The 144179-nt window shown below is 41.8% G+C and overlaps 1 protein-coding gene across 1 annotated transcript; it reads left to right on the plus strand.

Moving 5' to 3' along the window:
- The first annotated feature begins 33465 nt into the window (after positions 1-33465).
- STS (steroid sulfatase) lies at positions 33466-110485 on the plus strand. Its single transcript, XM_063084104.1, has 9 exons — positions 33466-33602; positions 36901-37022; positions 37127-37249; positions 38011-38434; positions 52227-52363; positions 75333-75470; positions 90905-91064; positions 97196-97317; positions 110111-110485. The coding sequence occupies exons 1-9, from the start codon at positions 33466-33468 to the stop codon at positions 110482-110484; spliced, it is 1737 nt and encodes a 578-aa protein (XP_062940174.1). The 3' UTR covers position 110485.
- The last annotated feature ends 33694 nt before the right edge of the window (positions 110486-144179 follow it).

Raw genomic sequence — 144179 nt, forward strand, 5'->3', positions numbered from 1 at the left:
GTATAGGCTATGATAAAGTGTGTGCAAGTAATAATCTGGCTTAATGGAAGATTTGGAATGAGAGAGACATGTGGTTATAAATAATTATTTAGGAATGAGTTATGTCTCCAGATAGACTAGGGTGTAAGAGATTTGCTATTTATTTAGGGGATTTTATAGAATCCTTACATTTGACTCCATGCCTTCTTGCCCTAGGACTTAGTCTTTTCAGATAGATAACTCATCAGGTAATAGATCAGATAACTCAGCAGATAATCCTTCTGATATAACCAGAATACTTACTTATTTACATACATATCCATTATAATTGTTTTCTCTTGATGTAAATGATGAGGAATTACACTAAACTAACTGTTTTCTGACTAACGAATATGGTCCTTTAGTGCATTTGCATGATGTAATTGTAATAATTTCCAGTGGGCATCTAACTTAATGTTTTGTGTGTGTATGTAGAAATCATATCCATCTCTGACTTTAGGAAAGAAAGTATGTGCAACCACCTCCCTCCCAGGGTGGATTGTGTCCTTGTGAATGGATTGGTCCATTCGTGGAATAATGGGCCTGGTTCTGATGACTTTATAAGGAGAGCTGGTGAGCAGGTTAGCTCTCTCTTGCAGCCCATTCTTGCCATATGATATCCTGGTTGCCATGAGACCCTGTAGAGAGTCACCATCAGGAAGGCCTCACCAGATGTGTTCCCTAGACTTTGGGCTTCCCAGCCTCCAAAACTGTAAGAAATAAATTTCTGTTCCTTCATAATTACCCAGTTCGTTATTCTGTTAAAAGCAACAGAAACAAACTAATGCACCACTGTTAGCTGTCTTTTCTTCCAGTTCTCCTCTAATTTTCCTATTTTGCATGTGTCTTCTCTTTTCTGCTGGGTCTGGCTTATCCTAGGCTCTTGGCACCCCCGGGAAAGTGGCACCCCATTCATAGGCCCCAAGCTCTATCAGAGCTGCTCCTCTGGAGCTCATAAGTGTAGCATCTCGAAGTGTGTTGCACCTCCCAGCTGATCAGAGATGTGTATCACAGTGACTGAATGATAGGTGGGATTAGCTGCCCGACAACCTTAACCATTACGGAACTAGCATCTCACAAAAAAGGGGAAACATATATCTGAACCAATTTTCATTCAGGTGTTGGTTTAAGTGGCATCTGGCTTTTTCTAGATGCTAAATAACCAGGATGCTACCCCATTGGCTGTGATTCTGATATCTGTCCTCTTTAGGGTATTTCACGGGAAAGGAAGTTTTATTTTATGTAAAGATCAAACTGGATAAGGGCTCCAACTCTGCTCGTCCAAAAGTCTCACCCCAGCCAACAGGGTCTGCATGGTGTCAAATAAAAAAAGAATATGGCCTTGAAACAGAGTAAGGCTGGGCCTGTGAACCAAACTGACTGCATTTTCCCTGCAGAGGACACTTTGTTACTTTTCCACTCCGCAGACCCCTCAGGGCAAATGATTACACCATGGGCTGCCCTGACAAAATAGACTGAGATAAGAGAGGAAACAGATATTCACTGAATTGCAAAACCCCTCTCCAAGGCTTGCTTTACTATAATAATAAAAGTTACAGATTAACCTAAAACCCCTTTAGGAATTCGCACGTGTGCACAAAGCATCAAGGTGACTGCTACAGTGACCCTCCTGGGGTGAAAATGATTAACACCACTGCCATTTTGGACCTACTGAGCATGTGCCCCGTGATGCAGCCAGGAAGAACAGAACGGACCACCTCCAGTGACGCGGGCCTGTACCCCTTAACTCCTTTCCCTATAAAGACTGAGCAGCTCCCCTCAGGGGGCTGGCTTTACTGTCGCTACCCCCCTTATGCATAAGTCTATCTCCTCCTTTAATAAAGCATTGCTTGCTTTACTGTTTGGGTACATTGTTCATTTCTATGACTTTGGAATCCGAGAGCCTAATTTAATTACTGGCAAAAACTGGAAAGCTTTGGGCACCAGAGAGGACTCCAGCTGCAAGAGGCAAGTAGCCACTGGGACTATTTTGCTCCCATGTCTCTGCTGCTGGTAGGTCTCTCCTGGAGTCCCTGGCCTACGTTCTGACAAAGGCAATGCTTTATTCTCTTTACCTTTCTCTGGTTTTCTGAGCCCTCTTCTGCTTGGTTGGATTGTATCCACGTCCGGGCAGGTGCACCCTGGAGGGCTATGGGCTATGCTTTGTTTCTCTGATTTAAATCTAGTTGATACTTTTCTTCTTTTTGCTGAAAACAGTGGGGAGATCTGCTTTTATCAATCACTATTAATGGAATAGGTTGGCCCCGCTGATTGCGACTAGGATAAACTGGACCCCACTGCTCCTCTTTTCTCTTTCTTTCTTTGCTTGGTTAGACATTTAGTTGAGTACCGGTAATCTGAATACACCTTCCAATCCTTGCATCGGCTTTTGGACTTTCAGGTCATTTGTTTAAGGCGAGAGGGCAAGCCAAGCCTGACCTGTCGATAACAGCCTTAGTAAGGAGAGAATTTTCTTTGAAAGGATTATTGCAAGAGGGGAAAACACTCTGATTATAAGGTCTGCAAGTGTCTCAAAGGTTAAGTAAAAATGGCTTTTCTTTTATAGAGAGGAGTAAACAGACTACAAAAAATCCAGAGCAGGGAGGTGGCGTGATAGGGTGGCCTGACTAGTAGTAGACCAGAGAATATTTGCTCTGGGGCCAGCCTCCTCTCTGGTGGGGCATCTGCTGGCCCAGGCTGAGGGTGGGCCAAGGTTCAAGGGCCTGGAGGAAAGAGAAGCTGAACGAAAGGTTTTCTAGTGGGACACGCCGTTCAGGTCATCATTTATGGGACAAAGCATGAGAATTTGGAGGGTCTGTCTCCTGCTTTATTCTAGATAGACAAGGGGCATTCGGTGAGTCTCTTCTCAGTCTTTCTTATGGGTATATGAGGTGGGGGAGTGGGTGGGGGGGAGAGTTTTCCAGAACATGAAAGGTAAGGGGTGTTCAAGAAAAAAGGCATTCGATGACACTTTTTAAAGCACGGTAAGGAAGACTTTATTTAGGACCGTCGCCTTCAGTGTACGGACCTATGATATTGTGAAAATATGTATTTGGTCTTTGTCCCAGACTCCCGACATACAACTCTTAGGAATCCTAGGACTCTCCACAGAGAAAAGAGTCTTTTCTTATGCTAATGATGGCTGGCAACCACTAAGTAACTTCGGGATGGGGGCTGGTCACAGGAAAGACCCAGGTGGGAATGAAGTCCCACCCCCCAACCTCGGGGGAGGGTAGAGGGACTGAAGGTTAAGTCGATCACCAGTGGCCAGTGATTTAATCAATCATGCCTGTGTCATGAAGTCTCCATAAAAACCTAGGAGCACTGGGTTTGTAGGCACTTCTGGACAGTCGAACACGTGGAGGTTCCTGGACAGTGGCACCTGGGGAGGGCACAGAGGCTTCCTCAAAACCTCACTCTGTGCATCTCTAAATCTGTCTCCTTTGCAATATTCTTTCTAAGAAGCTGGTAAATGTAAGTACGTGCTTCCCTGAGTTCTGTGAACTGCTCAGCAAATTAATCTAAAACAAGGTGGGCGTTGTGGGAACTCTGGTTTTTAGCTAGTAGGTCAGAAGCCTGGGCTTGCAGCTGGCATCTGAAGTGGGAGCAGTCTTGGGGACTGAGCCCTCCCCCTGTGCAATCTGAGGCTATCTGCAGGTAGATAGTGTGGCAATTGAATTGTAGGACACCCAGCTGGTGTCTGCTGCAGAATGGCTTGCTTGCTTGCTGGTGGGGAGAAATCTCCACACGTTTAGTCTTCTGTGTTGCTGATTGTTGCTGAGGAAGAGTATGGGAAAAGCGCTATGCTTTTGTGTGTTTATTTTCCCATTTACTTAGTAGGATTGCTGCAATGGGGTTTTGCAGTGGGGGAGAGGGACTGGGCTCAGCTCCGAGCATAGCTGGGCAGGAGGGGATTTATAGCCAAGGAGCAGGGTGGGGACAGAGTATGGGAAATTGCCAGGAAGAAACATCAGGGGTCAGGGAGATTCTGGCTAAACCAATCCAACAGGATTCTTGCTGAAGACAGGCCAGGTGATCAGACATCACCTGGGGGGTGGTGGAGACTGAGGAACCTGATCAGATATGGAGTGTGAGGAGATATGGAGTATGAGGGATTCTTGCTAAAACTGGCTTTTACACAGAAGTGCACAGAGAAATAGGAAAAGGCTCTGGAGCCTAACTATAGTTTGGTCAAGAAGAGAATCTTTGTCAGGGGATTTCTTGACCTTTGCAGTTTTGCAAGATCACAGGACTTGGGTGAAATTCGACATTGTTGGTGCAGTGATTTCAACCTAACAACTTATTTTTCTGACTGTGGTGGTCTTTGTTGAGCTGCAAGGGAAAAGATATTCAAGGGGCCCACCAGGAGAATGCACACTTGGACAGGTGTAGCAGACTCTGAGAGACATCTTGTGACTGTAAAATTAATGACAGCCCTAAGGCCCACTCAAGGGTCTCGTAGAACAACGCTACCTCATTTAGCAGCATGATGTAGCCTGGCCTGGGGGTTTACACAAGGGCCCCTCAGCACAGCTGCAACTTTCACATACCTCAAAACAAAGCTTCCCCTTACAAGAATAGCTGAAACTCCCTTTATGAAGGAAACACCTGGTAACTGACCCAGACTGAATATAGCTGTAAAAAAGGGAGAAAGATCCCTGAGCTCCTGGCCAGGTGTTAATCTGACTGCCTGTGGCCCATGCTGCTGACTCACTCCTGTTATCTGTCTTGCAAGAGCCAGAACAAACTGCCTGAGCATTGGACAGCAACTATATTCATCTTTGACTCCAATCTAATCGAAGGGGAGGAATGGCCCCTGAGGATGCTAGGACCACCTGAAACTCCCTAACACAACAGCTGGGGATAGGGAATGCTCACGGTTGTATGTTGCCCTGGCATCCGTTTTAATGCAGGTTTAATTCTCTCATACCAGAGGCAGGGCTCAGTCACCCTCAATGCAGTTTTGGCTCAAGCCAAAGATAAGAACTTAGGGACATCTCTCTCACCTGGCAGACTGGGCTCTGCATTTTCCTGTCACCTCTTTGCAATGGACCATTCAGGCATTTGCCTCTGAACTTTTCCATTTATTTATTTATTTACTTATTTACTCGTTTGGGTGCCTGGCCAGTATGGGGATCTGAACCCTTGACCTTGGTATTATAACACCTAACTAACTAACCAACCAAGCTAACCCACCAGCCCCTGCCCACGAACTTAGTGTGACCCACACCCTATTCCCTGATACATGCTGTTAGTTGCCACATGCTCTTCTCCCTGCCTGCACTCCCTGACCTCCTGTGTGTGGCTCCAGGCCTATGCGCCCTGCCGTACTAAAAACTTACAAACTTTTACACTATGGTTGTGTCATTGGAGGGCTGAGCTACCTCAAGCAACCCATGCGTGTGGATCCCCTGCTGGTGCTATTTTGTCCAGATGTGTGGTGGCTGCAGGGGACAGTAGCTTCTATCTAAACTGATAGACAAACTCCAGAGTTTCATTCAAGACACTTTGCAAAGGGTCAGTCCTCCTCACATGATCTGCCCCAAGCAAAGTGGTGGTGGCCAAGCACTGGGCAGCAGCCCAGACCCAGTGGGGTGATGAAGCCATAGAGACTAGTTGGGCAGAAGTGCTTCTCAGGGGAAGGCTGCATGCAGAAACATGCCCAGTAGCAAGCACGGTGCAGACACTGTGGATGGAGGGTGAATGAGTGAAGTTTCTTTGTCCTCCACAATCCTCATGTGACTTCTACAGAACCAGGGGCAGAAGCTGGACGTGCCTTGAAGGGTAAGCATGTATTTCAGTGGCCACACCTGTTGCTTTTCACCTTGAAACAAGCCGAGTTAGGGAAGTGCACGGACAGCTACCTGCTAGTCTTGCATCTTCTCCAAACACGTGTTGCCATGTAATTGTTTTGTACATCTGTCGTTGCTTGGTAATTTCTGTCGATTATAATGATTTTCTGTGATGCTGAGCAAAGCAAGGTTTAGGAGGGGTTATAAATGGGACTGATTAGTAAGATGCAAATTGCTTTTGTGACTATTTCAAAACATTGAAATGACCCATAATTAAATTATGTTGCCAAATTATTTGTTAATTATCATCTTCTATTGAGTGTGTCTCAGATCTCATTCACAGTCTAACAGGTACAGAAAGGGGTACTTATGTAGGTGGCTTGCACCCAGGGATAGGAAGCTTGCTTTGTTGGGTTTCTTTCTCCATTGGTACACTTTTATTTTACATTTCTGCTTTGGGGTATCTTAGACGGTGAGTTTGCTTATGGGCTGACAGAATCTTCTGGTTGGGAAGGATGACAGTAGTCACTTTGTTTAAATCCCTTAATTCTCCAGGCAGTAATCCCTTCTGCAATAGCCCTGACAGATGGGGTTTTCAGCCTCCACCCAATCACAGACTGGGGGTGGGGTGGGCTTCAACAGCCTGATCATTTCGGGGTCTGGTAGCTCTGGTGAGATCGTGTTTCTTGTTTTGGATGCTGTCCTAGCTCTTGCCTCTGAGACAGCAGCTGTATTCTCTCTTTCACACACAGCCATCCCAGCAAATTTAAAGCCAACTCTTTTTCTGCTCTGGGTGAAATGCTTCCAATTCCTGAGTAATCCCGTATGCAAAACAGTTTTTGTACCCTTAAGCATCCTGATGGCTTGTTCCTTGATATGCCAGTGAGTCTCTACCTCTCTCAGCTAGCAGTGGTCAGAAATGAAGAGTATTCCACCTCCGGTCTGACTCTATCTTCCTGTCTCAAAACATCTCTCTAGTATGTTTACTAATGTAGACTCACTTTAGCCTTCTGAGTCATTCCATCGCTCAACTGGCTAAACTTACTTTTTTGGTCAATTAAAAAGTCTTCTTCACTGAGTTTCAGTTAGGCCACATGTTTATATTAGTGTCCCTGTGCTGCTGATTATATGTCTTAAATAAGTAGATTGTATGTTTCACCCACTGCATTTAATTTTGTTAGTTTTCATCTTTTGTTCCACTTATCAAAGTCTTTCTGAGTCTCCATTCTCTTCCAAAGCACAAGCTATCCTCCACATGTTGGGTAAATATCCTAAGTAGTACATGCATAGAGATCATTGATAGAAATCCCTGAATAATGCAGAGCTGTATGGCACAGTCTCAAAAACCTTTCACATTTGGTAAAACTCTTTATTCAGCAGTCTTGGACATTTGTTTGGCTAGCCATGACTTGTAGATACTGTGTATTAGTCCATTTCTGTTGCTTATAACAAAACACCTAAAACTGGGTGATTTACAAAGAAAATGAAATTTATTGCTTACAGTTTTGAAGGCCGGTAAGTCCACAGTTCAGGGAACATATCTGGTGAGGGTCTTGGTGGTAGAGGATCACACTGGGAAAATGGTCGAGCAGAGAGACTAACCTCTCACGTGCTCTTCTTTTAAAGCCCTCAGGACCACACTCATGACCACCATTTTTAATCCATTCATAGGGCATGGTCCTACAGTCTAATCACTTCTTCAAGGCTCCACCTTTAAATTACCATAATAGGATTTCCCACCCTCTTAACAGTCACAGTGGGGGCCAAGTTTCTAATACATAAAAAAACTTTGGGGACACAATTCAAGCTTCAATGCGTTTGGGGGAGACATCCAATCTACTACATACTGTTAGAAGGAGATTTTCAAATTTGGTGCTAGAATGACTATTTAACTACTGATATTACCAGGAGGAAGAAGTCTGGTAGTATTACCTTTAAAGATAAAAGGCCTGCGTCATTCCTAGAGAATTCAGGACGGTACCAATACTTAATACATGCAGCATACTCCGTGACATTTCATCAGGAACATTTTATCTACATTTGCATAGGAATTGTTAGAGACTGAATATTTCTGACCCCTCAACATTCGTATGTTGAAACCTAATCACCAATTTGATAATATTTGGAGGTGTGACCTTTGAGAGGTGATGAGGTCATGAGAGTAGGGCCCTCATGCATAGGATTAGTGCACTTATAAAAGAGACCTCAGAGAGCTCCCTCATCCCTTCCACTATGTGAGGACACAGCAGAGAGGCACCATCTATGAACCAGGAAGCAGGTCCTCACCAGACACTGACTCTGCCACACCTTGATCTTGGACTTTCAGCCTTTGGAACTGTGAGAAAGAAATGTCTGTTTTTTTTACAAATCACTCAGTCTATGATATTTTGTTATAGCTGCCCAAACAGGTGAAAATTAGAACCATCTTATTAAATAAGAAAATGCCATTGACTAAGTAGAGTTGTATCCTATTGTCAAGTATAATTGTGGGGGTGTTTGAACGTGGATCTTCTTGGTTTCGTATTTTTATAATTGTCTGCAAGTAATAAGCTTGAAGCTTAAGCAAACTCATCATATGAAAATCCTTGCCAAAGGCATCTCTACTTTATAGAAGATGCTCTTTAATTAGGATATCTCCAGTGGGGTTGAGAACAAAGAACAGAGCTATATGTGGGAAACGATGCCCCCAGCTGCAGGACAAGATATCTTGAGTCTTTATGTTTAACCTACAAAAAGTTTTTTTTTTTTTTTTTTGAGAAGGTAAATAAAATATACAAACCATTCGCTGGGTTGACCAAAAAAAAAAAAAAGAAGAAGAAGAGAGAAGATTCAAATAATAAAAATCAGAAATGAAAAAGGAGACATTACAACTGATTCCAAAGAAATGCAAAGAATCATTAGAAACTATTATGAGCAACTACACACCAACATATTTGAAAACTGGAGGAACTGGATAAACATCTGGAAACATACAGACTACCAGGACTGAACCAAGAAGAAATAGAAAACCTGAACAGACCAATAACAAGCAATGAGATTGAAGCAATAATTAGTGATCTCCCAACACAGAAAAGTCCAGGACCATAGAGCTTTACTGCTGAATTCTACCAAAACTTTAAAGAGGAATTAATACCAATTTCTTCAAACTACTCCAGAAATTGAAGCAGAAGCCATTCTTTCAAACTTATTCTATGAGACCAGCATCATGCTGAAACCAAAACCAGAAAAAATATATAACAAAAAAAAAAAACTATAGGCCAGTATCTCTGATGAACATAGGTGCAAAAATCCTAAGAAAAATATTAGCAAACAGAATACAGCAGCACATCAAAACATTATTCATCATGATCAAGTGGGATTCATCCAAGGGGTGCAAGGATAGTTCAACATATGCAAGTCAATAAATGTGATATACCACATCAACAAAATCAAGGACAAAAACCATACATTCATTATCTCAATAGACACAGAAAAAGCATTTGAAAAAATTTAACATCCCTTCAAGACTCTCAGCAAATTAGGTATAGAAAGAAAGTATCTCAAAACAATAAAAACCATACCACTGCTGATATCACCCCAAATGGGAAAAGCTGAAAGCTTCCCCCTTAAAATGAGAACAAGACAAAGATGCCCACTCTCACCATTCCTCTTTAACATAGTACTAGAAATACTAGCCAGAGCAATCAGGCAAGAAAAAGAAACAAAGGAATTCTAGGTTGGAAAACACAAAGTCAAACTGTTCCTGTTTGCAATTGGCATGATCACATATGTAGAAAAACCTAGAGGCTCTACCAAAACCCTCTTAGAGCTGATAAATGATTTCGGTAAAGTTGCAGGATACAAAATCAATAACCAGTAGCATTTGTATACACCAATAATGAATTAGCATAAAAAGTAATCAAGAAAGCAAGCCCATTTACAATAGTCACCAACAAAATAAAATACCTAGGAACCAATATAACCAAGGAAGTGAAAGATCTCTATAATGAGAACTACAAATGGCTGTTGAAAGAAATTAAAGAAGACAACAAAATATGGAAAGACATTCCATGCTCTTGGCTTGGAAGAATCAACATTGTGAAAATGTCCATAGTACCCAAAGCGATCTACAGATTCAATGCAATCCCCATCAAAATCCCAATGACATTCTTCACAGAAATGGGAAAAAAAAACAATCGTAACATTTATATTGAATGACAAAAGACCCTGAATAGCCAAAGCAATCCTTAGCAAAAAAAAAAAAAAAAGCTGGAGTCATAACACTACTTGATTTCAAGTATACTACAAAGCTGTAGTAGCAAAACAGCATGGTACTGGCATAAAAACAGACACTTGGACCTATGGAACAGAACCGAGAACCCAGAAATCAACTACGTACTTACTTATAGCAAACTGATCTTTGACAAAGGCGAGAATATACATTGGGGAAATGACTGCCTCTTCAATAAATGGTTCTGGGAAAACTGGACATTCATATGTGGAAGAATAAAACTAGACCTGTACCTCTTATCATACACCAAAACCAACTCAAAATGGACTAAAGAGTTAAATGTAAGACCAGAAACTATAAAACTGCTAAAAGAAAACTTAGGGGAAACACTTCAGGAAGTGGGCAAAGACTTTATGAATAAGACCCCCAAATCATAGGAAACAAAAGAAAAAATAAACAACTCAGATTATATCAAACTAAAAAGCTTCTGCACAGCAAAACAACCTACAGAATGGGAGAAAATATTTGCAAACTATACATGTTTCAAGGATTAATATCCAGAATACACAAGGAACTCAAAAAACTTCACAGTAAAAAAACCCAAACAAACAAACCACAAAGAATCCAATTAAAAATTGGGCAAAGGAGCTGAATAGACATTTTTCAAAGGAATACATACAAGTGGCCAACAGGTACCTGAAAAAAAAAAGCTCAAAATCACTAATCCTCAGGGAAATCAAAACCACATCGAGATATTATCTGACCCCAGTTAGACTGGCTATTATCAAAAAGACTAAGAATAACAAATATTGGCTAGGATGTGGAGGTTTCTTGCAACTACAGATAAAACTACCATATGATCCAGCAATATTTCTTCTGGATATATACCCAAAGGAATGGAAATCGTCATGTCAAACATATACCCTATGTTTATTGCAGATCTATTCACAACAGTCAAGATATAGAACTAACCTAAATGTCCATCAATGAATGAGTGGGTAAGGAAATTGTGGTATACATACACAATGGAATACTACTCTGCCATAAAAAAGAATGAAATTCTACCATTTGCAGCAACATGGGCAGACTTAGAGAAAATTATGTTAAGTGAAATAAGCCAGGCACAGAAAGAGAAACACAACATATCCTCACTCATAAGTGGGAGCTAAAAAAAAAAAAAAAAAGTAAGAAAGAAAAAAAGAAGGAAAGAAAGATGAAGCAATCACAATAATATGTTGAAGTTTCAAAAGGAGAATGGAACTGAGACCACCAGAGGTGGAATGGGGGCATGGGGGGTTAGTGAGAATTTGATAAAGGGCCATAAGAAATGATTGCATGTGTAATATAGTGATAAGAAAAAATTATGTTCAATTTAAAGATAATTATTGTTATTAAGTTTCTTGTATAATCTAGACTTTTACAATGTCTAAGAACAGAGAATACTGCCCTGAGGTGAGCTTTTTCTTTTTTGAACTTTTGATTCCAAACATTGAACCCACTTATGCATTTATATCAAAACTCTTTTTCAGCCAAAGGCGATTTCAGATTGCTTTTTATTAATCCTATTAATTGACTGACAAAGTCTATAGATATTCTTTATCTGAAAGATACTACTGAGGGGAGATAATTAACATGGTTAAAATAAGTGATTGCCTTTTTTATTTATTTTTTATTTTTTGGTGGCCAGCTATTACAAGATCCGAACCCTTGACCTTTGTATCAACACCACACTCTAACCAACTCAGCTAAGCTGTCAGCCCCTCTTTTTTCGTTTTTAAAAGAAGTTTACTTTCAGTAGTCTGGATAGGGTGAGTGACCATTCTGATTATACCAGGACTGAGGGGGTTCCCAGTACATGGGGCTTTCAGTGCTAAAACAAGCACACTCTGTGAAAACCACAGAAGATAATTGTCCCAACAGTCCAACACACTAAGAATGTTCAGTTTATATTAAACATTGAGGTTTATACGGAAGTATTTTTTTTTATTGAAAGGTAGAGTTGAGAAGTAGTTTTAAAAACACCCAATTTTTAAAGTATAAATCTAACAATAGTACATTTTCTTTTGTAAGCTGAAGAAAAACCTGTTACTATAACTCTATTAATAATACTTTGCTTTTGTTAAATTTCATAGAAGTTTAGAATAATTTTATTAAGTTATTTTAACTCTAACTGTGAGGAAATTTGAAATAAAAGCAATGTTGTGCAAGGATGTTAAATGGCTTTATCGGCATTTATGTCTTTCAAGGTGATAAGTGTTCATTATCTCTATTTTTTTTTCTTTTGCTTTTGAAGAAAAGCCAAAGCTGAATTAAATGTATTTTTTCAAACTGCTGAAAACCAGCAGAAGACGTAGACTGTGTAGACATTCACTTTCTACTCTTTCCCCATCATGGAAATGCTCTGAAACATTTACCAAACATTTAGGAGAGACACCAGTGAGGTTCAGTGGAAAGAGAATGAAAAAGGAAAAGAGTTGCAGTCACTCAACACCTGTCTGACTTGTGAGTTGGGTGCACCTCACCTCTTTTAAAAACGGAGATAATGTGACCCTGAGAAGCTTTGGGTATCAAAGCCAAGATTTGAAAGGAGGACCACCTGATTTTAGGATCTGATCTTTCTGCTCAAACTTCTCAATTCTTAAATGAAAAAAGTAGGTTTCCCAGGCATTGTTTTACACTAGACAGATTCTGACTTGTGCAGGAATTAAAATCTAATGGTCTACAAATCACTGAATAATCCAGCAACCAGTAGCACTAAACGTGGAGGTAGGGTTACTCCCTCCTCAAACTGATTTTATGTCTGTCATTATAGTCAATCATTTAACCTCCCTGGACTTAAGTCCCTTCACCTGTGCAGTGCACTCAGTGTTTAGGTCCCCCTGAAACTGATATGTTGACATTCTAACCCCCAGGGTGATGGTATTTGGAGTTGGGGTCTTTGGGAGGTGATGAGGTCATAGGGTGGATCCCTCATGAATGGGATTAGTTTCCCCCTCAGAGGGCTCTCTCACCCCTTGCACCATGTGAAGACACAGTGAGAAGGCACCAGCTATGAACCCAGGAGCAGGTCCTCACCAAACACCGAATCTGCCGTGCCTTGATCTTGGACTTCCAGCCTCTAGAGCTGTGAGAATAGATTTCCATTGTTTATAAGCCACCAGTCAGTGGTGTTCTGTTATAGCAGTCTGGACAGAAAAAGACAACTTGTAAAATGAGGGTATTCACCTACAGGATCTCCAAGAAGCTTTCTGGAGAAGTCCATTGTTCCCAGACCCTTCCCTGTTTGAAGGTTGATGTCCCCTACTTTGTAGAGCATCTCTGTTACTCTCTGGCTTTACTTCACTCATTCTGGCTCCCTTGGCTGATTTCTCTCTTCCCCTGCATTTACTCTGCATGCCACTCAAAGTTGCACAGGCGGGCAATTGAGGATGTCATTCAAAAATACCTTGGCTATGAGTGTAGGAACAGCTGGGGTGCCTGTTGGAAAGCCATCAAATCTTTAACACAGTTGGCTTAGGTCTAGAACCATTGCAGGACGACAAGTGGTGGCAATTGTCCCTGTGTTTATACACTCTAAAGTCACTCTCAGCTGTCAGCCAACCTTTACATAAGTGCATGCTGGCTCATTGGACAAATATAGCTCAAATTCAACAAGAGGAGATGAATGGGAAGGCACAGAGAGAACCCCAGAGCCAGAAAGATCTAGTGTTGTTTCTTGTGTTAAAGGTCTCAGGGACTTCCATCAGGTTCAATGATTCCATAAGGCACTCAGGCTCAGTATACAGTGGAACTTATGGCTGAGATTTAGTTCAGCAAAAGGATACAGAGCAAAATCAACCAAGGAAAAAATGCATGGGGTTCGGTCTGGGCAATCAGACACAAGGTTCCAGGTGTCTCTCCTCATAGAATCTGTAGGATACGCTTAACTCCTCCAGCTGCAAATTGTCACCACATGTAAAATGTTGGCTGCCAGAGAAGCCCGTTAGAGACTCAGTACCCAGGGTTTTTACTGGGGCTTGTTCATAGGCACTCTTTGCTTAACACTCCCAAAATTGTAGACTCCCACAAGGAAAGCAGGCATTCACAGAAACCACATCGTTTGTACAAGCATTTCAGACAGACTGAGCCATTCTTACCAATTCTGGGAATGTTGAAAACACTCCCCAGATTTTCATATGTCAGCCGAGAGCTAACCCTGCAAGCAGAACTTTCTAAGGAGAACAGTCTCAGGTCTGCTGCGTTAACTTCTTTCTGCATATTTCCAAACTGCTTTTGCTTTCATTATCTTTTTAAGGAAATAAACTCTGTCACTATGACGTCCTGGAAGCATCCCAAAATATAAAAGCTAGAGAATCTTGGAATATAGCTCATCACTTATTTTATAAATAGCCAATTCCATTCTTTTTTCTTTCTTACTTCTCTTTTCTTTTCTTTTTAAAAATATTTTTTATTAGATCTCATTTACCTACAATAAAAGGTGCAGGTCTGAAATGTTCTGTGTGACGAGTTCTGACAATTTTATACCTATATATAATCACCATTCAAAACGAAATATAGAGCATTTACATCATCACCTTGGAATGTTTCCCGTGTCCCTCTCTAATCAATACCCCAGCCAGAGATGACCACTCTTCAGATTTCTATCACCGTAGGTTATTCTTGCCTTTTCTTAAACAGTGTATGAGTGCCTCCGTGCAGCATGCATTCTCTGGTGTCTTGCTTCTTTCGCTTAACACAATGGGTCTGAGCTTCGTCTGTGTTGCTGCCTGTATCAGTAATTGGTTTGTTTTCATGGCTGAGCAAGTAGATTTACATTGAACTGATGTTCCCAATTTGTTTTTCCTTTCTCCTGCTGATGGGTACTTGAATTGTTTCCAGTTTTGGGTTACTGTGACTAAGGCTTTATGTGGATATATAGTTTCATTTCTCTTGCTTAAACATTCGGTCATGTCATTGGTTGGCAGTAAGGTACATGTATATTTAATTTTATGAGAAGTTGACAAACTTTTCTATGAAGGGTTTGCATAATTTTACTTTTCAACTAGTGACACACCAGAGTTCTCCTTGGTATGAGAACTCTTACAAGTATGTTTTCCTGACCTGTGACTTGCCTATCTGTGGTGGATTGAATGGCCCCCCAAAGTCACTGAAGCTTAATCCCCACTGTATCTGTTGAGGGTGGGAAATCCTATTAAAGTAGTTGACAGGTGGGGCCTTCACGAAGTGATTAGATTGTGAGGACCATGCCAGAGTGAATGGATTGACCCATTTGATGGTGTCATGGCAGTCGTGGGCATGGTTCTGAGGTTTTAAAAGGAGAGTGCATGAGGAGCTCTCTCTCTGCTCCACCATCTGCCATGTGCGACTCCTGTGTCACTGTCACCACCAACAAGGCCTTTACCAGGTACGTTCCCTGGACTTTGGACTTCCCAGCCTCCACAAGTGTAAGCAACAAATTTCATTTTCTTATAAATTACCCAGTTCCAGATATTCTGTTATAAGCAAAAGAAATGGACTAATACACTATCCATATTCTTATTTTTTCTGGTTATTTTTTAATTGACTGTTTTGTTTAATTATCTCATCACTTTTTTTTCTTAATAGTCACATTTTCTTTACTTGATAATAAATTAGAAATATCTGAAAAATAATCATTTCCTAGAAAAAAAAAAAAAAAACTACCTATAGTCATTTGTCTGCTCTAGTTACTGGAATAGACTTGTTCAAATAATCTTTAAAATTAAAAAAAAAAAAAAAGGAATCACAGCCTTATTATGCTGCCTGATGAGACAATATGCTGTTTTAAGATTTGGAGGAAGGAAAAGGTTAATGAATTTCATATTATTAAGAGAAGTTTCCAAGCACATAATATAAATGACTACATCTAATAATGTAAAGTAATGAACTGTGACTTTAGTACTTGCCATAGTTACTGTTTCATGCAATATGTTTTTTATTTTGTTTTATTATATTGTGGTATGAACACTTAACATAAAATCTAGCCTCTTACGCTTTTAAGTGTACAATGCATGATTGTTGACTACTGGCACAGTGTTTTATAGCAGATCTCCAGAGCTTCTTCATCTTGCTCAAATGAAACTTTATGCCTGTTGATTACTAACTTCTCCTTTTCCCCCTTCCACAGCCCCTGGTAACTGCCATTCCACCCTTTAGTTCTATAAATTTGACTCCTTTAGATATCTTATGCAAGTGGACTCATGCAGTATTTGTCTTTCTATGACTGGCTTATTTCACTTAGTGTAATGTTCTCAAGGTTCATCCCCGTTGTTGGATATTGCAGAATTTCCTTCTGTAAGACTAAATAGTATTCAATTATATGTATATTCCATCTGATACAGGTTGAATGTGTAGCTCGAAGTCTCATGTATTAGAACCTTAATCCCCACGGTGACAGCATTAAGAGCGTGAGAAATCCTATGATGGTAATTGAAAGGTAGGACCTTTAGGAGGTGATTAGATTGTGAGGACTGTGCCCTTGCAAATGGATTGATCCATTGATGGAGTAATGGGTGTGGTTCTGATGGCTTTATAAGGTGGGCAAGTGAGAAAGTGAGCTCTGTATCTCTCTTGCTCAGTCATTTTGCCACATGACACCCTGTGTTCCTATAGAGTCACCACCAGGAAAAGGCCCTCACTAGGTATGTTCCCTGGACGTTGGATTTCCCTGCCTCCAGAACTGTAAGAAATAAATTCTGTTTCTTTATAAATTACCCAGTGTCAGGGGATTCTGTTACAAGCAGCAGAAGTAGACTAATACACCATCTTTTCTTTATCCATTCATGTGTTGGTAGACTCTTAGGTTGTTTCCATATCTTGGCTATTTTGAATAATGCTGCAGTGAACATGGGAATGCAGCTATTTCTTCAAGATCCTGATTTTAATTCTTTTGGATCTATTCCCAGAAGTGGGATTGCTTGGTCATATGGTATTTCTATTTTTAATTTGTTGGGGAAACTCCAGACTGTTTTCCTTAATGGCTGTACTGATTTACATTCGGACAGGTGTGAGGTGGTATCTCATTGTTGTTTTGATTTGCATTTTCCTGATGATTCGTGACACTAAGTATCTTTTTATGTGCTTGCTTGCCATTGGTATGTCTTCTTTGGAGAAATGTCTAGGAAGTCCTTTGCCCATTTTTTAATTAGGTTACTTTTGTTGTTATTGAGTTATAGGAGTTCCTTATTGTTTTTGGATATATGGTCATCAGATGCATACTTTGCAAATATCCCCTCTCATTTTGTAGGCTACCTTTTCACTCTGTTGATTGTTTCCTTTGATGCACAGAAACTTTTTAGTTAGATTTCATTCCTTCCATTCATCCATTTTTGCTTTTATTGCCTGTAGTCTATCCACATTCTTAGAAGCACCTTTTGATTAGCAGAAATATTCCATTCATTTTACTTTTTACTGTCTATGTTTTAATTTGGGTAATTTCTGTTGACCTGTCTTCAAGTCTCTGATTCTTTCATTTGTCCATGAAACGAATTCTTTATTTCTGATGTTCAATCCATTTTTCTTATATCTAACATTTCCATTTCTTTCTTCTTTTATACTTTCACCTCACCCTTGAAATTCTCCATCTGTTAACACCTGCTATCCCCCTTTCCAGCTAGATTCTTTTATGGATCCTTTACAATATTTATTATGGATGTCTTAAAGGCCGTATCTCATCTGGGTAGCTCCCTTCACCTTTTCCTTTGAGTGGACCTGGAATCCGACCGAGCTGGACTATGACCCCCAATCAGTCATTCACTTGCCACATGATTTGATCAGGTGGTTTCACCTCTCAGCCTCACTTTCCTCATGTGTAACATGGGGATCGTAAGTGAGCCTGCTATATTGGTTTAGAAGTAAGCGCTGATCTATTTATTGCTCTATAGGAAATGGGTGGCCCCAGGCTAATGATTTGCTGCAAACCAAAGGCTGTGGGACGTGGATGTCATTCACCCATCAAACTCTGAAGCCTTCTTTTCTTGCCATTGCTTTTCCTACCAAGGTTGAATTTACACTTTCTGCTGCTCTGGAACTCTAGGGGAGGAGTTTGTCTTTCAGCTTTCTTACCTGGTTGGGCTCTTTGGAGACCACAGGACAGTTGTTAACTTTGCCTGAGCAATTCCCCAACGCCTGGACTAGGGTGGAAGGGATCTAATCTCACAACCAACTCAGTCATGTCTGTGCCATAAATGAAGAAGAGCCCAGCCAGGGCACCTGTCTTCCAGCAATTCTCTGTCGCAAGGTGAGCACCCAGACTTGACAAAGTACCGAGTTCAGGTGGAGGCAGCCAAACGTGGACCCTAAGAGTCAGGGGAGGATGCTTTTTCAGGAACTTCAATGTGATATGGGATGTCGTATTGTCCCTAGACTCTGTTTTTACAGTATTTGTGGAATAGTTTGCATTGTATTGATGCTTGCAAAACTTGCCTCAGTCCTTCCTAATTAGAAAATAATACAGATGCAGTTCCAGGAAGGCTCGGAGAAAAACATCAGATTACAGAAGCATAAATGTTACAGGATTTTAGACATGATAGGAGCCCTTTTATCATATGACAGTAGGGAACAGGGACCTGCAAACTTTGGGTGATGTGTGCAAATCCTGAAGCTTGTTGGTGGCAGTGCCAGGTTGGGAAACATTGTATCTGCATCCCTTGCTCACAGTCCTCCCTCCTTCATCTCATGATTCATCAGCTGGACCGAAAAAGAGAGGAAGAAAAGTAAGGGAGAGGGAGCCAAAAGCTTTGTCAAATATGCAGAATTTAGTGTTTCTCAAGCCCTTCCGAAGGCTGCAATTGTCAACAAAGAGGTTGGGCGAGACTTGACATTTTTTAATCCGTTTTCATTATTAGTACTTTATTAATATTCATAAATTAATATAATTAATTTAATTGCACTGGGTATAGTTGAGGGTATTGAGAAACACAAAGACCAGGGCACCTGATAACTGCTGCATAGTCAATAAAAACAGGGATTTGCTAAATAAATAAAACATGAATATTTATTTTAGATAAATCACAAGTGATTTCAATAGGTATTTAAGTCTATAGAAACACTCATTTAGACAAAAAATTCAGAAAGGGTTTCTGGTGTACTAATGTCAGACTGTTTTTCTTTGTTGATTTGAAACAGGACCTCTGTTAGATAAAAATGCTTTGTGAACCAAATGTCACTTATACATAGCTAGGATTGAACAAATCTTCATTTCTAATTAAAAACTTGGTTTGTCATGCAGGTTTTTCTCTATTTCCAATAAGCCCTTTTCCTCTATTTCCCATAAGCCTTTTTATCAAGCAAACACATCAGGAACATTTTCTTTGCTGCAGTAAAGTTTCCATTATGTAAGAGCAATGTTAATTTTCTTTTAATGAACAAATTTAAAATAATTGCATCTCTAGTTATGAAAATGTTCTTTTGCCTCTTTCCATAATAATTCCATTTTAGAAATAGCTACTTTGGGGAAAAAAAAGTTTTTTCTTGCTTTGTTGCCAAATTAACGTTGTTCAGAGAAATAATTTAATTTTTTAAAAAAGAAATTATGTAGTTTTTCAGAAGTTAATGTGCCACATTCCTAATATTTTGGGGTGGAGCATTTTAATTTAATTTTTAGGTAGTTTTATATCTGCTAACTCTGTTTTAATAGTTTACACATCTTTATAAACACCTGTATCTAATCCATGCATGTGGGAAAAAAATGATGTCTGGTTACTTTAGGTGGTGATACTTTATATGCAGTGGGATTCTAAGTGGCCCTTAAACTTAAATTTTCACACATTCTTAATGGGGATAGATGGTATTTTTCATCCTAGCCCTGATAATATCTACCCCCTGGCACATTTTGGAGGTATAATTACTGTTATACTGAGCATTGCTGCACTGAACTGTTGCACTGAGCAGAGCAAAACCATTTTGAGATAGAGAGAAAGATTAACACAGACATTAAAAATTATTAATGGGTTTTTATTCTATTGGGTTCAATTTCTGTAAAAAAAAAAAAAAAGGTCTGAACCTGAACAAACCCTTTCACAAAAAAGCACAGGAAATTGAAACGAATCTTTCCAAAGGAGCACGCTTACATAGCATGGATCCTTTTTGTGGCAACATCTGGTGTGGAGCATATTCCTGATCTAAAGCCCCCAACGTGTTCTGCCTTTATTGTTCTCTACCCAGCTCACAGCATCTGTGTCTTTCCAGGAAGCAAGGTCACAGTCGTCATTGACCTCTCTCTTTCTGACACTTTATGTCCAGTCAATTACCAAGTCCTATTGATGGCATCTCAAATCGGTTCAGTTTGTCTCTCCTGCCTGCCCCATTCCAGTCTGGGTGCCAAATTCTTTGTGGCTTATGGCCATTGCCTTTACATCCAGCCTTTGCCCAAGTTCACCATGGAGCAACCAGAATGACTGTCTGAGAACACAAATTAAACCATGCCTATCACCCCTAATCTCTTCACTGCCTTCTCTGTCACTTCTGGATGAAGATCAATGAATGCCCTCTGTGTCTAATCAATGGGATTTCTTTTGATTGTTCTCCACCTTTATCTTAGTATGCTTTCTTTGGCGTATAAAAAAATACCTGAAACTGGGTAATTTATAAAGAAAAGAAATTTATTTCTCATGCTTTTGGAAGCTGGGAAGTCCAAGGTTGAAGGGTTGTCACCGCTTTTCCCTTGGGTGACGGAGCCACCAAAGATTACTCAAAGCCCATCTCTTCTGAGCAGTGAGAAGCCCCAAAAGGGGTTTAATCTCCTGGTAACCTCAAGATAGAGGCATTCGTTCCATTTGGGAAATTAACCATGAATTGGGGTTCTTTTCCTGCATTTATTCTCCAGACCAGGAAGTTACAGGAAGAGAACATAGGTGGGGGTTTTTTCTAAGTACAGTTTAACAAGTTTAACAATAGAAGTTGGTAACATTCAGTAAGACAAGCAAGGTGACATTCTATAATGCAATTAAGTTGATCCACTAATAAAAGCTTGATCTTAACAAACATTCTCCTCTTACAGCAATTTCCCAGTATCTTTACATATCCATCAGGAACCTGTCTGTCCTTGAGCCAGCAACCTTGCTGTGTTACAATTCTTTATCTTACAACAGAGACTATAGCCTGGGGAAAATTTCCTGTCCTTTGCAAGGTCAACATTTGAAACTGCAAGGCTTTGGAAAACCAGGCCCTGTGAAGTACATTTGCTTTATGCATACTCCACAGAGTGGGTGCATCTGGTAAGGGCCAAGTTCCTGGTGGGGACTCTCTGCAGAGTCCTGAGGTGTCTCAGGGCATCATATGGCAAGAGGACTATGTGTACACATGCTGGCTCAGGTCTCTCTTCTCTTCTTATAAAGCCACCAGTTCCACACCCATGATAGCCCATTAACCCATTAATTCATGAATCAATGAATGGGTTAATCCATTCATGAGTGCATAGCCCTCATGATTCAATCATTTCTTAACAGCCCCACTGCTCAACACTGCCACATTGGACATCAAGTTTCCACATGAGCTTTAGAGGGGACAAACATTCAGACTATAGCAGTCTTGCTGTGAGAGTTTTGCATGAAAAAGAAAAGCAAATTCCATAGTTGTAGGAATTCTGCTAATTCAGTCATTTACCCCAAAAGCATTAAAAAAAGAGAGAAACACATCAACATATTACCTGAATGGCTCTTCAAGTGGTTGATTTATTATTTTTTTTATCCTTGTACACTTACAATAAAACTATGACAAAACAAAATTTGTTAAAAACAAGAACAACAATAAAAAAAACATGCAATTTTCATGCACAATTAAAGCATAGTAGCCCAAAGGCGTCTGAATAGCTGGATTTTTTGGTGAAATTTTATATAAGACTCATGTAAAGCCTAAATTTTTCTCCATTAAATCTGTCCCCCCCCATTTCTGTTTGGCTCCCATAAGTACCCTCTTCTTTGGGTATTTTTAACCTTCAATTGTAAAACAAAAATTTGTAGTTCCCAAGGTTGCTGAGCTGAGCCATGTATCTTCACATTGCTTGTATAAATTCTGACTACTTGTTACTAATGCAACATGTTCTTAAAATAAGTTCAAATAGACGTCAGAGCCACAGGTACAGGAGGCCTTTCGTTAGTCCTTGTTGACAAAACTGAACTTCCTGTCTTAAGCTACTGGACTTTGTATTAGTCATCTACTACTGTGTAACAAAGTACCCCAAATTTTAGCAGCTTAAAGTAACTCACATTGGTCATTTCACAGTTCTGTGGGTCAGGAATCGGAGCATAGCTTAGCAAGTTCCTCTGCTCCTGGGTCTCGTGCTGTGATCAAGGTGCCGGCTGGACAGGGCTGTGGTTGCATCTCAAGGGTCCACAGGGGCAGGCTCTCTTTCCAAGTTCACTCAGGTGGTTGTAGGCACAGAGGTGATATCTCATCCTTTTTTTCTGTATTGTGTTTATCAGAACTTAATTCCTAGGTGCAGCCCACACTCAAGGGAAGGGAATTGTACAAGATGTGAATACCAGGAGGGGGGTTGTCATGGCCCACTTTTAGTTGGCCTTTTACATCTTTGCTTAAAACTCTATTACTCTATTACATATTATATTCGACACAACATTTTAATGGTAATGCTAATAATGACGACAATGAACTACTGGCTTAGTGTGCTTCGCTCAGTGAATCAAAGTACCGACTGTAATTTTATCTTCACAATAATACTTATAAGGGATTATCATTATTATGTCCACTTTACAGAAGAGAAAACTAACAGGCTCAATAAGTGGCTTGTGGTTTTGCTGCTAGGAAGCCAGAGAGTGGGAATCAAGCCCTCTTCTGCACAAATCACATTTCTCACTCTGCTGCTCTCTTTAGTGGGTTCTGTAGTGTGGATTCCTTCCTTTGGCCGGTGAGAGCCATGCAGGGTGATTCTGAGTGTAATTCAACCCTGAAACTGCCATAGGACTCCTACAATGTCTTCTTTCCTGGTGTAGCCCCGTATGCGTTTGTCGAATTGAAACGGATTTGGCTGAATCGTTGGTGAATTGGTTTCAGTTGCAAAGGTATAGAAAGATTAAAATGCTCCTAACAGGTTGCATCTGTCCAGCCCTTCATCATTTTGGAAACCTTTTATGTCTGTTATCCCAGTTGACTCCCCTCTGGTCGAGGTGGCATCTCAGTGTGACGTGAAGAGTGGTTTACCAGGAGATGAGGACCAAAATCTCACAGCGTGTGGCCTGAGATGAGACCAGACCCCTTAATTTTTTTTTTTTTTTTTTAGAGTTTAATGTATTTTAATAGCAAACTTACAGGAATAGCACAGAAGACAGAAATGTTAAAAATATGTTCTTGCACGTAGGACAACTCATTTAGAAAAGTGTAGTGAACGGATGGAATCTACTGTATGATAAAAATGCTACAAACACCAATTAGTTGCCATCAGTAAGAAATTTACTTGTTTAAAAAAAAAAAATCCAAATGCTGGCATCATCCAGAAAGATTTAACAGACTTATTTATAATTGTTATAACATTGAACTGCTGAAACTTGTTCACTGAAACAATTTGACTTGCATTAATGCTTTATGTCCCCACATTTATATCAAAAATTCACACACAAATGAAAATGGAAAACTGCCAGTACCTGATTTGTGTCCCCTATTTGTCCACTTGCAATCTTATACTTAGGTAACTTTTGACCACGTGGGGAAAAAAAAAAAAAATCTAACGTTCATAACTACTAATAACAGGAAAGAGAAATTTTTTTTTGAGCATGGAATGTTTCCCACCGTAGTTCTCCACATATGTGGCATGCTAGCTGGATGTCTTTGGCATAATTGTTACGTGTTTGGCATGGATAGTGCGCAGGTTGGGGTCTTTGAAAAGGCCAACAAGATGGGTCTTAATTGCCTCCTGCAAAGCACCAATAGCTGTGCCCTGGAAGCGCAGATCTGTTTTGAAGTCCTGAGCAATTTCTCGCACCAGATGCTGGAAGGGGAGTTTGCGAATCAGAAGTTCAGTGGACTCCTGATAACGTCTAATTTCATGGAGTGCCCCAGTACCGGGCCTGTAACGATGAGGTTTCTTCACCCGTCCAGTAGAGGGTGAACTCTTGTGAGTGGCTTTTGTAGCCAGTGGTTTCCTGGGTGCTTTAGCATGGGTTGATTTTGTGGGCAGTCTGCTTCGTACAAGCCATGGGTATGGAGACCTCCTTACCTACCCTCCTCCTTGGGCTGGAGCTCGGCGAGCTAGAGGCGGTGCTGGCGTTACACAGAGGCGGCCGTGGCTGCAAACACACTTCCAGACACCTGACTCTTAATTCTCTTCTCATTCCTCTAGTTCCTGACAAACAGAGAATAAAAGCTGCCAGAGAGAGAATTAAAGGGAGTTAGGAACGAGTAACAACAGGAACACACTAAACAGCTCATTTCCTTGCTTGGCTATTTTTAGAGGAAGGAAATTGTGGGGAGTGGGGTTTGCTTTTCATGAGAAGAGAAGACCCTTAAAAGGGAGAGAAGGGAGAGGCGGGTTGGAAGGAGGTCAGGAGAGAAAGATTTGGCTCCATTACCCATGGGTGCAAGTAAGGACCCTTCGATTTGGGTTCCGACATGCCAGTGGCAAGATGGGTGTTCTGAAGAGGATCACTGCTGATAAAAAGGTGAGGTGGGGAGAGATTCGCCATGTGGACAAGCAATGGAGATAAGTAACCAGGAAGCCAAGAGAAGGAATGCTTGGAGCCTGACATTTGCTTTGAAGAGACCACTTGGAGATGGTGACCTGTGTGCACAGGAATTTGAGGGCTTCCATACCCCGAGGGAGCATGTCCCACCCAAAGGACACCATGTGTTAGCATTTAAGATGTCCTTGGGAGTGTAAAGGAGGAGTTTGTGGCTACTCATATAGGTTGGAGTTTCCGAATCCATTCTTGTGGGAGCAGAGGAAGTGAACCACGGTTGTATTATGGACAAGGAGGGAAGAAGTTACGGACGGTCGATGTCACCCCTCCTAGGACTAAGTGTTCTCAGCTGGGGGCAGTTTTGTCTTCTAGGGGACATTTGGCAATATCTGGAGATGCTTGTGGTTTCACAAGTGGGGGGATGGGGAAGGGGCTCAGGCGGCGTGCTGTGTTGGGATCTATTGAGTGGAAGGGGCTGCAGATGCTGGAAATCACCCGGCTTTGGACAGGACAGCTCCTGCCACACAACAAAGTGCATCTAGTCCAAAGTGTCAATAGTGCTGAGGCTGAGAAACCCTCATAACTACATCTGAGATCACTAGGTCAAAGGTAACTCATAACAAAATGGGTTTCTATTTATTTTTTTACATGGATAACTTGGTTAAGAGGTAAAGCACTTACAGTGCCCCGTTACCTACTAGGCACGCAGAAAACTAGTTTTAAGACATGACAACTTATTTACTTATTTTCTGTGTCATGAGAAACATGAAAATGGCAATTAGAAACACACCACCACAGTTATCTGGGTGTAGCCTTCTCTGGGATGAATGCTATAATGTTGCATTCATATGGGAGGCCAGAGGTTGTTAAGCCCACTCTTACACATTACTGTTATTAGTTTGGGTTTGCAAGCCATTAACTCCACTTAGGGACCCCTGATGCTCCAGTCCTAAGCTTTTAGTAGGCATTTATAATGGGTGTTTTGAATAATCTTAAGACCCTCTAGTGTGTCTCACACTTTACATTTAGAGATGGATGCTACTTTTTGAATCCTTCCTATTACCCATAAAACCTTCCAACCTTTTAAAAAAAAAATTGTTCATGGCTGTTAATCTTCTGTTTGGCTGAGTTGGCATGAGGGATTTTTAATTAAACATGTTCAACATTGATTCCTGATTTAATGCAGTTTTCTATGATACTTGCTCAACCAGCCCCTTCTTAAGGAGTGCCTACAGTCCAAGTGGGAAGGGGCAAAACCTTCCAACCTCAGATCCACAAAACTTGTCACTGGTTATTTACACATTTGTTCAATCAGCAAATATTGACTATTTCATGTGTGCCAAGCAGCAGGGAGATACCTAGACTTAGTCCTACCTGCAGGGTGCGTCCAGTGTAGCAGGGCAGATTAAACTCAAAGTAACCGAATTCTGCATTTGCTAGTGTCATCGGTGCTAAGAAAGAAATGCACAGGCTGTGATACTTACTCAACCATAAAAATGAATGAAATTCTGCCACTTGCAGCAACATGAATCAGGTTGGAGAAAATTGTGTTAAGTGAAGTAAGCCAGGCACAGAAAGAGAAATACCTCATGTCCTCAGTCATTAGTGGGAGCTAAGAAAGAAAGAGAGAAACAACAACCACAGTAACATGTTGAACTTTCAGAAGGAGACAACAGCCATGTGGTTACTAGAGATGGGTAAGGGGGCATGGGAGGGGGGTTAGCGAGAAATTGGTTAATGGACACAAAGAATGATTACATGTTGGGTATGCTAGTTATCCTGATTTGATCATCACATGTTATACACAAATACTGATAGTCAATTCTGTACCCTGTAAAAATGTATAATCAATTATGTTTCAATTTTTTTTTAAAAAATGCATGCATAAAGAACTTCCATCCATCCAAGGAATCTGGGAGGGTGTCCCCAAAGAAATCAGATTGAAGCTGGGGATTTGGGCTGCAGATTGACCTCTCCATGTTGTCCTTGCTGCCTTTTCATTCTTCCACCATTCCTCACCTTGCTGGAATATGAGGTCCATTTTTACCACCTTTACAGTGTGCCAGGACACTGTGAGTAGGAGAGTTTACCTTTTGTCACACCCACGCAGTCACGTGCTAATTCTGCAAATGTTTTTGATCATACTTGGAACTTCTCGCGCGGGGCTGGAGCCTGGACTTACCAGCCCATGATGTGCTAATTGATGTCGTTACAATGAAGAATGACCTCAAAGTGGCTGTTCAGGGAGGAGGCAGTATTTTTAATAAGAGTAACGTTAGGTAGAGGACAGACACATCATTGGCTGAGTCCAGGCTTTTAAAAACCCAATCATGAGACGAGGCATTGCTTGCTCTATGTTACCAAGTTTGCAGTTAAGGAGCTGAGATTTGGGCGAGGCTTTCAACGTTGCTCTGGGTCCTGCCCAGCTCAGCGTGCAAAGCTCACAAGGAAAGAGCAGAAGTCTAAAGGGGGATGATGGTTCGTTTTCATTGGGGACGCAGATGAACCATTAGTTACACTCAGTCTGTCATAGGGGCAGCAGGAAGCTATGATAGATCTTCAGTTGCAAAATAATAATTTTATGATGAGATAAGGAATAGTTTTATTTCTAGCCTATTTTAAATGAGAAAAGATGGCAGGCTTGTGCCAGTGACGAAATCATTTCATTCCTGGGTTTGTATATAATTTATGTAAAATAAATGTCATGAAATATAAATAAAACACAAGTGTGTCCCATGAAAAAGCTCTGTGGGAATAGTTGATGAGATAACTAAGCTGAATAACTGAGACAACCCCCCCCCAATTTTTTTTTAAATGTATACAATTCTATCATTGAAAGTGAAGGTGACCTTAAAACACATCCTTGGATTCTAGGCTTAGTCCCACTAACAGATGTAAAACAAAACAAAAAAAAAACTATTTCATTCTATTCAAATATTAATAATAGGATCAATCGCTTTACGAAGTTTAAGAATCTAAGTTAATACTAAAAATGCCAACTCAGCTGAGATAAGACATTCCCAGGTTAGTAAAGTTTTCTTTAAAGGGAGTACCCCTGGGCTTCCAGTCACATGGCTTTACCACATTTATGCTGATCATCTTAAAAAAAAATCATGACTCTCAAAATATTTCACATTCAAAGAGTGCAGCTGCAGGAACATGGATTTGATGGCTGGATAGACCAATCTTATAGGATCTTTTAAGAAAAAATGCATCTCTTGGGGCTTTGAGGAAAGGGTACTTATCTGTGAGCTCTCTCTTGACATTGGGTGTCTGCTCTCTTATACCACCTTTCTCTTTTGCTGTAATGGAACAATGCTCAAGTGGGGGCAATTTTTGTCCCTCTGCTTCCCCCAGGGGATGGTTGGTAGAGTCTGGAAACTATTTTTGCATAACACAGCTGGGAGGTGTCATACTCCTGGCATCTAGTAGGTACAGGTCAGAGATGCTGTTCAATATCCTGCAGTGCGTAGGTCAGCTCCCCACAATAACAACAGATCATCTATCTCAACTGTTAATAGTGCAGAGGTTGAAAAATCCCATTTTAGCGCATTCCATGACCTACATTGGAACCCATTATCCTGGGTGTTTAATTTGTATTTCTGTGTACTCCTGTACCAAGGCTCAATTAAGCAATTTAGTGAATATTTATTTACTCATAGGACCATGGGGGAGAATTGCAAGAGAAAATGGTTCATGGCCTCAACATGGAGGGATTATAAATACTTAATGGGGAAGCAAGGTAAATACACATGAAAAAAAAAATTGCACTTCAAAATATTGTTGGTTTTCTCTGGGCCTTAATCATGCATATTCTGTCAAAATTTGCAGTGTATACCTTTTTCTTGTTTTTGCAAGCTGTCAATTCAGATAATATAGTGTATCAGTGAGCTGTAGCCACAAATAATGCTGCATAACAATCCACCCTCACACTCAGTGGTTTAGACAACAATGTGTATTCTCATGGGTCCATGTGCTGGCTGCAATGTGACTCTGCTAGTCCCAGGTCCGGGCTGCATTTGGGGCTATATCTGCTACAAATGTATTTATTCTGGGGCTCAAGCTGAGGAGGAGGTAGGGGCAACCAGAGAAAGCTCTTCTCATGGGCATGGCAGAGTTATAAGAGGGCCAGGCTAAACACAGAAGCATAAAGTTTCTGTTTCCCTCACCTCTGATAACATCCCATTGGCTAAGGCAACTCACATGGTTGAGCTCAAAATCAAGGGGTGGACAAGTACGCTGTGCCCCTTATGAGGCCAGTGTAATGTACTTGGCCTCCCTCAACCCCACTAGTGTGGAGAAAGGATTGCATTCATTCATTCATTCATTTATTATTTTAACTAATGAGTTTATGTTATTATTTTCATTTCGAATTTAATATTACAAGATTTTTTCTTAACTCATTTGGATTTTTAAAGAAAACTTTATCACTATTTTTAATTGCATAGAAATACATATAACATCAAATTTACCATCTCAGCCATTTTTAAGTGTACAGTTCAGTGGCAGTAAATATGTTCTCACGGTTGTGTAGCCATTACCCTCACCCATCCCCAGAACTCTTTTCATATTGCAGAATTGAAACTCTACGCCTGCTAAACAATAACTCCCAATTCCCCCAGGATTGAATACTTCTTAAAAATAGTAATGTAATCTATCATCCATTTATAGTGGATACAAGGCTCATTTTTACAGAGATAATTGGTATACAACATCCATTTTTGGTTGTCAGCCCAACCTATGTCTAAGGTGTATTCTATCCAGAATACAGACATGTCTTCAAGACCCGTGGGGGGAGTCCCCCAAAGGTCTATTTCCCTGAAACAGAGGAGCCTCTTGGGAGGAAATTTATTTTAAGTTCAGACTCAGAGGAAGTACAGAAACCAAAGAGATAGTCGATGCTCAGAGCAGTGTCCAGTCAACACTCAGCATCAACCTGCACCTCAGGCCCCATGTTGTAGTGGGTTAATCCAAGATAAAGATTTGCAAGGCTGAACTAATATTATCTGAATAGTATCTGAATGTTTCTATTCTCTCAAGCTGGCCTTTCAATACCAGCTTTTGTTTGCATAAAGTCTGCATTTTTAATCCATGCTTTTTAGAAAAAGAAATAGTCCTTTTCTCATTTCTTTCAAAACATAAATGTTAGCTTAAGCATTTAAAGAGAGAGAAGATCTTCGGCATTAAGCCATCTCATGGCTGACTTATTTTATGTGGTTTCATGTGAGGGATTCAGTAAGAAGTTACCTGTAGTTAGCATCGAAGTGAATTAAACAGAATAGGCAGCCTTTCAGACTCCGTTGCAAAAAATGGTTTCCCGTAATAATAGCAGAGTTCTTTTGACATTCATGATCTCTGTTTTGAACATGTGGAAGTTCAGATGCCAGGCAGATGTTGGTAGAGAGAACTTCGTTCAATGGATGGACATACAGTTGATCTGAAAGTAGAACTTCTGCATTTCTTAGTATTCAGTCAGCAATTAGTCTCAAAAAGACAGCATTTATATCTCATGAAGACAGGGAGGAGATCGGGGAAGTAGAAAGTGTTCTGAGACTCACAACGTTTAGAGACTGGACAGCAGTCACACCGAAGTGGCATGTAGCCAGGAAAGATGTTTACTTGTTTCTTATTGTTTCTTTGGCTATTTTGCACCATGTTGGCCCACATGTATATTTTTTTTAATTATTAAATTGATGGTTATATAATTGCGGCCACGAATATGTATATCAATCTTCTCTTTAAAAATTGGAAGGTCCTGCAAGGGTGGCATACGAGCTCTCCATTGGTGTAGTCCCCTCTTCCTATTGGTTCTTAAACCTGGGTGGTTTCCACTCTCTTGTCCAACCTCTGTAATTATGTAGGGTTGTGATTCTGATTATGAGGCCTGTGCATGAGGAAGAACCAGCAAGTGTGTTCAAAGAGGAACACATTCCTGAGAGAGGGAAAGTCTCGCTTGCACAGGTGTCACCAGAAAGCCAGAAAGAGGAATCTGCCACACTGTGTCCACTGGCCTTGAAGCCCAGTGTCTTTGGTGACTGCATAGGAACTGTCTATATCCAGCCAGGCTGGTGTGAACTGAAGAGTAGATGTAGACTAAGGTCAAGTTGGTTCTGCCAGCTCACAGGCTGAAGGACCCTCAGCGCCCCAGATTCGCAGCAGTGACAGCCAAAGCATAAAGAGAGAGCAGAGATGCAGCAGGGCTCAGCGTGGCCCCAAGGCCAGTGAGGGACAGAAAGACAGAGTGGTGAGTTCCAGCTCCTGATCTCAGGCTCAGGGCTGCAAAACCAAAGACTTGGCTCTGGAAGTCACTGGGGACAGAAACCTGGCTGAGCACTGGAAACCACAGGCTGGGAGAGATGCCACCTCCACCTGCCAGTGCTGGTGTGAAGAGGATGAGAAGATTGATACTGAACGAGGCCTGGGGCTACGGTTTCTCATGCTGCACGCTTACCTGCCACCTGCCGGGACACCGAGCCAGGTCTCTCTCGGGCTGTATAACCTGTTGAGTGACATCCTTAAAGCATCCCTGTCAACTGAAGCTCCGGTTCTGAACAGAGAACCTGTTGCAGGGTGGGGGATGATTGGGGCGGCAAAACCACAGGAGTGTGGAGAGAGGGAAATAAAACAATGAGTTAGAAAGTCAGCGTCCCCCCCAGAGAAGAAGGGAGGGAATCCTGAGGAAGTCAGGCCTCTTGTGCGACCTGGCGGCTTGAACACACGTTGACTCCCGTCCAAAAGAGAATCAAAGAAGATGGCAAGTCAGTGACATAGCAGGATGGAGTAAGGCCCACCAACCTGCCTGTTAAGGGACAAGCCAGCAAGAACAGTGACCAGAGAATCCTGGGAGGCCCAGGCAATGGAAGCTCAGGCACCACTGAAGACGGGGTGAGGAATATGCTGGAGATCAAAGGGCAGCTTGTGCATCTTTATGGAAAAGGTTGGGCTTTCGAGATCCCCACCCCAACTCTGCAGAGCGGGACAGTGTTCCCCTTCCCAGCAGAAAACAAGCTGGCTCTATGGACCGAGTGCATCAGGAAGGGTCCAAGGGCCCAGCATTGGGCACAGCTCAGAGCAGAAAGAAAGCAGCAGGTGGGAACAGGAGGACTCATCAGATCCCTTGTTGGGAAGGGAGAGGGTGCCAGCAGCTTCCCTTACTGCAGTTCCAGAATGCCACCAGCTGGACGTGCCTACACCCCAAGCAGGAGGCTGTGAACACACGGCCCAGCCTCGCACCTGATCCCCCCAGGGTGCAGCCGCGATCCCATCATGCACTCACAGGCCTTTGAACCAGCGCCCCAGGTCTCGTGATTAAATGTGAGCAGACCGCCAGGGATCCCCGGGTATATGAGTAAACAGACGAACATGACAGACTGAAACCTGCACTCCCGCCGTGTGCCAGAAATGGTTCTATGTGGCAGGGATGGCACAGGGAACAAACCAGACGTGGAACACACACTTAATATCCCAGGCATGTTGGTTTCCTGTGGCTGCTGTTAACAAGTGACAACAACCTCGGTGGCTGAAAACAACACAGATTTATCATCTTACAGTTCTGGAGGTCAGAAGTCTGTAATGAGTCTTAGGGGGCTAAAACCGAGGTGACAGCAGGGTCAGTCCCTCCTCGAGGCTCTCAGCAAGAATCTGCCTCATGCCATTTCCAGCTTCTAGGAGGCTGTCTGCGTTCCTTGGCTGGTGGCCCTGCCTCACATCCCCTTTCTCCCCTTGCTTTCATTGTTGTGTGGCCTTCCTCTTTCTCTGTAGTGAAATGTCCTCTGCCTCCTTTTAATAAGGACCCTTGTGATTACATTTGGCTCATCTGGATAATCCGAGATAATTTCCCAGCCTCAAAGTCTTCCATCCCATCTGCAAAGTTTCTTTGGTCATGTAAGATGATGTATTCTCAGATTCCAGGGATGAGGTCCTGCCACGGTCTTGTCTTGCTTCCCTGGGTCCCTACCTCTCAAAGGGTGGGCACAGGTGCTGGGTGCCTACCTCAGTCTGGTCCCGTGGGCATTAGCCTTGCCAGGCGTGGCAAGGGGTCAGGCACAAGGATGCTACTCTTTCCCAGCTGCTCGGGTGTTTGCAGGTTTCCTCCTGTTCACTTCAGTTGGTGATTTCTAGGGGCCTGGGAGAAGGGGTGACTGTGTGTGTGCAAAGCCACCAGCCTCTCCTAAAATTTCTCCCTCTTGTCATTCTTGCAAGGAAGGAAATGCCAGGAGGTGAGATGGTGTTGGGGTGAAATACATCGGCGATGGGGGGTTCCCTTCCATTGTCACGTTTGCCAGCACACAGAGCTGCCCTGCACTGGCAACTCCCTGCACTTAAGCTTTGAAATATTTGCATGTTCTCCTTTAACAAGCTACCAAATCAAAACTCACAGTTAATTTTAGAAATGCTAGGACATTGCAAATTTGATCTCAATGAAACAGCTGTTGTCCCGGTGCTCAAGTAGAGACGTTTAGCCTTTGGAGGAGCCCACCTTCCATAAAGAGATGCCAAGAGGCGATCGCGTTTTCGTTTTTCCAAACAGAGCCTCTGAAGAAAGGCACAACTGGTTACCGGGGAGGAATGTGTGTTTTGGAAACAAACACGTGGGAAGGAGAGGATAAAACTCCTCACCCAGCAACTTCTCAGACAAGTGTCTTTCAAGCACGTGTTGTCTGGGGCCGGCGGGCAGGTTGTGGTCTCATCTGAAATGTGTGCAAGGAGGGGGGGGGGTCTTGGAAAAGGAGTGGCATGACCGAGCACAACGCTGTGTCCTTCAGTCCCCTTTTGTCTCCTTGCCCTTTGCAGGAAGATGAACATCCTCTTCCTTCTGCTGTTGTTTCTGTGCGAAGCCCAGAGCCGTTCAGCATCAAGGCCGAACATCGTTGTGTTGATGGCTGACGACCTCGGCATTGGAGATGTCGGGTGTTATGGGAACAAGACTCTCAGGTAGGGCAAAGCAGCTCCTGTGTAAACGCATGGCTCTGTTCATAGATGACAGTCCCCAGTGACGGTTAGCACAGATCTACAGCACACAGACCACAGAGAAATGTTTAAAACCCTTCCAACAGCACCCGTCCCTGCCTGGCTGTGTATAGACAGGAGATATAGGTATCGGGAACGCCGGTGTCAGTGCATCTGAATATGCACAGTGAGTTGGATAAACTCAGGGAGGTCACTAGAAAGGTATTCATCATGATTTTTTCTTAATGACCACTACTGGGCTGCTTTGTACACATTAAGTGTTATCCCATTTGTTCAGTTATTTTGTCTCTTTTTGGCATCTGGCTTGGGTTCAGTTGGTTCTGAGCCTGCCTTACCCCATCCTGGCATATTAACCCCTCACTCTCACCTCCATACCCAATTTTCCTTCCCTCCCAAGCCTTTCTTCATCATCAGCCACCCAGGCTGCCTTAGTCCATTTAGGCTGCTGTAACACAACACCACCGACTGGGTGTAAACAACAGGTATTTATTGCTGACAGTTCTGGAGGCTGGAAGTCCAAAATCAAGGTGTGGCAGATTCTACGTCCAGTGAGGACCCTCTTCCTGGTTTATAGAAGGTGCCTTGTCACTGTGTCCTCACATAATGAGAGGGGCAAGGGAGCTCTCTAGGGTCCTTTTATAAAGGCACTAATTCCATTCATGAGGCTCCACCCTCATGATCTTGTCACCTCCCAAAGGCCACACCTCCTGACACCATCATGTTGGGGGTGAGGATTTCAACATAGGAATTTGGGGTGGAGGTGCACAGACATTCAGCTTATAGCACTGGCACATAATCATGGGAAAAGATGTCACATTTTATGATGGCATAACTTTTAAAGGGCCAGGGATTATGGCCCCAGTGGCAAGAACTTGCTGGGAACCAGATGTAGTGGCGTCTGACCCTTAGGCCTGCGTAACAGAGAAGGGTGTCTTCTTTCTAAGCCCTCTGCCTAAAATTGACTTAATGTGAGGGAAATTTTAAAGTCCCTTTAGTCTAAAAAGGAAAGTAAGTCCTCTGGCATTAGAATTTCGTTTTTTTCTTCACAGTAATGAGGAAGCAATGACGTAGAAGTAGTTCTGTGAATGGGCTTCACTGCACAAAGATCACTGCAAACTAACTTAAAGGAGAGTATGAGGAAACAGCATTTGCTTGTACTAAAATTTTCCTGGAGGGTTTGCACCCTCTAAATGCCTGCAGCTGGGGATGGACGCACTACCAAGTGCTGTGGGTCAGGGATTTATTTCTGTGCCATTTACTCTGACGCCTCATCTTTTCAACACGACAAAGCATCTTGGAAAGTAGGTTTCATCATGGCATGTCAGATCAAACAAAAATTAAATAAATAAATTATTCTTTTAAGGACACACTTGCCTACAAGACATACTCAAATGTTTCTCAATTGCAACCTGAATCTTTGTGTCAAATGTTGCTTTTTATTTTTAAAATATGTACTGATGTACGACATTGGTTAGATTTTTTTTTAAGCATATACACTGATAAGATCTGCACTCAGTGTTCCCTTAAAATTTTAATTGACCATGTGTGTTTTATGCCCCAATTTTATAAAAAACATTAGAGATCACTCTTTGACATGTGTGACATAGACGTTATTAATTTAGTTTTTATCAGGCTCATAATTTCTAGTAAGTTCTTTTTTGTTTTATTTTTCAATATTATGTGTTTCTAAAGTTTACCGAAATAATAGGTAACTGATCTTACTAAGGTTCCTTAGCTTAAAAGATTAAAATCAAGCCTTTAATGTTTAATCTCTAGCAATCATCAAAAGAAAAGAATGTCTATAAAATTCCATGGAAAAACGTATGGCGATATCTACCCCAGATCTGTCTTGCTTTCCATATTTGATTCCCATTCTTTCTGAATTATATTTCTCATTTTATATTTTATATCACATCTCAAAATAGAAAAATTCTTCCATTGGCCAGTCTAGGCAGTAGGAGGATTAAGTCAAACATAGAGAGATAGTTTCTGTCTTCTAAGCATCTTGTCATTTAAGGCAAAAGAGAAGTAGAAATATGGACAATTAAACACATGCACTAACCTAAAAGAGGCAGATTAGTTTGACACCACAAATGCAATGAAATGATTTCCCCATTCAAGTGATGCTTTATCGCGGGACGACTCTGTATGCACACTGTCTAGGGGAGCTGTGGGACCACGCAGTGAACAAGATGCATGCTCCCACCTCATGGGCAGCCGTCTTGGAGGGGGCACAATTGGCTGTGCCATTACTTTGCAGTGAGAAAGCTGCTGGGATAGGGGATGTGGACCACTGTCCTACACACAGATCAGAACCCTCTCATGGACAAAAGAAGGTAGTGGAGGCCTATGAATATCCCATCTATGCCCGGAACTGAAGGACGGATGACCAGCCAGGCAGACAGGAAGGAGGCTGGGTTCCCCAGAAAGGATGTAGAGAGAGACAGCTCAGTCTGGTCCAGACACTGAAAGAGGTTAATTCCTGAATTAATGCCTAGGAAGACTGGAATGACTTCCACAGAGGACCAGCCAATCCGTTCATGGAGAAAAGGCACCAGGATAGCTCATCTTGCACAATGCGTCATCCTAGAAGTGAGCTCCTAAATAAGTGTTTATTAAGCATTAAAAAAAATAAATAAACCAACAAAGGGTGTGCGGGGGTCATGGAGTGTCATTTCTTCACTGCGGTGTGTGTCCCTTTTTCCTGGACCACAGTACCCCATTTGTGGATGTCCACTGGGGGAGGCACATGGGGTCTGATTATTTCCGTCTTCCTGGGGGCAGATGGAAATGAGCTACAGGCAAATGAGGAAAGCTGGTTGTGGGCTTCCCTTTGGCTGTGGTTGGGAAAAGGGGAGTCAGGCTGACCCTGGAGCTTCTCCTTTGGGGGCGCAGAGGTAACCTGGGGGGCATGAAAGGGAGAAATTGGAGTCTGGTTCTTACTCCTCCATGCAGCAGCCCACTCCCAAGATTTGGTTCCTCTCTTCTGACACAGGGCTAGAGGGGACAGAAGCTCAGAGCCTTCTGAGGATATCGGTGGACCTCCTGGGGATGTCATTCCTGGATCATTTGGATATTTCCTTGGTTTCGTTCTACTTTGAGTCTCGGTTCCATGTCACTTCGTTCTCACCTCCCCTGCCCCCCGCCTGCCCTGTATGACCACCCAGTTTCCCTTAGTCTTTGAGAGGTTTCCCACCGTGAAGAACCACAGGGACAGCTTCGTCTTGAAGATCACCACCCTGATGTGATCCTTTTGTTCTAGGACTCCCAACATCGACCGGTTGGCCAGAGGGGGAGCAAAACTCACCCAGCACCTGGCAGCATCGCCCCTGTGTACACCGAGTAGGGCGGCCTTCCTGACAGGCCGATACCCGGTCCGATCAGGTAACCTCCCATCTGCATCGCTGTGACTGTGCGACAACTCCAGCCAACCCCCCAGCTCCAGCCTTCTCCTGGTTCTTAAGGGTTGATTTTTTGTCCTGCTTCAGGAATGACTTCTCGGTTCCGGACTGGAGTTTTCCTCTTCGTGGCCTCTTCTGGAGGACTTCCCACCAGTGAGATTACATTCGCCAAGCTTCTGAAGGACCAAGGCTATTCAACAGCGCTGATAGGTATGGGCTGCTGGGCAAGGGGGAAGGGAGGACTTGGGCAACGTTAGCAAGAAAGTGAGAGGGGCTTCGCGATGGGCTTCTCAGGGACGACATCGCTGATACACTTTGCATAACTCGAAATAGGGATGAGATGATTTCAATTGTCGATTAAGAGGCACTGAGGCTATCTGGGATATTTGAATGTATAAATATGTGTCCTCTGTGTGTGTGTGTGTGTGTGTGTGTGTGTGTGTGTGTGTGTGTGTGTGTAGTGCTGATTAATTTAGTGGTACAATTAACATTTTATAAGAAAATTTCAAGGTGTTTAAAATAATTGCTGAGTTACTGAGTAGCATTTCTTCACGCCCCAGGGGTAGGTTTTTGAGTAAGGATTTGTTTCCACTTTGAACAGTCCGGTTGGTTCTAAAACTTTAATTTTCATGGTGTGTCTTGGAAAAAGAGTCTGTCCAGGAAAAAATGCTTATATTTTTCTATGTGGTTGTTTCCTGCCTATCAAAGGTGCTAGGTTGTTTTGTTTTTGTTTTGTTTTTTGTTTGTTTTTTAATTACTAGATTAGTTCTTATTTTCTGGTAAAGTGAGTAGCTAATACCCCAGCGTTTACAGAAAAGGAAGTGAAGAACCGTGAGGTCCTACGAGTGTGAAGATTCTGCTGGTAAAACACACAGGAAGAGCCCCCTTTTCTGCGTGTGAGCCTCAGAGACCAGTGTTTTCCAATCAGGGTGTTTACTGGGGCTAAAGGTGTTACTGGTTTATCTTCTCAGGAAAGTGGCACCTGGGGATGAGCTGTCACAGCAGGACGGACTTCTGCCACCACCCTTTACGCCACGGCTTTGATTATTTCTATGGGCTGCCCGCGACCAACTTGAGAGACTGCAAACCTGGGGAAGGCACTGTCTTCAGCATGGCCTTCAGGGAGCTGGTCTTCAGCCCTCTGCAGGTCCTCGGGGTCACCGTCCTCACCCTGGTGGTGCTGCGCGGCCTGGGGCTGCTCCACGTGCCTCGTGGGGTCTTCTTCTGCCTGTTCCTCCTGGCGGCCGTGATCCTCGGCCTTTTCCTGTGCTTCCTGCTTTTCTTCCGGACCCTGAACTGCTTCTTGATGAGGAATTACGAGGTCTCCCAGCAGCCCATGTCTTATGACAATCTCACCCAGAGGCTGACGACGGAAGCCCTGCAGTTCGTCCAGCGGTGGGTATCGCCTTTTGCTCTGGTGCTGCCTGGGAGAAACAGTGCCCGGTGGTTTCCAGCAGGGCTGGGAGAAGCAGCGTGACAATGCGGGGGGGGGGGGGGGGGGGCTCTGCTCAGGTCACGTTGCCAGCCTGCCCCAGCCCCGTGCTTGTGAGGCCATGCCGACACACATCTGCCGACAGAGGAAGCATCTGGTGTCACCACGGTCATTCATGTCCAAATGTGGCCATCAAGAGAAGAAACGCCATGGTATATGTTCAGTCTAGAGGTGGTCGTCGTGATATAAACAACCTGGAAAGATCTGAAATATTTTAGGCCAAGCTCTGAGCAAAACAGCTCTGTGGGTAAATTGGATGGAGTGGGTCTGTTAGGTCACATTTAGTTCACAGTTTGGGGGGGTGCAATCACCCATCAAATAACCTTCAATGGAGGAACAGAAAACAGTCCTGAGTTATAGACACATAGAATATATATATAATAATACAGTCATGCGTAATGACAGACCACATCTACAGTGGTGGTCCCAGAAGGTTATAATGGCTGTACCGTATGGCCCAGGTGTGTAGTAGGTTACACCATCTAGGTTAGTGTAAGTGCGCTCTGTGATGCTTGCACGATGACGAAATCGCCTAATGACACATGTCTCAGAGTATCCGCATCATTAGGCGATGTGTAACTGTACATGTTATCTATAGACTGCATAGATATAATTAAATAGATAGAATGTAGAAGCTATGTCAGGAACACTTCCTCTTCAAAACAAGCAAATCAACAAAACAGTTTTGTTCCATTTGTAACTTCAGAAGACAGTACTTTAAAGAGAAATGGAAATTCCTACCTGCAAATCAGACTTTTGGTCTTTATAGCGACTTAAACTCTATGGAAAATTTAAAAGAGAGCTTTTTTGGATGATTGAAAGATTATAAAGTACACGGGTAATATAGATAATAATTATTCACATGACACAGAATTGTAAAATCCATCCTAACAATGAAAGAAAAGTTACCATGATGAAAGAAATGTATATTAGGAGACGTAATTTAAAAACTGACTTTTTTTAAGAGACAAAAATGCTAAGTCCAAGAAAAAACTATCTATTTAGGGTATGCAGAAGCTACGTGATTTACGGTTGGTGACAATGGTCAGACGTAATTTGCATACAGCAAATGATGTTATTCCTTACGTGGAAGACATTGCGTCCCTCTGTCAATCTCTTGTGTGCCTAAGGTTGATGCTTTACTGGAGGTTGGGAGCGGATGGCGGTTCCTCCAACTCTTTCCTGCTTCTAGTTATGAAAAAGAGTGGTGGTCATGGTGCAACTGTAATCCAGTATCCATGATTTCACTGATTATGTGGTAGGTGAATCTTGGGGTCTATCTTAGTATACCTCTCTAATATCACAGAGGCGTTTTACTCTGAGAGAGACTCACTTATGACTTGGGTTTCCAAAGAGACTGAGTGGCTTACGCAAGATTTGCTATTGATAGTATCACTTCCTCTCACAACCCCAAAATAAGACAAAAATAGAATGGACAACTCCTGCAGTTCACATCACCACCAAATTTCAATCAAAATAAATTCTGATTTAACTGTGAACTATATAAACTGGTCATCTGACATTATAATCGTTCTCAGCTTTAGCTGCTGGGACTTGGATTTAGGGGTCGCTGTATGTCCTAGCTGCCCAACTGCTGAGATAGCATCACACAATTTAAGTTTTTATTTTGGTTGGCATCCCGCTTCTCATACCCATTTCATTGTTTGTCAGTCAAGATGGACAATGTCGTGGATTTTATTACCTGCCCCTGCGAAATCTATTGCTGGTTGCATGATGCTCCAAAGATGCTTTGCTCCACACAGAGACTCATGGATCCAGGTTGCTAAGATCTTGTGGCTCTGTCATCTTGATCATGGCCTCCATGATTGCAACCACAGGAGAAAAAGAGTAGAGGGTCACTTGGGACTTTTCCTTCCCTCATTGTGGAAGGGATCATAACACTTCCATTCAGGGCTGCAGAACAGCTCCATGTCTCAATCTGTCTCAATCTGACTTGACATGGGGCTAAGATATGGTTTTCCTGGGTGCGCCCAGGAAAAAGAACATGAAACAGATATAGTGAACGCACAACATCATCTACACCAAGCGGTGATTTTCAAATTCGTTTTAAAGCTGAGCCATATTTCAGGTAAAATTTTATTAGGAGCTAAATGTATCAGAGGAATAAAAGTTAAAGTGCTTGGGTTAACCTGGAACAGAGGATTGTGTTTGTGAACGACTGGCATTTAATAAAACCCTATGGAAAGCTCACAAACAGTTGGAGAAAAAGGGCAGACTCAGCAACAAAAGAATAAAAGGCCCTGTGAGCAGACACCTGCTTAGTCCCGACTCCAGGCAAATTGATATTTAACAGACATTCGTAAGTATGAAAATCAGACATGAGGAGGAAAATCAGCATAAGCCTCGGAATTTAAAAGAGTCATTTGCTATTACGCCTAGGAGAGTGGAGGCTGAAGTAGTTTGCACAATTTTATAGAGAAATAAAAACTCAGTGGCTAATTTATTTCAAAATATTGGTTATTGGAAGGGTTGATGTGAAGTATATTGTTGATCAATATTTTAATAGTTTCATCAGAGATAAAGAAAAAATATTAAGTTTGATATGTATATACATGAATCTTTATATATATGAAGGTACTGCAAAAAGTTCATGGAAAGATTCATGTTATCTTTAAATTCTATTTTTCCATGAACTTTCTTTTTTTTTTTTTTTTCATGAACTTTCTGAAGTACCCTCATATATATAAGAAGAGATGAATTATTGGAATTGACTTCTGAGGGAAGTTGTAGGAGATTTACATTTAGAGCAACAGGGATGGTTGACTGTAGACACAATAGCCTCTAAAGTTCCCTAAGCAACTCTTTACTGGTCTATCACAATTCAGGTAGGACGTGGGCTGTCCTGATTTTCACAGGTCTGGGTTGACAAGGCACATATTGGAAGGGCTGCTGGGTCTGCAGTTTGGGTGGCTGTCATGGGCAAATGTTGAGGTCTGCATAAGCATCTAGTCCTAATCTATGCTAAGAGCAGGTCTTAGCCAGGCAGCAAATACTGCAGAAACCTGTCAGATCCTGCCTGCAGCAAAGTGGCATGGCAAAAGACGTCATGCAGTCTTTAAGATATGGAGGAAGGTGTACAGCCAGCAGCCACACCCCTGGATGTTTATTTCAATGATGATTTCAGGTGTCTGTGCCTGGGTCCACACAGCCAGGAGCAGGTGTGAACTGCACACCGGGTATGGGGCTCGGTTCGGAACTATCCCTTACAGGATTGCCTCTGATAGCCTAGACCATGGTGTTTATCCTAATAAAATAGGATCATTCTGACTTTCTGTAGGTAGACAAGGAAGGGAAGAGAGAAGGATTCCTCAGACCTTGCACCAGGAAAACCTGAGGTGCTAATGCCAAGCTCAGCTGTGTAGATTCTTCTGAATAGTTCTGAGATGAGGCCTCGCACCTGAATTTTATAAAGCACCTGAAGATATTCTAAACTGGCAGTTCCGTGACCCACACTGGGAAACACTGGAGCGTAGATCTATTTTGCTACCATGGACAAACATTACAATCCTTATGAAGTCACATAGATTTTTCTAGAAGGTGATGCTGATGTGTTCTAATGCAAAAGCTTTAGCACTTTGTAAGATGTGCATGTTACGTCATCATCCGGGAGAATGTACACAGATATTTGACAGAAACAAAAGCTTCCTGAAATGATCTTTTCTTATCATGGTAGCCACTTCTGATACTTCCTGTCTTATTCTGTTCTGTTTTTTTAAAAATGATCTGGTTGTGACACTAAATTAATTTCATAACTCACCACTGGGTCACCATCTGTATGACTGACCACGCTCTTACCTTGGGGCTCAGCTTAACTATGTTTTGTAAATGGAGGTACAGCCGTTCCAAGACAGAGCCGTGTAGACCAGTGCGTTGAAGCCCAAACACCACACGGTGTACTGGTTTGCAAATTTGCTGGGACACCTGGACACCCTTAGATCCTTTTCCATCTACCAGAAATATCTCAAAAACATACAGCATGGAGATTAATGTAATGTTCATTATAAATGACAGGGTTCAGAAATGACACAGCTTTCAGGGTGAATCCCTTTATGTAGCATGGTGTATTTTGACCGAAATGCTTTAATCTGTTGAGTATATAAATATTCATATGGTTACGAGGCATTCTGATGGGCTCCTCAGGATATGATTTTGAGGAGATCAAAACAAATTTGATTGTCATACGGATATCGAAGCTTGATCAGTTCATCTTGATTATATTGAGGTTTCTGCCATTTTCCTCCAAAACTAGAGATTTAAGATGTTCTAGCAACACCATAGCTGGAGGTTGTGGTTATTGAGTTATAACAAAAAGTTTTTTTCTTCACACTAGATGATTCTAGTGTAAATGGCTATTGTCCACATTGGAGCAATCCACGGTGAATATTACTGAAAATACTGGCATTTGTATACTGGGAAACCATTCATACAAAGCTTCTTTATATATGTTATCTGCAGATACGAAGATTTAAAGCATTTAGGCTAGGTAAAATCATTCTTGGGTAAAATTGTGCTCCTGTGTTAGATTGGTTATCTGATTTGCTGAACGTGATATTCAGGAGTCCTGAGAGAGTTCCCTTAATATGCTGCCAAAGAACCATAACAATCCGAAGACACATTTATATGTGTCATCTCATTAGTCAGAATATCTTGAACAATTTAGGCAGGTGTTACGACTGGATGTAGAGTTCGTCAGAAGCAGAAAAAAGGAATGCCTGATCAAAGCAACGGCAATGTTAGTGAAATTGATGCAAATGCTTTTGAATTCAGAATTTCCCAATTGAAACCGGTGCCTTATTTAGATGTTTAACCTTAAAAAAAAAAAAAAAATGTGTATACAGCTCTCCCTCAGTTCCTATGTCAAAGGCAGTAAGGAAAGTGATTTAAACTCTTCTCTTTAAAATTTACATTCTGTCTCTACACCATGTTACTGATACGATTTATACCGAAGGATTTGTTCCTGAGATGCTAGTTTGAGATGTTATGATATTAATGACAGGGGTGTAAGACAGGAAGGCTTCACTGGTTTGCGATTCTCAAAAATGAGGTCCACTTAACCCATTCTGGTACACAGCCCGGGATTACAAGTGCCTATTTCCAAGTTGAGGACAGAGATGGTTTACCACATATAACCATCCACTCCATGATCTCTAACCCTAATTTGCTCTTGCAAGGATACACTTATCTCAGAGACATGCTTCTATTATTAGAGAGCTAGATAATTAGCTCACCATATGTTATGCGCTGTACAGTAATTCAGGAGATGGGTCATCCTTAGCAAGAAATCCTTGTTAATCTTCCAGGGAGGAGTGAACTGTAAATTTCTTAGAGATACCCTGCTCTCTTTACGTGCCCCCCATTGAGGATTGCCTGGCCATCACAGCTTCGGCCTTTTGCCATCTCTCTCTTCAATGTAATGTAAAATGGGTCCCACTTTCCATGCACAGTGCAAGTGGTAACAGAGCACTGGTTGAATGAACACTGCGATGGACACTTGTGGCATGGCTGCATCCCCTTGGGAACCTTCCACACCCATCACCGCTCTCCCGCTGCACAGTGACCTTGTGAGATCGGTAGACAGATGTCTTGTGGAGAAACAGGAGGCTCAAACCCTTTGATTAAATAGCCAAAGCCCCACAGTCACAGTAGAGTCTCACTGAGCCTTCTCAACACTGGAGCGGACCATAAACACTTGGATGTATCTTTTGCTCTTTCATCTACTCCAGTGTGGCAGGTTTACTGATAAGGTCTCCATAAGGATGAGTTGGGAGAAGACTAGGACATTGTACAGGAATCTCAACACGCTTTCTCCAAACAGAAGAGTGCACATCCAAGGCTCTTGCCCAGGCTTGAAAGGAGAAGGCACCTCTGTGATTCTTTTTTTTTTTTTAACCTTGAAAACCATATTGTACTTTTTTTCTCTCCCTTATATGCTTTTTTGCATTCATTTTTTATTCTTTTTTGTAACATAGTTGATTATACATTTCTGTGGGGTACAGAATTGAATATCATTTCTGTGCAGTATGTGATGCTCAAATCAGGATAATAAGTATATTCATCATTATACAATGTAATCATTTCTCGTAGCTCTTTACTATTTCCTCCCTCATCTACCTCCTGCTCCCTCTTTCCAACCTCTAGTAATCACAGTTCTGTTCTCTCCTTTTGGAAGTTGAACATATTATTGTGATTGATTCCTTTGGGTATACAGCCCAGCAGTGGGATTGCTGGATCCTACGGCAGTTCTATCTGTAGTTATTTCAGGAACTTCCATTATGTTTTCCGTAGTGGCTGCACCAATTTACAGTCCCACCAACAGTGTAAGAGGATTCCCCTTTCTCTGCATCCTCACTAGCCATTTCTGTCTTCTTGGTAATGGTCAGTGTAACTGAGGTGAGATGATATCTCAATGCGGTTTTGATTTGCATTTTCCTGATGCTTAGTGACGTTGAGCATTTTTTCATGTGTCTGTTGGCCATTGGTATATTTTCGTTTGAGAAATACCTGTTCAGCTCCTTTGCTCATTTTTTTATTTGGGTTATTTGGTTTTTTGCTGTTAAGTTGTTTGAATTCCTTGTATATCTTGGATATTAATTTTTCGTCAGACGCAGAGTTTGTACATATTTTCTCTCGCTCTGTAGGTTGTCTTTTTGCTCTGTTAATTGTCTCTTTTGCTGTGCAGAAGCTTTTTCGTTTGACATAATCCCATTTGTTTATTTTTCCTTTGGTTGTGTTCTCTGTAATTCTCACATAAGCTCCACCATCAGTGCTGCTGCCATTACCATGGTGATAAGAAGGGTCTAGATAGTCTGAAAAGAAGGTAAAGTCTGTGTGATGATAGGTGAATTTAGCAAGCTAATTTTATTCACAGACCAGGTTTTTTTTTTTCCTTTAGTTCAAGTCAAGGATAAAATGTTAAAAGGTGTCATGCCACTGGGTAAATGAGATTTATGTTTTACGTCATCTTGAATAGAGAGATGAACCTTGGTCATTCTGCTTATGAAAAACCAAAAATGTTGGCTTCTTTCTTCTCTAAATTCAAGAAACGCTGTGCTCCATGGTTAAGAAAGACAATTATGTTTGAAGAAATCGCTGCGTATTTTTCTGTGAAAACATAACACACTCGCTTTGAAGAGTAAATTTTCAAGAACGGCAATGACTTTATACACATCCATGTAATCTGAATAGCTTAGGCAACCCAGTTATTGGATTCATAAATTTATATGAAATTTGCCGTGAGTATTCTGTTCTCCAGGCCCTGGTCTATGTAAGTCGTATCAGCATATTAAACATACGAGGGTACTTGAGAAAGTTCATGAAAAGATTTGCGTGACCTTTTAATTCTGTTTCCCACGAACTTTTTGAAGTGCCCTCATCTGTGTATTTCGAGATGCTATAATTAGAAGTGAAATAAATGCTGATAATTTTTAGTTAACCTCAATATTGGATGATTCTTGTACTTTGTTTGTTTTCTTTAACAAAGAGTCTACAGATGACAAATTCAAAATTTGGATATGATGACGATTTCTATTTTTAATCTCTGACTTCCCAGAGTGATACAAACTCTTCGTCTGACTTTAATGAACCTTGTTCCCTGACCGCTCTCCCTGGGGAAAACCACTGTGACGTTACAATTTTGGAAAGTGCGAGTAACCAGGAGGGACAAAACATCTGCTTGGCCTTAGTGGAGCCTCATGGGGAAGAGTCTCCTCTTCCATTTTCTGGGGCCTGTAGTTTAATGGTAAATAAAAACTCCATGCTACAAGCATTGCTTGTGAAATCATAATTCCGTAATATTAGAGACAGCTGGTTAATGCATCATTGGAAAATATGACCTTTTTTCCTTTCATATGTGCTGCTGTCAGAACTTGGCACAGTCATAATGCTGAAATGCATTTCCAAGGTACCTTCAACCGAGCCTTTCACAGTTCTAGCCAGGCTGTGGTGTAAACAGCCATCACGAATAGCTGTGATTTGGCAAAAAGTGTATTTGGAGTAAAGGGACCTTGGGAGGGTTTTGTTAGTTTAGATACTGGGAGTTTAAGCCAGAAAGGAATAGGGATGATATCGATATTAATTCATTGTAAGAAACATAAATCAGATTAAAGATGAAGGGCAATGCGTGGGGTACACACATACCACACATGTGTGAATATCATACATGTGAATCGCTCAAATGTAAAGCTTAAAGAGTGAATGAATGATCATCAAAGAATCACAGTGTTCAATAACAGTAGATACCACTTGATTTGTTTTTTTTGTGGGCCAACAGGATACACATTTAAGACTGGATGGAGTTTTTTGGGGGGGGGGTTGCGGAGGGCACGGTCTCGTCCAGCTGCTTTTTGTATTTCTAGTGCTCAGGCGTGTCAGCGGAACATCCATTTAATGGATGTGAAATGCATAGGAGGAAGAAATGAACAGCTGGATTGTAAATCCACCTGCTGTACACAGTGGTGGTCACATGAACTCCGGCCTGGTGACTGTTGATGCTGCTGTCTGGTTTATACCAAACTAATTACCAGTGGCAGAGGACACGTGGGAAAAATCAACAGGCATCCCTATTTGCATTTGCATTATTCCTTATGCTGACTCAAGTTGGAACACTAGAGGAATAATAAAGGTCAAACACAGATGACGAACATTATTCTCAACACTGAAAAGTATAGTGTGTGGCAGACAGAATTAAAAAAAAAAAAAAAAAAAAAAAAAACCAATGCCTTAGCCATCTTCTTGCTTGGATTTTCACTCCTGCCTTTATAGAATGTAAATCTTTTTACTCTGAGATTGGAATGATTGCACTTTGCTGGGAAGGCTCTAAGCTGCCTTCTGCATTTTTAACAAATGGACTAAAGTCATGTAGCAGCTGAAAGTTCTATCTTTCCACACAGTGTGCAAGACAGTGGTTATAAATTTTCAAAAGAGTTGTTTACTGAAGTGCTCCAGCTAATAAAAAAGGAGTTAAGCTGCTACTGAGAAATCTCCCTCCCACCAACTTGCTGATGCGTCATTCAGTTTTCAAGGTCGTGGAGGGGAAGGGCGTCCCAGATCTCCTCAGCAAGACTGGCCATTATGTAAATGGCCTTCCCTGCTCTCTCTCAAAAGATGTTTATTGCTAAGCAAGAATTCCGTTACCTGAGAGCAAGCTGTCAGTCATACCCCAGGTGCATGCAAGAAAGATGATGATTTCTGTCTGTCTAGCCCACATTCTCATGCACCGTTGATTATACTTCTATTCCTGGATGGTAAATCTTGGTACAGTGTTTTTCTGCAAGTGGGATATGCTTTTCTGTGTTTTCTGGGTTTACTTTTGTATATAAAACCTAATTGCTCTACTCCAACATCCAGGACACAGATGCATGAAGCATGCATAAAGTGCTGGTGTCTGTGATGTCTCCCCTACAGAATGAAAGTCTACTGCTTTGTAGAGAGATGATAGGAAAAGAATCTATAAATGTGTGCATTTTAATAATAAGCACATTCCCTACTTCCCTTCCATGAAGGGTCCTCCTGCTTTCCAAGTCATTTGAAGACATCATCCAATTCACCTTTTCAGGACAAAAGTCTTGATTGAACTCTGGAATGGTGGGTCTTTGTCTCGATAGCTCTTATGACCTTCCTCATGAACTGGAGTTTAATCTTGGGCTCCCTTATTTGCTTGTTGTGCCATTTTTTTTTTCTTTTCAAACTTTTGGTCAAGAGGATTACCATCCCAAATTGGAGAATCCAAATTAAAACTATATCCTGTCAGTCACATACTGTATTCCCAGCTTTGGCCATATACTGTGTTTGGAAAATTGACTTTCTACGGTTCCATATCTGTTTTTCCTAACTTAAATCTGAAAATAAATGAGAGAACAGATGAGAGTAGAATTGCAGTGAAATTGTCCTCATACATAATATAACTCTCTATTTAGGAACCAGCATAAAGAGTGTCATTTTATGTTCGCTTTGAGGAATTTAAGCCAGTTTTTAGGACCACAGTGTGTTTCTTGAGAAGGAGAAGTAGTTTGTTCATGAGTGAACAGACTTCCTCCATTATGACTATGACAGTGACTTACCAGGCTTCCATGTGTGGTAAACGTCCCGGACTTACCATGGCTCAGTTTCAGTTCATTCAGTTCTTCGAGAACATCTACCCTAGGAGCAGCAAGGACATGGCTTGGTAGTTCACATGTAGATCTCCAGCTAGGGTGACAGTTCCAATGTTTCCAAGGCAACATTAGCATCTCTGCTTCTCTGTCTGAGATATGATGATCAGAGTTACAGACGCTGTGGGTTTTAATCTCATGCCTCCTACCTCCAGTTACTGTTGAGTGGCGGGTCAAGTCCAAACATTAAAAAACCTTTGTTTTATTTTATTTGGCTTTTTTGGTTGTAAAATAATAACAACATTTGTTCATTTTATACTCTCATAAAAAAAAAAAAATGACGATTTGCCACCAAGTGCTGGAATGATTAAAACAATGGTCAGCAATAACTTTCTGGATTTGAACTACCTGCTTTCAGAGAACAGGAGATGCCTGGCTCAGCTCTCATTCCACGTGTGATGTTTTGTGCTTCTTTTCTGTTTTGAAGGACTAGGGGTTAATAAATGCAAGGACTGGGTTTAAAAGGGAAGTGTTCCAGCCAGTAGAATTGAGGAGTTCGCCCAGAAGAAGCTACGCACAAGGGCTAACGGAGCCCGAGTTGTATTAACATCAGGAGGTGACAAATGCACATGGAAAAACAAACATCGATTATTTTTAAGCTAACGTCATAAGAGTAGGATTTGAAATGTTTATGGTCCTTGTGAGGAGTTAAGGTATTCAAAATTATATGAAGGCAAAATTAATGGAATGAAATGAATTGTTTCTTTATAGCCTTTACTGGCCGGCAAAGACGTCAAACATAAGGCACGATCTCTTCAAAACGACAAGAGACTTAGTAAGGAGAAGAGTTTGGTGTAGTAATCCCTACCCTAGAGCAACGTGCACATAAGCCATGCTATGTTCACAAATCTTTGAACTTCACTCAACTGCTGGGGGCAAGGGTTGAAACTGAGAAAGCTAATGCAGTATTTCATCCAGCGACAGAGATTTCCTGGACGTGCGCTACCTGCCAATCACTGTGCTGGTGGCAGAAACACACAGATGGAAATGACGTGCCCCAGCTCATAGTCCAGCAGGAGAAGAGAGAATCTAAGCAGTTCTTGTGCAGTGGAGCGTGTGCTTTATTAGAAATCTCCCTCATTCACTCATTCATGTGGCAGTGTTGCCGAGCTCCTCGGGGCAGGCATTGTCCAAGGGCCTAGGTGTTCAATTGAAGACTCGTGCCCCAGGGTGCTCAGCCCTCATGTGGCTGCCTGGGAAGCAGGGAACAGCCTCTTGCAGGAGGTGGCATTTGAGATGGCTTCTGAGAGGAGGAGTTTACATGTTAGGCAGAAAGACGATCGTGTTCAGGGCATGCAGCTGAGAACGTGCAAGCTGTGTTTGCTACTAGTCGACACATTGGGTTGGAGTTTTGGGTGTGTGAGAGAGTATTGGCATTAGGATGACGCGTCACCAGAACTCTTCGTGTTTTGATGACGAACCCGAAGGCTAGATATCTAAGGAATCCACTCGCACTAACAGATGTGCTTCAAGGAAGGTCTAGGACAGGGCTGAGATCAAGGCATGGTTCGGCAGCGGCTCTCGCTAAGAGATAAGGCTTGTGCCCCTGTGCATGAGGATTCCTGCATCTCCAAGAGCTGCGTCCACCCACCTCGGGACATGGGCATGCCTCCTGTGCCCCGACAGCCTTCCAAAAGACCACTACTTCAATATTTTAGCAGGAAAGGAATTGCTGATCACCTCCCAGACAGAGGTAAAGATGTGAAACTGAAATGCAGTAGTGAGGACGTTCCTCCCAGGCCAACTCAATGGAAAGAAGCAGCAATGGGACTTGCTGATCCCTTGCAGCAGACCCGGTCATGAACCCTCAGAGCTTCACATGGGCACCTCGCTCACGGCCCTTGTGGCTAAGGGCCACATGTTGGCAGCGACTCATGACTCACTACCACCTGTGTGTTCTGATTGATTTAATCAGAGTAGGTTTAGGTACACGCTGAGCTCACAAATCTTGCAATGCTGTTTGTCTCTCTAAATTACGCTGTTGGTTTGGGCCAGTTTGAGAAATGTTTTATTTAAGTTGTAAAATTTCAGTATTGACAATTGAGTTGTTCGTTCCGGGAGACTTGTTCTATTGTAGAGAGGAGCACTAAGACAGAACACAGAGTGGAACTGGCATTAAAAAGGTGTTGGGAAGCATAGTAATTCACCCTTACCTGCGGGAGATTCGTGCCAAGATCACGGCGGATGCCTGAAACCGCGGATAGTACTGAACCCTGTGTAGACTGTCTTTTTTCCTATACATACATGCCTATGATAAAGTTTTAAGTAACAGATTAATAACAATGACTAATAATAAAATAGGACAATTATAACACTATGCCAGCATCACTACTCGTGTGCTTTGGGGCCATTATTAAGTAAGATAAGGTGACTTGAACACAAGCCCTGCCATACCTTAATAATTGATCTGATAACCAAGACGACTACTAAGTGACTTACGGGCAGCGGGGAGCGACTGCTCCGGGGATAGGCTGGACAGAGGGTTGATTCATGTCCTGGAAGAATGGGGTGGGAGGCTCGAGGTTTCATCACACTGCTCAGAACAGTGTGCAATTTAAAACTTATGGATTGTTTCTGGAATCTTTCATTTAATATTTTCAGAGCACAGTTGACCAAGGATAACTGAAACTGCAGAAAGTAAAGCCGCAGATAAAGGAGGGGGGTACTGCAGTTGATGACTCGAGATGCTGTCTATTCTAGGTAGTAATACACGTGTGTATATACGTGTGTGTGTGTGTATGGGTGGGTTTATATGTGTGTATATATGTGTGGACGTGTGCATATGTGTGTAAAGTGTGGTTGTGTATGTGTGTCCACACGTGTGTATATACATACATGTGTATATGTGTGGGTGTATGCGTGTGCATGTATGTGCACGTATGTGTGTATATGCATGTGGGGGGTGTATATGTGTGGTTGTATATGTGCATGTGTGTGTATGTGTGGGTGTATATGTTTGTATGTATATATGTCCTTGTGTGATTGTATATATGTGTGCCTGTGTGTGTATGTGCATGTGTATTTGTGGGTGTATATATGTATATGTGTGTATGTGTGACTATGTGTATGCACGTGTGTGTGTGAATATATGAGAGTACTTCAAAAAGTTCGTGGAAAAATTGAATTAAAACTAAATCCTTTCATGAACTTTTTGAAGACCCCTTGTATTCCTCCCCTCCAAAGAGAGTACTATTTTCAAGGTGTTTGAATTTATATTAATCACCATAGAGAGAGGGAAGAATAAAATCCCTCTTAAAAAAAAAAAATCAATCCAGGCACTTTTCTGTTATGTTTCTTCCTGAGTTACATTGCTGGAGAGTGTCTCGATGGCATGGTTTCAGTTTGCTGATCATACAGGGTCACAATAAGCCACTTCATACAGATACCATGGAGGTGTGCTTTTCACTGAATAAAAAGGTGATCTATTAGGCCGTTAAATTGTGGTATTTTGTTAATTTTCAAATGGCATCTTATAATCATAGGTCGTCCTTATGTTGCCCTTGGCCTTTTGTTTTGCATCTTGCAGGAACACTGAGAGGCCGTTCCTGCTTTTCCTGTCTTACCTTCACGTGCACACGGCGCTCTTTTCCTCCAAGGAGTTCACCAGCAAAAGCCAGCACGGCCCCTACGGGGATGCGGTGGAGGAAATGGACTGGAGCATTGGTACGTGGGTCTTCCCTGTGCACCTGTCCCTGCGCATGTGGGCAGCGGCTCCCTGTCTTCCTCCTTCTGTTTTATTTCCTGTGAATTCCTGTGAATTGCTGCCCATGCCTTGATAGATGGCAAACGTGTGTGGGTGTGTTTAGCAAACGTTAATTCTGAAAGGTGGACAGAAAGTATCTTGGGCCCAGTGTGCGTGTTCACGGTGGCCAGTGGATGCACAACAGGGAAGTGTGGGTCTGTGGGCTGGTGGTCGAGGAGATTAGAGGAGAGAAGGAGCCCAGCATTTGTCCTTGTCGTGGCTTATACTATTAGCAATGAAATGCAAACGATGCCATGTCATTAGCAAAGTTACACGAGTGCTGGGTTTTGGATCCAGAATACCTGCTGCTGGCCACGAGCCTCCCAAGGCAACAGCCACAGGGTCCCCCTCAGATACACCTGTCAGGGCCAGATCCGTGGACCGAGGTTCTGTCTCCTGGAACTCACATTCTTCTTGCTGCATCTGCAGACTGGGAACATTTCCCTGTTTGTCCTTTCTACCTCTTTCTAAGCAAATAACCATGTTTCTGAGAAATGTGTCATTTTTCAGAGACACTGAGAAACCTTCTTCTGGAGGCTCTATTTAAAAATATATGTCTTCCATGTCTGAATGAGTTGATCGTCAGCATGCTTTTATTTTCTTTTGCCTAGCTAAGCAAGCGTGGGTCTATTCCCTAGAGTTCAGGGGAGGCCATAGTATGTGGGCTTCCCAAAGCAATGGACTGAACTTCTCGCAGAGTGTCAGTCTGTGCTTTTACATTGCTACGTCCATCCGGGCAGAACCCGAGAGATAAGAGACATTTGTTGTCCAAATGACACCCACCAGCCAGACTGCTTAAGACTTGTATATATTTGTTTGCTTTTCCTTTTTCCCCCTTTCTCTTGTTCGTCCCTTCTTTTCTTTTTGTGCATTATATCGATAGTTTCCGGCTTTGAAATCGAGTTGTTTTGGAAATTTGTGAACGTTGCCACAGAGTTCTGTTTCTTGGTTTGTTTTAAGCAGCAGGTTGAATGTGGTCACATACTGTGGGAATTATAAGAAAAGGCGTTGTTTTGTTTTAAATCATGAAAAGAGCACCCTGGACCCTTGCTGCAGCTTCTAGATCTTTCTTTCACTGTCTCTGTGAACTTGGGAGATGGCTTAAAACTCTATGTCTCTTGCTTCTTGTCTGGGTATGAAGAATCCAGATTAGGCAAATTCTAAGTTTCTTTCCTCTCTATCAGTCTGCGATTCTATAAAATAACAAGAGTGACTACCAATGATAAATATTAGCTAGCAAAAACAAAACCAGAACATTCTCCCCAACAAGATTTATAAGAAGAATGTACTGTGTTCAGGGCTGTTACGTATACCTATACAAGCCCACCTCCTGTCATTTTTTTTCTTTCCTAAAATACTGCATGTAAATCAATTTACATTTTTTACATCTTAGCAGGATAAGTCAGTAGAATATATTTTGTAGTGTAAATCAGTGGAATATTTTATCTCTTTAATAAGCATTCTATTTTAATGTGTCAGGTTTTTTATGCAACTCTAAGACTTCGCTCGTTGGCCAGGAAGCAAGCTTGTGTTATCATCACACTTACTGATTAATTTTTATTTAATTATTATGATACGTATGCCTACTGTGACTCATGTAACAGTATAAATTCCAGCGTTGTTCTATGACTAGTTCCCTCTGGAATATTTGGAGAGTATTTTTCAATCTTTGAGATCTGCATGAGACCTTGATATAATATTTATAGATGACTGTGTTCTTCCTTTTTTTGCTAAAAGATAAAATCCTTGCCCTGAGGCATTACATTAATTTCTGAGGAAATTTTTCATTGTTTTATAAATCCAATATATCTGAGTGTTTTGAGGAACATTTCTTTCTTCCAAGAAGGGCCTTTTGTTACTACACGGCAGGGGACTATAGCATTCTGAATCATTACGTGGTAAAATAAAAGGGGGATATTTGCTCAAAAAGAAATGCTCTCTGCACCAAGGACAGCAGAAATAAAGGCAGCTAACTAGAAAGGGCACGTCTCAGTCATTCAGAGTGTTTTCTTTCAACGTTTTTGAGGACAGCATAATTATATGGAGGGTTTCTCTCTGCACGGAAGGTTTCTGTGTGTCTTGAAAGGTGTACTCATAACAAAGAACCCTTATTGTTGAATTGCCCACCATGGCCAGTTCCACCCCACGTCATTTTGGTTTATTGCCTTTTTCATAGCTGTGCAATTGCTTTATCTTGTATTGTTGTAGTAACTGGAGAAAGACTGACTCTACAGATATGAGGGGAGGGCTACACAAGGTGCCCCTCACTAAAACCACACAGGGGTCTTTAAGATCCTGGAGCTGCTGTGCAAATGTGAGGGGCAGTCAACATTTTTTTTTAATCATCTCAGTTACTGCCTCAATAGAGAGCTGGCCCCACATCTGGCCTGGATGTCACATGGGTCACCTCCCTCTGTGCAGCCAGTGGTCCATGCAGCAGGTAGCATTCTAATTATTCCCATTCCTCAGGAAAGGCAGGTGAGGCTCGGAGAAGGTTAAGTACACCCACCGCAGCTGACAGAATTCATAATGGATGAGGAGGTGTCCCACCCAGAGCCTGGAGTCCATGCCACTTTATTCCAGTTCTTTCCACATAATAAGGCTGCGTTATAGCCATGCACAGTCAACTATAAATCTCAGGGGAAGAGCTAATTTGTTCATTAGTCATGTTTCTTGGATGCTGACCATGTGCCTAGTTGGTTTTTTTTGGGGGGGGAGGGGAGATGCAGTGATGATAAGACTATTGGTTTCAGGGAACAGAGAGGCTACTAAAGGACTTAAGATTCTTCGAAGGAGTCTTATAATAATGCACGGCAGAAAGTGAAGACCATCCTGAGCATGGTGCAGATAAAGTGCTTGAGTAGTTTGGACAGAGGGTGGTGTATGTGGCCAAGGGAAACAGCCAGCCTCATCATTTCAGCAGGAGACATACACAGTGGAATCCCTTGGGACATCGCAGTGGTCTCGCAAAGTCTGATTTTCGATCCCAATTAATTCTGAAGCAGCCAAGAGAGTGTTGGAGAGGAACAAGTATGTAAAATCATATTGTTTTCAAATGCATGCCAAGCATTTTGGGGTGCGTCCTTCTGGTTGATTTTCTTGCTTTGGAACTGGAATGACATCTACCATCTACATGTGCATGGATGGGGGTGCGGGTAGAGGAGCAGGAGGGACAAGCATAGTTCTCTGCAGTCATTTCTCATCTGCAGCATATACCATCATTGTGATTGCAGCTCCGGTGGGTTAGGCAGAATTTGCATGCAGTCAGCATTTATTTGGAGCCCCAGGCTATTAATAGAACCCACGAAGGAATCATAAATCAGCACTTGCTCAGGATTATACTAGCAAATTTTGCATTCTTACAAAGAGAAATGCAAGTGGACCACAATAAGGTGAACGATAAAACAAATCTCTGGCTTGAAATCAAACTTTCCTATTCAAAATAATAATAATAATAACAACAACAACAACAACAACAACAACAACAACAACAATAATAATAATAATAATAATAATAATAATAATAAAGCCCTGCCACTGCTAGGGGTTGGAATCAAATGGTTTGTATAAGAAGATGCTTTCAAATAAGAACAGTGAGTCTTTCTCCTTTGATGAAAGAAACACCAGCGTCCTCGTGGGGTTCAGGAAGTCTCCATGAGTTTGCTGGTGAATTGCTTGTGATCTGTAACCTGGCACCCCCTAGTGGCTAAGTCTAGCAAGGCAGCCCTCAGTTTCTCCTTTTTGATTTTCTTACCCCCTGGGGCTCCGGACAGTGCCACCACCCGTGGGCATGAAGAAAACAACCTGGAAAAAAAAAGAAATAAGGGATGAATTCATGAAGGATGAGCTGGGGCATGGCAGAGCGTGAAGTCCTCTTTACCGTGCCTGATATTTGGTTAAGCACATGTCACAACTCAAGGTAGCGGCACTAGCCACTCATTCAACCCCCCTTGATAGACGGAGAATAAATTGGAGCATCTTGTTCCAAGAAGTCAAGATAGTGGCAAGAACCTCAAGAGAACTCTGCCAATAGGCAGCCATCAGTATCCATCTAAGCCCCTCAAATGCACAGCATAATTCTAACTGGAGTCTGGCTTATGGGACATGGTTCTAATGGACTATCCATTTTTAAATGGACTTTTTCCAGGGCTGTTGGACAAACATCGTTGTGGGAGTGTGGAATGCAACATCCAATGAATAACCCCTCAGCTAACAGGTTCATTGACCTGCACAAGAGTGCTCTGTAGACGTACGTGCTTATGTCGCGCTTATGTAGATGACATCTGCTTTAGAATCCTACAGACCAGGCACAGAGCAGGTGCTCAATAAATAATTTCTAAAAGTGAAATCATGAAGGTCGGCTGCCTGATATTTGCAAAGCCTGATCTAAGGTGCCAGGAATTGCTAGGAAAACAGTCATGAATAAGGCCAGTGTGCCTTTCTCCCATATATTTAGATAATGCTCCAACCAGGGGAGCAGATAGGATTACCCTGCAGGAGTGTTTAAGGAGCTTCTAACCCACAGTTTATCTCTGTCTAAATCCAAGATAACAGTTTAGAAATCAGCCTTCATGTCTCTGCTGCTTGAAAACTTTAAGACCTGAAAAAGCAATGCCTGTGTTCTGTTGGCCATTCTTTTCTTCAATACAGAAGGTAGCCTTGACCACGAGACTGTCTTTCCCTTGAGGTTCATGTGTCACTGCCCTGCCTCGAATTTCTTAAACCTTCTTATTTTTGATCAATGGGGCCATCAGAAGAAAACTGAGAGCAGCTGGAGACTGAGTGGAAAGACTGGGAGAAGAGGGGTCCTGGAATTCAGGGGTGAAGAGCATTTCAAGGAAGGAGCATGAACAGTTGTGTCTTTCAGAGACATCGAGAAGGGGTGATGTGGCTGCTACAAACTTTAGAACCGTAGTGGATTGTGGAGGGAGTGATGTTTGAGTTGCCGCGGTCCATAAGGTTGGATGGCTTTTTTGAGAGAAACGGAGGAATCTGCCTAAGGGGATGACTCATCGGGCTGCGTCTGAGCTCAGCTGTGCTGGAGACCATGAGTTGGGTGGTGGCATCGGTATGTGGAATTGTGTGATTTTCAGTCCTGTGCAGGGACGGGGAGTAGGGTCACTGAATTGATGGATGACTGAAATTTGGCCAGGGGGACTGTCACAAAAGAAGCCTGGGCAACAGGCATTGGAAGGTTAGCAAGAGAAGACTGAGGTGGCAGATTATGGGAGAAGAGGAGGCTGGTGGCCTGGGAGGAGATGGACTGGAGATCCCAACAAGACAGGAGGCAAGGTGTGGGAAGGTTGGCGCAAGAGTGAAAGTGTTTCAACTCCTGAGGTAGAGTATTTTGGGTATTCCCAAGTCTGTGGCATGCCTGCGGGATGATGGAAGGCAGGTTCCTGGTGTTGACATCCCGGAATTGGGAAGCCAGCGTGTTCTGCGGGTCCTCCATGTGACAGCTCACCAGCAAAGATGCTGAGCTCGGCTGGAGGTCTTGTCATGGTTCTGCCTAATCAGCTTCCTTTGCTTCCAGGGAGGAGATTTATGGCTGGTCATGGAGAGGGCCGGAAAGTAGAGCTATTTTGCACCACACGTGCATGAACTGAGCCTCCCATATTCTCAAACACGCAAAACTGAGACCGGACCGTTATTTCAGGGGTTGGTCACCAGCCAACCTTCCAGGTTTTTGACAGGTTTTAGGGAATAAGGAGGTTACTGTGCACTCAAAAGCAAGCTGGCATCTGTCGGCTCCACAGTGATGGTGACAGAAGGACCAAGAGCTAAATGCCAAGAACACACCACTCACATCTTCTCAGAGCTGTGGTGCGTGTCCCACAGGGGTTTGCACAGGGAAGTGATGAGGACCAGGACCTGGAAGCATTTTGTCTTAAAACTCTTAAGCTTTTGAAGAAAAACAAGTGTATTCCCTGGTCTCTCATTGGCTTCCACGGTGAAGGTTGGATGTGGTGAGAATTCGTAAACATGTTTCTAATTTTCCTTCTGTTTAACCATGCGCTGCATGTCGAGCTCAAATGAAAATAAAAAAATAAAGCAGCATGGCGCTGGCTGCAGATGGCTAGGATTTTATTCCGGTTTTGTCTCACATACCACGCTGTACTACTTTTGCCCATATATCTGAGTAAATTCCCCATGCAGATTGACTTTGGAAAGTGGAACTATTAAAGAATGCCAGAAAATACAGTGAGATGTATTTATCTGATACAGAGTTGAGCAAGGTCTTTCTAAGCATAAGAGCCAAAGAATAAATAAATCATAAAGGAAAGGATTGCCAGATTTTACTACGTGATATCTAAAGTTTCCTAATGTCGAATAAAAGGTGAACATCAACTGAACCAAAAGACCAATGATGAACCAGTTAAAAAGCATTGCAACATCGATATAAAATAAAAACAAAATCCCTGAAATAAAGAAAGAGCTTGTACAAGGCAAGTAATAAAAAGATAAATATCAGAAAAATACATTGGTCGTACCAATTTACTGTGCCAGTTCACTACACATTTTACAGCATTGAGCGTTACGATTCACTTAGAAAATATTTGCTAAAATGATGAGAGGACAACTTTAAAAACAAAAATTACATATACCATGTTATACTGATTCCTTAACAGATCAGACATTTTTCTTGTATTTTAAAAAAATAATCAAACTACAAAAAAAAATTTATTGCACGTTTTCTTCAGCCCCAATATTCCTGGGGCAACGTGATGAAGTGCTCCAGCCCCCAAATCTTTCATGGGTTTGTCACTGGTACCATATCATTGTTATTCGAGCTTACAACATATATTTTAAATATTCACCCAACACTTTTCATTTCTGAATCCCAAGGCATGTATGACACAATGATTAAAACTCAACTCGAGCAAAAAATAGGACTTTATTTTCACACTGGTGTTTTTCTACATTGGAAAAAAATTTTGAAAGGCTTTAAGTTGTGTGTGCATGTGTTTGCACATGGCATTTTCACATTTTCTCTTTTAAATCACACTTTAAAAAAATGAGGTTGTAAAATCTACTTAATTCAATAACTTGAATGTGATGCTAATTCCCCAAAGTGGAAAATTCAGTTAAAAAAAAAAAAAAAGCCACTAGTTTACACAGACTATCAAATCTTGCTATGTGCTTGGAATAGTAGATTACCTCTGGATCAGATGAAATATGACCTCCAGTCCTATCATTGTAAACGCTTGTTATGGAAATAATCATAAACTCAAGTATACAGAGGAACTGTATCTTCCCAGAGACTTTTGACAGGGGCTGGCATTAAGTCACCCCCACCTAATGAATGCTTTTTTTTTTTTTTTTTTTTTTTTATTCAAGCAGATCTAGATAGACAGGAGAGAAATGAAATAGTTTCCATTACAGACCACTGTTTACTTGAATGCAAGATACATGAGGTTTTGAAACTCAGGAAAACGTCCAAGAGTTGATGACAACCCCTCTGTTGTAAAGAAATGACTCATACAAACTCACTTATGGGTGACTCTCTTTCCATAATTGTCAAACATATTTAATAAAGGAACAGTATAAAAATCACGTTTAGTTACAGGCTCCATTGCAAAGGTACACTGTAAGCCTCCAGACTAGTGCTGTTACACTGTTTGGGAGTGTTTCCTGGATACTTCCAAAATACAGGGCTTCCTCAAAGAGTATGTGCAATATTGTTACTGGAATGTAATTTTGTCTAGGTTCCTACTCCTTCCATCCCTGCAGGAAGAAAATAAATGTACGATAAACGAAAACACAATCATGTAGGTGGAGATTTTCTATTGATTGTTCCTTGCAGAACTGTGTGTTTGGGGAGTCTCTGTGAGTGGCTGGGCACAGGCTGGAGGGGATTGTAGGTGTGTGATGCTTGCTCGTGGCCTGGAATTCATATTTTCCTTGCACGCTCCTCTGTTGGGTGGCTTTCTGCTCATGCACGGGCCCTCCTGTATCAGGACAAGGCTGCTGAGAGCTGAGTTCTGTGGTTGTGTGCAGCGCAAGGGCAGAGCTCAGGGTGCACAGGGAAGCAGCATCCCACATACCCATTTGCAACATAAACAAAAATTTTATGCTTGAAATAGTAGCTTAGCATGTGTTTTTTTTTTAATTGTTTTCCCCACCTTGTGTGACTTTTTTTTTCTGATTACCAAAGTAATCCGTATTATACAAAACCAAAGAATACAGACACGAACACAGGGATGGCTGCATGTAATCTCACCCCCAGAAACTAACCTCATTAACAGTGTACTGCCTGGGCTTCATTTTTAATGTGTTGCCAGTACTATAGAATAATATTAAGACATGACGTCTTATTAAGAATATGTTACATAGACTCTATAAACTGTTTTGCAGTTGTCTCACTGAACTATACATTTGGGCCTTTTAAAATTTCAGCATTTCAATTATCATTTCATCTTTCTCAGAGTGTGACTGATTTAACCATCCCTCTCTGAGGGACATTTGAGTTTGCCCCATTATTTATTTTTATTTCAAGCGACGCTAAAGTGAGTATTCTTTTCTGTAAAGCTGTGTGAACATGTGGGAACAATTTTGAAATAAAAACTCGGCAAAATTAAGATGCTGGACCAAAAAGTATAAACAAACTTAGTTTGATTAGATATTGCCTAAAATAGTACACTGCTTTTTTTTCACCCTGTTGATAGAACACCCATTGATGATCTAGGAGAATACTAATTTCCTCATACTCTAACCAACCCTAGATCTTATCCTCTTTGATGCGTGTCAGGTGAAAAATGCTATTTCATTACTGAAGTTTTTCTTTCTATAGCATACAGGGTTGAGACTCTATACAATTTAATCCATGGTTGTATTTCTTCTTCTAAGAATTCTCTGTTCATATTCTTTGGAACTTTTGTTTTGGATTGTAGGTCTATTTCTTATTGATTTTTATGGATTATCTACACATTAAGGACATGAATACTTCAGTCATTGTAAGTTGCAGATATTTTTTCTACTTTTTTTGCCTTTTCATTTTATTTATGGAGACTTTTGTGATTAACTCTCATGGTCAAACTTGAACTTTTCTTCATGGTGTCTAGCATTTACGGTTGGCTAAAAAAACCCAAAAAGCTTTCCTTAATCCCCATCCTCCTCAAATTATATACCTTTTCTCTTGTATTTTTCTCAATATGTTATGGCCTCATGTTTTACAGTTTGATATTTGACCTATGGAAAGAAATGTGTGTGTGCATGTGTGTATGCATGTGTATCTACACGTGTGTACGTGTGTGTGGGTATGAGTGTTGAGGACCATGTGTTGTCATGGTGGCTCAGTACTCTTGGCTGCTGTGGGACCTCTCAGAACGTGAGTAGAACAAGTTTTGGTGGCCCTATGCTGTCCTTTGTTTCTAGGTAGTAGCATCCAGTTAGGACCCTTTCTGCAAAGTCTATGCTGACGGTTGTAGTAATGACATCACTGTAACCCATGTGGACCAGCACAGGCTGATTTATCAGGCAAGGACCCCCATGAGCAGACAGCAGTGATCAGCTCATATCTGTGCTGTCACCACAGGAGGTCTGTGGTCAAGCCAAGCTCCCCCCACTTGCAGACAAGGTACTGATGGTAGTCGTGGTGGTTGCCCGCCAGATGAATGAGGACTGCCATGGAAAGTTACAACTTCTAGACCTTTCAAGGGATGCCTGCAGTTGCTGGGAGCTGGTAGTGGCTTCTGACAACCCCACTGTCAGACCAGCTGCTGTAGCCCCCACTTCTGTGTAGGGTCTTGGGAGGAGGTGGGGGCAGTCAGGTTGGGGAGTTCCCCTGGTCCCATGCAGCAACAACAGTGATCTGCAACCCTCAGAGCAGGTGAGCTGGGGTGGGGGACAGCCAGCAGCATCCAGATAGTGCCTCTTAGGGAGGGCAGGCATGGTGGCCATGCCCCTCCAGTAGCCGTTTTCCTCTGGAGCTGCTACAGAACTTTGAGACCAAGCAAGGAGGGGGGGATTTCCCCAGTTGTCCCCAAAGGGAGGTTCCTGCTTGGCTCTCAGACATTTTGCCTGGGCCATAAGGAGGGAGCAGATGTCTGGTGCTACTCCTCATCCTGCTGTCACCTGCGTGGTCTCACCTGCATCCAGGTGTGCGACTGTGACCTTGCTCAGATTCCCATGATGGTTGTGAATTCAGTTATGTTTCTTCTAGAGCAGTTGTCTCACCTTTGGAAGGGGAGTTAGGAAAGGGAAAGAGGTAGAAACTTGTTTCTAACATCATGTTTCTAGAATCATGTCCATCATGTTTCTAGAATCTTCTAAAACCAGTGTTAAAGCTATATGGGTTTCTACATTGAGAAAAGAGGAAAAAATAGAAACACCTAAAGGGATCATTTGAAGACATTTATACCCCATTGTTGAATGTGTTATTTAATCAAAAACAAATGATTCTTGATCTGAGCCTTTTCTTTGGCATAATGAGACTATTTTCAAAAACCAGGAGGCTCTTCATGTGTGGGTGGCATTAAGTTTCAAGTTCATTGCTTGGTGCCTGTCTTTCCTCCTAGCTCTTTTGGTTTGCACAGCCACTTCAGACTTTGTCCTGTGACACCCCACCACCTGCTCTGCTAATAATAAGGATACTGTGCATTACTAAAAAACACACTGCCTGTAACCTCCCGGTCACTGACTCTCCTCTGGGCACTAGGCATTCCTTGTAGTTCTCACAGCAGTCCTCTGAGGATGGGACTTCATTACCCCATTTTATAGATACGTAAACCCAGGCATGTAGGATGGAAGTCACTTGTCCTTGCTACGCTGGCAAGTGGCAGAGGCAGAATTCAGACCCAGGTTGTCGTGGTTCCGCCCCACACGGTGTTAAAGAGGACAGCGCCCTCATGCCACTTACGGTTTCTGCATATTGATGGCAGCGTGAGAGCCAGGGAAGGACACAGACTTTGGAGCCATATTGCCTGCAATTCTACCCACCCCGTTCCTCCCCCATCAGCCACACCTTGGCTGGTAAATCTGGGCAGCTTACCTGTCTCACTGGGCTTCCATTTCCTCATCTGTAAAATGGGACTGTTTCTTTGGGGGATGTTTCAAAGAATGCCTGGGATGTATTAAGCACACTGTAAAAGCTTGTTACCATTATGAAGACCACACAGAGCTTTTATTGCATGACAGACTCTATCACTCCCTTCTCAGTGTGTCTTGACTTTGCCATTTCTCCTCTATTTTCTGGTGCTTTTTCAGTAGGAAAGGTGAGCAAATGGCCATCGATGTCCTGGGGCACAATTTAATGTGTTCAAGCCTTTTGGCCTTTCAATGGTTTGATAGCTAGCCATGAGAAAATGGAATACTTCCATAGCCTTGGTCATCAGAGATCATTTGAGTGTGCCTCTCTCCCCCTGGTCTGAAAGAGCCATTTCCCCAAGAAGCGTTGTGGAGTAGGAATTTGGGATTGTTCACAGAGTCTGCCAGGAGCTGGCTCTGTCTGCCCCAAGGTGATTTCTGGGCTCACCCATGTGGGCTGCATCTGCAAACACGGTGCCCAGAGCCCTAGGTTGGGGCAGTGATGCCTTAATGCTCTTCTGTTAACTTGGGGATACAAGCATTTGGGAAGGAAAGTCTCTTTACAACTGGACTCTGAACGTCATTTTATTTGCTCACAGGAAGTGGGAAAAAAGTGAAGGTAACAAAGACTTCCATAAATGACTCTTTCTCGATGCAAAATGATCTTATCCGTTGGGTACCCTAGATACCATTGACACAAAAAATCAAAACTGAACAAACCTCAGCTGTTTCTGGAATAACCTGAGTGCTCACTGTGCTTAACACAAAGTTTCATTTATTGAAGGTCATTGACGGCAGCTGCACCCCTGACTGTAATTTGGCTCCCAATGCTTATCAATTACTTAAATTTCAAAACAAGTACACAGTGATGTTCACCTATACAATTTCCTTTTAGTTAGTCATGGCAAAATGGAACTTTTGCACATATTCATGATTCCAGTTTATAGAAAATTGTTAGAGAAAGAACATTGTTGTCATAATATATATATATATATATATATTTTTTTTTTTTTTACTTTGAGGTAAGACAATAGCAAGAAGACAACAAAAATGACAAAATTTTAGCATTTTATGTCTTTTAACTTTAATCATTTGAAGGTGGAATTGACTGTGAAACGCCTGTGTCGACAATTGCTATTTCTTGCCTGCCAAGTTTCATCAGTAACAACCATCTTATAAATGCGTTTATGCATCTCCGTTTAGCAAGCAAAAATACTGTGCTTTAGGAGAAGGAAACCTACGGGAGATAAGCAGCTTTGACCATCTTCGAAGCTTTGAGTACTGACTTTGAGAAAAACTAGTTTGCTTTGTTTACACAACTTGACATTTTGGTTTTGCTTCATGCTGCCCTGCAATTAAGCAAAGGGGAAGGAGAGAAGTGAAATTTATTTTGAAATACAATTACCGTATTCACGGATAGGGTAGATGCTTCCACGTTAATAGTTCTTTGTGATGTTATCCTTCTGGAACGTTTTGAGATGTTCTGGACATGGGGATGCTTCTGTACAAAACACAGCTCTTCTAGATAGGAGTGGGTCTTGCTCAGATATCATTGGCCAAGGCTGCTTGCAGTCCATTTGGTTTGGGTGAAAGAAAGGGACTCTTTGACCAGAACAATATAACTAGACCAAGTGTTAGTACTGACCGATTCCACACAGTAGAGTATAAATTCATTTGCATCTGGCTTTGAGATGCATGCTCCAAAGGACAAATGATATGCTATGAGTTTCCTCCCACCTTGTCTCACCCAATGCCAATAAATGCCTTAGCTACTTGTGGCTCATGTGTACTGCATGCTACCAGCCAAGATGACCATCCTCAGAATGGCCATTTCCTAGAGGAGGGTCTTTATTCTAATGCAATGTCTCATTTTCTCTGCTTGTAATTGCTCCAGAGTCCCACCTGAAGCATTTCTTAATTTGAAGGACCACTTCTTTTCTGCTCAGCAGGTGTAGGTGGTACTGGCAGGTGAGGTCACAGGGCAGGGTCATCTCTACCCCCCACACACTGTCTAAATGCCAGTTGCCTGTTCCTTGGCATTGGTTTCTCTTTCTGCTCTTCAGGCAACAGTGGGAGGTGTTGTACAGCTTGCCCAAGGAGAAAAGTGACTTATAGTTGACTGCTGTCTACACTGGAGTTCAGCTCAGCAAACCTTCACATCCACACTTCAACATTAGACTTCAATGCCTTGGGCAACCTCCTGGTGTTTGATAGTTGAACGACTCATGAGTCCCACAAACATGTCGATTGGATTTCTTTACTGGGTTCTTTTTAAAGAATAGAGGAATGGAATTCCTCCATGGGGCCCATATCAAGGACTGAAGTGGGATGAAATATGGGAACAAGGTATGACCACAGGGACATAAAGATTTGAACCGCATAATTGCCCTGCTGCCTGTCTCGTATGGGTGGCAGTGGTGTTGAAGTGATTTTCTGCCTTCTTTCTCCATAACCCTTGGTCTGCCCTGTTTGCCCACCCATTCGACATCCCACATGCATGCCGTGGTCAATATAGGGCTCTCTCTCCACTGTGTTAATTTTAGATGCTTTGGTCTTGCAAATTAATCCGTATCTTCAAAAATGCATTTTTCTTCTGCATTAACCTATTCTGAATTTTAAATGTATGCTTCAGTTATGCATCTGTGGGAAGCTTAAAGTAAATCTGGGTGTCAGAAAACCCAGTGATAACAGGGCAGAAAGAATAGAGAGAACAGATATTATGCATGGTGATCTTTTCCTTCACTTTCTACGTGAGTGTCCAGTAAATCTGAATTTGTGAAAAAGTAGGAAATTCTCTGCAGAAAGAGATTTTTGCAGCCTTGGCCTAGAGATTGAAATAGGATATAGTGGAGAAAATAGAAAGATGGGGTGAGGCCACCGTGGCAGGACCAAGGAAGGTCTGGTGATTGAAACCAAAGCTTGGTGATAATACTTACTTGGAAATTCATTGTGTAGAATATTGATTTGGGGTCTCTAAATTAATTTAGCTCACAAATAATTAACCTCTGTGTCTCATCAGCTCTATAACAGTGTTGCCGTTTCTAAGCAGCCACAAGTTAATTTCGTGTTCTCAAGCCCAGGACTCGTATTATTTTTCCTTGAATTTATTAAAATGAATAGTGTTTAACATTGTTTTATAAATCATTTCCATCAAGAAGATAGCATCACAAATTATCAAGGAATCAAGTTGCCCGGTTCATTCCAACACGATTAATAAAAATATATGGGAGTGTGCTTTTAATATTAATAATAGCAATAACACAAGAGCAGCAGCTACAACAGTATTAATAAACATTTATTGACTAACCATTATAAAAAATATAAGAGCATTTACTATATTTTAGTCGTGTATCTAAACATTTTACATAGATTACTTAATTTAATCTCCGCAACGACTCAATGAGATGTTTTTTATCATCATCTGCAGTTTATAGGTGAGGAAGCAATTTGGAGAAGTTAAGAAGCTTGTGTAAGATTGCCCAGCAACCACTACACTGCACTGCTTTTCACCAGCATGAAAAGATTTCTGGACTGTTGCATTTAATTGAGACAATAGATCTGGATGCTGGTGGAGAGTGCCTTCCTCAGTAGCTGTAGGTTGTCTGTAAAGCACAGCTGTTTGGACCAACAACTTTCTAATGGTTTTCTTCCAACTCCTGTGTTCTAGTGTTCCCTCCCAGTTCCCAGGTTTGCCTCATACACTATAAATGCTTAAACTAGAAAAAGATAACTGAGTTGAAAACTCAATAGCAAATGCACAGGACAGCAGCATGTAGCTATGGGTACTGCGGAGGCATTTTGGGTAATACTTTTTCCTCCACCTTCCAGCCCTTCCAATGAGCACATTTAATTTGCTAGTTAAATATTTCAAGGCATAGAAAGAAAAGATATGTTATCATCCAGGAGTATGGGTTAAAGCTATGTTCTAAATAATAGTCCACTGAATACCCGTGTATATATTTGAAAAATGAGGTCAAAATGAGGGGTCAGGGATAGATTTGAATACCTGTTGCTTTTAAATCAAGGTCGTGTTGATTAAGAGCAAAACACAGGGGAGGAGACGTGGAAGGTGTTAGTTTATGTGTCCAGGTTTTAATTTGATTGGAAAGTAGGGCTTGGATCTGTAATTAATGTACAAGGTCTCAGTAAAGGGAAACAGCATTTTGAATTTTGTATCTGCTGCTGTACAGATGGTAAAATTCAGTGCAAAGATGTAGCCTTGAAATAAAAATGCATATGGATGGCATGGTAGTGCATCTCTGCTCAGACAGGAAGGTTAAAATTGCCCCTCTAGTTAGATGTTGCTGGAGGAGTTCTGGCTGATCTGTTGCCAGAGCTTTGCACTGGCTTCTGTCATAGAAATGGTCCCCCAAGCATCTGGTCACCCTCGTGGGTCACCCCCCAGAGCAAGTTCAGCTGGTGGCCATTCCACTCAGCAAACAGCTGCATCAGAAGATCTCCCCTTATTTTCTGCAAGATGAGAAAGTCTGGGAAATGCAGTGGCGTAACTGCATCGAGAGTGGACAGATAGTATATTCACTCTGAACTCTGCCTTTTCAAAATATTTCCTGTCAGTCTGATTGCCCATGGCTCCATCGTGATGTTGGTGGCCCTGTGGAAACTGTCCACTGGCACCCATCTCAAGTGGCTTCCTCTGACCAGCAGGCGTGCCACTTTGGGATTTTTCTCCCAGACACAGGTGTGTAATTCCATTGGAGGGATGCAGAGACTCTGTTCTTTCTGTGCATTTGCCTCATGTACACAGAAAAACACTGGCTTGCTCTGTGAGAGTGAGAACACATTGGAATTATTCTAATTATTTCCAGCAAATGCAACATACTGGGGAAAAAAACAAAAACTCAAGTTATCGTTAATCCAGGAAGATAGTAGAGTAGAGCCGTGAAAGCATCCCAGATGGTTACAGCAGATGTGAGTTCAGGGAGATAAATCACACATTACAGCCACGATTAGGGCAAAGATGGGTTTAATGGAGGAAATCACAACATTGTCTTAACAACCAGGTACAACACAAAATAACAATGAATTTCCAGGAGATGATAGAAACTCAGGTAGGAACCAGCCTGAGAGGGAGACAGCAGTGCAAAGAAGAAAGGGTCTTCTATAGAATGGCAGCATTTCAGTCTTACAGTTTTCTATGTGTTAATTACCTTAACAATCCTAATTATGTGTATTATGATTATTAACTGCAGATGAACGTTACGTGTCAGATTGTCTGCAACTCTAGCCAAGTCTCATTATCAGTGTGGTTCATGAAATCTGTGAAATACCAACCATCTACTTTTATTATATGTCAATATTGATCAAACATTTAGTCACACGTAACCTTTCTGCTCAAAAATTGTGGTCCGTGGTCTTCAGACAGGCACCATCAGCATCACGTAGGACCTTGGTTCTGTTTTGCTTTTAGAAATTCAAGTTCTCGAGGGCCACACCCCACGTGTCATTTTAGCATGATCCCCAGTGATGAAATAAGCCCATTAAAAACTGAGAAGTATATAAGAAGAATACACTGGGGAACCTATTTTCTAAGTAGAAGTTCTTGATTATTCCATTGGGTTAACCAGCAGAAGGAAAGAAAAAAATGCATACATTAATCTAAACAGTTTCTTAATATTTATTTGCTCAGTTTTCCACAGCTATTTGGATACATGATTAGGGATATTTCTAAAGTTGTTTTTGGTCCAATTTTTATGTTAACTGAAAAGATGCAGTAGTGAGTAAAATAGTAAAAAGGACGATCCCTAAATTAACGAATGGGGTAGGTCTGGTTGAATGGAAAACAAACAGGATCTGGCTTTGAGTATGTTGACCCCTCTCTGTCAGGGAAGAATCCGTGCTCTTACCAAAGACCTTCAGAGAGGATGGCTCTGCTGTCATCTGTTTGTGAATGACACGTTGGCACGCAACAGAAATTGTTCATGGCAAAATTTGGAGCCACTTCTCTCCTGCTCAGTCATTAGGGGAGATAGAAGGTGCCCTTCTCTGATCATTCAGAAGGTCAGAATAGAATATGCAGTAGAACTGACCCTTCCTCACCTGAAACCATCCTGCAGGAGTTTCCTTTCATTGTCTTCTATAGACCTGGATGTCCAGTTGGCATTTGACTAATTGAGTCCCAGGCTACATTTCATGCAAGAGTTGCATTAGATCCATAGAATAAGACAGAACAGCACATCTTTCATTTCACTCTTATACCATTTGCTTGCTTCTCCCTAAAAATACCCGCAAATCAAACACCCAGTGAAAAGCTATAATAAACAACACCAACCTCTCCCCGCAAAGGTCACAGATCACTTTTGTGTCTCAACAATGGAATGCAGATAATAATCCAATTTAGGACTTTTTTTTTTTTTGGTCAAATGCTATTTTTCTCTTGAATGTGTAAGCTTTTGAACTTGATTTTGTGTGATAGATAAATTATATGCTTTCAAATATCCCATCTGTGCGGTCCCTTGAGCTCCTTATGAATGGAGAAGCTCAGGACTGAAGTTTAGAAGTCTTGATCATTTATATCAGGAAGAACTAGATTGAGTTCACCTACATTAAATGGACATTGCTTCTAAGTGGAGATGATAAATCTATGCATAGTAACAAGTTAGTCCTGATGTATGGGATGCTGGTTATGCTACTAATCCTACATAAGCTAACAAAGAATTGCCTTTCTAGGGCTAGTGACAGCAGAATTTGTCACTCCCACTCGATAAATGGTTCAGGAGAACATCAGAATATAGGGCTTAATGCTGCATTCCTGGAATGACGCCCAGCATTTCCCACGGCCAGTGGAGAGTCACAGTCACCCCACCACATGGAGCAATTATTATGACTCTCATCGATCTTAAAATGCCAGCCTCCGTGGGAATATTGGAGTCTCACCGTCAAACTGGTGGTCAGGAGAAGGACTAACTCACTCGTGAAAATAGTTTTAGGGGGACTATTTAAGGTTTCCTTGTGTTTCCTGGAATTACATTGAGAAGGTAAAAATTCTTAATTATTCATGGTGGGTGGACTTTAGGGGGATTTTTTTCTCCTCAATGAGCCCAATGCTTTCAAAAATGTAAATAGTTATGTTATAGCATTTTGCTCCAATATTTTAAGGTCACAGTCTATCTTGTAGAAGAAAAGACAAAGCTGCATTAACTGAAATAACAAATTCCCCATTGGGCAAGCCATCACTTTAACTCCACTACAGAAGTTAAGGTGCATTGAGCACTCCCTGAGGGGCCAGTCCTGGACTAAGTGTTTTGTACTCAAGTCCTCATTCATTCCTCATGGAAAGCCTCTACTATTATCTTTTATCATCTCTGGTTCAGAGATAAAGAATCCCAGTGAGCAAGGCAGGGATTCAGGTTGCAAACCAAGTCTGCTTAAATCAGGAAGGAGAATCAGGAACTTGAGCACTTAGTCCTATGCCATGACACCTTACTCAGGTAAGACTAGAATTCTGCCTGTTGATTGGAAACCCTTCTCTCTCCTGCATAGTGTATCACAGTGCCTCACTCTTCCTGGTGGCTTAACACTCCTTTGTGGGATGAGTAAGTGGAATGAATGAACTCTCTCAAATTTAAGCCTTCTCTGCCCCTGGTATCCACAGTTGCAGGAAGGAGCCAGATTTTCACATTTCCGTGTTTTCTTTTCAGTATTACAAAAAATCTGGTCAGGAAGCCTTCAGTTTGATAAGCTGGCTCTTCTTGTCTCCAGTTAAATAACAAAGTGCTCTTGAAATAGCTTATTTTCTGTATTTGTTCCATTCAGAGGGCCATATTAGAAAGCACTGGAAATAAAACGTTTCATTTATAAGCTATCCTGCAGCCCACAGTTGGTAATTCAAAACTATCATCCTATATAAATTGGTATCATTATACCTTGAGAACCTTACTGAAAAATAATATTTGGCGACCTCTGACTTGCAATATATTGCTCTGAAGGCAGGAATAATACAACAGGATTTGTTCTCATGGGAGATTTCTGCTTGGAATTTTTAGGAGAGAAATATGTTAGACCTTTACAAGACCAATCTTTTGAAAAATTAAGTGATTAATGGGCTCTGGGCTTTACAAGTGAGATTCTGGCTTAAGACCTAAATAGTACAGGGTCCAGAGCATGCCTTTTGGGAAAGAAGGGACTGAAAGGAAATCAGAAATTTGACCATTTCTTAGCAGATTGAGCCAAATATTCCACTATTCATACCTGCTCAGTGGCCCCAGCTACTTTCTTTTGTATTAATCCCACTTGTATAGGGCACCTTTGATGAAAATGATAATCAGAGTTATCGCTCTAGGCAATGAATAAGAAAATTTGATGAGGGCACGTCAAATATCTCATCATGATTATTTGAAATATTGGAATTTTGAGGGAATATTTAGGGATGAATATTAAGATGGGGAAGGAAGCAAGATATTTTAGTCGAAGGAATCTGTATGCTTAATGCAGCTGTAGATTTGTCTGGAGGTGAAAATTGCCTAGAGGGGAAATTGTCAACAGGAGGTAGCTGGCCAGAGCAAAGGCAGTGCATTGTGAGCGAGGATTTGGGCATGAAAGCTGTCCCTGAAACTCCGGTACCCCAGCCTTTGGCACACAGTCTGTGTAAGATACGTGCTTCTTAAACACGTGGGGAATGAATGAATGACGAAGGTTGGGAGTCATAATTGTATTTAGAAGGCATTTGTAAAAATTAATAGACTACTTTTGAGCAGTTTTAGGTTTATAGAAAAATTGAGTAGAAAGTACAGAATTTTCATACAGTCCATCCCTCCTGTACGCGTCTCCCTTGTTATTTACATCTTGCATTGTGTGGTACAGTTATTACAATCCATGAGCCAGTGCTGATGCATTCTTATTAAGTAAAGTCCATAGTTACATTAGTGACTATTTGTGCATTCCCTGGGTTTTGACAAAAGCGTAAGGTCCTCTGTCCACCACTGTAGGATCATGCACAATACTTTCACTGCCCTAAAAGTCCTCTGTTCTGCACCTGTTTGTCCCTCCGTCCCTGTGGCAGCCACTTATTTTGTCACTGCCTTCATAGTTTCACCTTTTCTAGAATGTCACTTAGTTGGGATCAAAATGGTGTGTCAATTTTCTAGGTTGGCTTCTTTCACTTAGAAATATGCATTTAAGATTTCTCTATGTCTTTTTGTGACTTGATTGCTCATTTCTCAGTAGCACTGAATAATATATCACTGTTGGGAATTACCAGCATTTATTTATCTGTTCACCTTTTGAAGGGCATCTTGGTAGCTTCCAAAGTTTTGGCAATTATGAATAAACCTGGTAGCGATATTTGTGTGCAGGTTTTTGTGTGGACATAAGTTATCATGGGAGCCACGTTTTTTACATCACGTTTCTTCATGGCATTTTCTTCGTGCTAAGATATTTCTAAATATACGAAGGGTAAATTTTATCGGAGATGAAGGTGTATGGTTGCATGCTCTTTTGCTAATTTCTAATTACAATACAGTGAAAGCCTCGATCCTCTGCTACCTGTATTACTTTGCACAGACGTTGTTATATGAGCAAAAGGGGGCATTTTTCTTTCAAAGTATAAATGTGGGTTCTGTCACCTTATTGCTTCTTTCTCTTTCAACTCATTAAGCTAATTACCATTTTGAAAGTAATAAGGCTTAAATTAGTGTCACAGCCAAATAACCCCAAGCCCAAGTGCACAGGTGGTTCACGTCGCTGTGGGAGATAACACCACACTAAATGTCTAGCTGATCGTGATTTATCATGGAAGACAAATCGCTAACGTGGCCCTTGGCCCTCGGGTGTCTTATTTCTTAATTCTGAATCTGACATTTACATATATGGTGTGGGTTCTAGGAATGTTTGTCATCCGAGTTAAAAATCGAGAAAGATTGAATGTACTCTCGCCTGTGGCATTTGCAATCAAATAGCAGGAATATGTCTCTCAACAAACGACTCGAGTGTTGTTTTTGCATCAGAAATCACCTCTGCCACCTCTGTGGGGCATTAACTCTGCAGTGCTTTTCCCTGTTTTCTGGACCAAGCAGGTGAGACTCCAGCCGGGTGGAGGGTCTGTCTCCCCTGGGTGTGACATCCTGCTGGATAGAATGTATTCAGCACCCACTATTTAATCATGGCTGCTACAAAAGATATCGGCCATCCTTGAGTGACTAGCAGGACCCCACCCAAAATTTGGTGCCCATGTCAAGACTGATGATGCTACACACACCAAGAGGACCTGAAAAGGTTTATTGCTCACATAAGGATGCTTTCTGGGGAGATCCAGGAAGCTCATAAGCTAATATCAAGATAGTTTGAGAGTGCAGGGAAAAGAGGCTGGTCCTGCTTTTCTGGTGGTGGGAGTTGGGGCTTGGATGAGAATTACCCGCATGCAGGTTGGTGCTTGTGTAGTTCCAACTTCCTGCTAGCATCGAGGAAGGGAGCACCCAGGATTTCTTACCAGCTTGTGGGGCACGTGCAGAAAAGGGAGAGGTGAGGCTTAAAAACTAGTAGCAGTCAAACATCAAAAAATGGACTCAGACTCTAACATAGCAAAGTCTAGTTTTATGCACTCACTGAATGAAACAAGCAGTACTTGACTATGGGCGTCTCTGTGGAAACTCAACATTGTGTACCTTTAATTTGACCACCATTATCTTATCATTTGAGAGCTGATGACAGCTTCCAAATCAGAGAGTCCAAGTTTCAGTCCTTTCTTCAATCTTCAGCTGTCTTCTTATGGAAAATTTTGAGCATACATGAAAATAGACAAAATAGCACAGCAAACCTCCATGCACCCTTCACCCATGGCTAACAATTATTAACTCACGGCTAATTGTGTTTAGTCTTTACCCAATACTTACTTCCTCTCCTTTTGCACTACTCTGAAGAAGACAGCAGCCATCGTATTTCATTCATAGGTATTTCAGTATGTAATTATCTTTTAATTCTATTTTCCTATGAACTTTTGAAGCACCCTAGTATCTCTAAAATGCCCCCCCACCTGCCATGTCTTTTTTGCTCCTCTGTGATTCCCACTGAGTCTGTCCACTTACCTGTGCACAGTTTGAGAGTCTGGGTTTTGGAATCCGACTTAACTCCTACTTTCTGGTTCTCCCACTTTCCAACTGTCTGAACTTGCAGGGGTCGCTTGTCTCTTTCCAGCATTCTTGCCCTTATCTGTAAAATGGAGCTGATGCTATTTACAATACAGGTTAGTGTGGTCTAAACAAGAAAACATGTAACAAAGTTTGTTGCATCTAGAGGGTGCTTAACAGGTGGCAGCAGTGGTTATTATTGTTGTTGTTGCTGTTCGTATTATTTGGAAGTGTTATTATTTGGGGGTGGCATACAATGTTAAGTTTGGGGACTTGGAGGACAAGAAAAAGGAAAGCATGAAGGCTATTAGTAGTCGTGACGGATAATTTTAGACTTGGGTCCACTGTCGGTATTAAAGGAAGACGTTTCCCACTCCGTAAGGGAGAGCAACCGTAGACATTTTCGTCATCTCAGGGCCACAGCGCCGGTGACAGCAGCAATCTGTCCTTTCTCTCCTTCCGTCTTCCCACAAGCATCTCTTGATCAATGGGCCTGATACTTCCACAATACTTTATCAGGTCTCCCCGCAGAATCGCTCCGGATAGCCAGAGATTCGGACGATGCTTCTAAATATACTTAAGTCAATGACTGAGTCTTCTTGGGGTCTGTCGGCCTTGCTTATAATCACATCCCACGCTGGGATCCTCGTGGAACAAACTCCAATGTATGAGAACATTTCTTTTCCACTCTTTGAAATGAACAGACCGGTGGAGGAGGTCGACCATCTCCCTTTCTTTTGCGAAGGTTGAACTGTTTTAAAATTGAGTCTCGTCTCCCCTCCAGGGCAGGTCTTGAATGTCCTAGATGAGCTGAAACTGGCTAACACTACCCTGGTCTACTTCACATCGGACCAAGGAGCCCACGTAGAGGAAGTGACCGCCAAAGGAGAAATGCACGGAGGAAGCAATGGCATCTATAAAGGTGAGAAGTGCTGCTGCTGACAAGCTCTGGCCTCCCAGCTCATCCGGTGGCTGCCTTTTCTTTGATCTTAGAGCTTCTCCATTGTCCCTGTGCCGCTTTGCAATATAGGGCACTACCTTGTGTCACAGGCATTGGACAGTCAGGTGGCCAAAGTGGCCATTTATATTGTGGTCCCCACAAAACTTACATGCCCACATTCTGTGTCGAGACATGGGAATGAGGGGGTGTCTCCCTAAATGTCATTTCAGCCCCATGTTGGGTAACTGATTAAAACAAGAACCCCTCGGCCCCATGTGTATGACTTTCCTATCACTGCTGTAACAAATTAACACCTAGTGGCTTAAAACACCACAGATTTATTAACTTGTTGTTCTAGAACTCAGAATTCTGAAGTAAGTATCTCAGTAGTCTAAACAAGTGTCACAGGGCTGCGTTCTTTTGCAAGCTCTAGGGGAGAATCCACTCTTGTTCCTTTCCAGCTTCTAGAGGCCACCCTCAGTCCTTGGCTCATGGCTCCATCTTCCATATTTAAAGCCAAAAATTCAATGTCCTCTCATCTCCTTCTTTTTCTCTGACTTTTGCTTCCACAATCCCATCTTCTGTGCTTACTCTGACCTTCCTGCCTCCCTATAAGGACCCTTGTGATTATACTGGGCCCACCTCAAGATCATTAACTTAATCCCATTTGCAAAGTCCCTTTTGCCATGTAATGGAACATAGTCACAGGTTCCAGAAATCGGGACGAGGACGTCTTTGGGGGCCCATTATCCTGCCTCCCTGAACCCACAGTGGCATTCTGAGCTGAAGTTTCATTCTTTCTGCAGCATCAGCTGATCCACTCCCATCATGAGTCAGGCAAATATTGGGGATATTTGATCAGACCCAGCTACTAACCTCAAGTTGCTTGTATAGTGTATACGCTGCAATATAAGACAAATGTATCTGATTACAATAAATGTGGCTCATTTCACAGACTTAGATAAGGTTCCTAAAGGGGCCTATCCATGCCATAGCCAAAGGGGGAGGATTAAGAGAGGTGGCCCATTAAGCAGGTGAGCATGGTGTCCCCAATGGTGAAGACCACCCGGATGAGTCAAGAAGATGCTGGGAAGTCAGAAAGCACATGCTGTTGACGTTGCTGGCATCAAGCAAGGAAAAGCTATTGGCTCTTTCAGTGTCCCTTCCTAGTGAGGTTTCACAGACTCCTAGGGACTCAGGAAATCAGAGTTCACCCTCAAGGATAGGAAAGGATAATATGTGGAATGCTTTCATCCATTGATTTGTTTAGAAACCTTGATTGGTTGGGTGGGTGGCTGAGTGGTGGCAGGAAATCTAGGGAGACCCCATGCAATTTAATATGTCATTTAACACAGGCGTTAACATCTGCATGCACAGGAAGCCAGTGGTGCACAGGGAAGATGGCCTCACTCAGCCGAGGGGTCTGAGAAGTGTTTGCAAAGCAGGCAGGGCTGGGAAGGAGGTAGCCAGCCTGTCTGCTCGTGCCCCCCGCTCTCCTGCCTCCCTGTGTCCCCCAACCACCTGCCCCGGTAGACGTGCTGAGAAGGAGCAGCAAAGAGCTTGTTCTGCAGACCACAGGGAGTTCAGTGAGGAGGCTCACACCCCAACCGAGGCAGAGAGACAGAGAAGAGGCATCTAGTGTCTATCTCATTGATGGCATGAAGCCTCCGAAAACTTAGGCTTCTGTTTACATCTGCATGTGCACGTCTGGAGTCCTAAGACATCCGAGCACCTGCAGGACAGGGACCATTTCTTACATCTTTGGTTAACCGGCACCTGGCACAAAGGGGCTCCTGGTCTGTGTATCTGGACAACCTTTGTAGGTTGCTCAGACTCTATTTCACCCACTTTCTTTATACCCCATTGTCACTTGGCTCGATGTGGGACACATGATCAATATTTAATATGGGTTCAATGAATGACACAGGTGGTTTAATCTGAACAGGATTAACCCCAGCAGACTGTCAGCCCTTCTGTGTGCACTGCCTAATTTTAGAGTACTGAGAAGTGGATATTAACACGAGGTCTTGCAGGCTTATGCCCGTGAGGCTGTGGCTTGCGTGGAGAGAGCTGTTTCTATTTTATCTTGTAGACTGCAGCATCTCTAAAGATGAAGTTACAGGCTGTTTCATGCACTAGCTCATCCATTCATTCATCCTTTCACTGAATGCTTGTTAGGTTCCAGAATAGCTTAGCGGCTGCCAATGACACATGTACCTAAATTACAGTAATAGAAATAGCCACAAAACAATACTTTGCTTAAGAACGTTACACATAAAGTCGACTCTCCATATCCGTGGGGTTCCACGTCCACGAATTCAACTAACTGCGGATTGAAAATATCTGGGGGAAAAATCACAACAATTTAATAAATTACAAATGTTTTACTCGAGTGCTAGAAACATCAATGTAAGACGCTGTATTAATATCTCAGCCACTGCTCGATTGGAAACCGTTATCCTTTTGTCATACTTAGTTGAAATCAAGTTCACAGTGAAACATTGTTAAAATACAAGGCCCTGAAAGAAAGATGTGGTTTCCTTCTAGCTATGGGAAGTGACCAAAACTTGTAAGTGTCCACGTCTCATTTTGTAAATCTGCAAACTCAAGCACACAGTCATGGTTGATGCAGATACAGAGGAATCACATCACTTAATGTCCTGATCAAAAGAACATCCTTTTCTGAACATTATTGACTTCTACTCTACATCAAAACCCCTCAAAAAGATCCTTAGTCTTTGAACTCACTGATTCTACTGTATTCCCAAATTAAATCTGTTTTGCAAATGAAATCTGCAGGCTAATTTGGTGCAATGGTTAGGATTAAACAGGTTATACATTTTAATGATAGGAATGTTATGTTTCTGTGTAGTCTGCATTTAAGAAATAAAGATTTAATATTGTGTAAGAAGGGTAGTGAAAACACTAATTGTTTATCTCATTTTTTTGCATAACTATGCAAAAAAATGTATTTTATTTTTTTAAAATTAAAATAATTGATTTTACATACTTGAGGGGTACAGAGTTGACTATTGATATTTGTGTACAGTATGTGATGACCAAATCAGGATAATTAGCATATTCATCATGGCAAAATGTAATCATTCTTTGTATCCATCCATTAACCAATTTCTCCCTAACCCCCTTCCACCTCCCTCTTCTCCACCTCTGGTAACCACAATTCTGTTCTCTCCTTCTGAAAGTACGTGTCATTGTAGTTCTTTCTTTTTTTCTTTTTTACTTTCTTTGTTTATTTTTTAGATTCCACTTATTAGGGAGGACATGTGGTATTTTTCTTTCTGTGCCTGGCTTATTTCACTTAATATAATTTTCTCCAAGCTCATCCATGTTGCTGTGAATGGCAGAACTGTATTCTTTTTCATGGCTGAGTAGTATTCCATGGTGTATGTACACCACATTTTCTTTATCCAGTCATCCACCGATGGACATGTAGGTTGGTTCCATATTTTGGCTATTATAAATAGAGCTGTGATAAACATGGGATTGAAGGTATCCATTTGACATGATGATTTCCATTCCTTTGGGTGTACACCCAGCAGTGGGATTGCTGGATCGTATGGCAGCTCTATTTCTAGTTGCGTGAGGAACCTCCATACTATTTTCCATAATGGCTGCACAATTTATAGTTCCACCAACAGTGTAGGAGGATTCCTCTTTCTCCACATCCTCACTAGCACTTGTTATTCTCTGTCTTTTGATAATGGCCAGTCTCGTGACGTGAGGTGATATCTCAATATGGTTTTGATTTGCATTTCCCCGATGTTTAGTGATGTTGAACATTTTTTCATATGTCTATTGGCCATTTGTATGTCTTCCTTTGAGAAAGTCCTATTCAGCTCCCATTTAGCTCAGGTTGTTTTTTTATTTATTTATTTTTTTCTGTTAAATTGCTAGAATTGGTAAAGGGCCATGAAAATTGATTACATTGTATAGTGTTGAATATACTAATTACCCTGATTTGAGCATCACCTATTGCACACAGGTAATGATATTAAACTCTGTACCCCACAGAAATATCCAGTGAACTATGTCACACACACAATAAAAGAGTTCCTTGTATGTTCTGGATATTAATCTCCTGTTGGATGTATAGTTTGCAAATATTTTCTCCCATTCTATAAGTCGTCTTTTCACTCTGTTGTTTCCTTTGCTGTGCAGAAGCTTTTTTAGTTTGATATGATCCCATTTGTTTGTTTTTTTCTTTTGTTGCTGTGCTTTTGGGGTCGTATTCATAAAGTCTTTGCCCAGTCCTACATCCTGAAGTGTTTCCCCTATGTTTCCTTCTAGGAGTTTTATGGTTTCAGGTCTTATATTTAAGTCTTTAATCCATTTTGAGCTGATTTTGGTATATGGTGAGAGGTAATTTGTTTTCACTGTGATTTTCCTGTTTAGATTTTGATATAGGTACATTTTGCTTTTGTCAAAAAAGCTCTAGCATAAAGGGAAGTTAAGAGATAGAGGTAGAGTCAAATGTGTATTTTGGGTATAATTCTGGTCAAATTTTAGAGATCTTGGCAATATATCCTTCATATAGTAGTTTCTAATATATTTACCTCTGAGAACTTATTAAAATAAATTTTATCTATTCTTCACCTGTTTTGAATGATTGTGTTAACCTAATAAAACCAGTTTTCTAAGGAATAATTCATCTTCACATTCAAGAATTTAGGAATCATTGCCTCCATCAGAGCTTCTAGCTAATTTGAGAATGTTCCCATACCACGTTATTGCAGTCTCATAGAGAGCAAGATAAAGAACTAATTATGTATTACTTATCCTTTAGATTTGCCTGTGACCCTTTATTGCTGTTAAATGTAAAAATAATTCCATCCGGGCTGTTGAAGTATTGAAAAGGTCCACATTACTACTTTGGGACCTCGGGAGTAGGAACTACTGCTTTAAAGTAAGAGAGGATTTAAGATGTCTATGCAATCCTGCACTCTTTCTAGGACACACTCTCACTTTGTGTTCCTGCACCCCGTCCAGATGTTGGGTCTATTTAAATCATCCGGGAGGCTGAGTCTTGAAAGACAATTCATTCTGTGCCGTTGTATGTGTCAATGCAGTTGAATAGCAGCTCAAGACAAGAGTCCTGCAAATTGAGGTTCTCTTACTGAAGGAACAAGTGACACCAACCCCAGCTTCACTTTCTAAATCAGGATTTTACACCCTTGGGGCTCTCCTTGCAGAGAGAGGTGCAGACAATTCGTGGAAGGTCCTTCTCAATTTTCAAGGTCGGCTCCTTCTCAGCCAACTTACTTCTCAGCATTGGAGACTGCCGGGGCTCTGTCCTGGGCCCCTTTCCCTTCTACACGCTCATCCTATGTGATCTTATCCAAAGCCATGACCTCCAATGGCATCCCATAGCCCTAACCTTGACCTTTTCTTGGAGTCCTGCACCTGTGTGCAGCTGCTGACTTCACATGGGGCTTGGAGGTTCACTCAGCACATTGATTGAGCAGATCTAAAGTCAACCCTTCATCCCCCATGCCCATGCATCCCCCACTCTGCCTGGTCTCACTGGACTCTTGACCCGGTGACTCAACCCCCAAAGCTGGGGTTTTCCCTCTTTCTTTGACCCCTTTGAATTCCATTTTCCAACAGCATATCCTGGACACTTTATTTCCTGAGGGTATCTGACATCTGCATCTGTTATCTCCATCATTGACAGTCTTCTCTAGGCCACCATGGCCTCTCCCGGAGCTTTCTTCTTGGGTTTCTGGGTGGTCTCTTTGCTGCTTCTTTGTTGTTATCATCCACTCTCCACCCAGGCACCTGAATGAGCTTTTATAAACATAAACCCAATGAGCTCTGAATTTCCTAGGGCTGATGTAACACAGAACCACAAACTGGGTGGCTTAAAAACCACAGGAATTTATTTTCTCTCAGTTCTACAGGCAGAAGTCTGAATGTAAGGTGTGGGCAGGACTCTGCTCCCTCTGAAGGCTCTAAGGGAGAATCCTTCGCTGTCTTTCTTAGCTTCTGGCGGTTGCCAGCGATCCTGGCATTCCTTGATTTGCAGACGCACTACTCCAGTCTCTGCCTCCATCTTCATGTGGCTTTATTCCATTCTTAAAACACACTGTTATCTTCCCATCCACCAAGAATAAAAGGTGAAGTCTGCACCCGGCTGCACACAGTCCCAACGTGACCTGCTCCTGCTTGCCTTTTCTATTCTCTTCCTGGCTTTTCCTCGGGTCTCCCAACACTTTAATTTGTTCCCACCTCCTGGCCTTTCCACTGGCAGCTCATTCTGTTGGAAAACACATCTTCTCATCCCTGCCTTTGTAAGGGCTCCCTGGACCTCCAAATGAAAAGTCTTTGTCCCTTCCTACTCATTCCGTCACCTTACTTTAGTTCCTTGCATATCTGATATTTTACCCATTTCTTGACTTTATTTCCACTTAGTCTGTCTCTCTTATTATAATGTAAGCCCCGTTGGGAGCAGGGATCTGGGCTGCCTGACTCACCACTCTATACCAGTGCTTAAAATAACCACATAGTAGCTGCTCACTAAACACCTGCTGAGTGAATAGTGGACGCCTCCCAGATTTCCCTTCCTTCTGTCTCCTGGGACTCTCCCTGAGTACTTCTCCCCTTTCCGATAAAATACCCTTCCTTGGATGAGACCAGGATCTATAAGATCTGCTTATAGCAGACTTTAGGCTTCTTTGCCTCTTTCTCACAGTACAGGATTCCCTGTCATCTCAGCAGAGAATGGTTAAACTCCTAGCTCTGGCTTCATTACTATCCCTCTCCCAAGTCAAGGTCACGCTGAAGGGAGCTTTCCCTCCCCTGTCCCTTTTCCTCTGCCTACAGGCAAGTAATAAATGTCAACGGAATGGATAAATTAACTCTGTAGGTGCTTTCTAAAGAAATATGGGAAGGGGAACCATATTTTCCTGAGTGTTCGATAATGTCTACGTTCTCCATGTGCAGAGAAATGCTTTTAAAATTCCCCGGTGCCTGCATGGAAGGCACGGCCTCTTCTGGCATTTCTCCTGAGCCTTTTGTGCAAATTCCAAGAGCAGTGGGTTGGCTGAGTCCACATCCCTCATGAGCTGCTTCTGACAGTCAGTGATTTCAGCATCTCTTTCCCTCATGCAATAACACAGCCTTCAGAGAGCAATTGATACTTTTACTGGGGGACGGGGAGCAGATAACAGAGGCTCTGGTCGTTTATTCCAAGGTAGTTATACTCAGGTTCTATCTTCAGATGTTGGCAGACATTTTCACTGGCCCTTCAGGCCATGTCACTGCTTAGTCTACCAGGAGGTGTCCCACAGCCTTTTCACCTTTGAAAGAACATCACATTATCTTCACTTATCCATTCACTCATTGGGTTAAATGTGACTGGCATGCAATCATATGTGTCCACTATTCATATGTTCATGTGTAGCACATGCAAGACACAAGGCCAGCTCCTCAGGTATAAGGACAAAGAATACAGGGTCCCTGATCTTTGGTCACTTATGTTCTAATTGTCGAGGCAGAGAGAGATCATTTCGGTATAATGTACTGGTAAGGGAACCCTTAAGGAGGAACGGCAAGCAGATAGTCCCACCTGGAAATTCAGGGAGCCTTCCAGGAGGAGCTCACATTTTGCAGGCTGATGTTTTGAAGTGTTGGCTGGGGGAGGAGGGGTGGGAAGTTCACAGCAGGCAAGCACGAGATGCTTATGGGGAGTACAAGAGCAGCTGGGTATTCTAGAGATCAAAGGGTGAGGGAGGGATGTCACATGATGAGGCTGACAAGGAAGGGAGGGTCAGGTGATGGAGGCTTGGTGCCAGGTGCAGGTGTTGAGCTGAGCTTTGATGGGGAGGAAGGATCATTGCAGGGCATTAAACTGAGATGGAACGTGGGTAGATTCAGTGCGCAGATTCCAGCTGTAGTGTGGATTTAAAGGACGGACATCTGCAGGCTGCGGTCGGACACCAAGCAGTTGACAACAGTGTTCTGAACTGAGGGAGAGGGAAAAAGGGAGAGGGTAGATTCACGACCTATTTGGGTGGTAAAACTGGCATTAGCTGTTGGCTGTTAGGCTAAGTGGTGGCAGGGTAAGGCTTATGGAATCATGTATTCACACCGTAGTGGTGATTGCGAACACTGCCGCCTAAGTTTAAAAGCCATTGGGGTGGGAAAGATACTGAATTCGACTTGGGGTTATTGAGTTTCAGGTGTCCTACATGCAAGTTAACATGTCCACATGAATGAATACATATATTTGCAGGTAGAGGATGTCACCCAAAGTCAGTTTATAGGATGAGTAGAAAGTACAGCAGTGGACTGGAGAGCAAGAATGAATGGGGAATAATTCATAAGGAAAACTGAGGCAGAGTAGTTGAAGAAAGTGTAAGGAGAACCACAGCAAGTGTGGCCATGGAGGGTGAGAGGTTTGGGAGTTTCAGGAAGAGTGTCATCACCAATGTCACATGCTAGAAAGAAGTGCAGACAGGTAAAGCCTGGGATGTGACCCTTGGAATTGGAAATAGACGCTCATGGCTGAACTTTGCTGAAGAGATTGATGGTTCTGCTTGGGTAGATGTCAGGCTGAGGTCAAATGAAAAATAAGTTGGAGGTGTCAGTGTGAAGATGCTGAATGTTCCCAGTTTCAAGGAGTTCAGGTGAGAAGAGAAGGACATTTTGTCTTTTTAGGATGTACAGTTGTATACATATTTGTTTATAGGCGAAGGGAAAGACAAAAAGTGTTGAGGTTGAAGGCATAGAAAACTGATGATGAGAAACCAGGGAGGAGATTAGAACAGGTAAGCACAGACTGGGGAACTGACCTGGAACAGAGCGACACTTCACTCTGACATGCATTCAACAGGTATTTATTGAACACCTGCACCAAGCAAGGCTGTGTACTAGATACTGAGGATTTGGTTAGGAAAAACTCTTGCAGAGACTCTAGTTTATGGCATTTATGCTCTGATGGCAGAGACAGATGTCAACACGTTAATAAGAAATTATTAAGAAACCTTGAATGATATGAAGTAGAGTGATAGGAAAGTCAAGAACAGCCAGGCTATTGAGCTAAATTGCCTGGATCCAAATCCTAGCCCTGCCTCATATTATTTGTGTGGTCTTGGATAAGTTCAGTAAAGTCTTCTCATCTTTAGATCAGTTTTCTCATCTTTAGAATTGGAATAATAGGATTGTTGTTGTAGGAATATCACAGAGGATTGTTGTCATCACGTGAAAATGTCAATACAGGTAGAGTACATGGAAAGTGCACCTGGTGAGTGCAAGGTATTGATGTTGTCTACTAGAATGCAAGATTTATGATGGGAGACAACATAATCTTACTCACCTCTGTATCCCCAGAATCTAGAACATGCTATAAGAAACAACTTCTAACTGATGACATAAATGAAAACAGAAAACACTTGAGCTTGGACTTGAAAGATAAATAGTTTAACCAGAGGAAGGGAGAGCTGTTAGAGCATGGTTGAGTGCAATAAATAAATCCTTTGGTGCTGGCCATTGATTAAATATTGGGTTTGATAGAAAGGAAGACATTGACAAAATTGCTCTCCTTTTTGGCTTGCATAATTAGGTGAAAAGAGGTACATTTTAGGAATCAGGACTCACAGGCAGAGTTCCGTATGTGGTTGGCATGTGGGGAGGGGTGTGAATGCGATTACTTAGTGTCAGGAGAGAAGAGGGTCAAGGACCAGCCCTCTAGGAAATTGAACATAAAAGATGAGATGGAAGATGATCACATGAAGAAGACATTGAAAGAGTGACTGGGGAGATGGGAAGAAAATTGAGAGAGAAAAGAAGATTCTGGGAAAGGCATGGTGGGTAGCAATGAACACTGCTGAAACATCACATAAGATGAGGACTTGAAGAGTTCATTGTATTTAATACACATGAAAATGGGTATATTTTTAGTGGAGACGTAGGGGCAGAGGACAGATGGACAGAAGGGCTGTGAAAGGTTAAAAATTTCTCAAATTTTTAAAAGAAATTTGGTCGTGAAGAGAGGCAGGCTGAAAGGAGGACGTTGGTAATGGGAAAGATTGGAGTATGTTTCATTCTCTTGAGTAAACTTCAATAGAGAGATATTTTAGATGCAATGGATAATTGAGAACGTCAAATTTCCGATATCATGGGACACGAAGTCTAAACTATATGAGGAGGATTGGTCTTTGAAAAAGGAGGGGTATTTTCTACTGAAGAGAGAGACAGGACAGCAGATGCTGGTAGGCTTGAATGTCTAATGGCTGTAAGCTGAAAGTGTCCTCACACGAAGTCTTCCATTTCCTCTCTGTAGAAGGAAGCAGAGTTAGCTGCTGAAGGACAAGGGGTGGAGAGAACTAGGGAAGCATGTGGGATATTAAGGTGGCAAGCAGGATTACAGGGGATGGTTGACATCCTGGTTGCATTTGGGGATCACTACACTGGCAGTAAGCAACCCTATTTTGCCCCTTTTGTTGGAAGCATAAAACTAAGAAGATCTGGATTTATAAAGAACAGATAGTCATTTTCATGGAGGGCTGGAGTTCTGCCAGAATACATGGCCAAAGATCTATGGACGTTCGTCTTTTGGCAAGAAAATGATTGAAACGGCACATTATGTGATCTGAGTTGGTTGCAGGGACTAGATAAATAGGATAAAATTAGCAAACACTGAGATTTGATGTGCTCTTTAGAATGATCGGGACTGTCCAGTTAAGGAGGAAATGGAACTGCGGAATCATCAGTGTCTTAAACATTGCCATGGACAGAGGACTGGATTGCATCGAATTGCACTTTCAGTTGACTTCATGCAAAATGTGTGACCTTAATACCACACAGTTAAATGTGGCAGAGTTGGGGCCCAGTTGTTGAAAAAGCAACCTTGGAAGGCAGGAGGTTGTGGTTGGATAATGGGATGCTTGAATTTCTTCCTTTTGAAATGAAGCAGATTGAGGTAGTGTGGTCTGGCATGGTCTGCAGGACAGGGAGGGTTTTGTAGCTGCGGAAAGTGCAGAGACAGTGGGAAGGCCGTGGTAGCGGTGGTTAAATTGGGCCCCATGCAGGCAGGGACTTGAGGTAGCTCATGCTATGAGCTTATTTTCCTGGATGAAAAGGAAAGAGAGTTTCTCTTCTGAGAGTAAAAGGACAAGCCATTTGGAAAGACTCTGGTAGAGAAGACTTTTGGAATGGAACTGATTAGGGAAATGCACAAGCCCAGCAAAGTTGAGAGACCAGGAGAGGTTGGAAATAGGAACTTGTAATCACATTCATCAGTAGGGTTGTTACTTTTCTCCCCATAGCAATACTCTTCATTGATTGATTAATTATTTCATTCATTCAAACAATACATTGGGCATCATCGCTTTGGAAGGTATTATGTTGTGAACTTCTAGATTCGGTGGTAAATCAGACTTAGCCTGTTCTCAAGCATGATTGGTCCCACTGGAACAATAAGATGTGCATAGAATTGATTCTGAACAAACTGACTGTCATTAATTGTCACATCCTATAAACTTGGATTTGAACAATACCATGGACATTGGAAGTAGGACATTACCCGCTGTGGTGGCCATAGAAGACTTGATGACATTGGAGGGGCATGTTACCCAGGCTTTCAAGGATTTATAGAAATAACTTGGGTGGGGTCCAATCCTGACAGAGCAAACATAAAGAGCAATGGAACTTTCCAGACAGCAAGAAAGGACACACAGTTTTCTGGGACATTTAAGTGAGGCTCAGCCGAACCAAGGTATGATGTCAGAAAGGTGGACCACAGGTGGGATATGGTTAGCTTTACATTCCAGGCTAAGATATATTTGTTTTAGTTTTTTATTCTTGCCGAAGATATTAAGAAGGAGTCCAATTAAGTGAAGAAACAAATTGTTAGTAGAAGTTGCTATGATGTTTTCCGCCAATATTGAAGGATTTAATATTATATGGAGTAAGGTCAGGGTTGGTATCCTTACCCCACCCCCCAAACCGAAATTCAATAACTTAGAGCAAGGTGTAACCAAACTATGGCATGTGGACAAATGTGGCCCCAAATTTGACTTTGTAAATAAAGATTTATTGACACGCATCCATGCTCATTTGTGGATGTTTTGTCTCTGGCTACTTCTTGGCTAGCACAGCAGAGTCAAATAGTTGGGGAAGTCACCCATAAATCCTAAAATATTTACTATCTGTATCTTTAGAGAAAAAGCTTGCCAATCCCTGGCTTAGATTTGTTAGCAGTGTGATGTATTGTTTAAGTAGTCACTCTTAATTAATTGTTCAAAGTGTGTCGATTAATTTTAAGGGCATTCTTCAATTCTTTACATCTCCTTTGAATACTGACATCAACAGGTCCTTGGTTTTTATTTTTACTCTGACAATAGGTGGAAATATCGTTATGTCTATAATTGGTGGGTTTTAGTCCCTGGAGTAAATCAAGGACAGTGTAGAATATAGCATTTTGGGCAAGAAAACATTTAGTGTGAATTCCACTCATCACACGCTCCAGTGTGGTTTACCTCAATTCAGGGCAACAGTGTTATTCTGGGTGGGAAGACACCCAAGAGGAGAAAAGTGAAAAAATAGAATTTCTGTAAAACTCTGCCCAGATGAAGCATCAGAGTGACTAGCATATGCTCTCCCCATTAAAAGTGATTTGACCTGCTGTGTGGTAACATTCGGAAGGACAAAAATAGAAACCTGGTTTGTAGACAGCTGTTCCTAACAAGAATCTTGGAGTAAACCGTGGAAGAATCTTCTCTACACTTGCCAGCAGGGACCGAGTCAGTCAGCCATCATCCTTCCATGATGAGAACACCACCAAAATGCTAAAAGTGTAAATCTGATGATTATTGGACAAATTTTAAATTTAGATTATGCCTTTTTCTCTGCCCATATATTTTCAGGAAAAAAAAAAATCCAGATTACTCAACCTGTTTTTTTTTTTTCCTTTCCCCCACAACCTCATTCTCCAACTTTCCTAATCTTCTCTCTCACTTCCCAACCCAACTCAAAGCTTATTGACACGGGGCAGGTTTTCCCCGGTAAAAAAAACATTCCCTGAGTTTTGTGTTGGCACTTAGAGTTACCTGTGGATGTATCTGAGTTGTCCTTTGAGACTTTGAGTTTCTGTAGGACACAATCCATATTCATATATTGCTGTGACCCCTTTGGGGATCTGAGAATCAGTAAAACCTAGTGTTTAGCAGGGCAGACTCTGGAACTCCCCCTGGTACCATCTATTCCTCGCTGTGTAACCTCTGCCAACGCTTTCTCAACTGTGAAAGGGGACACCTGCCTCACACAGTGATGGTAAGGATTGAATGGATTAGTGTATTAGTCTGTTTCTGTTGCTTATAACAAAATATCTGGAACTGGGTAATTTGTATTTTGCTCACAGTTTTGGAGACTGGGAAATCCAGGGAACGCTTATGATGAGGTCCTTTGGTGATACAGGGTCTCACGTGATGAGAATGTTGGAGCAGAGAAAGAGAGAGAATCTCTCACGCGTTCTTCTTTCAAAGCCCTCAGTACCATGCCCATGACCACCGTTATTCATCCATTCTCTGCAGCATGGTCCTACCATCTAATCAACACCTTTCAATCACCATTAATAGAATTCCCCACCCTCCCAACAGTCACAGTGGGGGCAAGTTTCTAGAACATAAAACTTGGAGGACAGAGCTCAAGCTTTCATGAGTTTGATGGGGCACGTGCAATCCATAGCACTTAGTACGTGTAATAAGCTCAAATCGTTTCTGGGATATTTTAAATTCCAACATTATAGCCGATCCTAGTACATTGTTGCTTAATAGACGTCGGCCGAATGAATGAAGCATTCTGTGATCACGCTCTGACTGGCTGTAAACTCCACTCATTAATGATGACTGTGGTGCCCCAGACAGCATTGTGCTGTGCTTTTTTCATCCTGACAGATACACTTTGTGTGTGTCCCTCTCCATACTACACATGTGTGTAATATGGCAGGAGGAATAATACTCAAAGCCACACCATCTGACAAGCAACCGTGTTTGCTCATCAACACATGCCTGGAAATGTGTGAGCATGCTTCGTCTGGCATGTTGTTGCGTAGGCAGTGTGTGCTGGGAACTGTTTATTATCTGCTAGAAGTTTTTTTAAATATTTTTTTTAACTAGGGCTGTTGTAAAAACACTTCTTTTACAGCTCTAGAAAATTGCACAAGATTATGTTTCTTGATACATTTCTTTAGTTTCTGGATATAGATTAAGAACTGCAAGAGGAGAGTCTCATGATGTTACACGTAGCGGATTCAGATCCACCCACTGAGCATATCTTGAGTATAACCATTTGTTATCAGAAAACTAGCTGTGGACGAAGCCATCCTGGTGCCATCGTACTAGGTGGGTCTGGCAGCTGTAGGCACAACTGACCCCCACAGTCCTGTGCCTGCTTTGGGGGCACTCTGTGTATCTCACCTGAGCAGAGGTAAGCAACGTCTTTGTACCCAGGCAGAAGTGTTGACACCAGGTGGCTATTTGTGGTTTGGAGCTCCCCGGGGGATCTAGAATCTCTGGAAGGCTGTGATATTTCTAGGATCTCTCCAGGAGTTGTGTTTTATTTCATTTTGTTTTTGAAGTGGTTTTGCACCAAGCGATGCTGTCTTAAAACTTCTCTTCCATAACCTAGAGTTCTGGGATGTTAGCAAAGTCCTCTGACATTCGAGTTGTGACATACATAGACCTTGGATGTGCCTGTGGATTTCTGTGTCACTTTCTGCTTTTAACAGTGGTGCATCTCACCCACTCTCTCATGTGGCTCTGCGGACAGGTGTACCCCTTACCTTCACCCGCTGAGCCCCAGGAAACCATCCTAGGACACTGACTTATGCCTTAAAGATGGTACCCATGTTAACTGCTGGGAGGATGAAAGATGTGCTCAATGTAGTGGTCCTTCTTAATTCCACGGATCAGTTGTGTCTTCCTGAATTTCTGAGTATGGCATACCTGGGACCCTCTTCTGGCAGGACACAGTCAACTTGGCACCAATTCTTTTGCTGCAAAGATGAAGTGATACTGAAGAATTGTTTAAACTCACAAACTTTGGAGTTGGAAAGAGCTGGATTTGTATCTGTAACTCCACCACTTATTAGACTTAATTACTGAGTCATTGACTTGGATTTCTGTTGTTTTGAGATTTGAGTCTCCCGATTATAAAGTCTTTCTTGTGCCCACCCTATAGTGCTGAGCATGTCATGCATGGTGGTCACTGTGTCATATATATTATTGCCTTTCACTGCAACACATCCCATTATTGCTCATGAAATACACATTGAATCCATGTCATTAGAGCACTTGGCTCTTCCAAATCGACCGCCCCAAGTTGAGCATTGAAGACTACATCAATGTGAGAGTTGACAAGATTGTGATCTCCTTGTTTCCTCTGTCGTGGTGCTTTAGGAGGAAAAGCCAACAACTGGGAAGGAGGAATCCGTGTTCCAGGCATTCTTCGATGGCCTGGGGTGATACCACCTGGACAAGAGATTGACCAGCCAACAAGCAACATGGACCTGTTTCCTACGGTGGCCAAACTTGCTGGATCCCCATTGCCTGAGGACAGGTACTGTGATTCAAGAGTGGCGGGTATCACCTCGGCCCTGTTTCACAGGCCAGTGTGTTCCACCTTGCTTACATGATGGCCTGCTACCCCCGGCTGGGCTTGTTATCTGTGTCTAGCTGTGGGACCTACTCGTGGGTTAGCCAAACTAAAAACTTCACTGTCAATTCCATTATCTCAGTGGGAAATAAACTCAGAGGCAAATTTTTATGACTGGGAATGAGGAAGGATGGGGTTTAATGCACCTTCCTCTTTTGCCATCCCGTGGATCCTGTCTTTCCCATGGCTGTTCTGTCCCCATCACCATGTTGCCATCGGGCAACTGGACAACCGTGCCTTTGACCTCCCATGTTCTGATCCCACACCTTTTCTTTCGGCCCCACTCAGCAGCTCTTTGCAGCAACACTGGGAAAGGCAGCTGGTTCCCCGGCAAAGGGCCCTGTTTCCCAGCACGTCTTCATTTAGCAAATTCTAAATGAAATGTCTTTCTCTTAAATTTAAATACAACTTCATAGGATGTTGCCAGTGGTTCCTTCTTAAGTGTTATTACCAATCTGAAGAGTTTTTCCGTGAAGCACGCTGATTAATTGTTTTCATTAGTTTGGTGGCAGCCAAGGCTAATGGCATGCAGGCAGCTGCAAATCTTGTTTAAATTTGGCTGCCAGGGAAATAAGAGGAAAGGGGGATCAAAGCCAAAAACATCTCCACCAAAGCAAGCCCATGGATAGGCTTTCTCCCCTCCCATTGTTTTCAAGCTTGTTTTATTATTTCCCCTTATTGCTTTCAAGGTTCTGCGGTAGATGTACGCGCCTCCGCACACACACATGCACACACACACACGAGAAAGTGTCGAGAATTTAGTCCTTCTCAAACTTTGTGGTCTCAAGACGACCCCTTTATATTTTTCAGTGATTAAAGACCCCAATGATCTTTTGTTTATGTGGGTTCTATCGATGTTTTCATTTTAGCAATGAAAACTGAAAGTTTTTTAAAATTCAAAAGCACCCAACACCCATTCCTTGTCCAACACAGTGGTGGTGTCATCTGTAGGTCACCATGGGGACGCTGGCAAAGTCTACTGTATGCTTCTGAAAGAGTGGTTGTGAAAAAGACAGAGAACATCTTTCTATTATCGTGAAAAGAACCTTGGCCTCGCAGACCTCCTGAAAGAGTCTCTGGACCACACTTGGAGACTTTCTGGTGCAAGATAAGAGCAGGGATTCTAGAGCCGCACCACTTGAGTTCAAAGTCTTGTCTCTGCAGCAGGCTGAGTGTTGAAATAACAGCACTGATTTTACAGGGACGTAAGGATTAACGACATTTGTGCATGTAAAGTGTAGCATAGAGAATGCATTAATATGTGCTATGTCTGTTTCGCCTACCATACTGAGAGGGTGCAGTAAGATATAAGGGGGGGGGAGAGAGAGAGAGAGAGAGAGAGAGAGAGAGAGATGATCGTTCTTTTCTCTTCCACAAGCCCAGGCTTGTAGAATCATAAAATCTGAAGGCTAAAGGGTATTATTAGGATCTTCTACTCCAAACTCTTTTTTTTCCACTCTAGCGACAGAGAACTTGGCAGTAGTAATTCAAAGAAAGTCTTTTCTTATGTAAAGCCAAAAACCTCACTCTCGATTTTATGTACTCCTGGGCCCTAGTTCTTACCGTTGGAATAAAACTTAATACTTCCTCCAGTAGCTAAAACAGAGCATTCATGCAATCTCATTCATTACATTTTTCTCTCATGGCCCATAATATTAAAATCGCCACTGCTCTTCACTTTCATAATGTCTTTCAATGGTTTTTTTGCCCAGTCGGGGAAAGACAAGGTAAGGAAAAAATTCAGAGGCAAAGGTGAAAATCCATAGCAGGAAATCTCACTGTGGCTGCCTCCTGTCAGCTGCAGTCTGAGGCTGGTGGGGGTGTATCTGTGTTTCTTATAAATGCTCATCGAGGAAGGAAACGGCCTCCCTCTTGGGTAGAGCCAAGTATTGTGTGCGTGAACTTCTGCAGTCAGTAGAATGCATTCTCTGTGAGGAAAAGTCCCTTCTCTGTTGCTGATTCCTTTTTATGCACCTCAGTGATGCTTGCTGGCCTGAGTCACATTGATATCAGATCCTGGCACTAGACTAGCTATAAAATGCCTTCATAATCTAGAGACAGCATAGATTAGAAAACAACAGTCTGCTTCCAAGCACCTTGTGGGAATAAAACTATCACACAATTTCTTATATAAAGCATGTTACAAACCAGGTGCAGTAACATTCTTATGTGTTTGTCCTGGAGGCTTTAAATATCAAATGTAGTGGTTCTCGCCCAGTGGTGACTGTTCCCCTTGGGGGCTATTTATCAATGCCTGGAGACATTTTTGATCATCTCTGCTCAGGGTAATACTGGGATCTAGTGGATAGAAGCCAAGACGATGTTTCTAAACACCCTGCAATGCACAGGGCATCCCCTGTAATAATGAATTATCTGACCCTATATATCAGTAGTGCTAAGGTTGAGAAATCCTGCTCTAAAATTTATTACTGCTCTTTTAAGGAAAATGTTGTTATAATGGGAAATCCCATCAAAACTTTTCAATAATATCCTCATATCTATGTCCATCTATATATGTGATACACAGATCTCTACCCTTTCAAAAATAGTATTAACTCTTTCCAACTAATGTTGTTAGAAACCAGCTTTCTCCATTTCTTACTAGAAAAAATATTAAATTTACATTTCTTAGGACAGGAAAGTTATTTAGAGGATTGGACCCACGCTGTTTGACAAGCACTTAACAAGGTGCCTTCCCTTCTTTCTGCATCTTAGGTCAGAAGGAGAAAATTTCTGTTCAGTGGATCCCCATACTTCTAGTATAATGCTGTAATTCTCAAGAGACATTTGGGGTCTAGTCCTGACCAGTCAAAGCTTGGTGGGAGATCAGAAGCCCTTAGATCCAGGGTTTCTACTTAAGTAAAAGGAGAGGTGGTCCAGGGATGTGCAGGAGAGATGTCTGCCTTACAGTCTAAATGCTGCACTGAGAATTCTCTAATTTGACCCCATGGTGCACCTCTGTGAGACTTCCCTCCGGCAGTGAATCTTTCCTTCACACACACTTCACTGATTCATTTGCAGTCAGTTGCTTGGTTATCGAAAGAACAGCCAATGGCTTTCACCCTGTGCATTTTCAGAAAAAATATCCAAATAAGCTGAGTGTTGAATGTTTACAAATATGAACGTATTTAATTTGTGAGAATACCTTTCTGGATACTTAGGATTCTCTTTTGACTATTACCGATACAGGTACTTTCTCCTAAAAATGCCTCCATAACTATTACTTTCTATATGGAAAATCACTTTATTTTTAATATTGCACAGGTAATTTACCGACACTGTGCCCCCAAAGTAGCCTCTCTATCAGTCCCCAAGACCTGCCCTTCTGTATCTCCCCAGACCTTTTCCTCCTCTTGTGATTGCCTCAGTCATTCTCAAAGTTGGCCAGACAAAGGGCAGGTGGGAAGTACATTCCAGGTAGGAAGACGGGTGTGTTCAAAGGCTCAGAGCTGAGAGAGAGCACAGCAGAGCAATGAGGTAGATACAGTTTTCTAGAACTTGCTGTTTCCGATGATGTGAAAGTCATCATGCTATTTAAGTGGACCTGAAATTCTGAAATGACGGTGCTTGGAAACAAATTGTTAATGTGGCATCATTGTCAGTCAGGAACCAAAAGAGAATAATCTCACCTTCCAAGTTAAAAACAATCCCACGTGAACACCTTTTCCACCAAGAGTCAAGAGGATGCTACGAGAGAACACATCCAATTTTACAGCGTTGTCTGTGTGTGCAAAGGTGCTATGAACCCCTGAGTGGGTCTGCAGGAAAACTCTCATCAGACTAGTTCCACAGAGGACAGCAGTGTTTGTGTCACTTTGAAAGTGGGTCAGCCCATCTTCCCCACATCATGACATTATAAAAATGTTTCCATACTAGCAGCATGAATCGGATTGGGCTACCCGCCGGGTTATCATTCCCTGTGAATCGTACACGTGGTTTAACACAATCCCAAGTATTTTCGTAGCTTAGACACCACATAAAAGTTTAGCTCAATAGGGTCACTTTTGATTTCTTTTTATGGCAGAAATGAGCTTCCCTTGAGAGGCCATATTTCTGCAGCACCGTGAAATGGTGGCTTTCCATAGCAGCGTGATTTATTGCCTGCTTCCAGAAAAGAACACATTAGGTGTAAGATATTTTTTAAAAAAGAGTCTCTGCATCGGAAAAAAAAAAAAAAAGAAGTTTGCAGAATAGAGTTTGCTCCCCACTTAAAAAAGAAAAAAAAAAAAAAAAAGAACCTCAAATATTTTGCTTATAATAAAGAAAAAAATACGTAAGATTTTCGAGTCTTATTTTTTAATTAAATCCTTCCTCTAATTATCATGACCAATTTTAGGTATCAAATATGGATCTTAAGAAAGCAGCTCCTTCTCCCACATTCTTAAGTCTCATGTGGAATGTGTGCAGTATTGGCGAGTGAAAATTAAAAATATATATATATATATATATTCAAGAACTAAAGGTGGAGGTGTGTTTGTCCACAAACTGGAGATTCCATCTTGCTTTTGGGAAGATGGAAAGACCCTCTGTCCTCTTGGATTAGAGGTGACAGAGAGGAATCGAAGCCCTCTGTCCCGTCTCTCGCCTTCAGATCTTGTTTCGCCATTGGGGGCTTCTGATGGTCTTACACTCATGCCTGCGCACCTTTCCCTTTCTCCTCTACTTTTCTTACCACCCTCTTCAGGACCTCACATCATGAAGGCCTGAGCCTTTCTTGAAAGGGATTTGAAAGCATGAAATACAAGAGCTGCCATGTCAGGATGGAAACAGGTTTTCAGAGAACACGCTGCGTCTGAATGGAACTGTCTCTACCACGTTTCTTTCTCTTCCGCTCATGGGGAACAGGAACGTAGGTTTGGGAAGGGAGCCAAGCCTGTCTTTTGTTCTTATTTTTAACTTATGATAATAGAATATTTTCAGCCCTCGGCCTTCTGGGGAGTACATGATTAATAACAAGCATTAAGGCCAGAGAAGTGCTAAGCAGCAAGGCTATAATTACATTATGGATTTTTAGCAACACCAAAATAAACCAAAGAAAAAACCCCAGGGACAGGGGACCTCTTAAGCACGCTTACCCAAATTATAGAGCCATGTTAATCTTCCCATTTCTAAATGCCTTATAATAAGAGATGACAAGGGTATAGTATTTCTAATCAGAGAAAGAAAACCCTCAAGATAAATGATTTACCTCTTTCAAAGAGCTCTTGCCCTTTGTTCTAATGGCAGCCCCTAATGGTATCTATGACTTCAGTTTCTCAAGGAGCTGTTAATCTATGTTTAACTCAAAACAAAATTTTAGGCTTTTTCCCTCTACAGAAACCCCAAGAAATCTTATTCTGCTCATCATCAGTTTGTACGTCTATTATTTGCAATCTGGAAAGTTCCCCTTCTTGCCTAGTTAGATACCCAAGTGGGAGAGGAGATAGAGTTTTATTGGGGAACAGTCCATCTCCAGGGCAATTAATATTATTAATATTTACAAATAATTGATTATGACTGAGAAATTTGCTTTCATTGAACTGTACTTCATTCAAGTTGCCCCAAGCTATATAGTATCTTTTTTAACCCAAATGTCAGGTACTCTTGTTTTCAACAGACTTATAGGTCATGAATAATTTTCCATTTGGCAAGGTAATAGACAGAAAATTGGGTTCAGGAGAAGCAGTAGGGAGAGTAATTGAGAGCATGAATGCCAGATTGCCTAGGTTTCGATCCCATTGGCTTTTACTAGCACTGTGACCTTGGATAAATTACTTAAGCTTTCTGTGTGTCTGTCTCCTTACATCTACCGTGGGGGTGACGGTTGTCCCAAGTCATGCTGCTCTTTGGAGATTTAATGGGATAAGTACAGAAACAGAGCTGGGATCCATGTGTCCCACGTGGTGCCCAGTTGGGGTTCGTTAGTCGTTTGTGTGTCAGATACTTAATCACGATGACATAGCTCCTTCCTGCTCTCATTGGTTCAGAAGTCAGGGTATTTTAGTGCAAGGATGATGAGGTGCACTCCCCACCCTGATGCCCAATTTATCACACAGGATCATCGACGGGCATGATCTGATGCCTCTGCTGCAAGGGAAACGCCAACGCTCTGATCACGAGTTTCTCTTCCATTACTGCAACGCCTACTTGAACGCCGTGCGCTGGCACCCGCGAAACAGTGAGTAGACAGACTTTTTTCCATTCTTCTCATTTGTGCAATCCACGCTGGGTTAATAGATGAACTTAAAAGATGGCTTTGCTAGAAAGAGGCGAACAGATGCCTAAAAGTACAATCAAGCTTTGCTCTGTCCTCTTTTCCCCCTTCCTCCTGTCTCCTCTTTACCTTTCTGGTCACATAGTCGTCCAGGTAAGATATCATGGGACCATGTCGTTTGTGCACCTGAATGCCACCAATGGCTCCTCCTTCCTGGCAGAGGAAGCTCCCATTTCCCAGCAGGGCACTGTGGTCCCCTCCTTCATGGCTTCCACAGCTACAGAGCATCATTTCTTGGCACATCCTCTTCACTGAGTTTCAGCCAAATGGCCCCAGTGTTCTTTGCATCTTACAGGTTTCTCTACCTGGAAGGCCCTCCTGCCTTCTCCTTCCTGGAGGGTGCTAATCAGTCCTTCCAAGAGCACAATGAGCCACCAGCTCCTCCGCCTCCTCTCAAAGCATCACCTTGGTCATGCTGATCAAAAGAGAATGAATGAATGAATGGCTCTTAAATATTTACCAGACTTTCTTTATACAGCCTCAAAGATAGCAGATCATGACTCATTAAGTCTGTCTTTTGTCACTCATGTACATTTGCTAGATTGAGGTATTTAAAGCAAAGTTGATGTTATCACATTTCCCAAACCTGTTGTTCTTTAAGGGGCGCACTGTAACAGGATCTAATTTGGATGTAGTGATACCAGTTTTGCAATGGTGTTTCTAACAAGTATAAAGGAACAAACAGAACTGAGTTGTAATCCTAAGGGTGGTTATAGATTTCAGACTTTTATATCCTTGTAAGTTAGAATTGCAAGAATGTTCATATCACTGAGATGCCTGAGGTCTATGGAAATCCAGCAATTTAAACAACTCTGGTACATTCTAGAAGTAGAGACTGAGGTTGGACATTCCGTGTCCTCTTCAGAGGTGAAATAAAATTCCCCTTCTCTGTAGGGTGCTTTGGGGTTTTGCTCCTAAAGGCTCGACTTCCCCGGGGCATGTGGAAACCCCCAGCTGCTGGCTCCTTAAACTGAGGTGATTCTCACTCTGTCCTCCCACTCGTCTCTCTCCCAACCCTACTCACCCAGCCAATTTACCAAAGTCTTATGATTTAGAGAGCAGCTTCTCTGTTATGTTTAAAGTGGAAAATTACAACCTTTCCATTAGCCACAGAAATCATACCAAGGTCACGCCATGAAGTTTCTACTTTAAGTCTGGACAGCTTCCTGCTGATATGTTCTAGAAGTCAAAAAAACCAAAACAAAACAACAAACAAACAAACAAACAAAAAACAAGAAAAACATGGGCTTAGGGTTCTAGACCTGGAAGGATTCTATCCATGTACCTCATCAGTGTGTGTGCAATTCCTAGTCTCTGTAGAGATACTCTTTCTTTTTTAGATCAATTTACAGCATTTAGGTCCAAGCCCTCTGATAAATGAGAGCTGTGCTACACCTAATTTCTTTTTATATGGAGCCTGTGAGGGGTGGAAAGAACAAAGTTTCTGTGCATCCAGGGTGTTTAAAGATGTATGATATCACGTCCTGGACCTTGGCAGATTGCATTTTTATACAACCAGAACCTCTGTCAGAGAAGCCAAAAGCATGTATTGGATGGGAGGCTGGAGAAACACATTACGTGGAAGAGAAAAGAAAAAGGGACAGAAAGAGAACAGAAAATAGGAGTAAGTGAGAAAAGCAAGACCCAGTTTCTGACAGGCAGCTGGCCCTGGGATAAAATGTGCTTCTTAGACAGACACGAGTAGCATTTTCTCTTAATGCATTTCCTTAAACTCTTCTACCTTGAACCAGCAACATACAAGAAGAAATCACAATATCTGTAAGGCTGGAATCATTCATCTAGCCAAAGGGTCTTAGTAATCCATGGATTTTATGAATCATTTATGATTTACTCATCAGATTGTATCTGAAACTCAGTAGCCATGTTTGCTGTTGTGGCTTTCCATACATGGCTTAGTGTTTAGTTATTCAGTCTTTTGCTTATTCATTTTTTTTCTTACAAATGAACTCCTAGTATGTGCAATGTACCGCACTAGCCCAGGCATCTGTCAGTGAGTAAAACAGACGAAATTCTGAGCCCAGGAGTTTTTCACATCCCAGAGCACTATGTGCTGCTAACTGGGCAGAGTTCTGGGAATACAGGGATGCACAAGGAAAATGTGACTCTCATCTGTATGGAGCTTCCTGTCAACTGGGGAAGACAGACGTTAAACAAGTACTAGTTGAGTGAGTCTCCTTAGGTCACCTCAGATCTACTTTGGTAGGAGATTGTTGATAATCCCTGGAGTATGTGGAACACTTTCCATAAGTCTTAGGGATAAGGGGGTTGCCACCAGACCTCAAAATACATTATCAAAAAGAAAAGAGAGAAATTTAGTATGGGAGCTTAGCAACAGGCAATGACATGTAGGCTGTTAAATCATGGTTAGTTTGCATTTGGCCATGTTGGCAGTGTTTACACCATAGCAATTGGCAAACACAACAGATCCAGGTTTGCTCCTGCCTCAGAGAGCTAATTACCAGCAGTTCATTGACACCAACAAACTAGAACTGACTGGAAATGTTTTTAAGATCCAATTACCATTCTTCCTGATTAGTTGGAGGCCTAAATATTGCAGACTCATTAAATTCCTGTTTTCAAAAAACTTTGAGCTAGGATTCCATTTCCACCTTTTTAAAACATGAATCCCCTTTAACTTTCACACACAATATCTTCTCTATAGTTTACTTGTCTCTGCAATTGGACATAATTTAATCATGATGCAGCGTCATTATCTCTTTTGTATTTTAATAGAACTCATGGAAGGCATTATTATAACATGGGTAACTTTCTTGCTTTAAAATGGGAATTTTGAGTTAAAATTTACTGTCCAATGTGTGTGAAAAATTTTGGCTTTAACTTTTGACATGTGAATCAATGTTTTTAAAAATTCAATGCAATGACAACTTGATTTTATACAGGAAATTTATCTTAGAAGGTAGGTAGTTACTTGGCTCCAGAATTCTGTTGCAGATTTTCAATCTGATGAATATAGTTTCTAAAATAAATGCTCACATTAATGTGTGAGCCCCCAAACCAGCTGGACATACGAAAATCCGTGGGCTGGCTGTGGGCATATTCTGGACTAAAGTGCAATATAGTATATAATTAATAGTTTAAAGCATTTTCTGCAAACATTTATGGAATCTTAACATGATATAGAAAAAAAAAAATGCCACTTGTACAATAGTGCCCCCTTATCCCCAAGAGATACATTCCAAGACCCAAGTGGATACCTAAAACCTCAGGCAGTACTGAAACCGGTATACACTGTTTTTTCCTATACATACATACCTGTGGTTAAGTTTAATTTATTAGTTAGGCACAGTAAAAGATGAACAACAGTAACTAATAATAAAATAGAACAATTATAACAATATCGTGTAATAAGTTATGTGAAGGTGGTCTCTTATTGTACTGTAGGCTTCCTTCTCGTGATGATGTGAGATGGTAAAACACCTACCTGATGAGAGGACGTGACATGAGTGATGTAGGCATTGTGACCTAACATTTAACACTTACGAATTGTTTATTTCTGGAATTTTCCATTTAATATTTTTGGACTGTGAGTAACTGAATCCGTGGAAAGCAAAACTGTGGAGGAGAGAGGAACTACTGTATTGGAAATGTTATGCTTTTGGGAGGAAACATGCTCTCCAGGAAGCTACAAAAATTAGTTCAGAGGAACGGACACTGGCGGAGACTCACGCTGACCCAGCAGGGCCTCGTAAATCCCGCTGTGTTTTCAATTCATTTGTTGGCAACTTTTTTTCCTAGATTAAAAAAAAAAAATCTTCATTAAAAAATAGCAACAAAAAGCCATGAGATAATAGAATTCCTTCTAAAGTAATGTGTTCATCTCCGACCCTCAAAAAGTTTCCTTCTTTTCAAAATCGAAGATATGTAGTGGTTTAAAATAAAAACATTACTGTGGCAAGAAAGGAAAAAATACGTTGTTTACGATTTAAAATTTTTCATTCAATTAAAAAATTAATTTCACCAAAGAGAAGATTCTAATAACAGCTGCCATGTCTCATGAGTTAACCAGCATAAGAAAGTCTCTACCTAGTTTTCATCGTCATTAATAATTTTGGTGGGAACTTGTTGGATGTCCTTCCTCCTCTGATCACCAGAAATAGGACCTAAAAGGTCAGAAATAAAATATTGAGGCTGATGCAACATTTGCAAATTTAAGCTCACCAGGTACTTTCCCACACTTCAGCTTACCTTACCAAGGACATACTCTCACCCTACCATCACTTTGGCAGTTAAGAAAAGCATATATATGCAAACCATTTCAAGGACGTATTTTAAATCTTAGGATTTCTTTTTTTAATACCTCAACCCAATGCAGCATCCCACAAGCTTTTGACCTTTCAGGCTTTCATCCATTAATTCTTTTGCACACCTACGAACCCAGTAGTGAGGTGAAGCGTGTGCACGCATCACTGCAGCAGCGTGGGAGGGTGGTGTGTTGAGGTGGACATGCGTTGGCCACCAGCAAGAATGATTTAGGAGGCTGGAGAAGGTTTTCCTGAACTTGCAAAATCTCTACTTAATTTATTTTATATCATAACCACCTGCAGACACATCAGGGACAGGCTTAACTTCCCCGACTACTCATTTCCTTTAATGGGAAAAACAAAACAAAACAAAAACAACTCCTAAATAGATTTTGTTTCCTCCAATGTAGTCTATTAAACATATATTTTTCATACGGAACTTCATATTGCATTATAGACAGTCTTAGACAGTGTTTGAGATAGACATGCACTTTTCGACTAACTTTTCATATGTCTGACCTAAGATGAGATTAATACCATGGGTGAATATAAGTTACTCTTGTCAATTTGCCACAATGCAAACTCACTTCCTTATAAAGACAAAATAAACCAAAATTGAATCATCTTTCTTGAATACCAAACGCATTTTTTTAAGTTTTAAAAAATGTGTTTTTCACATTCTTCAATCTTAGGTCAGCAACCAGCTTATTCCACGCTCTTGACCACAGGTCATTTCTGGTCTTTTCTCATGTTCTCAGTCCTGCCATTTCATTGATTTTCTGCAGCATTCGGCACGTCTCTGTGCTCTGGCTTCAGTGTGGCGGTGTCATGGTTTTTCCTCCTTATCTTCTTGCATGTCTCTCCCCTGCTCCTGATCTACTTTCTTCGGCTGCCAGACCTAGCATTTTCTACAGAGACGTTTAGTTCTAACCAAGATGTGTAAGGATCAACAATTATTTGTGTTCTCCTTTCTTTGTATCTTCCGAACAAAAGTGTTTCCTAGGTGGTTGTAGACTTTTCCCTCTGTTGAACTCTTATTCTTGACATGTGTCATATTTTCTTTGGGACCCTTCTCTGTTTTCTGGAGACATTTGACAATAACAATCCCTTGCATTTCTGGCATCCTTCCCACCGTCCAGATACTCTGCTAAGTGTTGCCTTCTATGTCTCATTTCATCCTCCTGATTAAAAGCATCAGATTTGGCTGCGAGTAGCAGACAAGAAAAAAGGAACAGTAGCCAACCTGACAGAGAAGTTTGTATCCCCATCTCATGAGTGACTGAGTGACGTCTGGAGTTGGATGGTCCACAAAGACTCCGGGGTGCGGAATCCTCCAAACTCTCTCTCCACACCTGTGCAAGGTGGCAGCTTCACCTTTGTGAGGAAATGATGCTGGCATCCACCCTAAGAACACCAAGCTGGTGGGTTGGATAGAAAAGATGAGGAGAGACAGGGCATATCTTCCCAAGGAGGATATCTGAACTCTCTCAGTTAAATCCCAAAGTCCAGAAGCTGGTCGGTCCCCTGTGCACAACTAGCTTCCAGGGAGGCTGAGAAGTGGAGCCTTTTTCACGGGTGTCCACACACCCAGGTGAGCTCTCGAAGACTGTGGAAGACCGGGAGACCAGCAGGCAGTCTCTCCCAGCGTTATTTCTCCCGTTGATGGACAGGGAGACAGCAGTGTGGAAAGTCACGTCTTTGACATACAGTGACAGAGTAGAAGGCAAAGTTGAGATTCGCAACCAACAGCATCTGCTTTCAGTCTTGTCCCCCATTAACTGGAACATCTTCACCTAAGATGATACATCCTTTTACACACGATGACAAGACGATTCCTCCACGTAACCATGTGTCTCAGCATCTCCGTGGACTATTCCCGGGATTTGCCTGTGGCCTCTCGGCCCCTAAGTGTGGCCGTCCTCGGGGTTGGCAGCTCCAGTCTTCCCTCCCCAGGCTCTGTCCCTGACCCGCAGCCTCTCAGCTGACCCCACGTCCACCCTTATGGCTCTCCTTGGACAGTCTTTCTGGAGGCACAGGGACTATGCTCGTCATATGAATTCCTGAAGACCGCCTGTTTTTGGACAAGAGATGCCAGGGCTGCAAATGTACTTCCCCCTCTTTGAATTCCTTCCCCACACATCTGCCATTTCCAGATGCCGTTCCCCAGCACCTTCGGGCACCTGTGGACAGAAAGTGGAATGTCCAAGGCTTCCTGTCAGTGCCATGGTGACAGCTGGCTTTTTTGCTCTCTTTCAGTCCCTTCCTGCTAATCTCCATCATCTCTTCCATTTTTAAAATTTACCCAACACATTTTTATCGGCTGTGTGTCATATGTAAGGCACTAAGTACCACCCATCTACGATGCGGGAGATACAATTGTTGAAAGAGAAGTGAGACCACAGACAGTGACAGACCTCAAGGTCTGGGCGAGTGGTGAACACTGGTGAGAGGCACAGAGGAAAACTGGTGACTTCCAGCTGGGAATTGGGACAGGCTCGTGGAGGAGCAAACGTGGCAGGGCTTTGAAGGGTGGGTAAGAGTTCAATATTCAGAGGCAAGGAAGGGAAGGACAGGAGTTTCGTATACATCACACACACCCCTTTGTAACAGTTTCTGTATTTCTATCCTCCAATATGCAAAAGCTGAGGCTTAGAGGGAGTATTTTGTCCGAGGAAACTCAAGCATCAGTTGGGGGACCTGGGATTGCTCTCAAACCTGCCCAGCTCTGAAGCAGGTGCTCTTGGCCCCTGAGCCACTTCCTCTTCCTTCTCCCTGTTTTTGTATTGTGAGTTCCAGTGCAGCCCCCTGCAGGGAGCAGCAGAACTCGATCTATATAATGCATCAGCCCAGTGCCAACTAGTTACAGGTCTGGGCTTTAGAGAACAGGTAGGAATGAGCCTTGGGGTCAGAAAGAGGGCTGGTGCCCACGGTGCTTTGGGATCATTTGTGCGTATTGACTTAGAAGACACAGGTGATCTATCGTGGCTCCAGGTGGGGGTTCACTTGTAAGATCTTTGGGGCTCAGCCAAAGATTTGGGATGTTGGTGTGGGTGGCTGGCTGAGGATATAGGAAACTACTGAATGATCTTTATGCGTATTGCGGGACTAAGGAGGTCATCACGGGCCTGGGACCACAGGATGGATTTTCTGACATCTCTTCGATAGATGATGTCAGTGTTTCTGTAAACTTACTGAGGGACAAGCCTTGTTCCCTAGGCTGTGGGTCCTTCACAATGGAAAAATAAGACCGTATTCAAAGTGCTTCTTGAAATGCTTTAAGATGGCAATATATTGAGAAACACTGCCAAGACTGAAGCCCAAAATACCTGTGTATGGCTTACAGGATATACACACGTAATCCTCCGAGCATGCAAAACAAGTCTTGCCAAGGCTAGCGGTTGAACAGCATTCATCAAGGGAAGTCTAAATCTGAGCGGTACATTAAGAGCCAATGTGTTAAAGGCATTTAAATTTAGTTTTCCGTACTCTTTAAGAATCCTTAGCAGGGAAACGAAATGTCTTAAGACGTGGATTACAGTAGCAACAGATTTAAAAGCAGATGGAAACCCATGTGTTTTGTGCTTAGATTGCCTGCAGCTTTATGTCCCCAGTTAACTCACATGTAGACCTTACAGTGTGCACTCTTCTGAGAGCTTTGCATAGAGGGACGGATTTTTAATCCTCTAAGCAACACCACCAGGCAGGAACTATTATCCTCATTTAACAGAGGAGTAGACTGAGACACAGAGAAGCCAGGGTCGTGTCTAGAAATTGCAGAGCTGGGACTTAGACCTAAACTGTTGATACCCAGATTTACAGACTCCCCTTAACTGAGGCAGCGGAGGACTGAGCCCTACCCTCTGGCCAGTGTTCTCTCTCTCTGTCTCTCCTGAAATTTCAGGGGCTCGGACCAGTGAAGGTTTATTCTTATTCCTTCTGTACAATGGTCGGGTCCTGTAGACATTTGGGGCCAGATCCTTCTCTGTTGTGGAGGCTGCCCTGTGCACCCTCAGAGGCTTAGCAGCATGCCTGGACTCTCCCTTCTAGGTACCGGGAGCACTTCTGCCCCACTCCAGCTGTGACAACCAAATTTATCTCCCAATGTGGCCAAATGTCCCCTGGTTAAAACCACTGCTGTGTATCCAGTGCCTGCCAATAGTATGGAGGTGGGGATCAAGGAGGAGGGGCTCAGCCATCCCAAGTCACTCAGGGACACTAACAGAGGCCCCATCCTCCAGAACGTGGCCAGCAGAAGAGACGGCTCTTCTGTGCTTTGGTCTGGAAAAGACGCATCACGTTCTGCTCACATTTGGACAGAACTGGCCACGCTGCCTCCCCTAAGTGCAAGGAAGTTGGATAATGTGCCGGAGCAAGTGGATTACACAGGGTTTCCTTGTCTCCAGGAAAGAGGAGCAATCTTCTTTCCATGGCATCCAAGTTCTAGGTTGGGGGCACCTTCCTTTAGACACCCTGAGCTAGCAATGGGCCAAGTTGGTGCAGTAGCTTTGCGGGATGTTTCTGATCGTTCCTGGGGTGCGATGTCGGTGCTTGTGCAAGACGAGCCTTCTGAGTCTGACTTTGTTTTCTCTCACACGATGGCCCTAAGACTTCTGCACGGCAGATGGTTGGAGATTCAGAGTGTCCTGGGGTCTGGATCTCCTGAGCTCCATAGTGCTGCCAAATATGATGTTCTGGTGCTACGTGAGACTCCTGTGTCATCACAGGTGGCCAGAAGCACTTGGGAAAGTCAGGATAACAACAAAATGATGCTCTGAGGATGCTGTTCTGGGGATCGTTGGTAGAATTTGTAAACAGAGGGTAGCGTGACACCAAAAGTTCAAGAGGAAGTGTGCACAGGATACTAATATTGATTTTTAAAGTTTTAGAATATAGCTATAGTTCAGGTTTGAAGAATCATCCCCCTTCTTTTCAGGAAAGCAGCGGTGTTGCCAGATGAGCTTGGCAGCCTCTCTCTCCATTTTGGGGGACCACGTGTGCCCATTTGGGGGGTTCCTCTTCAACCGACCTTAGGACTCCAACTTCCTGTAACCTGAAGTAATGAAAACCCCAACAGCTCTTCCTGTTCCAGGAACAGAAGCCGCTCAGATCCCCAGGGAATCCCAAAATCCTCTTTGGGTAGCTCATCCCGTAGCTTATCCTAATGTTAGTTAAGTAGATGTGCTCGAATCCTATGTGTAGAAGGCCGAGTTAGCATTCTGCTTAGGCATCAAGCTTTTGTCACCTAAATTCTGTTTGCCTTTTCGTCGTACGACCTTAAACTTTCTTCTCTCATGAATCGAGTCACATTTTTCAGTGGTGATTTTGCATAAAAATATGTTTCCCCAGATGGGTGTGAATTTCCAAAGCATTATGTTCTACCGTAGTGACATAGCAGTCCTCCAGATACACTGTGTCACTCACGTCTTTCACCATGAATTGTGACAGCTGTCTTAACTTTCGGGAGCATTTCTTAAGCCTTAGAATTAGTGTCATCATCACCACTTAAAATATGAGTCATTCTAAAAGTGCATTGAAAAATAGAATTGAAAGGTAATGTGAATCTTTCCATGAACTTTCAGAAGACCCCTTGTACTTAAAAACAAAAACAAAAAAATGTATCCACCTTAATTTTTCTGCATTCCGTACATAAAATTTAAAAACTTCTTCCTGGGTTGTTGGATCTTGGTTATAAGTGAGTCTAAGTTCCTGTTACAGAGCTAAGAAACAAACAGTTGTTTTTCTTTTGAGTTCTCCCCATCAACAAGTACACAGGATTTTTAAAAATAGTGAAAAAACATTCTTTAAAATATCCAGCATTTTTCTGGTGCATGGAGAAATCTGTAACTTATGAAACTAATTTTGGAATACGGGACTAAATGTACCTATTAAGAATGTAAAGTGACATCAGGTGCCTCCTGTATTATCAGATGACTGGGATTTTCTCTTCACCTTTGAAATGACACCTTTCGATTGCTGGGTTCCTAACAAATAACAGAACGACGTCCTGAAGGAAGGCTTCGTGTCTCGTGAGCCTATGTACCATGAAACACAGTTATTTTCCTTGTTCGAGCAAACCCAAAGAGGTCCAGAGAAACAGTAGAGAGACCCAACTATCAATCTTTTAATTAAAAGTTTTTTAAAAATTCAGATTACAAGATAAAAAGGCAAATGATCCTAGTGCCTCCTAAATAATTCTTCAGAAAAATGAATTTTTCATGCTGCACTTGCACAAACCACCGAGCCACACCACCGCCACTCCCGGGTGGTGCCTGCGGCCTATTGATTGTCCAGTCCACGCACGTCTGGGAAACAGCGCGCCACGGCAGCAGTAACACAAACCTAGAGAGCAGCTTTCAAGAGCAAGTGAAAAATATAGGCCCTTCTCATGCATCTGTTCCAGGAGCCTGCACTCTCTTGGGGTTTTCGACACACCGACACTTGACTGGAATGTCAAGTTCAAAACGCCCTCCAGATTTGCAGCGTTTGGGCGGGACTGAAAGGGGCTTCCTGGCTCACTTGTCTCCATAACGGTTTCCTCTCGGCTGACCCTGGCGACAGATGCTAAGTGGCTGCAGACGGCGGGCTCTGTTAGCACGTCGCTGCTGAAAGTCTTCTAAAGGAAACCTCTCGTACCCAGGAAGAAAGCGGGATGTGAAGAGCCGATAAAGAATCTGAAGGTTATTCACTGCCTTTTGAAACTCGGCTGGAGATGGTTAACCAAGTCCCGAAATTCCTCCTGCAGCCTAGCGCGTCTGCAGTCAGCCTGACCTTATCTTTAAAAGGCAGGTGCACTCAGCTCGTGTGAAGTAACACATGTCATGTCCTGCTTCTCCCAGAATCAGCTACGCCACTGATGGCAGGCATCTCATTATGAATCCTCCTTAATATATTCATCCGTCACATATTCACCTTGTTTGCACTATATTTCAGCTTCTTAAAAACAAAAACAGAAACACACACACACGCTCACTCACACAGAGGCTGACTTCCCATGAAGAGCTTAGTCTGAAGTCAGGGGTTATTGGGGAACAGTGCAGACAGCAGTGACTATATTAAATTGATTCCATTAATTAATTTTGTATTTTTGCCAGTTGATCACAAAATACCTGTAATTAAAGAAGTCTCCACTGTCATGATTCACGCAAATTATCAGAGCGACTTGAGTCAGTGTGTCGTGCTTGGGAATGTCTTACGTTTTATGTGAAAAGCTATAAGGATCGTGCGGAAAAGGTTATTCACATTCCGCACCTAATTCTAGTTGGTTTGTGCATTTAAATTCTCTGTTTTTCATACCCAGGAAACATATTTAGTCCTCTGTCACCTCCTCAGAAAGTCGTAACACTGTCCAATAAACAGGGAAGACATCAGTCATTGCATAATTATTCATTTGTTTGTAAATCAGTTTTTCCTAGAAATTTTAGTATTGAGGGGTTGAATGAAACATGGAACATACATTATAAAAACTAACCATCTTACTCTAATGTCAATGCATTCACCTAATTTGGGTTCTTTAAAGGCTTTATTAAGATGTCATTTGCAAGCACTGAAATTCCAACCCGAAGACTTTGGGTGAGTTTACAGAGGTGTGCAACCCTAGTCACAATCTAATTTTAGAATTTTCTTCACTCCAGAAAGATCATCTCTGTGACCCATTTGCAGCCCCTCCCCACCCCTCCTCCTAGCCTCATTTAAATTTCGGTTTGATATTTTTGGACATTCCCCAAACTGAGGTCCTATCGTGTCTGAGATTGTTCTGGTGGCTATCGGTGGGAGTGCATCCACGTGTGGCTTTGTAATCTCTTCTGCGCATGCTAACATTGTGCCTTCCACAGTTCTACCAGTTATTTGCAAGAAAAATACAGGTTGCAGGTTTAAAAAGTTGAAGTCGGAGGGCGAGAGATGGCAGTGCCAGGCGCTTAGAATATGCTAGTCAATATTCATTTGCAGAGTGGCTGCTGTCCATTTCCAAGCTATAAAGTTTATTAAACTTAAATGACAGTCCTGTGTGAGTTCTGTGCTCAAACAATTGATAGCCTTTCCCCTTTCTTGCCAGTGCAGCATTGCCTAATAAATTGAGGACTGGGAAAAGGGACCAGGGAAAGAGATTTCCTGGATAAAAGGAAAATGTCATGGTCTTAATATGTCTAACTTGACATCTTAGTAGCCATCGCTATATCCATTTCTTCTTATTCCTTTAGTTTTTTGGCTGTTAAATAGTTATGCATCATTTCTTATCCTGGAGCTCTCACCTTTTGGGGCCTTAAGTGTGAGGACTGTATACATGTCATCCAGTATTGAATGATAAGTCTCCAGCCTTCAAGCACAGGATGGCATTGTTTCTGTGTTATTTTCTCATTTGTAATCAACATAAGGACGCTTTGCACCTAACACCATTTCTGTCCTTGTAACTGCAGGCACGTCCATCTGGAAAGCTTTCTTCTTCACGCCCAAGTTCACCCCCGAGGGCGCCAATGGGTGCTTTTCCACGCACGTGTGCTTCTGTTTCGGGGATTTCATCACCCACCACGACCCACCTTTACTCTTTGATATTTCCAAAGATCCGAGGGAGAGAAACCCATTAACTCCGACAACCCAGCCCCACTTCCATGCCATCCTTCAGGTCATGCAGGAAGCTGCAGACAACCACTCCAAGACCCTGCCAGAGGTCCCCAACCAGCTGTCCCTGGAGAATGTGCTCTGGAAGCCCTGGCTTCAGCTCTGCTGTCCGTCCTCTGGCCTGTCTTGCCAATGCGACAGAGAAAAACAGGACGGAAGAGAGAGCCGGTAACTGTTAGCCCTACTGCCCGCAGCCAAGTCTGCTCTCTTCATCACCAGCACACGTCCCGGAGTGGCACTGGCCCAAGGGAACCCCGTCCTGGCCTTGAAATTGGACCAGTTCTCTATTTTATCACCTAAAGGCTTGAGCAAGAGCTCAACAGTTTCTCCCCTTGGGGTGGGGTTGGGGGATAAGGTTTGCAATGTACGGAGAGGTCTGTTGTCGCCAAAGTTTCTAGACTCATGTCAATGGACCAGAGGATGGGATTTGCATGAGTATCCCCAACGCCAGTGCAGACAGATGATAAGAAAGTGTAAAGGGTGGCGTTAATTCATTCCTCGGCAAATGTGAGGCCACGATCAAGGGTGTCATTTCCTCCACCATCTGAAGTTATGCAAGGACCACCTCACTTCGGAGCATAGTGATATAAAAGGCCATCAACTTTCAAGAGTTTAATAAATCCTCACACATGCAATGTCACAGTGAAGGAAGGACCCTCTTCTTTACCAGTAACAGATGATGGGAAGGTTCAGGTTGATTATTGCAAGGCAAGTCATTATTGTTGGTGTTAGTTAGAACACATGTTACATGCTATTCACTATGCATGAGGACACTTCAAAAAGTTCCTGGAAAGATTTGTATTATTTTTCGATTCTATTTTTCCACAAGCTTTTTGACAAACCCTCGTGTGTACGTCTATATATGCATACACATATACAAATATACATGTTTCACTATATATAGATATACACATATATACAGATACCTATGCAAATATAGACATATTTCACTGTACATAGATATACACATATCTACACATACACATACACACATATATACAATTTTTTTCTTTCCTTAAGCAAATTGAGATGTTTAAAAAAGGCTGTTCGGTTAGCTCAGTTGGCTGATAACACTAAGGCCAAGGGTTCAGATCCCTCCACTGGCCAGCCACACACACACACACACACACACACACACACACACACACACACACACACACAAATAAAGAAGAAAGTAGGGACCCAGAGGCTTAACACTAATTAAGTAAAAACAATAGAGGCTCACAAATAGATCTGTTTGTGCAGTAAATTTTTTGCAAAATCCTTTAGTAGCAATGATCCCAAGACAGATCTCTCCTGAACTGGCTTCCATTCCATCGTCTATAGTATTATGTTTGAATTCCATTGTTTCTTTGGGGAATGGAAATTCTGAACCAAAGGGCCACTTCGGGGGCGCTGCAGTTCAGGGAATCTCTTCCAGTATAATTCAGAATGATCGGCGTGGAAAGTCTTTGATATTCTTTGGGAGGGAAAAACGTAAGTAATCCAGGATCTGTACGCATCAGGGTGGTGATCTATAGTTCTCGGCAGAGGGTAGTGATAAAAGAGTGGTAATTAACGTTAAGTACTTTTTGTGTGTGCTTTTATCCTGTGGCTGAGAAATAAATACCTGTGCCTCTGATTCCCAAAGAGATGCACAGTTTTGTTTTAATTCCACTTCCCCCACTCCCTGGGAATTCAGGGACCATGTCTCACCGGCTCACAGAGGAGAGTGGCTGGAGATAGTTGCAAAGCCTGAAACACCAGCCCCTCCTGAGGACCGTCTCCTCCACCTGTGGAAGGTGAGCTGCGATCACTTCTTCCAACATGATGCATTCTCCAACAGCGTGGTCAGAGTCCTTTATGGATAAATTGAGAGAAGCTACCGTCTACCTGCTCACCCACATGCCTCTTCTGGGGATTAGTCTGAGCGTCCCCCATTGGTCCAGCGTCTGCCCAGTTCCAGGACAGCACAGGTGACTAGAACACCTGCGTCCCACAGGGCTGTTTGGGGAAAATGAATGGTGTCTTGGGCTTTCTGAAAGTTGACTATAATTTCCTGTGTTCCCTCCACCCCTTGAGAAATTATGAGGATTCAAAAGCATTTCCCCAATTTCTCTTTAAGTTTTTCTATTCCAGACTTTAGTTTTTGCTTCCCTTTTCTGGGGCGGAAAGAAAGTGATTCCCACCCCCACCCTGGAATTGTTGAAAGCTGGAAAGCAAATAGGATTCTTCCTTTCAACGTGGATTTCTCGTTTCAGACATTGTGGGAAATTGGTCATATTGTTGTAATGAGCAGGACTGAGGCTGTGTTGGGACTAAAACCACCTGGGTGGTGGGTGGGTGGGGTTTGAAAAGGGCAGTTTTTATTTTTTCCTCCACTCTTTCTTCCCATCCCATTTCTTACCTTGCTGGCTAAATAGGAAAACAAGGCTGAGGAGCTAATCAGTGCTTTGCAAAGCTAGCAGTTCTTTCTTTGAGACTCGTAGAGTTTTGAGAAGTGATCGAGGCCAAATGTCTGGAAGCTGACGTTGGGCACCAGCCAAGTCAGCCAGAGCTCTGCAAAGCTGCACAAAAGACTTTACAGAGAAGTTGATTCCACTCTGGAGCAGATAAAAATCTTGCAGGGCCCTGAGGTAACAGTGAAGAGAAGAGCGGAGACCAGACGAGGACTTAGTGAGACTTTGCACCTGACTCCTAGACACGGACCCCTCACTTCACGTTCCCTTCTGCTTTTCATTTCCCACATTCTATTCCCTCAACCCCTTTTTAAACCTCCTCAGTAAATCTAAGTCTTTGAGATGGGAGAGCCTACCATCTCCTTCAGCTGAATACATCTGCTTTTCTAAACACCAACCATTGGACTTCTGAGTCTTTTTTTCTTTCCTTCTCAAGGGGGCGGGCAGCCGGACTTGAGTTTAGAAGCACGATTGTTTTAGAAAACATTCTTGTTAAAGAATGTACTAGAATGTTGATGATGTGTTAGGAGGATTGTTGATGCTGTCCTGCAAAAACTGTTTAATGCCACTATCACGATCTTGTGCTTGGTGATGACAGTGTTTACTCAAAGTTTAGCACGTGCAATGCAAGTGGACTTTTAGCAAAGCCTTGATGATGTGGGAATGTGGGCTGGAGGATTAAATAACTTGAAGAGCTTTTATAGATTATAGGAATGCCTGTTTGTGTATGCAATCAGTTATTTGATCTGTAAAATGTTAACAGAAAATGAAGGACAAAGTACACCTCTAGATGCAAATGAATTGAGCTTAAAAGGGCCTCAAAATAACTGAGATCACCATTATATTTTTGCAGACTTGAAAATCAGGTGTTTTTGTATTAGCAATAATGTTCATAAATGGTTTCAAACCATTTACCATCTGCAAGTTTTGCTTTGAATATATAACGGGAAATTTTACTTCTTTCTTCCAGGGGAGATCTAACAAACCATCCATCTTTAAAGCATAATTGGTTGTTGTTGTTGTTTTTACAGAGCCGTAAGGCATGGCTCTGTTTTCAAAGCATCCCATTGATATTACCTCTGGAGTTCTGTATTCAAACCTCAGTGGGATTTGAAACTTTAAATTCTTTTAAAGAAATACTTATATCTCTGGCATCCCATAGATGTTAAAAGTTAAGCAAACAGTTTAGTAATGTATACACAGGCATCATTGTACAAGGTCAGTAACGCTGCAGGAAAAGCAAAGTTGTAACCTGCATATCTACGTAACTAAGGATTCGAGAAAGGAAGCCGACTTTTCAGATTCCCCTGAAGGACACAAAATGAAGAGTGGAGAAAAACAAACAGGGAAAGTGTTTGGCTCATCTCTGGCAGATGCCACCTTCAAAATGATTGCATCTAGTAAAGGTTCCCTAGAACACATTAATGCAAAGTTAAAATAAAATTTTTCTTGGCAATTAAAATGCTGTACTCTGATACTGTGCTTTCCATGAGATTCAATTCAACAACTTGTAGGGTATTGACTGTGTTGCAGGCATGAGGTTAAGCAATAGGGAATGCAAGTTTTCACTTAGCAGAGATTTATGGAGCCCCTTTTTAGCTCAGGAGAGCAGCTGGGAGATGCAGACGGCTATGAGAAATAAAATAGCCCGTGACCTCAATGATTAGAGGGCAGGACAATGTCAGATTACCCATCAGGTACACAATCAAAGATCCTTTTAGGAGCCTACAAAAATGTTTTAATTTCCTTTAAAATCAGAAGAAAAAAAAATAGACATTGGGAGTTGAAGATCATATTGGCATTTGTACCAACACAGTCATAAAATACAATTTTAATGTGTTTCAAGTTTTTGTGTAGTATGTCTTTATATTAAAATGTTTAATATGTTTTGTCTTCATGGCCCGTGATATTTGGAGCAGAAATTTGACATGGAAAAACATTGCTCTCTCTTTCTTTCAGCAGGGCTTTTTAGGAAAACCAAGCCAGAGTCAGAATGAACCCCTGAAGCAGGGAGGAGGAGCATTGGGAAGGACAGCCTTCCTGGGACGAGGGTAGGCTCTTGTTTGATGAGCAATTCTAGTAAAAAGGCAAAAATTGTCCCTAGAAAGGCTGGCAGAGGGTGGATGCAGTCAGCAGCAAGTGTGCTTGAGAAGAGAGGTGGTGATTTTGTAGAAGACTCTACTATTCGACTGATGCAAAAGCTAAAACTTGAAACCTCCTCTTCTGTCCCCAAAGAATGTGACGTGTGACATAATGACGCAGAACCTCTTCACTCACAGTCATCTGATCTCTAGATACCTCACATGTACCCTAGGCTTCCTGGACATGGACTATCTGGTTGGCCAGGCTCCTGAACCTTCTCCAAGGCCTATCTGTGCATGTCCTTGTAAAATTCAGTTGTAGTAGGAACCTGCTAAGTCAGTTTAGCAAGAGCCCACCACCCTCACTATCTGATCAGGTTCCTCATCCTCCGTTGTGCCCCAGGTGATGTCTAGTCACCGTGACCTGTCTTCAGCCAGAATCTTGTTAGGTTAGTTTAGCCAGAATCCCCCTCACACTCATGTCTCCTCTTAGTAATTTTCCACCCACTGCCCCCCACCGTGCTTCTTGGCTATAAATACCCACATGCCCACCTGTGTTCAGAGCTGAGCCCCGTCTCTCTTCCCCTCTGCAAGACCCCATTGCCCTGGTCTATACCTACTGCCATGGTCCTGAATCAAATCTTCCTTGCTGTGCTCTAACAGGTATCATTAAGTAATAATTTCTTTAACATCATCTATGACCACTGCAAGGCTGCCTTAGACAGCACGAGTGTAGGGCTTTCGTGCTGAGCTTCCCAAGGCCCTGACCTTCCTGGGATTTCTGACACCAGGAAATGCTTCTGTGTCATGAGAGTTGCCTCTATCGAACGTGACTTAGTACCATCTCTTTGTTTGACAGGCTCTGAATAAAGTGATCATCATTTACCAATATTTAACAGTTGTCAAATAAAATGTTAAGCAGAGCCTTTCCAATTAAGGAAACATCAGCGTTCCTAATTAGAATGCTAGAGGCTTGAAAACTACTGATGTATTCCTGAAAAGGAAACAGAGTCATGTAAATATTCACCAATTTTCTGAGAAGAATTTAGTGGACCTTCTGTATAGGAGAACCTCACATTTTGGGCCTAGAAATGGTAATACTCGTTAAGTTTAAATCCTCTGAATGATTATTTTTGTGATAACGCTAAATTTCTCATACCTGGAAAATGCATCACATCTTCAAAGAAGAAAATTGCATAGAGCCTAAGTACACATTACACGGTAAGCAAAAATAATCACTTTCATACAGAGCTTTGGAATATAAAACTGGCTTCACTGATTATATGAGGATCTAAGGTTTCAAACTATATTATCTATACTTAGGAATGATGAGTTTTTTTAATGAATCTATTGATACATTATTATTAACCCAATTTTACATTTTTGCATTCAGGTTTCCTCTTTGTGTTATACAGTTCTACGGGTTTTGCCAAATGTATAATGTCATGGATTCATCATTACAGTGTCATACAGAATAGTTTTTGCTGCCCTAAACATCCTCTTAGCTCTACTTATTCATCCCGCCCCCCCCCCCCCCGAAACCCTGGCAACCACTAATTTTTTTTCCCATTACCTCAAACATTCATCATTTCTTTTGTGTTAAGAACATTCAAAATCCTCTCTTCTAGCTAACTGAAACTATACAATAAATTGTTAATTATAGTCACCCTACCATGCTATAGAACACTAGATCTTACTCCTGGGTAACTCTATTTTTGTATCTGTTAACCAACAGGATGATGGTATTTTTTTTAAGGCAAAATTTCCAATAAATATATTTTAAATCATTTTGATAAGCAACGCTTCCTCGCTTGTCAAAATTTATACTGTCTAAATTTAACTAAAGGGTGCACCACTAAATACATAAAGTACCATATTTACAAAGATATGACATACTCCCTAGTGGGGAGGGCCCAGCTGTAACTATGTACACCTGAAGCAGAAATTTGGTTCATGGCTCAAATGTACATTTTTATCTCAAGGGATACGGAGCAAGATGACATTTTCCTGATTCCCCTATAGTTATGCTGGGACCATATGTGCCACTCAGACCTGGCCAAAAGGTCCCTGCAAAACCCTCTGTAGGTGTTCTTTGCTTGTTGCTGCTGAATATAGGACATCCAGGTTGGATCCCTGAGTCACCACCTGGAGCGGCTCCAGAGAAATGCCTGATCCACCAGTGACTGTGACCTGAACAGGAACTAACTTTTTGTGTTTTTCTAAGCCAGTGATATTTGGAGGTTGTATTAGTCCGTTTTTGTTGCTTATAACAGAAAACCTGACACTGGGTGATTTATAAAGAAAACAAAATGTATTGCTTACAGTTTCAGAGGCTGGAATATCCAAAGTCCAGAGAACACATCTGTTGAGGGTCTTGGTGGTGGTGACAGTGACCAAGGGGTCTCACATTGCAAAATGGTGGAAGCAGAGAGAGAGAGACTCTCCTCTTTTAAAGCCCTCAGAACCACACCATTGACAACCATTTCTAATCCATTCAGTACTGCATGGTCCTACAACCCAATCACCTCTTCAAGGCCCCACCTTACAATTACCATAATAGGAGTTCCCACCCTGTTAATAGTCACAGTGGGGGCTAAGTTTCTAATACGTAAAACTTGGGGGACACAATCCAAGCTTCAGTGAGTTTTGGGGGGAAATAATTCAATTCACTACATTCCACCCCTGGCCCCCCAAAACTCATGTCGTTTTCACATGCAAATACATTCATTTCACCTCCAAAGTCTTAACTTGTCTCAACTTTGTTTCCAAAGTTCAAAGTCCCATCTGTGAAACCAATACAACTTATCTGCTTCCAAGATACAATGGTGGGACAAACATAAGGTACATATTCCTATTCCAAAGGGGATAAATAGGCCACAAGAAACCGGAGAAACAGATCCCAAACAAGTCTGAAACCCAGCAGGACAGGCATTAAATCTCAAAGCTGATAAATCCTGTAACTTGACTCCGTGTTCAATATTGCCTACACGCTGGTGTCGGGGTTGCGTCCCAAGTCCTCTGGCAGCTCCGCTCCTACGGCTTTCCTGGTCTCAGGTGATATTTAGCCCTCGCAGGCTGGTGTTGCACTCTGGTAGCTCCACAGGTCTGGGGTCTCCATGGCGGTCCCACTCTCATGGCCCCACTAGACATGGCACTGATGGGGTTTCTCTGCTGCAACTCTGACCCCATGTTTCCACTCAGCATTGTTCTAGTGAAGGTTGTCTGCGTTGACTCTGCCCCTGCAACAGATCTCTTCCTGGGTCTCCAGACTTTTCCATGCATCCTCTAAAATGGAGGATCCCAAGTCTCCACAGCTCTAGCATTCTGCAAGCTTGCAGACCTGACTCCATGGGAATGCCACCAAGGCTTCCAGCTTGTGTTTTCCAAAGCTGCAGGTCCAGCCACACCTGTGGCCAATTTACACACAGCTGGAGCAGCCAAAGTGGCTGGGGTGCTGGTGTGGGAAGCAGCTTCCCTTTTAAATTCTGGCTTTACTTCATGCCTTTGCTGCCATAACTCAGTGTACTCTGTTACAAGCAGCCATGCAGCTTCCTTAATGCTTTGCTGCTTAGAAATTTCTTCTGCCAAATGTTCTAGTTCACAATTCTTAAGTTCCAACTTCCACAAAGACCTAGGTCGTGGAAACAATGCAGCCAAGTTCCTTGCCAGTTCACAAGGGTGATCTTTACCGCAGTTTCTGATAAACTCATTTCTATCTGAGACCTCCTCAGAATGATCTTCACAGTCCATATTTCTATCAGCATTCTGCTTGCCACCCCATAATCAGTCTCTAAGACATTCCAAACTTTCCCTCATCTCTTTGTCTTTTTCTAAGTCTTCCAAACTCCTCCAACCTTTGCCTAACACCCAGTTCCAGAGCTGCCTCCACATTTTCAAGTATTTATTATAAGCAACACCCCACTTCTCTGGTACCAATTTTCTGTATTTTCTGCTTTTTTGTTGCTTATACCAAAGTACACTGAACTGGGTGATTTATAAAGAAAAATGAAATTTATTGTTTCTGAGGCAGGGAATCCAAAGTCCATGTGATGGTGGCAACAGTGACCTGGGGTCTCACATCGCAAGATGGTGGAAGCAGAGAGAGGGGGGAGAGGAGAGAGAGAGAGAGAGAGAGAGAGACACTCTTCTCTTCTTTTAAAGCCCTCAGAACCACACCCCTGACCACCATTTCTAATCCATTCACTACTGCACAGTCCTACAACCTACAACCTATAGTTCAATCCACTATAGAGATTGTTAATATAGCAGTAGCTGGAGTTAATTACTTTGATTAATAGGAGAGGCTGGCCACACTATCTCAACCAAACATTTTATGGTAGTTCTTTGGATTTCAAAAAGATGCTTTGATTTACTGGCATTACTTTAAATACAAACTCCATGCATTAATTCTTTAGCGACTATCAACTCTGGGAAGGTGGGAATCAGATAAACTTAAAAATAATAGTGGGTTCTACCATCAATTGACCATGGCCCAGAACTGAGGATAAGTGATTCTGCAATTATAGTATGAGTGAGAAGGCAGAATTGATTAATTTGCACAACAAACACGTTGATGATATTACATTTTGCTTCACTAGGTCCTATGAGGATAACAAATTTCAAAATATATTACATTTATGGAGAGATGATGGTATTTTTAATGGCAAAATTTTGCAATGAATATATTTTTATAACATATTCTTTGAATTCCCTACCAACTTTATCACTTTTGAAATACTTTAAAAAATATTGCCTGTACCTACATTAAGTACTCCAGTGAATGTGATATTTTAGTTTTGTTGATCAGATTTTAGTCTCAGGAAAAGATTAAAAGATGATGTAATATTTTGCAGCCAACTTCGTTCAGACACCTTTGAATTAATACCATGTAACTCATGTTTAATATGACCAATTAATTCATGATATTCTTGCTTCTTGCGCTTTGCTTTCAAGTCAGGTTTTAAGCTCTGCAGTTAATGCAAAGTGTAGGCTCTGTGTTAAAGTCTGAGGGATGTTCTGCCACAAGGTTCCAAAGTTCCGTTGTCTAGGGCCCTTCACAATGATGTGTATTGAAGGTGACAAGCTTTGTAGGAAGAGGTTGTGAAAAGTCAGAGCCTCAAATCATTCAGGAAAGGGCACTCCTGGCATTTTATCAGACAAAGGAATTGCATCGGGTCGGTAACTGCTAAGAGAAAGTGAGAGCAGACAGGCCATCCATTAGAGCGTGTGCCACGGAGACCTGTTCACAGCTATCGTGTAAGCAGCAGAGGCAAAGCGTGTTTCTGGAGCACAAACCATTGCACTGGAGGTTTGGGGAAAGGATCTGGTGTCACAGGCAGGGCTATGGGATGAGTCTCATGGATGCCAGTTATGATTCTAAGCACTTTTGTGGGTTAATCTATTTAATCATCATTGCACACCCATCAGATCAGATGGCTGTTATTATTGTCCTGTTACAGATGAAGAACCAGGTACAGAAAACGGCACATAAGTTGTTTCACGCTTAGGTATATGGAGTGATCTTTTGGTTCAAAAAAATAAAAAAAATAAGTGAATGGATCCATGGCCTTCATATCTGTGGCATATGCCCTGTACTGCACAACTCCAGGGGGCAACATTAACAGAGACCATAGTCCTGAATTTATGCAGTGCACAACCTGTGCCACCATGTGTAGCAGTATCCATTAGATAGTGATGTTGCATACGTAGATGGATATTTAAGAAATGGACAGAACGCATCACCTGGATTTGGTTAGCAGGGGACGCAGGAGTATGCTTTGTGAAGACTGTGGACTGAGTACCTGAGCTAGTGTATTGACACAAGACATTTTTGGAGGGAAAAGAAGCAATCCAAGTGCACTGATCATTAAAATAGAGTTCAAATACGCAGAGACTTGACGTGTTGTATTCAAAGAAAAAGGCACGTGGTTTTGTGGTTGTCTGTTTACTGTTCTGTGGCCACCACCAGGCTATTTGCTAAAGGTTTCCAGCTCACTCTACAGTCCAGGCACATAGTAGGACAGCTTTCTAGCTGTCCATCACCAGTGTACAAATCCAGAGCATTTTCTACACATTCCACATAGAGTCTGCTCCCCTAGGCTGGTCTAAGAGTTAAGTTGACACCAACAGAGCCTCGATGACCCATCGTAAACATGCAGCGTGAGCAAGAAAGAAACCTTTGCTGCATAAACCACTGAGATTTGATGTTGTTGCTGCAGCATAAACACATTCATCCTGAGTAATTCATCGTGTCTCTGCAAAGGAACGATTGTTAAATTTTGCAGAATATTTCAACACTCCTTTTGTCCCTCAGGGACTTGTAGCTAAGGAATCCTGGGACATTTTGGACACTGGACTATTTGAGGCTTAATCAGAGTTGAAAAGATAATTTAGATAGTTGGAGAAGAGAAAAAATGAGGATGGCTTTGAGCCAGAGTAAAACAAAATAAGTCAAAATAAAGCAAAACTAATGTTTCAGTTGACTGTATCTTCGGAAATACACACTTCTAACTTTTACTGAGTGGAAATTTAGCAGCCGTTGTGCAAGTTCAAATTCCTTTGCTTTAACAAACAACAAACCCTACATTTTAATGCCATTTTAAATGTGTTTAAAATATTTAATCCTGTTGAATGGTATGCTAAAATTTTTTGACAATGTTTTTAAAGTAAAAAGAATATGGTAGGAACAATCATGTTTATTTTCATCCTGCATATTAGTGCTTTGAATGCAAGTAAACCCATCATTTGACCTTTTATCATTTGAATTAAGTTTGACTCTTTTTTTTTTCACCCCAATCATGTTTAGCAAATGCCGGTGTTTAAAAAAATTATATACTGCTATTATTTTAAAATATTTGACAATATTTTAAAGGGCAACTTGTGTGGGGGACGTATTTAAAACCATTGTATAACACCCATCACAGCAAGGCAATGCTAAAGGTTTTTCTGGGCTGTGCATGCGTGGTTCTCTTCATGCAGAGTTTAAATTCAATCGTGATGACAGTTGTAAACGAGCTACCCAGCCAACATGAGATGATGATTTCTGCATCAAAACAGGAGAAGGGGATGGCAGGCAAGAGAAAGGTTTGTATGAGATGGGGAGCCAAACCTTGGTCACCCCCCACCTCTGTTTATGGTGCAGTTCTCTTAAAAGATTACTTTTAAGACAAGGTGCCATCATTCGCAGCATGGAAATTACCCTGTAATAGTCTATCTCCAACTATCTTAGGAAATACATGAGAAAGTGCTTGATGAATGCCTCTGTCCATATTTAAGTGCAGGGGCAGAGAGAAGAGCCAGAATTTCAGACCGTCCGCTCTCACCATCTTGTAGGTCTACAACGTGCAGGGATCTAATGTCAGCTCATCACTTAACAAGGTTTTAAAATACTTCTTTCTCTGCAAAAGATCATCTGGGTGTTTCTCTGCTCCTCAGAAGTTTTCTAAAAATAAAAGAAATCCCTTTGGCAGATGCAGAGATTTATGCTAGTAAATGACCGTGCTCTTGGATTATTGCTCGGAGAGCTCTGTCCAGGAGTGGGTCCCTAAAGCTAGGTGGCATGCTGCCCTTTCTAGGAATTAATGGCAGTGACAGAACTGTTTTCTCTGCTGCCCAGGCAGCTATGTTAATGTGTACTTTGTAAATGCCACAAATGCTTAGTGTTACCCATTTATTTAAAAGCCCTCCACAATAGCAGAGGCTTAGTACTGTCCTGTCCTTTCTCTCAGTCATCCATCTAGATTCGCTCCTTGGCTAAGCTTCCAATTTCTCTGTTTTGCAACATAACCACAGAAATTTGCATACTTGGAAAGGAAGGGGATTTGACCTAGTGAATTAATGTTGTCCTAAACCACTAATTTTGAGGATTTAATTTCAGTATAACATAATTCAATTTCCATAAGTAACTCATGTCTGAGAAAGGAAGATGTTGAAGACAGTGGTGGCTGGATTTTAAGGCATCACTGGGATTAAACACAATTATTTTACATAATGCATTTTAATTATCCGAATAAGAGAGCATTACCCAATTAGAAAATGTTTTTGGCACTACCCTATTAAGATCCATTTTTGATATATCTTTCCTACTGTTTTAATTGTAGTTTGCAAGGACAAATGTGGACTGAAATAGTACTCGAAACCATTTTCTCCTTGGTCGATGAATACTTTTCTGAACCATAAAATATGGATTTGCCAATGCAGGGAGTTAATCACATTGCCCTAGATTTTCTTTTATCTTGGCAGAGGAACAGAGAGTTCTTTCCAGCATGGAACTGATTACTTTGTGGTCCATTTTAGTGGCCAATACCTGAGATGTTACAAAAGCAAGGCACCTTCATCCAACACTAAAATATGACATGAACCTCTACAGGAGACTCTGCGTTTTGCATTTTTATGTTAAATGTGAAAATAGTAAGGATCGTTTGTTTATCATTTGCATGGGATTGCATCGTGCTTGTGCTGAAAGGAAAATGCTTTCTGGCTGCCTGTTGAAGCCTCAGCAATTTGGAATGAAAGCATAGAATAAAATAAAGTTACAATGTTTCTGGAGAGAGGCTCAGATGAAAATTTAAATTTTAAAATCTAAGCTCATCGATGCTCTTCCAAATGGGAGTATAAGATAGAAAGAGTACATTGTAATCCTCAGGCAAATTTTAAGAAAAAACATTTTGTGGTGGAAATATCTCAAACGAACACAAAAGTAGGAAGACTGTAATACCGAACCCCCATGACCTCATCCCTAAGCTTCAAAAATTACCACCGTGTTACCCATCTTCAAACACAGTTGTTGTCACCACCGTATTTTAAATAAATGTTTTGTGTTGTCATCCATGAGCAGAAAACAAGAATTTTAATGTTTCAAAATATACTGCATAGTTTGCTACGACAATATTTTGCTTCCAAGTATGTATTTTCATAGAGGTAAATAGTAAAGGAGCTGAGTTTAATGAAGGCTTCAACCATATCAGTGTTTTCTATAGGTTAAACCACCCTAAAGCTTGGTGGCTTAATATAATACCCACATATTTAAGTGCTGATTTGGTGGATTGACATATTGGCTGGGCTCAGCTGAGTGTTTTTTTCTATCTGGGCTCAGCTCTGACTTCTTGGCTGGGCTCTGTCCAGCACCTGCCCCTTCTATGAGCAGCTGGGGTGCCTGGTTTATTATGGCCTTATCTGGGAACACAGGAACATCTGGGCCCTCTCCAGGAACATCTGGGCCCTCTCCCCGTGTGGTTGTCTTATTCTTTAGCAGCTAATTCAGAGTTGGTCTCCAGGCTGCAATTCTAGAGGTTCCAAGATCAGCAGCCGAAGACAAGCCCAGTGTGCAGATACTTTGCAAGTCACTGTTTTTTGTCTATTTATTGCCTTTCCCTTGACCAAAACAAGTCACGTGGCCAAGCCCAGATCCAAGGGATTGATAAATAGACGTGAACTCAAAGGAAGTAGCTGCAAAGACACACTGCAGAAGGACAGGTAGATGAGGGAGGGGAGAATCTATGGCCAGTTCGACAATCTACATAACAAAATTAAGTTTACTGACTATGACAAAAAGAAATGAAATCGACATCGGTGACATGGAAAGACCTCTGAAAATTCTGTTCTCCGTAAAGTCAATGATAAAACTGGGAAAAAGTTGTCAGAAATAACTTTTACAAAACTCTAGAAATTAGCCAAAGGCTTGCTGCAATCCTGGGGAGCATTTATTAAGAGAAAAGTTTGAATCTTAGTAAGGACAGTGTGCTTGGTGGCATTTCAGCAGACCCTAGTGTAATCCTCCGTTCTGCAGCTCTAGGGTAGCTTGTACAACCATAGCCCACAGGTTCCCTAACAGGTAGCGGGATGTGGTGGGAGCTGTATCAAACCCTTATTCCTGCAGACGGTTTATTTGTCTATAGTTTACCTGACTTGGAGCCTGCCTAGTGCAAAGAAGTCCTTTCCCTGAGGGAAGGAAATACTAATACTTACAACACAGGGATGAATGTTGAAAATATTGTGCTCAGTGAAAGAACGTACAAAGGACCACAGAGTCTGATTCCATTTATATGAAATGTCCAGAAGAGGCAAATCCATAGAGACAGAAAGAAGATTAGTGGTTTGCCAGGGGCTGGGAGGAAGGGCAACACGGAGCCACCTCTAATGGGTCGAGTTTTTCTGCAGTGATGAAAATGTTCTGAAGTGAAAGTTTTGGAAATAGATACAGGTGATAGTTACACAGCATTGTGAATGTAATTAATTCCACGGAGTTTTATTCTTAAAAATGGATAAAATGGCAAATCTTATGTTATATGTATTTGACCACAATCAGAAATTTAAAAAAGAGAAAACGATATAAAATTAGATAGTACACAACTCTGTGAAAAGACTAAAAACCTGAATTGTCCAGGTTAAAATGCTGGATATTGTAGGATGTAAATTATATCTTATTTTTTTTTAATGAAGTAAATTACTTCAATAAATTAAAAATCGAAAAAGATAAAGTAATTTCTTTTGGCCTCCAGTCATTCAAAATGGATTCTCTGGGCCCACTTTGTTGCAAAATTGTTTAGCTTCTACACCATCTCTGGGACGGGTTCATGGAGTTTTGATGGCACCTTGTTGAACAAGTCCCCGCGTCCGCGTTCCAACTACTCTCCCTGCTTTGAATGCGTCCTTCTTTACCCACCTACTTCCATCCCAGAGTTTACAAGCCACCAGTCATCTTTCTATAAAATGTTACTGTCGCCACATTGGAGCCCATAATCACTGCAGTGATGTCTTTTGTAACATGTGGTTCTACTAGATGTGTTTCAGATTGTCAACTCCTTGACATGGAGAGACCAATTTCAATTCATGTTTATGTCTGAAGTGCATGGCGTGGTGCTGGACAACTTCACAGGAACTGTCCATCTTCTCTGAACACAATGAAGGGTAAGACTTCCATCATCGCTGAAACATTCAACCCAGGCCAGCTCACGCTGTCCATGCCTCCTCCTCTGCTCACGTCGTGGAGGCAACGTAAAAACAGAGTTGTCCCATAGGAGTTGAAAACTTACGTCTGCATAAAAGCCTTCACATGGCATTTATAGCAACTTTATTCATAATTGTGAACACTTGAAAGCAACTAAGATGTCTTTCAGTAGATGCATGGATAAATAAATCCAGACAATGGAGTGTTACTCATCAATAAAAAGAAATAAGCTACGAAGCCACGAAAAGACATGGAAAAAACTTAAATGCATATTATTAAGTATAAGAAACGAATCTTAGAAGGCTATATGCTGTACGATTCTGATGATGGGACCTTCTGAAAAAGGCAAAACTATGGAGAACGTAAAAGGATCAGCAGTTGCCAGAGGGTAGGTGGGGAGAGAGAGAGAAATAGGAGGAGCACAGAGGAATTTTAGGGCATCGCAACTACTCTGAATGAAATGATAGTACAATGGTATATACAAATCATTACACATTTATCCAAACGTACAGAATGTACCGCACCAAGAGTGAACCCTAATGTCCAGTATGGACTTGGGGGATCGAGATGTGCCAGTGTAGGTTCACCAGTTGTAACAAATGTACCACTCTGCAGGAAATATTGATGATAAGGGAGGCTTTGCATGTGTGGGGACAGGAGGTATGTAGAAAATGCCTGTGCCTTTTGCTCAGTTTTGCTGTGAATCTAAACTTGCTGTAAAAAATAAAGTTTGAAAACACACACACTCACTTACACACACAAAGAGTGGATTTATCTGGACTGCAAGATTGCCTCCTGGGTAGACCCATTCAGCTTTTCCTGGATCCTGAGATACAGAGTGCATTCTCCTATCCAGAGTGTGTTTTTCGGTACCTGATTTGGATCTGAACCCCAGCACAGAGCCATCCTACCTCCAGTGAGTACATTTCACTTTGTCTGTGTGAACAAGCCTTTTGTTTGGAGCACACTGTTGAATGCATGAGCCATGCCCCAGGAGGTGTGCACCATAGCTACCCGCTGCTCCGATCCATTTCATTTCTCCAAATCTCTGGCCATCTCTGTCCTGTGCAGCTTATCAGAGCTCCAGCTGAAATCCTCAGGTGCACAGATTTCTTTTCACTCTTCAGTGGGGCTCCTTCTGGGCCTGGCTCTAAAAATTAACCTGATTTCCAGGCTTTCATCCTGAGCTTTACTTATATCTTCCAGTTTGGCTCCATGGTCTACACTCTGTCCTGGGATTCGCCCGCCTGTTTGTGTTGTGCTTGTCCCCTTTGAATGAAAATGTACCGCCTGTGTTCATGCTCTGTGTCTCCTGTAAACTGTTTGCCCTTCATCCATACATAAATCCTTATTAGAACCTCTTTGTGCCTGCTCCATAGGTACAATGACTTCTGCAAAGCAATCTGGGGAAAAACAAGTAGGAAATTGAGGTGCTAACATCATCTCTCGAAGAAGCATACATTTTTGGATCCTCTCCTCATCAGAGGCATGCACAGGTGCAGACGACTGTAGTCACCAAACTCAGCCAAACTACCATTCAGAGTGGCCCAGATTGCCTATGTAAAAATGACTGTCTTACAAGAAACCATTCCATAAGAATCATCATAGAGTCTAAATTTGCATACATCATAGAGTCTAAATTTGCATACTTAACACATTTATTCGATTTCTCATTAACCTAAAATCTCACATAAATGACTGCCTTTGTGTCATGTGCGTTTGTATCCTTCCTTAGGAGACAATTTCTTATCTTTCTTCTAACTGCTTAGAAATAGACACAACATCTCATAGAATATCCTTTCTTAGCAGATTCCAAACTTTCTCTGGGCTCTAGACACCAAGTGTTATATTGGTGTATTTGGAAAGGTACATTTTTTAGCAATAAAAACAAAATCAAAATGCAGACTTAGCTAGTTCTTGCAATCAAAATACTGGAGCCACAAGGCCAAAGGTGATTTTTTTCTTTTTCTTTTTTTGCAGGTAGCTCATACTTGCTTAAAATAGCTTTAACTCTCATGTTTGAAGATAATCATAGGAATAGGGCCTTGGTCTAATGAAAATTATTTCAAAAGATATATAGCATACATTCAACTTTCAATTATTCAAGACATCACAAACTTAGGGGCCTTTGCCAATGATAAATAATTAAGATTTAGTCACAGAATTAAAGTCTTAAGAAAGGACAAAATAATTTGTATCTGTTTGCTCTAACCCTTCATTCAAATGGATTGGTTAATTATTCCCTTATTGTCTAAGCTGCTTTGCATTTTGAGGATAAAAGACACGAAACAGTCTGCCTAAGACTTGATATTCTGAGGAAGATGTAGCTTTTCCAAGTGTGAAATAGTATCAACCTGAGCTAATATACTGACCCTGGAATTTGGGATTAAATAACTGACTTTTAGTGACCTATTGAACTGCTAGGCATGTCACAGGGGAGCTCAAGTTTATAAGATTCCTAATGAATGAATTTCGTCATTTTGGTAACTCAAAAAATAGTATAACTTTTTAGTCATCTGTGATGTGATTAAAATTTATGTAGGCATTAACTTACTTTTGAGTATGTTGAATTTAATGGATCTGATTCAGAACAGACCTCAACTTGCATGAGTTTATTTTCATTTCCTCATCAATCTTGTGGTGTGGAGGAGTTTATTGGTGATCTTTGGTCTTCAACTCTTCTGTTGAATTCCAGGGATCAGAGGACCACAGGAGAAAGACTTTAGAGAAGTCAGCTCTGTCCCAGGTCACACAGGCTTAGGCTTGGAAATGGTCATGCATCAGTCAGCTATTTGCACAGTAATGCTGCATAACAAGCCATCCCCTAGCTCAATGAATAAAAATACACATTCATTCTCATGCTTATTTTTCTGTGGGTTGTTGTGTGGCTCTACTCTGTGTGCTTCATTCAGGGCCAGGCTTGAGAGACAGAAGACAGAGGACCCAGAGGAGTAAGAAGAAACACATGCTGCTCTTCAGATCTATGAACATAACTGTCATTTTTTTCCACATTGCTTTGTCCGGAGCATGTGGCAAAGAACTATACTCCTTGCATGGAGATTGATGGAGACTATATTAATTGGTTTTCCATTGCTGCATAACAAATTGCAACAAATTTAGCAGTCTGAAACAATACCCATTTACTATCTCAGTTCAATAAGCCAGAAATCCAGAGAAACTCAGCTGGGCTGTCTGCTCCAGATCTTACCAGACTGAAATTGATGTATCAGCTAGTACTTCAGGTTTGAAGTATCAGTAGGACTTGAGGTTCTCTTCCAAGATCAATGATTACTGGCAGAATTAATTTCCTTCTTGTACTTCCTTCATGGGTTCCTCCACTTTTAAACCAACAATGGCAGGTCAAGTCCTTTTCACACTTTCAGTCTCTCTGATTTCTTCTGCCTTTGTCTTCACTTCTAAGGCCTTATGTTATTACATTGGGTCCATCAGATAATTCAGGATAATCTCCATGTGAGTAGGAAGATTATTCACTGTAATAATTGGAAGATAAGTTCAACTTATTCAACCGAAGTTATTTAACTTACCATAAGTTGAAGGATAAATTCAACTGATGAGTAACCTTAATTATATCTGCAAAGTCTCTTTTGCCATGTAACCTGATATAACCACAGGAGAAGCACTGGGAATTGAAAGTCACATGCCCAAAATTCTTCTACTCCAGGGACAGAAATAAATGTTTGCTGAACAATATTCTACCTTAGCCCAACCCTACTCCAACCTAAATCATTACCATGTCCACCCCAGGTTTTCTTGTTCCACATGATCAATTCTCTTAATTTCTTCCATGGAAGTTCTAATTGGAAAATTAAGTTACTTCAACTATTTTCCCAATCTCCTCCTGCAAAACTCAGAGTGAGAACAGGAATATGATTTTGCCAGTGATTTCAACTTCTTCCAACTTTTTCTTTTGTCATCCCCAGGGTGCTACTTTTTAAGATGGTGCACAGACATGTGACATTAAAGTCACTGGCAAAAAATAAATGGTGATTGGGGAAGCTGGCCTCTTTTCTGTACAAGAAAAGTTGAACAATGTTTTGGAAGTTGAACAATGTTTTGGAAGTTGAACAATGCTTGATTCTCACATCTCATTGGCTAGAACCTAGTCACATGACCAAACCAAGCCACAGAGGTGCCTGGGAAATGTAGTCTTTAGCATGCTCAGATAAAAATTCTATAATTATGAAAGAAATGCAGAATGGATATTGGCATTCCCCTGGCAGCCTTTACCACCTGCCATAGAGAATTATATTCTGTCATGTCATTAATCTTGTTTACATTACATCATTTTATTCTCATGCTATAACCATGAGGGAGTAATTCTATCAAATTACAACTAAAAAAACATCCATCATTTGAGAGAAGTAGTGTTCAGTGAATGGATAAAGTTGTGAAGAAAGTCTACTCAGAAGGTGGGAGAGAAACCTAGGAAGGGAGGGTAAAATATTCTGCATTCTAGCAATTGCAAGTCTCGTAATGTTCTTGTGCCTATGTGTTTGTGTGTGTAGTTTTGTATGTGTGTGTTGGTGTGTGTCTCATGGCACCTGCAGAGTCTACGTGGATCAGCTGGGTGAAAGGGCAACATGCATAAAACTGCAATTTTTTGTGATTAAAACAAACAGGTCACTCCACAGGCCACTGCATAGACAAGTGATACCCAAATCTATTTTACTGGAAGGGAAAAAAGCTCCACTTTGTGTAATGTTGTGTAAAATGCAGAAATGCTTCCTTATGTTTGAGCAAGTTGCGCTTCTGTGGTTCAAAGAGGAAAAGTAAAGAATAGGCCTAGGGTGTTTCTCTTCCAGAACTGAGAGCATCCTTTTTGCAAAAATCTCCTGTTTCTTCCAGGGTAAATGGAGATGGTATGACACTTCTGCAGAGGGGCTCAGCTCAGTTTCTTCCTACCCCTTCCTTCCCCTCTCCCTGTGCATTGAGCATCTTTTGTGTGTGGGGGGGGGGCGGGCTGGCCACAGGGATGGAACCTGGACCTTGGTGTTATTAGCACCATGCTCTAACCAACTGAGCTAACTCCAATATCATGTCATGAGGCAAATTTAAATCATATTAGGATTGCAAACAAATTCGTGGAGTAGCAGATGCAGTATACCAGATGCTGTATTGAGCTATGACATTTACACCCAATGATACATCTTGGAGGAAAGACGGCCATTCCTCCTTCCTCTTTATTTACTCTGAGGTACCACATAAAATGCTCTGCCATCAAATAGATGATGGCAGAAAAGCGAGTAGAGGGCTATAAATTCCACGCCTGGTGGCTTGTGTGAGATGTATTTCAAGGTAATGACTCTACCTAGAACTCTTTTCTAGAATGACCTCTGCTCAAAGCCCCCCCTTAGAGGCCATGCCCACTTCTGAACTAGGTAGGCTGCTTATCCCTTTACCTGGCTGCCCCCCAGCTACACACAAGAGAAGCTTGGAATAGGAATCAGGTGTGGACGCCTCTACAGGCTGATGAAAGGTACATGGCCTGTGGGAAGGGTGTGAATGCAGCAGCTGTGCATATGGAGAACCTGGGAAACAGGGTCCCAGCTGGAAGAGCACCAGCCAAGGCATTGTAAATAGTCTTGTCTTGGGGTGACATTGGGTACCAGCTAATGGCTGAAGTTATGAGAGAGAAGCCAGGTAAACAGGGGAAGGTGGTAGGTAGAAAAAATATTGTGGAGCAGACACATAGAAGTGGAGAAGCAGAAAAGCTGAGTATCAGAGAGAGAGAGAGAATGAACAAGAGAGACAAAAAGATGTCTTTCTGCAAAAATACGGTTTCATTTCCAGTTCCCCTGGTGCTTGGCTGTACTTAGTTTTCATCCCAGAAACTGAGACTGAGAAAGGAAAGTTCCTTTCCCAGTGTGATTCAGATGCCACACAATCAGCCTCTGTATTGTGTGACTGGTCAGAGAGATTCATATAAATGTGTGAGGTATGTTAAGCCAAAGGAAATGAGAATTTTATATTTTTATATATGGTGCAGGTTATGTGTTAGTTGGTCCATTCATGATATAAGACTCTCAACTGTCCTGGAACAGCCGTCGCACTGACATTCCATTAAAACTCCATTAAAACATAAATGGATCCCAAGCCAGGGATTTCATTTAACTCAACTGATGGCTGCTGCTGGGTGTTGCTGCTGAAGAGAGGGCCAGGGCTGCTCTACAGGAAAGACAGAGTAAGCTGTACCTGGTAGGGGACAACAGCGACCCAGCAGCAAGTGAGGAACAGTAATAAATGACTAACCAAGGAAGGTTTTTCTAGGGACTATAACCAGCTCGGCAGTGGTGGGAGTGGGCTGGGTGAAGCGTGGAAGGTGAAGGCAGAATGCACCCCAGTGAGTAGCAGAGACAAAATCCTCACTCCTGTTCTTACCCCAGACCCTTCTCCAAGAGTCCTGCTCCCCTGCCCAAGCTCTCCCTGACTCTCGCATGGTCTTTGGAGCTTCACGCACCTAATTTAAAACTCCATGGCTGCCCATTTTGTGACTCTGTGCTCAGTTCCTATTCTGTAATGTGCACACAGAGACACCTCCCACCCTGGTGGGCCATAATATAATTAATACACTCGTACACGTGCATATACCAAAGCGTTTGTCATATCTAGATCGTTTTCAGCACTTGTCGGTCAACCACACGTCTGAGCCTCCTTGGTCCATTCTCAGGTGGGCTTGTCATCTTTCATGCACGTTCTATCCTACTCCACACAGTGTCTGTTCATACTGTGTTCCCCGTTTTCGAGTACCTAGCCCGTTAGCCTTTCCCGCTCTCCAGGGAACCTCCGGTTCTTTGGCTGGCACATTCTCAGGTTTCCCACCCTGCATCATTTCTTTCTCAGCGGGCTTCTTTGGAGGTCTTACCCGTGGTGCTGGGCTCTTCAGCTCTTGAGTCCATCCAGTGACAGCTCTCTGGGAGCTTTCTCCATCTGAATTTTTCTTTTGTGACTTTGGCCTCTTGTTCTGCACCATCTCTTCCCACCATGTGTACCTCTTCTCAAGAAGACTTCCTTCATCCCTCCTTCCCTTGTACCTAATGCTGCTTCACACCCTTTGCATGACAAAACGTTGCGACATCATAGCAACAAGTGAAGTCATAGCAACAAGCTAAGTCATAGCAACATGCTGCATCATAGCAACAAGCTAAGTCATAGCAACATGCTGCATCGTAGTTGTCCAATCTCTGGTTTCACTTCTGCCTCTCCCCCATGCTCCAGCAACGGGTATGTGGCTTCCTCTACTCCTGTCCATTTGGAGCTCCACTTTCAAAGGTCACTAGTCTTCTAGTTGCCTCCTGGAGTGACCTCTTTTCAACTTTATTCTAATAGGATTCTCTGTGCTATTTGACACTGCTAAACAATGCTGGAGAGGGTGCAGAGAAGAGGGAACTCTCCTACATTGTTGGTGGGAGTGTAAATGGGTGCAGCCACTGTGGTAAACAGTATAGGGGTTAGTCAGAGAACTAAAAATAGATCTACCCTACACCCAACTATCCTACTGCCGGGCATATACCCAAAGGAAATGAAATCAATATATCAAAAAGACACCCGCACTCCCATGCTCATCTCAGCACTATTCACAATAGCCAAGAGATGGAATCAAATGGATGAATGGATAAAAGACTGTGGTATACATACACAATGGAATACTACTCAGCTATAAAAAGAAATGATGTCCTATCATTTGCAGCAACATGGATGGAGCCAGAAACCAACTCTTTCTTCTTAAACCTCTTTCTTTGCGTCTATGACCTACACTTTCCAAGTTCTCTTAGCTCATTAGATCACTCATTTTCCTTTGACAAATTCTGTTTCTGCATCATTTCTTCATGCTCTTACCCTTGCTGCTTTTCTATCAAGTGTGGGTATTCTCCCTTGACCTTTCTTTTATTTTATATTCTCTTCTAGCTGTAACTACTTTTCTTAGAAATAACTTCCAATCTGACCCCCCACATACACACTTATGAGCTCTCACTTTAACCGGAAGTTGCAGTCAGTGTCATAAATTCCTTGCTAGGCACTTTAAACTCAACCCATCCCAAGCAGAATGAATTAATGTCCCCTTTCACTGAGGAAAAGATAGATACGGCCCTAGCATTCCTCTTGGCTGATCATATCACCATCTTTTGATTCATTTAACCTCAAAATATCGAAGTCATCTTTTCTTTCTTTCTCAACTTTTCATTCAATTCTTATCGAGTTCTGTTGATTCTACTTCAGACATATCTCTTGAACTTGTAAACTTTTATTGATTCCAAACGCCACTGTCTTAGCTTAGGGTCTTGTCATCTCTGATCTAGATTATTTCAGATTGATTGTCTTTCCTGCAGTTTCCTGCCCACTCTAATTGATTCTACAGACAAATACTAGAATGAGCTCTCTTGAATCCATTCCCTGGCTTATCCTTCCTGTCTCCATTTGCTGCATTGTCCATATTTCTTATGTCCTAGCTGCCTTGGATAACTTGCCATTTCCACCTCTTGGTGATGGCTGTCCATCTTGTCCCATGCTAACAGATTCTGCTGTCTGGAATGACTTTTCTCCCTTCTCCTCTACTGAAGTCTATATGAGTTTTCTACGGCTGCTGTAACAAATGACCATGCATGTAGCCTCATGAAACATCACACCTTTATTATCTCACAATTATGTAGGGTTAGAAGTTTCACTAGGTCTGGCTTGTTCCTCTGCTCTGGGTCTCATAAGGCTGAAATCAAGGTGGTAAATGGCCTGAGTTCTTAGCTGGAGGTTCTGGGGGAGAATCTGCTTTCCAACTCATTCAGGTGATTGGCAGAATTCAGTTGCTTGCAGCTGTAGGACTGAGGTTCCTAGTTCCCTGCTGGCTGTCAACCAGGAGCTATCCCAGCTCTCTGCAGCTGCCTGCATTCCTTGTCATGGTTCTTCCTCTTCAAACCAGCTACAGTGCATTGAGTCCTTCCCATGCTTTGAGTGTCCCTGAATTTTCCTTCTGCAACATCTCTCCCACTCTAGCTGGAGAAACTCTCTGCCTTATAGGGTTCACGTGGTTGGATTAGGCCCACTAGGATCATTCAGGATAATGTTCATATCTTAAGGTCGGTAACCTTAAATACATCTGCAAATGTAATTGTCATGTAACTTTACATATTCAGAAGTTCCAGAGATTAGAGGGTTAACATCTTGGGGTGAGGTATTCTGTCTACCACAAAAGCTCAAGGGTTTTTGAACATATATACATTATTACTCTAATGTGCTTATTCAATGTCCTCTGACATTCACCTTATGCATATTTTATTATAGGAGCTTCACCATCAATGATAAATCACATAAACTCAGAAAACACATTCTGATCACCTTGACATTCCTGTGCAGTATCTAGCACAGTGCCTTTAGTGTTTTAGTCAAATAAAATGAATATGTTCTAGAATAATTGTTAAACATTTATTAAACTCTTGCCATGTCTGAGGCACCATGATCTCCAGATTGTAAACAATTTGAAGACATCAATTAATGCTGAGTATGATAGATAAACCTTCATAAGTGTTACTTACATCAAGAAACACTCTGACGTATAGAGAGGAACAAATCCCCTCACACTCATTGTGTTAGTTGTGTATTGCTGCATAACAAAATACTACAGACTTAAGGGTATAAAATGACACACATTTCTTATTTCAGAGCCACTGTGTAAGAGGAATCCAGGCACAGCTTGACTGGGTTCTCTGTTTTAAGACATCTTGCAAAGCTGCAATCAAGGTGTCCACCAGGGCTGGGGTCTCATCTGAACATTTGACCCGGGAAGGAGTTGCCTCTAAGCTGACGTGGTTCCTCTTCAGCTATTTGTAGAAGGCTCCCTCAGTCCCCAATCATGTGGGCAACTCTAACATTGCAGTTGGCTTCCTCTGAGTGTGCAAGTGGAGATGGCAAGATGGTCGGAAAGCAAGACAGAAGTTACAATCGTTTGTAAACCTGATGATGGAAGTGATATCCCATCACCTCTGTCGTACTCTGTCCATTAGATGTGGGTTCCTGAGCTAGCTCACACACAAGGGAAGGGAACAACACAAAAGTGTGGATTATCAAGAAGCAGGATCCTTGCGGTCATCTGAGGGTCTGCCTTCCATGTCCATGCAAACAGAGACACAGGCGAGGAAACACAGTCGGCCATTCAGTAGATAAAAGCACACATGCATGAGAAGGAGAGAATGGCCGCAGATGATTATAGAGCTTGGGGGCATTGTGATCAATAAATTAGATAGAGGCACTGATACTTTGAGGAAGGTTATTTGGTAAATGAGGAGAAGATGAATGAATCTTTTCTTTATAAAAGCTTCCATTCACAATTAAAGTCAGGGGTCTTGAAATGGATAATCAAGGAACATCTCAGCAGTTAACAACCCCGACTGTCTACTTCTGAACATATGGAAGTACAATATAACACATACTTGCACTCAGAAACCAGTGGTTCTCCAGTGGTTTGGCCTCAGACCTCCTTTTCAGTCAAAAATTATTGAGGACCCCCACAGAGATTTTATCTATGTGGATTATATCTATTAGTGTTTCCCAAAGGAAGTTAAAACTGAGATATCTAAAAATGTTTACGGATTTATCTATCCCTGGTGTTATCACTTCATGTCTGCCCAAGACCTAATTTTCCAGATTGTGCCAGGAACACCTTTCAGTGATGAACTACTAACTACTAATTATTATCTAACAATAATAATAATAATCCTATTCCAGGTTATCCTTAAAAAACAGGTTTATAAAAAAAAAATAGCTATATTTCCTAAAGCAAAATAGTGATTTCAGTGGTATCACTTCGCATTTTTGCAAATCTTTTTAGTGTTTGGTTTTAATAATAGACAGCTGGATTCTCATATAAACTGGTGTGTTAAATCTGCTACAATATATTGTTTAATTGTGTGGGAAGAAAATGTGGCCTCCCACAGAGATGTAACTGAAAAAACAAAACAAAACAGGGATAATTAGATAATTGTGGATATTATTCTTTACTATTACACCAAAATTCAACACTGACAGTTTCCGAAAGGTTCATTAAAAAGTGTAATTAGAACTCATACCAAGAAATTTCTGCCCTCCGTAACATTAAAATCTAGTGTTTGCGCTAAGCATGCATTTCTCACCCATGTGTGATTTTGCAAAATATTGGTTACTAAGTTAAGCAGAACATTCAAATATTCACACATTTAATTATATAAGATCAGAAACTCACATTTATTTATATCACCACTGATTTGCTTAGGAAAGCATTTATTTTGGGGAGGGTCATCGAGCTCGTGGTGGCAGATATAAGATTTTTATGATTCTATTATTTTTTTTTCTTGAAATCTTGAATTTTATCCTTGACAAAAAAATACTGTCAGTTGTTTTCCAGGAAGTGAAAGGCTCATTTTGTTCACTTTTGAGAAAATTGCTATAGATGATGTCAGTCATTTTTCCAAATAAAAGTGGTAGCTGCTTTTTCACATCAGGACTCAAACAATGGAGCACATGGTTTTCCTGGAGACAACCATTGAACTTCATTGTGCAGCAGAAGAGATTTATGTGTTTCCCCTTCCTTCATACAGAATGTGAAAAAGGCGGGTACTCAAGACATTTAAGAAAATTCATAATTTTTATAGCTTTACCAACAGCATTCTTAAGTGGAACCAGCATTCTTTGGCTGCAAGACCATGACGGTAATGAGTTTGGAGCCAGTGGCTTGATCCACCAACCAAGGTGCCAGCAGTTTCAGCTATCATTGGTTTTATAAAATGACAACTCAGTATTAGTGTGAAAGTAGATGTGTTTTTGGGCTTCCCTTGAAACATTTTCCTGACTTCTAGGGGTCCAAGGTCCATAATTTGCCAATCACTGCACTGGAATATAGCAAGCAGTATCTTTCAGTACTACTTGAGGAGGAGATCGCAGAAGTGACACAGAACCCAATCGTATTCCCTACCATGATCTCTTCGGCTAAAATTCTGGTAAACTTTGTCTTTTTCTCCAATCACTTTTCTGGACACCAAAACAAAGGAAAACTTCTCAGCTTAGAAAGAAACAATACTGGCTACTTCTATATTAGGCAAAACTACGTCTTCAGAGCCTCCTGGAGATTCTGGGTTTGTTATTTAATTTTGATTTTGTTTTTAATTAGTTTAGTTTATTCCTTTGCTTGTGATTTTGTGAATGTCTGTCAGTCAGACCCATTACCCCTTTGAGCATTCTGTGCCTTTGCTACTATATTACACCACACTTTGAAATAGTAAACAGTTTACAGATCATTGTTAAATAAAGGCAAAGAAATATGTACCATCTGATTCCATTATAAAGAAAATAAAGATCCAGTAAAGTGTAGAGACCCCATAGAGAATGCAACTGTCCTTGTTTGCATAATAACAAAATAGCACATTGGAAATAAAAGCAAATTGACACAGTCTTTCAAGTCTGTTCTACTAAAATACACCTTGGAAAGTTCATTGAAATATATACCATAGGCAACAGTAGCAGTCACAAATAAAAGCATTTCTAGAGAGAGGGCTAAATAGGAGTTAAAGTTGAAATTGACCAAGTAACAGCATAACTCTTAAAAGTAAGTGTTCATTTTATAGTTGCTTTTTAATCAATCAAGTTTGCATAGGGGAAATATCTTAAAATGCGGTGGTGATTCTAAATGTTCATAGTTCAGCAGCAGTCTCATCCTAAAACTTGTTTTGCACAATGTGGGTCAGAAGTTTGTATAAATTCTTGATTACGTACCATTTTCTATCCCTGGTGTTATCACTTCATGTCTGCCCAAGACCTAATTTTCCAGATTGTGCCAGGAACACCTTTCAGTGATGAACTACTGGCTTGTCTTCTCTACAGCACTGCAGGAAGGAGTGAGCTTTAGGGTCGTACGAGCAAGACCATGGCAATTATATTGGGGGCTGTCCCTCTGAGACCCAGTTCCCTTTTCTGTGAAATGGGAATAAAAACATCTATTCATCAAGACTGTTGTAAAAATTAGAAATAATATACATAGAACACTTTGCATATAATAGACAATAAACATAACTATTGTTTTTTTACAGCTTGTCTATGTTATTGCATAACCACTTTCCTATTTCATTGATGTCTAAGAAACCATTTTTCCTGAAAATTTTATTACCCTCATAACTCACCTCCTGCAAGACACATTCTCTGAGGAGTGTCATTTATCACTAATGACACATCTTTTACCCACATCTCATTTGCTTATTATTTCATGGGCTTCCACTACCTGGGCTTAAGGTGTGTGGAGGTCATGTCTTCATGACTATCTCTTCCTGGGAAAAGTTTCCTTGTTGATGACTAGTTTCTTTTTTGATGACTCTCTATGGTCTGCATGTCTGGAACCCTCAGACAGAGTGATGCCTGCTGACATGGTGATCATAATTCTTTCATTGGCACCGTTAATGATAAATCTCAAGTTCCAAGATAAATGTGCAGTCGTTTAGTGACTCTCCTAAGAATCTACCTTGAATATTTATTCCTAGGATCTACTTCAAAATTATGTATCTGTTCTTGCCTTTCTTTTGTGCATTAGCTGGCTTCTGTAGTTACTTCTTATGCATTATTAATTTTATTAATCAAAAAAAAAGCACATGTTCATGTCAAGATTGATTACGATTCTTAATGGCATATTTAATTTGAGGATTGCCACACCATAGCTGCTACCCAACAGAACTGACTGTTGAGAAGGAATGATTCACTGTCTACTAGTCATACTAATAGTTACACATGAATATTGCATCTAATGATCTCAGACAAGCTGCCTGGCAACTTTATGTCTACACATCCATTTACACTTGTTTTTCCTAATTGAAATTAATTGAAATAAATACTTGTCAAACAGTTAAACTCAGTAACCTAATTTTAATGAAATGATCGAGCTCTTTCTCATACTAATGAGCATGGCTATTTTTTTCTTCTCATAAAATTGTCTTTTGATGTAACTTTCCATGATGGGTTTTTGGTATTCCAAGCTCTCAGACAGCTCAGAAGTGTAGTAAGGCAAGATTCAGGATCCATCTGCCAATGGGAGAATAGTTGGTTAATTCAATCATGTCACAAGAGTAGCTAAGACAGAGAGGAATAAAATGAATTCTTCAAAGTTCTTGGCAGCACATAGCTGTTCCACGTAGTGATTATATTATAGACGCTGAGTAAATGTGTTTTAAATGAAGAAAAGTGTTAGATTAGGATTTTTTGACCTTGTCATTCTGTAGCCACATAAATACAACCAGAGACAACTAATAAGCAGACTCAGGATATTTTGAGAGCTTATTGCACGTTAAAGACTTATTCATGGCAAGCCTGTACTGCCATGTTATTACAAAATCTATAATCGGTAATGACCTTGAAAATAGTACAAATGATTACTACATATAAGGTGCTTAGAACAGTGCCCTGTATTTTCTAAATCCAGGTTATTATCATTGGAGATAACTTCCATGGTCATCCAGAAGTATTGCATGCAGAGTTTGGAATGCATTTCAGATTCCTCTTCTATATTGCGGTGTTTTCATACAAACTGAAAGACTTTATATTGCCTGAAGTTTCATCTACTGATTGCTATGGAGACTGAGAAATAAGTCATGCATCAAAGAAAACCATCTTGAAACCAACATATTCTTGCCGCATTAAGCACTCATGTCGATTAACTTAAAAATATCATCTGGATGTTGATAATCATATATGAGTGTCACCGATTATCGTCATTATTACATAGTCTATCATACGGATATGTATATGGGGTCTTTAACATTTTTTCTTGTGTTAATGTGGATAGACACAGGGTTGACACAGGGAAAGGCCATAGCTTTCACAAACAATTCTGGTGACTATAGACATGCCAGCTCTGAGAACACAGCCTGATGTCTCGGGAAAACTGGAATCTAATTGGATACTTCAAGTTTCTTTGCACCTAGTTGTCAGCATATGCATATTTTTGCAGCTGTAAACCATCAAACACGTATATGACTAAACTTAAGGAAATTAGCGCTAGACATTTGTGTAAGGCTGGCAGATACATTTACATTAATATCAGCTTGTGGGAAATTCACAGGAGCAATCCAAGCAGAATAGAAGAGGACCAGGGCAGCTTTTGTCAGTCATCTGAGTAAGTGCCGTAATTCATTCTCTTTTCTCAGGATTCAGTCTGTTGAATGAATTTACCAGGGGTTGGGGGGGAACCCGCACCAAAAGCAAAACGAAAGCTTGTTGCAATAGCCACATTCAAGGGCCAAGAACTAAACATATGTCAAAATATTTCATGCTACATTTCAGGCATGTGGGAAAAAAATAGCTTTCATTATTTTCTGTATGATCTCGTATTATTGTCAAAACTCGCATTTCCTCTGGTGATGGGGGAAGAAAAAAATATCCAAAACTTCAACTTGCATTTGGGATAGCAACTGTTCTGGTCTTATGTTTTGGGTAAGTACTTAGTGGACTCAGAATCAACCTCCACCAGGTTAGAGTGTTTCTGCTCTCCATCTCAAAAGCTGCCTTTCATCCTCATCTCATAATGGTGTCTGAGTCTGGGGACAGCCTCTGTAGAGTTGGGAGAGTGGCCTGTGTCGTGAGGCATCTTTTTCTTGTTTTTCCCTTTTTTCTGCCGTGCTGCAGTACCTGCAGTTCACATAGCTCAGGATCAGTTCTCTGGGTGGGAGTGATGCTTCCACCTGACCCCGTGGAGCTGCTAGGAGGCCCCCACTGTGGCTCTTACTGGTCCTGTTGCTGCCTGGATTCTGTCTGTTATTTCTGTTTGTTGCTTGTTTTGACTATTCCACTGTGCAGTCCTCCAGTATGGAGTAATTTTACTCTCCATGCAGAAGAGAAACGTGCCAACCACTGTTCTAAGCTCTCTTCCTGGTATGAATTACTGGATCTCACACCAGGTGAGTATATGGTATACAAGGAGCCAGAGTGGTAAATGTTTGGGGCATTTCTCTGGAATCACTTCTCAGATGTTTCTCTGCCCAAGCAAGCAATGTCACTGTGCTCGTTACAGTGACGCCTCTGCCTAGCTCCCATCTCAGCCTTCAGGAGTCACTCTTCTACTCAAGATTTTCAGCTTAAAGGGCTCAACCCACCCACATTTCAACTCTCTTGTTCTTCCTCTCTCTGCTCCTTAGTTCTTTCTCCCAATGCCAAGCAAACTGTTTACCTTTATGTCTGAAGACTTTCTTCATATGTTAACTTCTGTTCCTCTCCTTTGTATTGCTTATAGCAAAATGCCAGTGCATACTTCCAAGTTTTCTCTTGGTTTATCAAGAGAAGTTTTTGGACTTGGGAAGCCTTTCACTTTTGTTGTCTATGCCTGGCATGCAAAGCTAGAATGTCTCTGAAGGTTGAGCACGGCCACTTTGCAAAACCAAACTGGAGCAATGCATTCTTTGTTCCAAAGACCTGTGCCTCCCTCTAAAGTAACTGATTCCATTCAGTCCACGGGTGCAATGGACACAGTCTCATGAACTATGGGAAACAAAAACTATTTTGATTTATTCTTTCAAATATACTATCAGCTTTATGTATGAATATATGTGTATTTTCTAATGAATCACTGATTGATTCCCTGTCTTCCGCTAGCTATTAAAATAAGCTAGCTTTACATATTTCTATTTAGAATAAGTAGCAATTTAAAACTCTAATACTGTAAAGGGCAGAATGATTTGAGAGGATGAATAAGCTGTAAAGATCAGAAGTTGCCCATCTCTTCCTCGAAGGCAATGGGCAGAGTCTTCTTGTAGCTTGTGGTGGGCTCAAATCCTCACCCCAAGTCCCAGTCTTCATCTAGGTCCTCTCAGCTCTTTGCCCTTGTGGTCATATTGTTATTCAGCTGGTCCAAGGTTTGTCAGCTTTGGAGAGGGTGTCATGTAGTGCTCACTCTGTGTCATGGATGGAGGGACAGTCTGGCCCTTTGGGTTCTGAGGATTCCAGTTTGTCCTACGTCAAGCCTGTGCTCTGATCCTGGTGTTGAGTAAATACCCACTTTGCCTCCTAGTCTCTGCCTTTTTGCTTGGCTAGAACATTCTCATTTTGCGTCTCTGACCTCCTGGCAGGATGGGAACTAGGAGGCAGGTGATCAGTAGCTGTCAGATGGTTTAACACCATACACTCTTATAATCTCCCCTCCCCCACCCAGCACCACCATTGTGCCCCAGACCAGTGTCTGCACAGTAGCCCACACCAGCTTAGGAAAGGCCCCTGACCCAAATGTGGCATGAAAGAGACTGAGCTTTACAATTCTTGGGTTCAAATTTCTGGCTGGTCATACACTAGCTGTGTGACCCTGGGCAAGTTACTTCATCTATTAAAAATCCCACCTTCCTCAGCTGCAAAATCTGAATAATTGCCACCTGGCTTCATGGCAGGATCGGTAGGAGGAACAGATATTGCATGACAAAGTGCCCAGGGCATGGTACATTCTCAGTAAGTGGTTATTCTCTTTTTCTTCTGGAGGCTGACTCTCAACAAACTAGTTTCTTCTTCATCTTGACCCCCAACCTCAGTGCTCCACATGTCTAGGCTCTGAGCATGTTTTTATAGTACAGATCCTGAGATCTAGGGGATGATGTGCACATCAGACCCTGCAGAGCTTTCATTTTTCGATGTTTATTTCAATGTTAGTCTTCTTAATATTCATGGTTTTCAAGGTCAGTGGGAAAACACGTTGATTCTGGTAACTGTGGTTGATTAGAGTGAAGGGTTTTTGACTTTGTCACATCATCACATAGCGGTTTAATGGCTGGAGAGTTAACTAACAAAGAAAAAATAGGGCAAACTTGCCAAAGCAATGGTGAGCAGACTTGCATGATTGGAAATTTTTACATGTGTGGAAAAAAAGTCCTGCCTTTCATGCTGTGGCAGGTTTGCTCATTCCCATGAACAAAATGTGATTTCTGCCAACAGAATTAGTTTTTTGCTCAGAGAAAACAAAAGTATGTGTCATCGTATGAGCTGGAATTTATAGTTCAAAAGGTAAAATTTAATGGGTGGGCAAAGAGAAGACCCAAAGAGAAACGCTTGGAGGGTGTGAGGAAGAAAAAAGAGAAGAGCAAGGGAGAGAGAGAGAGACAGAGAGAGAAAGAGAGAGAGAGAGAGAGAGATCACAGAGGTATTTTTATCTGGTATTGTTTACCAGAAAGCAAATGGATTCAACTACTTTATGCCCAGACCCTAAATAACTTTGTCCTCAACCCAATGCACTGACACAATGTCACTGGTTAGCCTTGAAATACATTTTCTAATTTCATTCCTGCATTATTTTACACACCTCAAGGCATCCTTGTTTCAACCAGAAGCCAGAGAAAGGCTACATTCACCGCTGAAAACTTTTTGTTAGAAAGTCATCGCGCTGCCTCTCACAGATGCCAGGAGA

This window comes from Cynocephalus volans, chromosome X (assembly GCF_027409185.1).
Source record: "Cynocephalus volans isolate mCynVol1 chromosome X, mCynVol1.pri, whole genome shotgun sequence".
Lineage (NCBI taxonomy): Eukaryota > Metazoa > Chordata > Mammalia > Dermoptera > Cynocephalidae > Cynocephalus > Cynocephalus volans.

Coding starts and splice junctions, on each gene's coding strand:
- STS (XM_063084104.1), top strand. CDS start 33,466: ATGAACATCCTCTTCCTTCTGCTGTTGTTTCTGTGCGAAGCCCAGAGC. Junction 37,023..37,126: donor CCGATACCCGGTCCGATCAG/GTAACCTCCCAT, acceptor GTCCTGCTTCAG/GAATGACTTCTCGGTTCCGG. Junction 91,065..97,195: donor TCCCCATTGCCTGAGGACAG/GTACTGTGATTC, acceptor TTTATCACACAG/GATCATCGACGGGCATGATC.